Source organism: Pelobates fuscus, chromosome 4 (assembly GCF_036172605.1).
Source record: "Pelobates fuscus isolate aPelFus1 chromosome 4, aPelFus1.pri, whole genome shotgun sequence".
In the NCBI taxonomy this organism is placed as follows: Eukaryota; Metazoa; Chordata; class Amphibia; order Anura; family Pelobatidae; genus Pelobates; species Pelobates fuscus.
The window spans coordinates 335,799,369-335,943,547 of NC_086320.1; the positions used below are offsets into that span (position 1 = coordinate 335,799,369).

The 144,179-nt window shown below is 42.1% G+C and overlaps 1 protein-coding gene across 1 annotated transcript; it reads left to right on the plus strand.

Moving 5' to 3' along the window:
- Positions 1 to 17,518: 17,518 nt before the first annotated feature.
- On the plus strand, positions 17,519 to 76,170 carry ASNS (asparagine synthetase (glutamine-hydrolyzing)). Its single transcript, XM_063450747.1, has 12 exons — positions 17,519 to 17,613; positions 18,539 to 18,800; positions 37,549 to 37,786; positions 38,705 to 38,890; positions 46,029 to 46,130; positions 53,794 to 53,921; positions 61,505 to 61,631; positions 64,580 to 64,686; positions 66,740 to 66,840; positions 67,199 to 67,280; positions 67,382 to 67,537; positions 75,918 to 76,170. The coding sequence occupies exons 2-12, from the start codon at positions 18,552 to 18,554 to the stop codon at positions 76,125 to 76,127; spliced, it is 1,686 nt and encodes a 561-aa protein (XP_063306817.1). The 5' UTR covers positions 17,519 to 17,613; positions 18,539 to 18,551; the 3' UTR covers positions 76,128 to 76,170.
- The last annotated feature ends 68,009 nt before the right edge of the window (positions 76,171 to 144,179 follow it).

Genomic DNA, 144,179 nt, shown 5'->3' on the forward strand with positions numbered 1-144,179 from the left:
TTATGTTAATAGAGTGAAGCACATTGATAATAACAGGTTAAACGGTCAGTAATGAAAGTAATGCTTTGTCGTAGCTACAGATTTACTACAGCGTAACTGTCGTGTGGTGTGTGTTTGTAGTAGCTTTTCAACCCAGTATAGATATGGTGGTTAGGTACATAGGGCTAAACTGTGAGCCAGCATGGCGCGTCCCTGGGCTTAGTGGGCTTGTCATTTACTGGCTATGTTCTAAGGGTCAGTGTACGAGTGTGAAACAAATTAATGTGAGCATGTAACATTGCACTCCCCGCCTATACTCGTGGTGTTCCGATTTCCGGCCCATGACCGTTAGGATAGGCCAGGTCTGTAGTGCCGTCTGTGCCGGTGCCGCGGGTCGGTCCATGGCTTCGTGCCCGATCATCCGATAAAACAAGTAGTAGGTGTATGCACAAAGCATGGGCTATGGTCACACTGATGCTTATGAAAGTAAACCATTCACTCCTGTCAGGCTATATCTTCGTGTCTAAATACTTAACCATGCATTTGCAATTTGGGAGGAGGAGATGAGATAGACATGGTGAAGGTTAAACATTTTCTATAAATGTCTCGTGAAGCACATAGGCAAGCTAGTAATCAAAGCTAAATCATAACGGTCACCGCAGAATAAGACAGGAGATAATCTGCGAGATCTGCATAGCAATACAATATATTATTATTTCAGGGCATCACTTTCTGATATCTATACAGCAAGCTGATGACATTAAAACACCCCAATGCCCCACCAACAGATGCTAAGTCCCAATATCCCTGGCTGTGGATTGAGGCAGGTATCTGTATGCTCAGTGTGGCCCTTGGTGGTGTGCTCAGTCTCTGGTGTTCAGTATCCACACCTTGAAGGTTGAGGGCTTGTCTGCCGGGCCTGGTGAGTTGGTGTTGTCGCTTGTGCCTGCGTGCTGCCCCTCCGCCTTCTTTGCTGTGTGCAGGGACCATGGAGATTAGGTCTAGCATGTACCGATGTGGTGTGGTCCTGTGTCCCCGTCGGTCAGGCTTTCATGGGCAGGTGCGTGGGGTCTGCCCTAGATTTGTGGGGATTGCATTCCTCGGGGGGGCGGAAGGTGACAGGCTCCCTGATGCGAGCTAGCAGGGTTGTAGATACCGCCTTTGTAGATGCGGCCTGTGGCTTGCGCTGTGGTTTAGCAGCCTACCTTGGGAGCTCCTCTACGGGCGGAACTGCAGGGTGTGGGCCGGGATCACCCCCACCGGCCCAGAGGGGGGGGAACGGGGCCCTGTCCGCCACTCTGAGGGAGTCCGTCTGGATACCGTCGGGCAGGATAGCGGGGCAGCGGCCGTCCACCCCACTCACCGCCTGAGTAGGCCTCATCCCTTGGGGACGACGTGTATCTCTCCGAGGGACTGAAACAGGTACTGCGAGCCTCTCCGAGGGTCCAGTGCTTCCCCATGTGCCGGCCCACCGCATTTGGTCGTCCAGTAGGACCGAGTATTCCATTTTTCTGGCTTAAAAGGCATAAAATTGTCCGAGCCACTGGGCCATGCGACCAGCCAGCATGGCGGTCAGACCCCGCCCCCGACATCCGGTACTTTAGCCCCCAACATTCCCCCTTCATCAACCCTTATGGTGTCTTTAAAAATATCTACATGCATAGTATTTGCAGTGCTGTGCAAGGAAAAGAAAGGACTTCTTCTTTCAAAAATGTATGGATCAGCTAATTACATTTTTTTTTTTGTAAAATGATTCCCGATTAAAAAGTACAACTTTTGAATGTTGGCATTAAAGTCACTGTTGTTATAACCACGCTTTCCTGTAGTAGCATTAAAAGCACTGGTGTTGTAGATAGGCTGGTAGTGAGGTAGGTAATGTGTGAGTTTATCAAAGAAGGGAAAGATATTTTAAGATTAGAATTTTAGTCACTTTAACCCCTTAACCCCTTAAGGACCAAACTTCTGGAATAAAAGGGAGTCATGCCATGTCACACATGTCATGTGTCCTTAAGGGGTTAAGGACCAAACTTCTGGAATAAAAGGGAATCGTGACATGTCACACATGTCATGTGTCCTTAAGGGGTTAAAGGAGCAATTCAAGCACCATAGCCACTACCCGGTGCCCTCGACCCACTATTGTAAGTAGTCCAACTGTTTTAGAATGGTTTGACTTTTTTCTCTCTGGGGGAGACTCCCCTCCACCACAAGACCGTTATTTTAGCTATTATTATTAAATACCTGATGTCTCTCTATTTTACAAGAAATACATTTTATAATGAAAATAACGAACATTCTTGGGAATTACCGGGTACATCTTATTCTTCAATAAACCCCCCCTCCACAAAACTGAGGACAATAGTAATATCCAAGCTATATGTAATAATTAACAGATCACAAGCCAAAATTAGGAGCTTAGTTTACAGGATTTACATAGAAATTAGAGCAAGGAGGCAGATATAGTCTATTAAGTATCCATTTATATCCATTCAGGAGTTTCCAGTAAGGATCTGCAGCAAAGATATGATTGTATTTAGAATGAACAGCACAAGCAATCTCCAAACACATACAACACCACAGGGAGCATCCACGCATACACACAGCACACTTTAACGGTCCTGTTCCACAGTTGTTCTCTGGTATCCCACTATGGAGGACAACAGAGACAAATCAATTTATCTAGACCGCCTGCTCTTAAATACTCACGTTTGTGGGACTTGGATCTAGTTTTAAGTTTTTTTCTAGTTTTAGTTTTAAGTTTTCTTTCTGGCCAGGCAATACAGAATTGTCTCTGCGCCAACTTTTGGCAAAACTTACACTTTTGTTATGCTATATTTCTTTCCGATGGGTTGCGGACGTGCAAGCTTTCGACATGGGCAGTTTTTCCTTCACTCCAGAAGGAGTGTTGTTTTCTATCTCGCGTCGGACTAAGACGGACTCCTCTTCTGTCTAATATGCTTTTTTTCAGGTTGTCCCTGTGTGGTGGACACATTACTGCAGTATGTAGAATGTACCGCTCCTCTATGGGCATCTCCATTAGGGAAACCTCTCATTTCATTTGCTAAACCTCATAATCTGGTCATGTCCACCACTCTAGCGCGATGGGTTTGCTGGTTGTTATCTTTAGCGGGTGGAGATTCTTTTTTTGGTGCACACTCGGTTCAGGGTGAAGGCACGTCAAAGGCCTTTTCTGCGTTTTGTGGTCCACAGCCTGGACTAGAGAAAGTACATTCCGTGTCTTTTATCTCCGTCAGGTTTCTCATGCTTCTTTTGCTTTTCTTCCACAACTTAAAAAATGCAAAATATAAAGCCAAATAATTTCCCACCCTTCTTTCACCCCTCCCTGTTTATTTGATTAATTGTTTTTTGCTTCAATAAAGATTTGGATACATTATATGTGTGTTTATTTGGTTATTATGTGATTTTAATTCATATCTCACATATTGAGATTTATGATTATTTTACTTGTTAAGATTACCTTTAATTATGCACAATGAGTCCCCAGCGAGCAACCCAGAAACACCCAGCACGGGGTCCGGAGGCAAAACGTCACGGCACCGAGATTACCACTGCAAGAGACTCTCCCCCGGAGCCGCCTCGCGGAGTGGGCTGACAGCCACCAATGGACAATATAATATCGGACATTGGTCCCTTGAGAGGCTCCCAAAATCTTGCCTGCATCCACTAACCTGTCATACACCCAGCGGTACACTTAAGTATTTTAAGCACTAACCCTGCACAGCATGACACCCTAACTCACTAACACAGGCTATTGTTCATTCATGCATTCATCGCGATATACCTTGCAATCACTGCCAATCCTGTACATTACATTGTGTCTCATTGTGTACATTACATTGTGCCAACACATAAGTTAAACGGAGCCTTACTCACTATATCATGGTAGCCAGTGCTTCTTGATATACCAACCATCAGGGATAACATGCTACCCACTTCACTTACCTTACACATGTTTAGCGTTTAGAATGTGTAGCGATATCATCTTATGCTGTTGGCAAGCCCTAGCATTTAGAATGTGTAGCGATATCATCTTATGCTGTTGGCAAGCCCTAGCATTGTTAATTATTACTGGTCTTTGTCTTTTTTATTTCCTACAGCATAGCATATATAAGAGTAGCGTAACCTGTATATTCATCACACAAAGCCCAGATATTATTATATTGCAAAACAGAGTACCACACTACAACAACTACTCTAGCAAAGTTAATTTATCTAAATTAAACGTGGATCACCCCACCTCATGCCAACGTTTTTGCTGTTTAAAGGAACACTATAGTCACCTAAATTACTTTAGCTAAATAAAGCAGTTTTAGTGTATAGATCATTCCCCTGCAATTTCACTGCTCAATTCAATGTCATTTAGGAGTTAAATCACTTTGTTTCTGTTGCAGCCCTGGCCACACCTCCCCTGGCTATGATTGACAGAGCCTGCATGAAAAAAAAAACTGGTTTCACTTTCAAACAGATGTAATTTACCTTAAATAATTGTATCTCAATCTCTAAATTGAACTTTAATCACATACAGGAGGCTCTTGCAGGGTCTAGCAAGCTATTAACATAGCAGGGGATAAGTAAATCTTAATTAAACAGAACTTGCAATAAAGAAAGCCTAAATAGGGCTCTCTTTACAGGAAGTGTTTATGGAAGGCTGTGCAAGTCACATGCAGGGAGGTGTGACTAGGGTTCATAAACAAAGGGATTTAACTCCTAAATAGCAGAGGATTGAGCAGTAAGGCTGCAGGGGCATGTTCTATATACCAAAACTGCTTCATTAAGCTAAAGTTGTTCAGGTGACTATAGTGTCCCTTTAACCAAACTTGTTTTACTTATAAAAGTGTGCAATCTCTCCTGCCACTGTCGAACCTAAGTACACCTTCAACACACTGTTGTGGTGTATATCGATACCATGTAATTAACTGCACAACAAAAATAAAGAATTAAAAAAAAAAAAGATTACCTTTAATTAAAATGTGAATATATATTAATGTATATAACAAACAGTTCACTTCCAAGTCCCTTTCACATCTTTTTGTTTTTCGTTTCAGTTTGATTCACCTTCATCGATCAATACATGGGATTGTCTTCGCACTCTACGAAAACCCTCCATTCGGGATTCGGATTATTTACAGTCTGAATTGTCATTGTTATTGTTATTGTTGTTGTTTATTGTATTTTAAGGATGTATTTCTTGTTGTATCGCATCAAAGAAAGAGAAAGAGCTGAAGGGGTAGGGACCTTTTATACCCTGTTGTAATTTGTTTTTTCTCTCTAAACTTTATTGTTAAATGTGGGCTGCTGGAGTTTAGTAAAGAGAGTTTAATGCAAAATATTTGTCTCCTGTCCTTAATAAAATTAAAATTATGGGTACACTGCGTTAGCATAATCTACAACTTTTATTTTATTTAAAATTTCAAGTTACTTTTTATTTTTATCTTATTTTTATTTTCTGTAAAATGTTTTTGATGTTTATATTGGTAATTTTGTAAAAAAATACCTTGGACAAACTCAATTAAATTATTAGTTAAAAAAAAACAGGAAAAAAACCCAAAAACAAATAGACTTTAGACTCTAGCCAGGTAGCCTGTTTGCAGGAACCTGTTTGAAGGTAGCACTAGAGGGTTAATGTCTTCATTATAGATACAAAGATAAGGCTACTGTGTCTATGGAAACATCAAATACAGTCTATGAGAAAGCAATAGGGAGAACAGAACAAACTAAGATTACTAAAGCAAATATCACATCAATACACAGCTAAAAAAGACACTTAGGAAATGGGGATAACACACGATATCACTCTTGACGTATTATGACGTATGAGGAAATCCAGAAGGGTTGGGTTTACTTTAGAATGGACTGGGTGGAAGTCTCTTATGCAATTGTACAGATAACCTAAAGGGACACTATCGGCAGCTAGACCACTTAATCTCTGAAGTGATCTGGGTGTAATGTCCCTGTCATTTGAGTCCTGCAGCTACAAACATTGCAGTTTCAGAGAAACTGCAATATTTACAATGCAGGGTTAAGCCACTATCAGACAGCCACTAGAAGCGCTTCCTGACCTTTCATGGAGTTTGACATTGAATCAATGCTTTCCTATGGTTAAGGCCTAATGTGCTCACCGCACATGCACATTAGTTTCCTCTTATTGGTTGACGTTAGAGACTGGGTAGCCTTCCATACAAAATTCAGAGTTTAAAGGGATTCTATAGTGCCAGGAAAACAAAGTCGTTTTCCTGGCACTATAGGTCCTTACAGTGCCCCCTTCCCTTGCGCCCCCCCCCCCCGACCGGGGCGTTGAAGAGGTTAAAACCCCTTCTGTCACTTACCTGGATCCAACGCCAATGTCCCTTAGCGCTGGGTCATTCTCTGCCCATGCTCTTCTACCGCTCAGCAATGGCCGTGTTTGCATTAGGATTTCCCCATAGGAAAGCATTATTCAATGCTTTCTTACGGGGGAAAATATAAAACTGGTCCGGTAACTGACGTCCAGCGTCAGATACCGGACCAAAGGTCCGTTTCAAACCAAGAAGCTAACCCTCAGAAGCTGCAATAATTATTACCACTGCAGGGTTAAGGGACATGGGACATTGCACCCAGACCACTTTAATGAGCTGATGTGGTCTGGGTGCCTACAGTGTCCCTTTAATTAATAACCACATCAGTAGTTTTAAAATCTATTACATAATTATAGAATGATATCTCTATAAAATGATAATGCTGCTTTATGGAGAATTTAGTACAAATACACTGAACAAAATTATAAACGCAACACTTTTGTTTTTGCCCCCATTTTTCATGAGCTGAACTCATTAAGCATGTTCGGGATGCTCTGGATCGGCTTATACGACAGCGTGTTCCAGGTCCTGCCAATATCCAGCAACTTCGCACAGCCATTGAAGAGGAGTGGACCAACATTCCACAGGCCACAATCAACAACCTGATTAATTCTATGTGAAGGAGATGTGTTGCACTGCGTGAGGCAAATGGTGGTCACACCAGATACTGACTGGTTTTTGGACCCCCCAGACCCATCCGGTCTCTCCCAATACAGTAAAACACATTTTAGAGTGGCCTTTTATTGTGGCCCGCCTAAGGCACACCTGTGCAATAATCATGCTGTTTAATCAGCATCTTGATATGCCACGGCTGTGAGGTGAATGGATTATCTCGACAAAGGAGAGGTGCTCACTAACACAAATTTAGACAGATTTGTGAACAATATTTGAGAGAAATATGCCTTTTGTGTACATAGAAAAAGTCTTAGAGTTCAGCTCATGAAAAAAGTGTTGCGTTTATAATTCTGTTCAGTATATAACGTAACCATCTAGGTATGGCAAAAATAATTTAATAGTGACACCTAATGGAGACCAATGGAATCAAATGCCAATAATATAAATTAACATACACTATATTGGTTCCTCTTCAAATGTACAGTTTGTTTAAGATATTTTGGCATGACATTTTCAATTCCCTTGTGAACATTACAAAATACCAGGGATAACTTTTAATCTCCAAATTTAGCAAGGTAAAGTATTCTGTGGATCAGATAATTCTGAATTAGAAAATAAATTAAGGATGATGTCCACTAAAATTAGAAAACAACAAGATAGGTAGCAGTACCTATATAGCAAACGAATACCGTTGGAATATATACATCTTTTTACTTCTCTTTATTCAATTTTCTCATAAATAAAAATATATATATACAAAATAATAATTGCAAGTGACCTTTTATCTTCTATATAACAGTAATTTCTATACTTGTACCTCTTTTCTTTTCTTTTCTTTTCCATTTTCATTCCTTTTTTCTTATACATTTCCTTCCGTTTTTTACCCTTTATCTTTCAGAATGATAAAGTATAGAGTATAAATCGTTATAGTGTTACCAATAAATTACCAATTTTCATTACATACACACACTTAAAGTCACCTAACTATCCCCTGAGAGAGTCACAAATACAAATCTATTTATTAACCTTATCTGATTGTAGTTATACATGCTTCTAGAGGGATTCTCATTTTTTTGCCAAAATTGCCAGGTGGGCAGGTGCTCTTTCTCTTTGTTCTATTTTTTGGCAGCTCTTTTCCATTTTGCATTGCCAGATGATTTGCTCGATTAATCCCTCCAGTTTAAGATTGTTACTTGGTTTCCAGTTTTTTTGCATTCATTAGTTTAACTGCAGTTAGTATATGTAAAATTATAGAAAGGGTATCTTTCCGAGTATTATTATACTTTACCTTGCTAAATTTAAATTTAAATGTAGCAGGGTCAGTTCTGGGCTTCTTTCTAGTTTCTTATTGCTTATATCTTCTATAAATGTGAACACATCTTCCCACAGCTTCCTTATTAATGGACAACACCACATATGCATCATACTTCCTTTGCTCAGGCACTGAGTGAAGTGGTGTTTTGGAGACAGGCTCGGGTACTGAGCATAGTGGTGTTGTGGAGACAGGCTCAGGCAGGCACCCAGTATAGTGGTGTTGTGGAGACAAGCTCAGGCACCGAGTGTAGTGGTGTTGTGGAGACAGGCTCAGGCACTGAGTGTTGTGGTGTTGTGGAGACAGGCTCAGGCACTGAGTGTAGTGGTGTTATGGAGATAGGCTCAGGCACTGAGTGTAGTGGTGTTATGGAGACAGGCTCAGGCACTGAGTGTAGTGGTGTTATGGAGACAGGCTCAGGCACAGAGTGTAGTGGTGTTGTGGAGACAGGCTCAGGCACAGAGTGTAGTGGTGTTGTGGAGACAGGCTCAGGCACCGAGGGTAGTGGTGCTGTGAAGACAGGCTCAGGCACCGAATGTAGTGGTATTATGGAGACCGGCTTGGAGACTATGGTGAGGCCTGATAGAAAGCAGTTGTTGTTGGGGGATTCTATCATAAGAGGTGTGGAGCTGGACCATAGTGGTCTTGTGAATTGTCTTCCTGGCGCTACTGCTCACAGAGACAGGAGACATATTTGGAATATTGTTAAGCGAGCAAAGCAGGAAGGATAATTGGATGTACTTCTCCATCTGGGGACAAATGACTTGGCTTGCAATGAGGTTTCAGAGGTAAAGGAGGATTTTTGTCTTTTTGCCAATGATATACTGCAGGTTGCTTCCACACTTTCATTCTCTGAAGTTCTGCGTGTGCATAACACTCAGAACAACAGGCGGATGGGCATTAGGGACTTTAACTTGTGGCTTGGTGAATGGTGAATGGTGCCAGGAGCCATGGGTGTGCGCAGCCTATTGCATTAGGGTGTGCACCCTAAAGCACAAACACATGCCGCGTGTCTATGTATGAATGTATGCAGGGGCGTTTTAGTCGCAAGGCAAACAAGGCATTTGCCTTGGGTGGCATTTTCCAGGGGGCGGCAAAAAACGCCGCCCCCAAATGCCCAAGGCAAATGCGTTGATAGCCTTGCGGCTAACAAGGCTGCCGGTCGGGCTGATGGGCTGGGCGGGCGGCTGGCGAGGGAGCTCTTCCTCTGAGAGCTCTGCTCAGCTCCCTCGCGCGCCACCTGCAGAGTGAGGGTGGGAGCCGGAATATGACGTCATCTTCCGGCTCCCAGCCTCACTCTGCGGCGCGCAAGAGAGCTGAGCAGAGCGCTCAGAGGAAGAGCTCCCTCGCCAGCGCACAGCAGCCTGCATGCCCGGCCGGCAGCCACTGGACCACCAGGGAGAAAGAGACCCCCCAGCATTCCCAAAGGTAAGGAGGCTGGGGGGTAGGTTAAATTTAAAAAAATCTATATATATGTTAGTGTGTGTGTGTGTCTGTGTCTGTGTCTGACTTTGTGTGTGTGTGTTTGTTAGTGTGTGTGTGTCTGACATTGTGTGTGTGTGTCTGTTAGTGAGTGTGTGTGTGTGTCTGTTAGTGAGTGTGTGTGTGTGTGTCTGCTAGTGTGTATGTGTGTGTCTGCTAGTGAGTGTGTATGTGTGTGTCTGCTAGTGAGTGTGTATGTGTGTGTCTGCTAGTGAGTGTGTATGTGTCTGACTGTGTGAGTGTGTGTGTCTGTTAGCTAGTGTATGCGTATCTGTCAGTGAATGTGTGTGTGTGTGTATTTAGAAGGCGGGACGGGGGGGAAGGGTTGGGTGGGGGTGGCGCAGGACGGGGGGGGGAAGAGAGGGGCGCCTGAGTTTTGTCCTGCCTAGGGCAGCACAAAACCAGGATACACCACTGAATGTATGTATGTATTTATATATATATATATATATATATATACACACACACACTCAAACATACACTGCTGTGTGTGTGTGCTGTTAGTGTGCTGTGTGAGGATGGTGTGAGGGTGCTGTGTGTGTAAGGGTGCTGTGTGTGTGTGTGTAAGGGTGCTGTTATTGTTATGTGTTTGTAAGGGGGCTGGTAGTGTGCTATGTGGGCGAGGGTGTGTGTGTTTGTGAGGGTGCTGCTAGTGTGCTGTGTGTGAGGGTGCTGTTTGTGTGCTGTGTGTGTGAGGGTGCTGTTTGCTCCCTTCTTACCTTATATAGGGAGGAGGGATCCTTGCTGCCATGTTGCATCCCTGGTGGTCCAGTGGAGAGTGAACTCTAGCCTATGGGCAAAATTAATATCTCGCAAGAGGAACCCGGCGCACGCCTATGTCTGGAGCAAGGATTTGGCTTCATTTCTCATGGAAGCTCTGTTTGGAATGGAAATAAAATATACAAAAAAGATGGTTTGCATCTTTCTCAAAAGGGAACAAATGTTCTCAGTGAACAGTTCAGAGGTTTTGCTAGGATGCATTTAAACTAGTAGTGGGGAGGGGGACAAAAGGGTGATAAAACATCAATCCAATTGCCCCCCAAAACAAGAACAGAAGGTGCCTGTAGCAAGCAGGGCCATCTTTGGCGCAGGGCAAACGGGGCAGCTGCCCGGGCCCAGTTGCTCCTGGGGGGCCCCAGAGCAGCTGCCCCGTGCGCCCCGCGATTTGAGCAGCCCCCTGTACCTGGCGGTGCAGCTGCACAGAGCCGCACCAGGTCGCCAACTAAGGAGGCCCCCTGGGTGGCCCATGCACTAAGGGCCACCCGGTAAGCATGAGTGAGCAGGGGCCTGGTCGGGCGCTGTGACGCTTAAACAGCGTGACCGGCCCCTTCCTGTACTGGCTGGGAGGAAGTGAGTGCCGCGCGTCACTTCCTCCCACCGGTGATAATAGCCGCGCGGGAGAAGAAAGGCAGGAGGAGGGGAGTTCCAGAGGAGAACTCCCATCTGCCTCAGCCTGCCACTGGACCCCAGGGAAACCAACCTCCAAAAAAAGGTAAGAACCTGGAGAGTGGCTAAATGTATGTGTGTCAGTAGTATGTCTGTGTGTGTCAGTATGTTTGTGTGTGTATGTCAGTATGTCTGTGTGTGTATGTCAGTGTCTGTGTGTGTGTGTGTGTATGTCAGTGTCTGTGTGTGTGTGTGTGTGTCAGTATGTCTGTGTGTGTGTGTTTATCAGTATGTGTGTGTGTCAGTATGTTTGTGTGTGTGTGTGTATGTCAGTATGTCAGTGTGTGTGGGTATGTCAGTATGTCTGTGTGTGTGTGTGTGTCAGAATGTCTGTGTGTGTCAATACATCTGTCAGTGTATGTGTCTGTGTGTGTTTCAGTATATCTGTCAGTGTATGTGTCTGTGTGTATGTATGTGTGTGTGTCAGTATGTCTGCCAGTATGTATTTGTGTGTCAGTGTATGTATCTGCAAATGTTTTAATATATCTGTCTGTGTGTGTGTATGTGTCAGTAGGTCTGTCACTGTGATTGGAGGTTGGGTGTAATTGGGGGGTGGAGTGGGAAGGGGCAGGGCCTAGGGGGCCCAAGAAAATGCTTTGCCCAGGGTCCTATTCATATTATAGACGGCCCTGGTAGCAAGTGTGTTAAAAAATGATAAGCTTAGAGTCATGTCTACAAATGCTCGCAGTTTGGGGAATAAGATCTATGAACTTGTGGCAATAATGGCAACTGATAGTGTAGATTTAGTCGCTGTTACTGAGACATGGTATAATGAGAAAAATGACTGGGACATAGCAATACCAGGGTACTCTTTATATTGAAAAGACAGGGAAGGCAAGTAAGGGGGATGACTGGCCCTCTTTGTGAAAGATAGCATAAAGCCTAGCCTAATAAAAGTTAGTAAAAATTCTAACATGACTCCATTTTGGTACTAATAATACAAGTATTGGCCTAATATGGTTATTGTATTGGATACCTCTTCACTATTCAAACAAAAAACAAATGCAAACCATATGCTTTATATAAAGCCTATATTAAAGGGACACTATAGTCACCTGAACAACTTCCGCTTAATGAGGTTGTTCAGGTGAAAACAATAGCTCCCTGCAGCCTTTCTCATGTAAACACTGTATTGTCTGAGAAAAAATACAGTGTTTACCTTGGAAGCTAGGAACACCTCCAGTTGCAGTCACTCAGACGGCCACCAGAGGGACTTCCGAGTTCAGGCCTGCCTAATTCGCATTCATCACGTTTGACGTCTTCACGCTTGAGTGAATACATCAAACGTGATCTCAGGAAACAGGATGCACTGTGAACGCGCCTCCTATGTCCTGTAGTTAACCCCGGAGCCTGTCAGCAATCAGAGCTGACAGTGTGGGGAGATAAGATCTGCACACACAGTGGTCATGGCTTACAGGCTAACAGGCAGAAGACCAGAGACAGAGAAGGATCCAAACTGTTAGTAAACTTATTTTGTGAGTGAAGTGAAGAGAGTGAGAGAGTGTGGGTGAGTAAGTGAGTAAGTGAGTGAGTGTGGGTGAGAGAGTGAATGAGTGTGAGTGAGTCAGTGAGTCAGTGAGTGAGTGAGTGTGGGTGAGTGAGAGAGAGAAATAGATAGATAAACAGATAGATAGAAATAGATGGATAGATATAGAGAAAGATAGATATAGACAAATAGAGGTAGATAGAAAGAGATAGATAGATAAATAGAGATAGAATTAGATAGATATATAGATAGATAAATAGAGATAGATACATAAAATTAGATAGATAGACAAACAGAAAGACAGACAGACAGACAGATAGATAGATAGAAAGATAGAAATAGATGGATAGGTAGAATTAGATAGATAGAAATAAATAGATAGAAATAGATATATAGATGGATTGATAGCAATAGATAGTAATAGATAGAAAAAGATAGATGGTGTGTGTGTATGTTTAACGATATTTATTTTCAATGTGTGTGTTTGTATACTATATACTTTGGGCTGGAGGGTTGCCGTTGGAGGGGGCGGGCATAGATAGCGAGCTGAGCTGTCAGTCAACTCAGCTCGCGAATGCGCGTACCGCGCACATGCGTGGTAGAGCGCTCAGTGTTCATTCATAGAGAAGCGTCTGATTGAGCCCTGCTACTTCGTCATTTTGACAAAAAAGGGGGTGCGGCCTGCCGAGGATCTCGGTGCAGCAACGGAGGTAAGTTTTATCTAAAATAAGGAAAATAAGGAAATATTTTTTATTAGGGGGAATTTAATATAAAAGCAAGACAGACGGCTAGGGGACCTGTCTTTCTTGCTTTTATATGTTGACTATGTGATCCTTTAATCAAATACAATGTCTCAGTGAACAATACACAAAAGGCAAATATCACTTTCAACACGTCACATGTAGATACATTTAGATTATCAATCTTCTTTTTTTTTTTATGTTCACCGAATGCAACATATAACCTACCAGTGATCAGTTATCTACAGTTTATTTACTTTCTGTGTCCTTCCTATGTAACACTTGGATGGGAGCCATGTTCTGATGAAATCGCTCTCTGCAGTTTCACTAGGCAGCCTGCAAACTCTTCCTACAAAGCTAGAATTGCATGAATGAAAGCTGCCACCTTATTGGATGCTACGATTTTTTTTTTATTTGCAAGGCACACCCTCCACCCCCTCCTTACCATTGTTACTGTTGCTATGCTAGAATATAATTTCTCAGCCGACCAACCCGGAATGTAACAAATACCTCAATACTAAATGACAGAGTTCTAGCTAAGCCCTCAGTGAATACTTTTCAAACAGCCTACGTTGTACCACTCCTTCTAGAATGTAAGCTCATTGAGCAGGGCCTTCCACCTCACTGTTCCTGTACATCCAGTTGTCTGGTTACAATTACATGTCTGTTAGTCCACCCATTATACAGCGCTACGGAATCTGATGGCGCTATATAAATAATAAAATAATAATAATAATGTTGGCCTAAAGTTTGCAATTCCTTGGCCAGTTCCAGAATTTTTTTTGTTAAAAATGTTGCAGTTAGTAAAGCATTTTAAACATACAGACTTATTTGGTGCAAGTATAGTTTATATTATAGATTTTTGTAATAATATATTTTTTCTTGAACATTTATTTAATTCAATGCAAATGCAATCTTACATTTTCACATTTTTTTTTTTTTGCAAAAAACTATATGTATCTGTCTGTTTTAATCTCTCACCATACACCTATTTTTAGCACATTTATATTGATGAACATACACACACATTATGGTGAGTTATGTAATAAGCTCACTACATGAGTTCATACATAAGGATATATCCACTAAATTGTGAGTTGCTGTAATAATTTTAAAGTTTTCTTTCTTCTAAGCGACTGATTAAATGTGAGAAGGTGATGTAGGGAAGCAGCGCCTTTAGTAATGTCTTCAAATCCAATTGAGTATAGGGTGATGTGAAATGATAGGAAGACAATTAAACATAATATAGTGCAGTATTTTCATTGCTGGTGATATTGGATGAAAAGGAAGAAATACACTTACAATTTTCTGGAGCTTAAAATCAGCTCCAGATGTATTAGCTTGAACCGTATGATCCCCGTCTACGGATATGCTGGTATAGGTCCTGGTGCTCTGTTAGGAGATATCCTCAGGCCTGTCAGTGGTCTGATTATTATTAAACTGATTATTGAACTGAGTAGACTGATTAAAGCCTACATTTTGCAGGATGAGTTGTCAGCTGAACACATACTGCTGTTTAGCAGTTAGACAACAAATTACTATAACAATCAAGTTATTTTCCTGACTACATTCCTCCTCTTTCTTAATGCAATGATACCAAACACTGTCACTGTTGGTGTTTGGCATCTTTCTTTCTTTCTTCTATAGCCTTCAGTCTGGTGGTAGTTCACAAAAATTAGCGGTACCATGATTCCTCACGACTGCCCTGGAGAGACAAACTAGGGGCATACTCGTATTGAAATTTGGGTGACATTTTTTTTTCTTCAATTGTTTATGTAGGCCTTGCCTTGCATATAGTGGAGGTGATAACGGTGTCTGAGAGAAGGCGACCATTCCTACCTGCATCCTTCTTATGGTTCTTCTTATGATTGACCTCCGAGCACTCAGCTATCATGTTGCTTTACCCGAGTTTGGCTCCCCTTTTCCAAACAGAACTCCTACCTATTCATGATGGGTCTGTCCGTCATCTTTGCCCATAGATCATGTATCTCCCAAGATTGGGAGGTAAGAGTGCGCAATCCCATCTGCAAAATGCCAGCCTCAAATCTATTGATATATATGTTCACATTTATTGTTTCCATGTATGTTCACTCACAATAGATTATTTGAAGGTGCTAACATAGAGTTTGCTGTTAGTGTTAGTTGGGTTTCAATTAAATCATTTACACATCTCCGAACTCCAGCATCCCAAAAAGCGAGGGAGCAGGTAAAGGGGACTGGTGGAGCTATGTCTGCACAAACACGTCAACAGGCAATAAAAGGGTTAAAATCTGCTATGATGAATCATAAGACTAACAAAAGTGTACATTGCAAGTATGGCATGTACTTAGATTTGCACATGACCTAATATTCTCCCCCTCCCCCTGCCCTTTATTAGAGACCCCACCTAGTAATGCCCCTAGATAAATATAGGAACTATGAATGGCTGCATGCTTATATCATGCTCTTTGTACGAACCTTTTCATGCTGTTTGTTAATATTTGTCAATATTTGGTTGTTAATTAATAATACTCCCCCTAGACCTCCCCTTATTGTGCTTTGTCTTAATAGCTTTGTTCTGCGACTGAAGTGACTCCTTTGTGTGGTCTCTCATTGAGTGTCCCATGTAATTGGGGCGCGGTACGATCTGGATAGAAGTATAAGACCATGGCAGTTGAGGTCTGCTGATCACCTAGGAGCAGTTCCACCAGGCAACTAGGTAGGGATGGCGGGAGAGGACCTGAAAACTGTGACTGTTCCACCAAAATCGGGACAGTTTGAGTCCTGCATTTAGCTTGCCTTCTTCTTTTCTAAAAGACACAGGTCTTATTCTTAATAAAGCATGCTTTATTTGAATCTCCCAATGTAGTAATGACTATCTCTGTTGGAAATCTAGTTTATGCATTTTCTGTAAAGCAAATTTCCTGCTAGAAACATTAGATATGATTTTTCTATGCCTTACACACAATCAAATGTTATCTACAGCTGGTCAACATTAAACAACATCGATACATGACGTTTGCATAACATGTAAAAACCAATACTCAGTAAACCTTGAAATCAACCAAGAAATGTATCGTTAGCAAAAGTGTAGCAAAGGTTTATCTACTAAACAACAAAATGTAGTAAATTTAAATTTGAGGAAAAAAAGGCTTAGTTTGGCAATTTTTCAGATCAGCTATTTTAGCCTAACTTTTGCCATTTGGGTTTCACTTAGTTGCAATTTGGATTTTAAAGGGATCCTATAGTGCCAGGAAAACAAACCCATTTTCCTGGCACTATAGGCTCTTGGAGAGCCCCCTCCCTCGGTGCTGACGGGATTAAAACTTCTTCAACCACTTACCTTTAGACAGCGCCGGGCTCCCTCGGTGCTCGTGACCTCTGCTCCCTCGCCAACGTCAGCTCCTGAGAGGAGCCAAATGCGTATTCAAACCCGGCCATAGGAAAGCATTACTCAATGCTTTCCTACGGGGGTCTTATATGAAGCTGGACTCCGTGAGGACGTCCAGTGTCAGATAAGTGCGACTTACTCAGTGTAAATCGCGGAAGCGGCTTCTAGTGGCTGTCAAGGAGACAGCCACTAGAGGCTGGATTAACCCTGCCATGTAATCATAGCAGTTACTCTGAAACTGCTATGATTACAGCTGCAGGGTTAAAACTAGTGTGACCTGGCACCCAGACGGTGACACGTCATGATTCCCTTTTATTCCAGAAGTTTGGTCCTTAAGGGGTTAATAGAGAAACCTGGATTTCTTTTTTTCATTTTGGCATTTTTGGTCTAAAATGTGAAATTCCCAGAAGCTCACACTTTAATGAATAACTCTGTTTGTGCATTAATTTGGCTTTGGTTCCTCTGACTAATTTACCAATGATGGATTCATGCTGTAAGGATAAATCAGTTGCCTTGTCTGTACATCCCCGTAGAACCCTGTGGCATTTGAAAAAAATATCAGTGATCACTGGTGTAAGATAGAAGACATAGCATTGTGTCTGTGTTCCACAATGAACCGGTGCAGAGCAAAAAATGAAACTGAACAAAGCCTGCACCAATGAAAGGAGGTCGTTATGCTGTCCAACCAGGAGCTGTGCAAAGCAGGCAATGAGAAACATGCTTACAAATGCATTTGAGATTGATTTGATGCTTTGCCTGCTCGTTCAGTGTTGGAGAGAGCAAGCTGCAGCTGTCTGGTTTGCTCGTGGTTGCTTGTCCGCACATTGCTGGTAATTCAAAAGTCACATTTTTCTCTAGTTGGTTTCATAGTTGTTTTTTAAAATATCTGTTTTGATCTACACATTTTATTCTATATGCTAGAGCTTAGAACACTGAGAATTTGAGCTAATTATTTTATATAATTTGAATGACCACGAGTATCTGATGCCTCCTAAACACACAGACAAACACACACACACACGTATGTTGTTAACAGGAATAACTGACATAATTCTTCAGCAGCCTTAAATACATACAATTTGTTGGTATTAAGTATTGAAAGCAATCAAATTAAGTAGTAAGGGAGTTGTTTAGTGCAAAAAACAACCAGGTGACATATGGATGCCTGAATACAATGTTTTTTTCTCTTAAAGCAAAACAGTTGATACCGTTGTCACCCCAATAAAGTGACTATATCAGCCTTCCCTACTCTGTTATTACAAACTACCTGGTTTTAGCCAGACAGCTGTACGTATTGTGTATTGTATTTATTGTATTATATCCCCACAATCCAGGTTGGGTGAAATTGGCATTGATCATGTGGAAGTGCCATCTTTATGGCTGGGGACAGGGCAGTCTCCTGGCTACACAAAGTGCCATGGGTTATACCACATTATTCCTGAATGGTTTGACATTAAATTGATGGACAGCACAAAATCACTCAAGTCCAGCAGTGTGAACTGTATTGGTTATGTTGCATAGGGTGTCCCTTTAAGTGAAATTAGAACTATAGCCATTCTGGGGAAAATGCTAATATTGGATCAATCAAAAGAAATTGATTTCTATGGCAAATGGTATAAATAAAGATGGATCCAATTTTTCCTTAATAAATCTGGTTTTAATATTGTGCATACATTACATTTTAATATAGTATAATAATAACTACGCGTAACATTTTTTTTTAATATATATTTTTTTTAACGTTTCTTATAACAGATTGAGTTTCAAGATGTGTGGTATCTGGGCCCTGTTTGGCAGCGATGAGTGCCTTTCTGTTCAATGTCTCAGTGCTATGAAAATTGCCCACCGGGGACCTGACGCATTTCGATTTGAAAATGTCAATGGGTTTACCAATTGCTGCTTTGGATTCCATCGATTAGCAATCGTAGATCAATTATATGGCATGCAGCCTCTCCGTGTCAAGAAATTCCCTTATTTGTGGCTCTGTTATAATGGTGAAATTTATAATTACAAGCAGGTAACAGTTATTTTTCACAAAGTGTAACACTTTAGTTTCTATAAATCTGAAGAATGTAGAATTCATGTTTATAGGCCACATTCATTTTTTGGGTAAGCAGATATTTGGATTATTTTGCAATGTCGGATATATTGGCATACAATTTAGGAATACACTGTAGCATGGCTTTAATAATGGCCAACAAGGACTCATTTGTAATGTAGCTCTAAGCCGGTGTTATTACTAAAAGACAGTGGAAATTTGTGGCCAATAGATAATGTTCCCACCTCCAGGTCCATTTTTAGCTTTCTACCACTATTAACATTTCTAACTTGTCAGAATAAAAAATTGATCCAACATTCCCGTAGTAGGTTAGAATATGCAAAAAAACAGGAAAATGGAGAGCGAATGACTAATCTTTAGAATAGTCAGGCTCAACTTATTCTGAGTGTATAATATGAAATTATGATCAAGAAGAAGCTATAATCAAGTGAGCCAGAAACACACAATAACTGAAAAAATATCCAGGTACAGGGGTCAGGGTTATCAAATAGCAAGGTTAGGCCAAACAGAGTAAATCACAATATAGTAGATAAAGCACACAATAAACAGACCAACATCATATTGAGGATTTAGGGGTAAACTTAGTTGTTATTAGGCTGTACTGGATGAACAGGTATGCCAATTTGTGGTAAATTTGTGTCAACAGCATTCTGGTAGAAATCTGGAAACTTATAAAATAATTTTTTGTTATGTAAAATACAGCGCTGTACGAAGTTCTTGGTGCTGCTTTCCACCCCCTCCCCCCCCCCCCGCCCCCCACCCGACTTCATAGCAGCTGAAGTGTGGTCCAATCAAAGGCTTGGACCAAGAGGCCTTTGATTTGATAATTTAGTCAGTCTAGAGCGCATGCAAGAGCTCTGAACCGCCAAGTGGAGAGGGCGCAAGGAGGGAGTCTAAAAAACCTGAAAGGAAGGGAAACGGGGGTGGGAGGACTGCAGGCAGTTAGAGAGGTCTGTCACTAGGATGCAATGCATGTTGACAACAGGTGTAAAATATGCACCCAATTGACACTAAGCAGCCCGGAACAGCTCCTGTAAGAGTGTGTAACTAGCCCCCAGCTTAAAGGTGCTAATAATTCTGATTGCACAGTTTTACAATCTGAAATGCTGCACAGGCAGATTCATTGATTCACGGGCATTTAAAAAATCAGAAGTGATAATGGACGTTGGAGTAACCCTTTAACTTGGAATTTTCACTTTGTGTCTAGGTGAGGCAGATTTTATATTTTTGGGGGATATATTTTTATATTTTGTTGGATAACAGCAGCTGGTAACATTTTGCATTTAGAATGGGAACATGTTGGTAAGTAGCAATTATCACCTCCCGTTATTCTCTGAGAGAGCTGTGAAACTCTTCTGTCAGATGGGAATTATAAGTCGCATTTGGTAAAATGTTCTAGTTTAGAAGCAACTGCTACTTGTTAATGTAAGAGCTATCTATTTTAGCATTCAGAGACTTGTTGGTAAAACCTAATTGTCAGAAATTCAAACTGGATTTTAGACCATACTAGCCAACATGGATGTATAACTAACTATAAATTCACGTTCTATTCACTTTTAATTCTTGACAATTCTTCCCACTTGAGTAAATAACCATGTAAAGGCAACATTGGAAATAAGCCCCAATTTAAATTTAAATCAATATAATAAAATACAATTAAAACATTGGTTCTAAATATTTGTACTTTTAATCTTTCAATGTTTATATCCTTTGCAATGTGGTTTGAACGGTTGCCATATTAAAGGTTTATTGAGTTAATCATTTTGAAATACCATCATTTGTTTCTCTGCTAGCCCCATAAACTATAAGCTATGATTTAACTTTAATCCTAGATGTTAATATATTTTGCTGACCATCATGCTATTTTCACTTCAAGCACAAAGATTCCTGTTCAGAGAGTACCCTGTAACGCTTCTTGCTGTGAGTGGCTTATAACTGCAACAATTTAAAGTTGCTGCTGTAGGTATAAGCTTGCCACCCCTATTCTCCTATATCCACCTCCCACATGTCACAGGAGTAATTTCTGGTTCCTCTTTTAATTAAATAATGAGATCTGGTTAACTTGTGGCTGTGGAGTGTTTTCGTTTTGCAAGGCAAAGCCTAGCTGTAGTTCCTGTTTACCGTAGTGTTATCATTTAAAGAGGGACTGTCACTTCTCTGTGATTAACACCTATGAAACATACATTGGAAATCACCTATAACTTGTGTTAAAGGGACACTCCGGGCACCAATACAACTAGATTTTAGCTGATTTTTTTTCCATGCTCAAATCTATAGAGTTTTTGCTCAAAGCAAAACAAAACAAAACAAAACAAAACATATTTTGCAGAATTCGCAGAAAATGCCAGAAAGACTTCCTTATCAAAAGTATGCACACCTTCTTAGCCCCAACAGAACTGAGTGAGCTGCTTTTAATTTACAACCTGCTTGTAGACAGTCAGAGAAACTGCACACATATAGTGATAACCTAACTCTATGTCTCCCTGGGTGTCCTCTTAAAGGATAGGATTGTTGAACATCTAAAAACACATGGATTTCAAGATCAGAGACAACATGGGGTTGCTTCAGGGAGATCATGCCAAACTAATCTTATTGATTTTTTTTGATTGGGTAACTAAAATTATAGATCAGGGTGGTGCAGTAGACATTGCTTACCTCGATTTCAGTAAGGCTTTTGACACTGTTGCACATGGAAGGCTTATCAACAAACTAGAATCTTTGAGTTTGAATTCCAATATTGTTGAATGGGTAAGGCAGTGGCTGAGTGACAGGCAACAGAGGGTTGTAGTCAATGGAGTATATTCGAAGCTTGGGCTTGTCACCAGTGGGGTACCTCAGGGATCTGTACTTGGACCCATTCTCTTTAATATTTTTATTAGTGATATTGCAGAAGGTCTTGATGGTAAGGTGTGTCTTTTTGCGGATGATACTAAGATATGTAACAGGGTTGATGTTCCAGGAGGGATAAGCCAAATGGAAAATGATTTAGGTAAACTAGAAAAATGGTCAGAGTTGTGGCAACTGACATTTAATGTGGATAAGTGCAAGATAATGCATCTTGGACGTAAAAACCCAAGGGCAGAGTACAGCATATTTGATAGAGTCCTAACCTCAACATCTGAGGAAAGGGATTTAGGGGTGATTATTTCTGATGACTTAAAGGTAGGCAGACAATGTAATAGAGCAGCAGGAAATGCTAGCAGAATGCTTGGTTGTATAGGGAGAGGTATTAGCAGTAGAAAGAGGGAAGTGCTCATGCCATTGTACAGAACACTGGTGAGACCTCACTTGGAGTACTGTACACAGTACTGGAGACCCTATCTTCAGAAGGATATTGATACCTTAGAGAGAGTTCAAAGAAGGGCTACTAAACTGGTTCATGGATTGCAGGATAAAACTTACCAGGAAAGGTTAAAGGATCTTAACATGTATAGCATGGAGGAAAGACGAGACAGGGGGGATATGATAGAAACATTTAAATACATAAAGAGAATCAACACAGTAAAGGAGGAGACTATATTTAAAAGAAGACAAACTACCACAACAAGAGGACATAGTCTTAAATTAGAGGGACAAAGGTTTAAAAATAATATCAGGAAGTATTACTTTACTGAGAGGGTAGTGGATGCATGGAATATCCTTCCAGCTGAAGTGGTAGAGGTTAACACAGTAAAGGAGTTTAAACATGCGTGGGATAGGCATAAGGCTATCCTAACTATAAGATAAGGCCAGGGACTAATGAAAGTATTTAGAAAACTGGGCAGACTAGATGGGCCGAATGGTTCTTATCTGCCGTCACATTCTATGTTTCTATGTTTCTATGTTTCTCTCCTTCTAATGCAGGTTGTTCTGTAATTAGGGATTATTCTAGCCCTAGTGACTGAATAATCTAAATTTTATTAACGACAGGAGGCGAATATTAGCTTTATCTTTCTTTACTGAAACCTCCCAGCAGCAAAGAAATAGTTAACAGTAGTATAAAAATTCAACCAATCAGAGTGTATATCAGTACTATATGGCATTATGGAGCTCCTCCCAATTCCTCTTTCTTGCTGTAGCCGACAGTATTGAGTATCAACCATGTAAACTGGAAACTGAAACTTGAAACTGGAGCTGTGGACTAAGTTGTGGTCCTGATGCATTCAACCATGTAAACCTTGAATGGGTTGGTGAAACCATATGTTACAAGTAAGCGGAAGGATTCTTCCCACTAAAGGAGGAAAAAAGAAAATCGTGAGAGTATAGGTTCTCATACTAGTTGATTGCAGATTTAGCACGTAACGTAGATATTGACAGATAATTTCAATGCATTTCCTAGCAATGTTGTGACGTATATGAATTTAATGTTGGAATGGTGAAATGTAAACCTGACGGTTGACAGATGATGAATGGATGTGTGTGAGACATCTCGATTAGGAGGAGATAGTAACTTACCTCAGGGTGGGTCGAACTTGTGCTGGAGAGAAGGGTGGGAAAATATTCGCCTCCTGTCGTTTATAAAATTTAGATTATTCAGTCACTAGGGCTAGAATAATCCCTAATTTTATGGCAAGACAGGAGGCTTCATATTTGCTGTTTTAACGCTCTTGTATAATGGACAATGCGGCGTGTGGCCTAGGTTTGAAGTAGAATGTCCGAAAAGTGGATTCTCTGGACCAGTCTGCCGACGATAAGATGTCTGAGAGAGAGCTACCTGCATGAAAGGCTGAGGATGCGGCTGCTCCTCTGACTGAGTGCGCCCCAAAGGAGGGGTCGATGTTAGCTTGGGTTAGTATCCATCTGATCCACCGTGCAATTGTGGGGTTGGATACTGGTTTATGTGGCTTGACATAGAACACTAGAAGGGGTCCTGTAGGGGGGCGTAGAGTGGTTGTGGCAGCTATATAGTGCTTTAAGCAGAGCGCCACACAGAGTGACTGTCTACTGGGAAAGTAGGGGTAGAATACAGAGGCAGAGTTGGTCTTAGTTCGCCTAGTAATGCGGAAGGTAACGCCTTCCGGCGAGAAAACTATAGCATGGAAGTCGAAAGCTCTAATGTCGGAGACCCTGCGGAGGGATACTAAGCATAGGAGTAAGGCTAGTTTGGCAGAGAGTTGACGTAAGGTCAAGTTCTCATTAGAGGGCCAAGATTCTAAGAAGGAAAATACCTGTGCGACATCCCAGAAATTGGAGTATTTGGGGAGAGGGGGTCTGGCTAGCCTGATCCCACGTAATAGTCTACAGACTGAGGGGTGTTTTCCTATTGATGCGTTTTCAATAGGATTGTGAGCCGCGGATATGGCTGATCTAAAGACATTAATTGATCTATAGGACTTGCCTTGATCGAATAAGGTAGACAGGAAATTAAGGATAATTGTCAAAGGAGCTGAAAAGGGATCGGTGTCCCTTTCCAGACACCAGCCGGCCCATGCTCGCCATGCAGTGAGATAAGCTCGTCTAGTGCCTGGGGCCCAGGAGTCCCATAGGAGCGCCTGAGCTGTCTCCGAAAGTCCTGAGACATTCCAGGATCCCCTGAAACGGTCCAGGCTACAAGTTGGAGCCGTCCTTGGAGGGCGAGAGGGTGACAATGTCCCGCTGGGTTCGTGAGAATGTCGGGGGACCGGGGTAGTAGGATCGGACAATTCGCTGACATTTCTAACAGGGTTGGGAACCAAGTCTGGGCTCTCCATAACGGGGTGACAATGACTATTGTCACTACTAGGGCTTTGACCCGGTAGAGGGTGCGTTGGATCATGGAGAAAGGCGGGAACGCATAGGCTCCTGTCTCCGGCCAAGGGTGTAGAAAGGCATCGACTGCCTAGGATTGGGGGTCTGGAAGCCAGCTGATAAAGGCTTCGGTCTGGCGATTCAGTCGTGATGCGAACAAGTCCAGAGTAAGAGGCCCGCGAAGACAGAGAATTTGGTAGAACAAGCGGGAGTCCAGTTGCCAGTCGCTCACATCTCTCCAATGGCGAGAGAACCAGTCTGCGACTAAGTTGTCCGTGCCTGGAAGGTATTCCGCCTTGATGGATAAATTCCGTTCTAGGCAGAACTGATAGAGATCCTTGGTAAGGTCTGATAGTAGTTTGGACCGGGAACCTCCTAGCCGATTCACATAATGCACTGCAGAGACGTTGTCCATGCGCAGTACTAGTGAACAATTGAAACAATCTTTTGCGAAGCTGCGAATCGCAAAAGATCCTGCAATCAATTCTAGGCAATTGATGTGTAGGTCTCGTTCTGAGGGGGACCATAGGCCCCCGGTAGACTTGTCGGCGCACGTGGCGCCCCATCCCAGGAGGCTGGCATCGGATTCCAGAATGAAATCCGGTTGCGATCCGAAAATGGCATTGCCATTCCAGGCTTCCATGTTGTGAAGCCACCAGTGGAGTTCTATGCGAACTTCGTCTGTCAGGGAAATGTACTGATCATAGGAAGTGGAGCAGTGTAGATAGTGTGTTTTGAGCCGTTGCATGGCTCGGTAGTGTAAGGGTCCCGGGTAAATGGCCTGGATAGAGGCGGACAATAGGCCTATGGTATGGGCCAGATCGCGTAGGCGAATCTGGCGGGCTGACAGTAGTTTGCGAATTTCTTTCTTTATAGATTTTACCTTTGTGGAGGGGAGTTGTAGGATCGCTTGTACGGAGTCTATTAGGAATCCGAGGAATTGGACCTTTTGAGAAGGTTCGAGGGACGATTTTTGAAAATTGATCACAAACCCTAGGTTCTGGAGCAAGGCTGTCGTCATATTCGTGTGTTTGTGCAAGAGGTGTGGATCCTGGGCCATTATCAGGATGTCGTCCAAATATATGATGGACCGAATCCCTTGAGATCGGAGTAGCGCCATTACTGGTTTCATCAGTTTGGGGAAACACCATGGTGCGGAGCAAAGGCCGAACGGGAGGCATGTAAATTGCCAGATTTCGTCCTGCCAGAGAAATTGGAGGAAGGCTCGGTGATTGCGAGCAATAGGGACTGTGAGATATGCGTCTTTGAGATCTAATCTGGAGAACCAATCTCCCACGCAAAGGAGGTCCCTGAGAAGATGGATGCCTTCCATCTTGAATTGACGGTACCTGACGGATCGGTTCAGATCCTTCAAATTGATGATTGGGCGCAGGTCTCCAGTTTTTTTGTGGACTAGAAATATGTTGCTGATAAATGTTTGAGGAAAGGGGGATTTCTCTATCGCCCCTTTCTGTAAGAGTTTGTGCAATTCTGTTTGCAGTGTCAGATTGTCTGATGTGGACATCAGTAGAGGTGTAGGAGGTGTGTCCTGGAAGGGAGTGTTGAGAAAGTCTATAGTGAACCCTTGGACTGTGTGTAGGACCCATAGGTCTTGTGACAGTAACTCCCACTGTGGGAAAAAAGGGTTAGTCTGCCTGCAATAGGTGTGTTTAAAAAAGGAAGGTTGATTATCTTGAGCAGTTCGCCCGCGTAGGGAGGCAGAACCACGTCCCCGGATGGATCCTCTGTTATTGAATAACTGTCTGTGATATGGTCGGGGTTGTCCCGATGTAGGAAATTGGCATTCCATGAAATCTTTGTTTGTCACATATCAGTTTTCTTAACAATCGAATCAAGTATCTTGCAGTTTAACTTATGTTTATTCAAACATAACAATTATCATCCATCTGGTAATAACATATGTCTTTAACAGTCTTTGTCCAATACAGAGAGCAATGTTCCAGTTGTTATCCATTTTTGATGTTAAAGGTATTGGCCACGAATTCTAAACTACAATCAGTTTTATGGGTTTAAAATTCAGTTACAGAGGGGAGTATACATAAGATTGCCTTACTTTAAAATAAGTGGCTATCTTAGAAAAAGGGGTGTGACTTAGCATCATTTGAAATCTATGATTAAAGCCATACGTTATAGTTTTGGCGGTAAGCTACACAAAGGAGTTATATATGCATAGTAAATGAATAGATGCCTTTAGAAATATGAGCCATGATAATACAGAGGGAGACTGGCTAGCAAAGCTTAGGTCAAAGGTTATTATAAACAGCCCTTCAACATCACTCTTAAAGTGAACCAGATGTGGTCTCCATTCCTATACAATGAAAGTCTGTAATACTCTATAGGCCAAGGTATGGCTTCTCAATTTCAGTGTTCTTGAAGCAATCCGAATAAAACTTATAATATTTCTATCAACACATTAAATACATTTAAAGTACATAAAAATATTTTTCAAGCCCCTCTGTGATGCTTTTATGTAAATATAATGCATCATAATTTACTTATACCAATTATTTATGGGATTTTAATTTTGTTTTCTGATATTGATCTAAGTATCAGTTTACAAGGAAAGGCCTTTTAACACAGCCATTTCCAGTTGTCTGTATTGCCTTTTACACTCCAAGAGGGAGAAGCAAGACATTTTAACCCTTTCATTTCTGAACTCCTAAGAACAAAATTCTTGTTACAATTACCTTTACATTTTTCACTAATTCATTAATTTACCTTGGGCATTGATTTTACCTAACATTAATAATAACGGTATCATAGTTATTATGCTGTGCAATTGTATACAGTTTACATTAACCAGAAAACACAATCGGTTTGATTAAGTCCATGAAATACTGTCCTCTCCAATCGAATCCACAAGCACAGTCTCTTTGAAAGTCCATAATGTCCTTTGAAAGTCCAAACAATTTGTCCTTTTATTTAAAATCATACAGGTTTTTGTCCATGTAAAACAGTATTAGTTCTGTAATGAAAAACAGATGGCAGTTTACTATTCTTATACATTAGTAAATGTCTTATACATTAGTAAATTTCTTATACCTTAGTACATTTCTTATACCTTAGTACATTTATTTTACATTGATCACTAAGCACAAGAATTGATTTATTACATTTTGTACCAATGTTTGCTTTTTAACCCTGTAACACAGTTTGTCCTAATTTTTATTCTTAGACCAACATAAGGACCATAAGGACCTTCCCAACTTGCTTTTCATAGACCTGGTGTTTTAAAGGATTTTACCATTGCCTTGTAACCTGGCATAAAAATATCTGCATAATTTCCCTGTGTTACTTCTTTATATTTATTTAATTTATTTATATATCGCCATCAGATTCCGTAGCGCTGTACAACTTTAACACATAGTTTACCATAAGGGACGACATTTGAAGTAGCAAACTTCAAATCTAACAATAGATGTTCCTGTAATACTTTCAACTATTCAGCATGTTCTGCTGTAACTTTGAATGTACTTGGAACAAAAGGTTCATTAGGGAAAGTGATTACATAGTTCTACATGTCACTAACTCATGAGGTGACACTTGAGTTTGGATTTGCAGGAATATACATTAATACTCCTGGTAAATATGTTAACCAATTACTCTTATCTTAAAGCATTTTTATTTCTATTTTATTTTATTTATTTTAATTTAGAAATTAATTTATATAGAGTACCATGGTATTTTTGCCAAAGGAACTCTCTGCAATTTTGGTTTCTAGTATTTAGGTCTTGGATTAAATTGAGCACATATGAGACACTTCTGCAACATATTTATACACTTTTTGTTTTAAATTAGGATGATACAATTTATTTTGCAGGACCTTAAACAGTTGTCCTGTACCCAAATGCCCTGTGTGCGATGATTGAATACAATCAGCCCTTGTAATAAGCCACTAGGTACAAATGTTTGTGTTTCATTGTGTTTAACCCTGTACATGCCAGTTTCAGTATCTAGATCCATTCTTTTTATACTGAAAGCTACATCTTCCATTCTCTATCTGATCTTATAGGGTATTTGTTATTTGTCTTTTACTAACAGTTGCACTCATTACATTTTTCAAGTATTACAACTCCTCATACAAAGTTTCCTTTGATTCCTGATCTACAAGTCTGTTTCACAACAAGTTAAACCTTTATTTTCTGCCTAATTAAACAGATCTGCCAGAATACCTGCATGTTTTAAAGCTTTATCCTGAGAATCTACCATTCCTCTTTTCTCCATATTGGGAGGGGAAGTGTTAAAGCTTTAACTACATAACTGCTGTCACTGATTATATTCACTGGGTCATATACTGTTATTTCTAGAACTTTCTTTACAGACTCTAACTCCGCTTTCTGAGCAGACATATGGCGTGGCAGTCTATCTTTGCAATTCTTTTGTTTAATCGTCATATATGGCATAACCTGTGTGATGTGATCCATCAACATAAAATCTCGTCCCTCCACATACAAACTAGAAATCCCTTGTATTGTTTGCTTCTCAAAAGGAGATCTGGATTATATTCCATTTCCTTCTGACATCAAATCAGGAATAGCATATCTTTTACTGGTTTCTACCCTGGGTGGTTTATCTTGTAACTTCAATATTCAATGAGCTACCCTCTGGCTATATACTCCTAACTCAGAACAATTTTGTAACAGTTTTAGATATTTGGGGGGTTTGTAAATTTATCTGTCCAAATCCTGCCTTGTGTTGTGTTGCTTCTAAAGCCCATCATACAGCCATGAGCTGTTTTACACAGGAAAACATTCCTCTTTCCACTGGATACATAATTTTAGAAAAATATCCCAGTATTCATAACGATTCATACTACCTTTGCATTAAACTGCTATTAATGAAGAGACACCTGCATAACATTGAATAATATATGGTACTGTTTCAATGGGAGCAGCTAGCACAGGCGCTTGTGTGAGAGCATCTTTTAACAGATTTAACTCTTTTCAAATTCCCCTGTCCAGATGATCTTATCTTTTATATTTTAGCATATTGCATAAGGGTTTTGCTATCCCTGCCAGATCATATATAAATTCTCTGCTAACATTTATCAAGCTTAAACATTTCTGTAGATGATACACTGTCATTGGCCTTGGCAATTGCTGCAATGCTTTAACCCTTGCTGTACATGGCGTTTTACATTCTGGATCTATATTAACTCCTAGGAAAGTAAATCTTTCCTTCAAGATCTGCACTTTGAATGTGTTCAGTTTTAACCCATTATCTGCCAGTGTTTGACAATTATCACACAGTATCTGCTCATGCTCTTCCCTTGTTACTGTTTGAACTTAACAGATCATCAATATATTGCAAAATCTTATTCTCATACCCCAGGGGTTCCAATACTTGAGCCATTGCTTTATGAAAGTAAGCTGGTGAGGCGTGGAAGCCCTGTAGCAACACCTGGAACAGATATTGATGATTTTTAAAGGTAAAAGCATAGCGATACTAGCTATCTGGATTGAATGGTATAGAAAAGAACACATTGACTATATCCAATACAGAAAGTACTTAACATTAGCATCTATTTGCGCCATGATATCTGATGAGATTTACTTATTCACCACATACGTGTCTACAATTAAACCATAAGTGCCATTGGCTTGATTATTAGCCAAATGGTGACTTACATTTGGAATTACCCACTCTCAACACTCCTTGAGATACTAATGCTTTTATCACCTGATTCACACCTTCTTCTTTTTCTTTGGGATCTTATATTGTTTAACTGCAGGGGGGGGTCTAGAACTACGATAACAACTTGCAAATTCACTATCCCACAATCTTGTTTAGACTTAGAGCACACTGTGGGGGATTTTACTTTAAGATATGGTACAACCTCATCATCTTGTTGTATAGAAGGTGACACTTCACTCTGTTTTACAGTTATATCATGACTAAACTATCTTAAATTATTAGGTTTAACCACTCAAACAGTTTTGCTCTCACCTAAAGCTTGCCATAAAACCAAATTTAATAAATCCACATACAACTTTTTTTCATTGATAACATCCATTCCCATAATAATAGTACAGTGGGAGGAGAGGTGCAACTATAAATCACCAAAAGATTTTTCCTCCTTCAAACTCAACGTCATTATGAGTGGATGGAATTGCATGTGCATGTGTTCCATTAAAAACTTAGAAGGGATTTGTTGATATGCTTAAATTTTTAAAGGCAAGCGTGTTTTATTAGAGTCATTCCTGCTCCTGTTTCTAATAAAACTCTGTTATATTTCCCTCTAGTCTTCCATAAATATATGGTTGACCATCTTTACTTCATTATCAGCAAGATAGATCTGATAATAGCTAGGGGTTACACATCCCTATTTATTGGTGGGTTTAGGCAGATTTCACTTGCTGAACCGTGACTGCCTCCAACCTTTCTTTCAATGGCATTTAACATCAGTATACACTCTTCACATGAATTTGATATGTGAGGGGGGGTTGGTTGAAGATGTATGCTCTGTTTTTACAGCTGCCACTCTCTGTAGATTCTTATGGTCTGGGAAATTCAATTTTCTTTCCCTTTCACTGGGTAAGTTTTTTTTCTTCATATTTAGGACAATATCTCCTAACATGACCTTATTGGTTGCAATTATAGCATACCATAGAATTACTCTAATAAAACCCTATAATATCTATCTTGGGGTGTGGCCAAATAGTTTTTATTACCCTGGTAATTTTGTTAATTTTGTGGTCTTTCCTTAAACCTCACTCTAAAATTACCATATTCAATTAATAACCTCATTTCTCCTTCTACCTTCTTCACTAGACACATTTTTAATAGGGGCCAGTCCTGCTGAAGTATCCCTAGACAAAAGTGTGTCTGTGCAACATTGTAGTTATTCCTGTGTTTTTCCTTTTTAACAATTGCAAGGATTTCATAATTTCCATAGCAGCAAAATCTCTTAATCTAGCTCATTTGGTTACCCTGATATTCTAGAGACATTCACTAACACTCTGCCTATGTTACTCTTTAGACATAGTAGACGGTTTTGTGTCAGTAATCAACTTCCATGCCTTATTCCTTAAATTAGCACAAACATGTATATCATAATTTTCTCCATTTAAATTAATCAAAAATAGAAAATTCAAAACTATTCAAACCAGTTGCACACTGTACAACCATTAGCAATATATTTGGAAACAATTCCTGCAACTAAACTCTGGGCTTTTCACATTCCTTATCCTCCAACACATCAATGAGTTAATTTTTAACCCATTCACTTAATGAGACTGGCAGCCAGATCAAACGACATCTGGTGGCTACCACATCACTAAATTTTCGTTTATTCATTTCACCTTCAAAAACACTCATATTGTAAAAAGGTCCTCTCTGCTCATCATATTTAGACACATTTTTAATCAATCTGGCTAATCTGAGAGTATCCATCTGACCCTTTTCCTTGCACAATTTCCCAATTTTCCTATATCTTTTCTTCTCTTCTGCCCTTTTCACACAACTTCTACTTTAATCCAAATCTTTCAGATTTTTCCACAAATATCTGTAACATTCCCCAGACTAACAATTTTTGCAAATTGTCAAAATTAGTAACAACGTCTAATATTGGACATGTGAGACATTGTTTTATGGGTTCTATTTAACAGATCAGTCTGATTCTTAAGCATTTCTTTCATTAAATTAAAATCTTAATTTCCTTGACATTACTTAATCCTTTCAACAACTGCCGAGAGTCTGAGGTTTTGTTTCAACAAATGTTGCATCCAATGCACTCTCAAAAGAGAGCCATGGGGGGCGATTTCCTTCTTTTAACACTTTTAAGGAGATTTACAGTTTAGCGAGGGGCTAGGTAAATTACTAGACCTTGCAACAACACATATATTTTTCAATTGTTTTTAACAACACATTTCTTTTTTTTGTTTCGAACATAACAATTACTGGTCTTTTTAAGTTGACACCATTCCTTTATAGAATCTTTAGTTTCCAGAAAGCCTTTTGCCAGTAATGCAACTTTTTCTTTCCCTTTTAACCACATTGCTTTGCTCAATACCAGTTAATCTGTCTAACTATTTCAATACACAATAGCGTTTTCAGGATTAACTCTTTTATAGACAGATCCTGTTACATTTGACAGCAGTCTTTTGCTGCCAATCCATAATTAACTAACAGTTAATACAATTTGTTTCAATATACATATGAGCAACTTCTACAGACATGTTAAAGACACATACCCTTGAAGTATTTGATTTCCACAGGTGTGCGCATCATCTGATGGAAGAATACTTTTTGGAATATGTAGTTATTTCTTGCGAATCCTCCGAAATGCCATCTTCGATCTGCAATTCGTCATAACATTTATTTCTTCATAAATAAAGTATGGATAAAAGGATACAGATTGTCATCTCAATTATTATCGTCATATTCTTCCGTCAGTACTGAGCATATTTCCACGTTCAAACGATTTTTCACCCTGCGCAACTCTATTTTCGCATAGTAAAGCTGAATGTTTAAATAAAGGATTTTTGGGATGCCATCCTGCTGTATCAGTCACTTGTGTTTCTCCTGTTTCAAGCCGGGTACTAAAGCTTTTTCTTCAGGGAACAATTTCAACTTTTCTTCAGTGAGTTTCTTGTCTTCTTATTGTAATCTTCTTGTAGCTTGTAGCAGTCATAATTCAGGCTTAAATCAAAAGTTTGCTGTTGGTGCCCGCATTCTCCACCATTAAATGTAGGAAATTGGCATTCCGTGAAATCTTTGTTTGTCACATATCAGTTTTCTTAACAATCGAATCAAGTATCTTGCAGTTTAACTTATGTTTATTCAAACATAACAATTATCATCCATCTGGTAATAACATATGTCTTTAACAGTCTTTGTCCAATACAGAGAGCAATGTTCCAGTTGTTATCCATTTTTGATGTTAAAGGTATTGGCCACGAATTCTAAACTACAATCAGTTTTATGGGTTTAAAATTCAGTTACAGAGGGGAGTATACATAAGATTGCCTTACTTTAAAATAAGTGGCTCTTAGAAAAAGGGGTGTGACTTAGCATCATTTGAAATCTATGATTAAAGCCATACGTTATAGTTTTGGCGGTAAGCTACACAAAGGAGTTATATATGCATAGTAAATGAATAGATGCCTTTAGAAATATGAGCCATGGTAATACAGAGGGAGACTGGCTAGCAAAGCTTAGGTCAAAGGTTATTATAAACAGCCCTTCAACATCACTCTTAAAGTGAACCAGATGTGGTCTCCATTCCTATACAATGAAAGTCTGTAATACTCTATAGGCCAAGGTATGGCTTCTCAATTTCAGTGTTCTTGAAGCAATCCGAATAAAACTTATAATATTTCTATCAACACATTAAATACATTTAAAGTACATAAAAATATTTTTCACCCGATTGCCAATAGTTCTCTGTTGGGCGAGGCCTGTAGCCTGTGAAGGCAGCTCTGCTGTTCGTTCGGCCTCTAAAACGTCCAGCTCTCCCAGAAAAATGGGTTGACTGGGAGCGAAAAACCCTGCGTAGGGATGATTGGGCCTTATTTAATGTGGTAAATACAGCCACATGTTTGGAGAGATCCTTCATAAATGAGTCTCCAAATAATAATCCATTGGCCTCTGGCCCCAGTTCTCGGGAGCTCAGATCGGCTAGTTTAGCATCTAGCTTGTATAGTGCCGCCCTGCGCCTCTCAGTGGACATAGCCACATTTGCATTGCCCAGGAGGCATAAGGCTCTCTGGGCCCATTCTCTAACAGTATTGGGGTCGAATTCCCCACTGGTTAAGGCTTCGTCAGCCAGAATGAAGATTTGGACAATTGGGCCAGATATGTCCAAAAGTTTATCTTGGGCTGTCTTGAGGCCCTGTTCAATTCCTTTACGAGGGTCCTTCCCCGTCTTAGTGAGGAAGGTTACAAGTAACGGGTCGAACTCTGGTGTGAGAGCTACTTTATTTGGGATGGTAGGTCGATGGCACTCGGCTCTGAGTTTCGCCCTGATCTCTTTATCAAGTGGTTTGCGTAACCACATTTTACAGAAGTTAGCGATGTGGTCCGGTGGGGACCATTCGGCTGATCGTGGATGCCTGATGATTCTGGGATCAAAAAAGGGGGCACCCGAAGCATCCAGGAGGATGTCTGAGTCGGTTCCTTTCTGCGTTGTTTTAGTGTCAATGTCTTTTGGAATAAGGAAGGTCTCCTTGACAAATTCCGATGGGGTATCCCCTAGCGCATTCACCGAGGGGTCCTCATCGGAATAGCCAAGGTAATAGTCCTCAACTCTATCGCCCGTGTGGAGTGCAGAGCCCTCTAAGGGATCGGAGGTTACGTGGGCGGAGTGGGATACAGACATTTTCAGGGATTTGGCAGGAGCCTTGCCCTTGCCAGCAGTCCTACTATCCCCTTTCCAGGGGCGCTTGCGTGTGGTTTCTTGGTCTGAGGGCTGAGAGTCCTCGGAATCAGAGGGCAAGCGAGTGGTGGGGTTGACTTCGGTAGAAGTCCTATCTTGGAAGGCTGCTAACGCCTTGGGGATAGACTCGGCAATAGTAGAGACCAGCCAGGCTCTAAGTTCTTGTGAGATTGCTGGTTCGGTAGTATCAGACATGGTTGTCTTGGACAAATATAACCAGTAGTCAAATATTAGGGAATATCAGGTAAAATGGGGGTCACCCAACAGTTACAAGTTTAGATTGGGGGTCACCCAAGTTATTAGCCCAATAAATGAGTAAGGGCGGCACAATAATAAATAGTGGGGTTACCACTAACATACACAAGTGGGTTGTACCACTGTAATAATGGTAGGTGGATTTCACCACTAAAGTAATTAGACAGGTTATGTCTTTAATATGGAGTGATGTATCACTTTAAATACCTGAGTACTAAACGTGGGGGGTCACCCCTGAATGGCGGTGTTATGACACCTGAATGCTTGTCGAAGTGGGGGTCACCCACAAGAAAACTCAAATACAGAGTAAATTATAAGGTGGGGGTCACCCACAGAGGCCACTTTATTAATAATATTATTGCTGGTATCTTGTTAATTCGCAACCTGTAAGGAGAAAATTAACCTAAGTGAAAAAACTGTAAAGGGTATTGGCACTTTAAAAGTGCTAGAAAAAAATAAATAAATAAACCTTGTACTTACCGGATCCGGCGGTAGAGGGTGCAAGCGCGCCGCAGAGACGAACAGACCGCGCAGAAGATGGCCGCGGATAACAGAAGGCGGGAAGGAGTGCGTCTGGTAAGTATGCAGACGCGGGAAGGGGGGAGCCGGGAAAAGGCGCGAAAAGGTTGAGCCGCGGACCCCTGGGAAATGGAGTCCGCGGCAGTAATTGAACGGGGTGAGAAAAACCAGCCGCGGTTAAAAACAGAGAAAATACCGCGGCTGGGAGGCAAATCAGCTTAATAAATAAATAAATAAATCGCGGTTTTAAAGACACCGCGATTTTAAAGATTAATGCTGGCTAACCAACAGTGGGAAAATAGATAAAAAATAAACTAAGGACAAAGGTCCCTGCTGTATATAAGGAACCAAAGGACATATGTCAAATAAATAGACAATGAAATAAGGAAAAATTAAATCAGATAATATAAGTTCACTCAAAATAGTGTTAAAGGCATACAAATTATAGCACAATAATTGGAATGGACTCACCTGGGAGGCAAGCAGCAAAGAAAATGAATTGGGAGGAGCTCCATAATGCCATATAGTACTGATATACACTCTGATTGGTTGAATTTTTATACTACTGTTAACTATTTCTTTGCTGCTGGGAGGTTTCAGTAAAGAAAGATAAAGCTAATATGAAGCCTCCTGTCTTGCCATAAAATTCAGATCATTCAGTATTCTCAGTGACTGAGCTGTGTACATATATTTTTTTTATAAGGAAGTATTTTTTTTTTGGAGTGAAGGGGTGTGGCTAAAGAGGTAGATGTATGGTGCAACATTCTGCAAAACATGTATTAATTGTATGCAAAAGCTGTAAAGATTTACGCATGCAAAATAATACAGCATATTAATGAGACCAAAACTTATCAAATGCATTAAAGTAGTATTGGTGGCCAGAGTGTGCCTTTAACTGTTTTTTCACAAATTGCTCTGTTTTCTCTTTAATATATATTACAAATGTAGCAAATTATATCATAAAGTTCAGACAAGGCAACACCCAAGCAAACATTGCACATTAAGAGAAAAAAAGTGGAAACATTTTTTCTATTTCTCCTTTTTTTCTGCATACTTTCTCTATACCGACTGCCTGGTGCAAGGGGCAGAGCTTATAGCAATTGGTTGACAGGGAGCTGAGATTTTTTTCATATCATACAAATGCATGTTTGTTACAGGAACACTATAGGGTCAGGAATACAAACATGTATGGCTGACACTATGGTACTGAAGTTGCTGTTTAGGTCATTCCAATCACAATATAAAGGTGTTTGTACTCATCTTTTTTTCTCACTCCTTACCTTGCCCCGCCTCCATGGCTGAGATCATCATATGTTACGATCTCAGCCAATCCAATGCTCTCCCATAAGAGAGCTTTGGGAGGCTATTGCGCATGCGTGGCAAAATGCTGTGCTGCGCTAATATGCAGCTCCTCATAAAGATGCCATGAATTAATGCATTATTATAGGGAGCGTTCACACTGTGCAGCACTGGACTAAGAAGCACCTCTAGTGACCGTCTGAGTGACTGCCGCTAGAGGTGTAAATACTGCCTTTTCTTTTAATTTATTATATTAAATACATGAATAAAGAAACATATAAAATAAATAAACATAATATTATGAATCCTCAGAAGTGACAGGTGCTCTTAACACAGCAGTTAAATCTGTGCCCCATTAACTCCCTAAAAATGTCTATGGGGGATCGTTCTGCCCACTCCTGTACTCATGGTTAAAAAAAACATCCATATTACAGTATTAAGAGGAAATTGAAAAGATAATTCAAAGTTCATGATGATAATAAAAGTAGTTTTATCCTAAAAAGAAAAATTCACTATTATTTTCTTTATCAGTTACAAAAGCATTTTGAATTTGAATACCAAACATTGGTGGACGGTGAGGTTATTCTTCATCTCTTTGATAAATTTGGAATTGAGAAAACCACAGCTTTACTGGACGGTGTGTTTGCTTTTGTTCTTCTGGACACAGCGAATAGAAAAGTCTATATTGGACGTGATACATATGGTGTCAGACCACTCTTTAAACTCCTTACAGATGATGGATTCTTGGCAGTTTGCTCTGAAGCAAAAGGTACAAGGTTACATGAACGCATGAGTCAGTGATGAAAGTAAGAATGGTACTGTACTTGCAAGATAGCTAAGCTGTTTAATGCACCGGCTCTATTACCTGTCCTGTAGTAATGTTTTAACATCAGTATTGACTTGGGCTTTTATCCTTCTGCAGTGGTTAAAATGATTGTGACCGAGATGGGTAATCATTTATTCCCTGGATGTACTGTAGTTAAAGGAACACGCCATGCACCATAACCACTTCAGGTCACTGTAGTGGTTATAGTGCAAGGAGTGCCCTGGCACCCTCCTAGAATAATATGTCAAGCTGCCTAAAGTAAAAAAGAGAGTAAGGGCTGCACTCAACGCAAGAGAACAGGGCGATATATATTAATATATTATATTATCATTTAATATTAAGAAACAAATGACACTCCCACACAAAAAAAGATAATCCCTCCCTGGACCTGAGAGGGGACTAATTACAAGTTATAAACTCCTCCTCTATGCCGGAGAGATATTCGAGTCAGGAACTGAACTAAAATTATCTCCAGGCACAGAAAAACATACAATATTACAAAACCCCTAAAATACCTTTAAAACTCATACAAACTCCACAAAAGTTACACCCCTGATAGCTCAGATCTGGGTGACCAACATATCCAAAAATCACCCAGATCAGTTCAGGAGTTCGGAATTTTCATGGAAGTCATAATTTTGACCGACCGTGCACATGGTCCTATGCCCAAAACAGTTCCATGAAACAGTCTGTCTATTACAGGTTTCCCTGCAGGGCCCATAGTCTGTGGGCAGGGGGTTGGCAAGCAGGCTTAGCATGCCCCTTGTATTAGATACATGATTTAAGTTTGTAAATAATATTACATTATTACATAATTTATTACATTATCATGCAACATATCTTTTTTTTTTTTTATACCAGGTCTTATTAACCTAAAACATTCCATGACCTCATGTCCAGAGGTTGACCCATTTCTACCGGGTCATTGTGAAATTTTTGATTTAAAACTAAATGGAAAAGTTGCTTCAGTGGAAATCGTAAAGTTTCACAGCTGCAAACAAGTACCTAAGCATGCGGAGTATGACTCCCTTGGAAAACTGCAATCAGGTAATGTAATTATTTGTCTACGCACTTCTATGTATTATGACTCATTACAAAAAAGGCAGGGTTCTGTAAACTAAGTGGAAGACTTCTGGTGCTTTTACAATACGTTTTTGAACCGATAAGAAAAAATATAAACTACTAAAAGCTATATTAGGTAAAAATAACACTGACAGGTCTATTCACAAAAGACAGAATGACCCCGTACTGATCGAGGCGATAGCATTTCATATGAGGGCATTCGGACTGCAAAGTCCAGACATTGTTCACACAATTTTAACTGTGTTTGGATTTTGCAATAGGGCCTCTGAAAGAGTCAGAGTTTGGTCGGGATTTCAGCAAGACTGAACGTTGCCGGGTAGCTGAAATCTGGACAGATGGTTAAAATTTCGGATTGGATTTAAAAAAAAAAAAAAACTTTTTGGGGGCATGGCCTGAGCCTTGATGTGAACAGACGTGCTGACCTGCAGCTCCCGGGCTGATGGGGTGCCAACAGCTGATACACAGCATCTTTCAGAGATATTACCACTCCTGGAGAAGGGTAACCTTCTCACCCACGTGGCATCCAAATCTGGCAAAAAAATGAAGCTTAAAGCATCTCTCTGGGTTTCCTCTATATCACCAACGCTACAGAGGGCCCAAGATGGCAACCAGAGCCCTTTTTCTCCAACCGCAGGCTCAGAGGTGAGCGATGCTCGATGCTAAACCCGACGCCGGCAACAGATCAATCAGTTTGCAGCATGCTAGGGGAATTCCAGACCTCACTGCAAGCCAACTTTGATCAACTAGCCAGGGATATTAAGGCTGAAGTTCAAGCGATTGGTGACCGCAGAAGAGCTGATAGAAGCACACAACACGCTGGCGGTCGCTTACACCGCCATAGATCAAAAGCTCCAGGCCCTTGAGGACAAAGTGGCAGATCACGAAGATTGGAAACAGCAACATAATATTTGTTTGCTTATGTAAGGCAAATGTTTCAGGAGCTACTCTCGGGAACCTCTTCCAGGGACCTGCTCTTGGACCGCACTCACCGCCTGCCAAAGCACCTACCTCCTATGGTCCCCAGAGATGTCATCCCGAAAGTGCATTACTTTGCCACTAAAGAGAGCATCATGAAGGCCTCTCGGCCCTCAGGGGCCTTGTCAGGAAGCCATGCTGATCTAAAGCTTTTCATAGACCTATCAGCACATACCATGCTGAAACGCATGGCCTTTGCTCTGATTAACCAGATACAACGCAGAGAAGGAGTCCCTTACAAATGGGCCTTCCCAGTAAAGCTTCTGATCAAGCAAAATGAAGTGGACAAGATTGTCACTACACCAGAAGATAGATGCAAACTTCTCTGCCTCTTGAGCCAGGATGTGGAAGCTAAGGATCTGCACAAGTCGCAGCGGAAGGTACCACAAGATTGGCAGAAAGTGGCGACTTCAAAGGGACAATACTTGGGACAGTGCCAAAGGCTTGAAGACACTTCACCACACTACAGGTATATGGGGTGGGAAGAAGCGTTGGACTAAGTGTGTAAATCCACCATTTACCTTTTAGTGGACAAAATAATAACACCCCCCTCTCACCCCCACGGTCAGTTACACGCTGACATCTTTTTTCTGTTGTGCTTTTGGTCCTGGGATCAGGACTCAATTAAACGGTCATATGTATATAGTTACGCATTTTTATGTTTAATCTTTTGTTTTTCAGTTTTATGCACAGGGCTATGTCTAAACAAGTATCAGGGCCTGTTAGGGCAGAGAAGGAGGTGTCTGCATCTAGCATTTAAGGCCACACCTCCTACACAAACTCCAAAAACCTTAAACACACACCTTGGTAATACCAATTGAATAAGAGGACTCAAAACTCCCCCACCACACAGCAGAGGTCCACAAATATATCAATAATGCAGAGACACCGACTTCTGTACCTGCCCATGAACTTTGATGATTTTGGAGCGATGGGAATAGTGGAGACAAGGGAGGAGGGACCAATGGAGGTCTGGTGGAGCAGGGCAAAGGGGACATTGGGGCAAGGGACAGTGAGTTATCCACAACATGTTTTTTGGGTCTTGGAGAGAACGCGACCTTGCATCTGGTAACTAAAAATGGAGAATCTGAAAATCCTATTACTCAACACTAAAGGGCTAAACTCCCCTCACAAGCGCAGACTAACCCTGGCAGAAGTGCACAAATTACATGCACATATTGCATTTTACCAAGAGACCTACTTTAAATAGGGTGTGAGACCAACATTTTATTCACCTTTACACCCACTCGACTATCATTTGTGCTTCAAAACAAAAAAATAGAGTGGTTTCTATTTTAATTAGTAAACAGGTGGTATTCTCACTGGTTCAGAAAAAGAGGGATAAAGAAGGATGGCGTCCTGCTGCAATGTCATATAAATAACGCCACGTACACCCTAGTCAAGTGGTCCGCACGAGAACGGGACAATGGTTTTATCTAACCTTTTTGCATTGATAGAGTAACACAAATTTGGTGATGCTATAATTGGTGGAGACACCAACTTCTCCTCGACCATAACAGAGTCTCCTCCTCCACACAAGCGATGGGCATACCGATTGCTCGGAAGCAGAAATCCCTCTTGCAAAAACTCTCACATATCCTAAACTCACATCATTTTTGTGACCCATAGCAAATCTTTCATCCCACAGAGGTGGACTATTCTTTCCACTCTCACATACATAATACATATACAAGGATTGACAGCTTCCGCATACACACAAATTTAGTCCCCAAATCTACAGAAACTGACATAGGCCAATTTAAAAAGACACCTGAAGTCTCACTAGAATCTATGTGGCCAGCCCATAAGGCCTTCATGCAGGGCTTACTCATTAAGTACACCAGTCATGCCCCCAAAATTAGACTGCAACGTTACCTACATTTTTTTTGAAGAGCTCACTCATGAAAACAAAACGAACCCATCACCAGACACAAACTCTCGACTCCCATTGCTATAATCCCAACTAAGGGAATGGGAATGCTCTAAATCAGCATACTTCTGCATCAGCATCAAATGCAAGTTTTTTTGACAGGGCAGGGGCCACTCCAGCTTCCAAATTAAAAGAATGCCAAAATGAACTTTAGAATTGCCTTCCTATACTCTGCTGAACTTGGAAAAGTAATAAACCCCAAGACAGTAGCAAATGTGTAACTGTATAATCTCCATGTAACGGATACCCTATACTCCGACTAAGTATATCCGCTTTAGTTCTCCCAAGCCTCAAGTGAAGCAGTGATTAAAGCTCTGAGCTACCCAAACATCAGCCATTGCTGGTCAATTTTCGGGCGCTCATGTGGCCGCAATACGGGGTGTTTCGCTTGGCTCTAAGGTAGCGTTTGTTCCCCTTAGTCTCAGGCACCTTCCCTCCAAAAAGTGCTCCTCTCCTGGCGGTTTTCAAAGTGGTCACCTCATGCCAAAAACAGTTCCAGAACGATCGCGGCTAAGTACCGCTGAGGACAATTTGTGGGTTTCTTCACGCAAACGTCCGCCAGGGAGTTAGTCTTCTATTCCATTTGAATGAAGGGAAAGTGCCAAACCAGGGGCACCCAGGGAAAGCTGGTAATGGAGGCTGGGGAAATTTAACTCCCGAACAGGGTCTTTGTATGTGGTCAATAAACCTTGGGCAGGAGGCTTGCTAGCAGGCTCCTCCATGTGTTTGTGACAAACATCCAGGGTAAGGAGTGTTTGTCCTCATATGAGGATGCTGCCCGGGGGCTAGCTCACCCCATCTCCTGAATTCCTCTGCAGACAGGGACGCTGCTGGACCCTTCACTGCTCTTCCTGGTTTGGGATATCCATTTGGGAGAAAAATCCAGCCGCTTCCCACCAATGTAACAGATCCCCTATACTCCGACTGAGTATATCCTCTGTAGTTCTCCCAAACTATAAGTGAAGCAGTGATTAAAGCTCTGAGCTACCCAAACATCAGCCTAGACTTGATGAAGAGTATTATGGGAATCATTTATTCTGGCCAGATGGCCTGCTTTTATACACATCAGGGATACAGTCAAACACGCCCATAACACTCCCACAACATGCCCAGAACACTCCCACAGCACGCCCATGGATTTCTTAATCAGCATTACTGTGCATAAAAACATAACATATTAAAAATACATAAAAACACATGTAAGACATAGAGAACCACCTACAAATATTATATTGTAAGATAGTCCTGATCTGAGCACCCAAGTTCTCCAAATAGCGCTCAGATTCATGCAGTGTAGGGGAAATGTCACTGTGTTAAAGTTCTGACCGGCCGCCCACATGATCTTATGCCCCAAACTGTTCCAGGGCGTTTGGTGCTTTTGCCGGTCAACTTTCGGGAGCTCCTGTGGCCACAATATGGGGTTATCCGCCTGGCTCTTAGATAGCGTTTGTTCCCCTTAGTTTCAGGCACCTTCTCTCCAATAAGCGCTCTCCTGGCGGATTTCAAAGTCGTCCAAAACCCCGGACCAAGTTGTCTGGGAGCCGCACGGTCACCTCATGACGAAAACAGTTTCATAACATTCGCAGCTAAGTCCCGTTGAGGTGACCGGAAACCCACGAAGTCCCCATGCCGAATTTAGTTCCATAACGATTGCGGCTAAGTACCTCTGAGGACAATTCGTGGGTTTCTTAATGCAAATGGCCGCCAGGGAGCAGGTGTTCGGTTCTATTCAAATTAAAGGAAAGTGCAGAACCAAGGGCACCCAGGGAAAGCTGGTAATGGAGGCTGAGGAGATTTAACTCCCGAACAGGGTCTTTGTATGTGGACCTGGGCAGGAGTACTTGGGCAGGAGGCTAGCTAGCAGGCTCCACCAGGAGTTCGTAACAAACATCCAGCTACATGACTAAAGTGCTACACAAATTCAGATTACCTCCTGCTGCAATTCAGGGAATAACGGGAATAATGGCACTATATAATTCTCTTTTAGCTTGTGTCCTCACGGCAGGGTTTTTATCCTCCTCCTTCCACATTTCAAACGGCAACTGACAGGGCTGCCCACTCTCCCCCTTACTCTTTATTCTCACCCTAAAACCACTAGCTCAGATGATACGCTCCCATCAGGATATTAAGGGTGCCCCCATAGATGATATCAACTTCCGAATTTCCTTATTTGCTCACGACATAATCCTCACCCTGAGTGACCCAGAGGCCTCCTTGAAAACTGCTCTGTTGCTATTGACTGAATATGGCAAATTGTCATATAATAAACTAAACCAAACAAAACCCCAGCCATACCAATCAACCTAAAATCTAACCAAGTGACATCTCTCAAATCAACCTATCGGTTCGACTGGCGCAACAACTACATTACCTACCTGGGAATTAACCTCACCAAAACTCCTCACACTTTATATAAATACAATCATAACCCTCTCATACAGAAATGCAAGGGTGATTTGTTAAAATGGAAACAAGTACCCTTGTCTTGGGCCGGACGAATAAACACAATAAATATGACGATACTCCCATACATTCTCTATATTTTCAGACTGCTCCCCATCCCCCTCCCACAGTCATTTTGCAAAACATTACAAAAGGTTCTAATGCAATTCATATGGGCAGATAAAAAGGCCATACTCCCAGCTGCACTTCTCCAATTGTCTACTTCCAAAGGAGGTATGGAGGTACCCAACATACTCATGTACTACAGAGCGATGGTGCTACAGAACGTAATGCATAGTAATACCACAGCGAACTCACTGTTTTGGGTGGACATGGAGGCACAATGCTTCCGAGGCTCATCCCTGATGGTAACACTGTGGACAGCCAGTTCTTACAGAAAACAGACACCAAACTTGTTCCTTACTACAAAACAAATGTTCCTTGTGCTATCACCATGTTTAGGCACACTGTAAATTGGTCTACCACTGGTATCTAACACCTTCCCAATTGCACAGAATCTTCCCCACATCTCCTTCAACCTGTGGGAGGTGTGGCGTGGAAGGCACAAGCTGCATATCTGGTGGACTTGTAAAGGGATTAAACCCTTCTGGAAGGAAGTGGAGGGGCTGTTGTTATCTATGCAGGTCCCAGTGGCACTTCTTATGCCTGAGAAGTACCTTCTCTTTATGCCTGGGGGGAATGACTCATTCCGCAATACAGCCCTACATTGTCTCTGGCCACACGCCACCTTATAGCCTTAAATTGGAAACAACCCACAACCTCTTGTATCAGGAGTCTAGTTGAAAAGTTGAATTTAAATTATATGCAGAAACTCATAGGTGCATCCATTGTGGCACAGAGGCGCAGAGTGGATGAAATCTAGCAACCGTGGATTGACTACAGGTTAGAACTAACAACATGTTCAGGGAGACCTTGAGCACAATGGTTAATTTGTAGTTAGTTTTTAGTTTTTACACTGTTTTCATATTTTTCTTTTCACTACTGCAATATAATCTTGCTGTATATCTCTGTATAATGTGGCAATGTACTGTATGACTAAGTGATATCTTCTGTTAAGTTCGGTCCACTGTGCTGGAACCACACAACAGTGTTTCCTAATGTATTGCTGTAACATTGAAAACTAATAAAACACAAATCGAAAAAAAAAATACAAACTATTTCACTGCTAGAAGCACTAAAAATCAATACCGCACGCGCACACTCAACACCACGACAGGCAGCTTACCCCCAAATATGCAACACCACAAGCAGCATACTCTTTGTGGGTGGAATTTTCTCAATGTATGTGGGGAATTTCTGAAAATTAGTTGAGCTATTATTAATATATATTTCTTCTTCTCCAAGGGCCACCTTAAAATAGGGTTATCTACACAGTTGTCTACTCTCGTTTGTTTTTAATTTCTTATGGTAGATCCAGCTCTGTTGATCCACCTCTACTCATGAGAGGTTACAAAGAATCAACCATTGATCTCTATTAAATATATTTTCAGTTTTGTCTAAATTATCAGTGAAATCAACATATATTAAATGATGTACCAACACTGAAAGTGTTGGATTATTGAATTTCCAAGCTGTGAAAAGACATAATGAATGATGTTTATCTCATTGACGTGGAATTTGCTGCCAAAGCAGTAAAGTTATTAGCAGGATATCCAAAGGCAAATTCTGAGAGATTAGGATTTGAAACCGACAGATGAATCATCAATAATTCCTTTTTTATTATATTATTTTTAGGATTTGATCGGGAAACCGTAAAAAGAAACATTTGTCTCCTGTTTGAAAATGCTGTCAGGAAGCGTTTAATGGCACAAAGAAGAATTGGTTGTCTTTTGTCAGGTACATTTTTAATGAAATCGCATTTATTTTTTTCTCTATTTTTAGATCTGAAACATTTCTGTGCTCTCAGCTCCAGAAAATATTGTTGGTTTCTCTGCACATTTATCTAATTTTGTCACATTTATTGGTTCTGCCTAAAGCTCATTAAAAATAATAATAAAAAAGGATATTAATATTGATGCAACAGTTATTTTAATTAATTGGGCTATGACTTGTAGAAAACTGATCAAGCATTTATTTTCACAGTGGAAATGGAAATATTTTGTTAAAACTAAAACTATTTGTGGAGTTGAAATGATCCTTATTAAAAGTCTCTAAAAGTTCAGATAGTATATACCTTCCAACAATGGCCTAGATTTAATAGTTTAAAGTAACCTTTTAAGTTATTTAATATTTTGGATAAACTTTTAAAACTATTAAAATATCAAAAAATATATTATCTGTATAAATAAAATCTAAATCTAAACGTATTATAATATTTGAAATGTTTATCCAAACATTCTAATCATTTGAAAAACATAGCAAAAAATATTAAATCAAGGCCAGTAGTTGATATAAAAAAAAATAGAATAATTGGGGCTTGCAAGTTGCAACAAGCCCTAAAAAGTCCTGAAAGAGACTGGAACATCTCAGTGCACTTGGCTTATCAAGTACTGCAAACCAGTCAATCAAGACTGCTTATATGCAGAGTGCTTCGAAGATTATCTACATAGGCAAAAATGTCTTCTAATGATAGTCCAGAACTGTGAGTGGTTTTAATGACATTTTTGGACTGAACGTTAGAGTGATGTTCTTCTGATGTCCCCAGAAGTGGGATATCATGAAAATACTTACAAATAGCATTTATTTTTTATTACTGGTCTGCTATACTTTCTTGCCAGCATGTTTCCATTAGAAAAACTTAAATGAACATGTTTTACCATGCTCTCACCTAGCTGTACCCTTAAAAATAGGAACACTTAAAGGGATTCTCTGGTGCCAGGAAAGCAAACCCGTTTCCTGGCACTGTAGAATCCTGGAGTGCCCCCCCCCTCCCACCCCGCATCCAATGTCACTGTAGTGGTTAAAACCCTTTCAGACACTTACCTGAAGACGGTGCCCCTCGTCGCTGGGTCAGGCTCCGCCCACGCTCCTCATCCGTCGACCTCAGCTGGCGGGGGAAACCTAATGCGCATGCATTGTAATGGCCACGCTTGCATTAGGATTTCCCCATAGGAAAGCATTATTCAATGCTTTCCTATGGGGATTCCGGCGACGCTGGAGGTCCTCATGCATCGCACAAGGACTTCCAGCGTCGTTTAGATAACCAAAAGCCACTAGATGAGGACTTAACCCTGCAAGGTAATTATAGCAGATTATAAAATAGGCTGAAGTGGTCTGGGTTCCCACACTGTCCATTTATTAGAGGGTATAAGGCATGGTTTAACTTGGAAGCAATGCAATGCGATACTTTCAAAATTCAAGATAAGCTACCTGAGCTCAAATGATTCCCCATTTCCGCAGAATTTCTGATTTTTTTTTTTTTTTAATTCTTTATTTTTGCAATGCATATATTAATCACAGGCATACATATGGTGCCCCAACGGCAATCCATATGCAGGTTCCAAGACATTAGTTACAGTGGGGAAAAGTTAAGCAATGCACTTTTTTTTTTTTGTAAATATACATATGGTTTGAACAGAAGCGTATATTAAACAAGTTGTGTTAAGATGCAATCTAAAACAACGGTTATGTGAATCGCGTTAAATAGGCTAAACATCGCTAAAGGTATGGGTGCTTAAGTAAGTGTTAAGATTAGGTTACATGCTGGGCAGGGTTCAACTGCGAATATTCGTGTCAATTCTGTTTACGTACTCGCTGGGTGTCACACAGTAGGCCCCTTGGAAAAGTTGTTAACTTTACAAGCTAGGTACACGCTATAACTACAGCTATCATAATAAATTGCTTAAGTAGAGTAAGTGGTAAGAGGTTATATCCTGCTATCCGTCTGTTAGAGCCCTTAAGTGCTATGTATCGATAAAGTTCTAAACAGATAAACATGTCTAAGTTCTAGGCTGTTTTCCTTACTACGCACATTTTATATACATCATGAAAGTCACAAACTATGCGGCATCGAAAGCTTTCAATAAACTTGCTAGACTAAACATTCAGGTGGCATCGTTAGGTACGCGTAAGCTTACGGTATGATATATCTGAATGAAAGAGTGAAACAATGCAGCATGGGAGAGATAGTACAGGTGAATAACATACAGCAGGTGTGTTATAAAAACATGCTTCCTTATATGCTATAGAATAAGTTGCTCTGTAGGTAAAAGCATGCTCAGGAAGCCAGACTATATGCCTTAAATTATATCAGGCAGGCTGTAATGTTAGCTGCAGGTGAGAGTCCCAGTTTACATGCATGTGAGGCCTTATGTATCAGTCTTCTGGCCTTCCTGCTCCTCGTGGCAGCGGACTAGTGCCCGGGTGATATGGTATGTTCAACCTATGCCCTGCTTAGCGAGGTGTGAGAAGACTCATTGCTTGGGTGAGGCTGGCTGTGCGTTACACTGTGTGGTTGTCGCTTTCGGGCGCCGCCATTTGCTTTTCCTTGCCGGCATGAGAGGGATTCTTCCCCTGTCATTCCTCTGAAGGTCGGTAGCAGCCTTGGTGGTGAGTTTGAGGATGCCCATGGGAGTCATCTTGGTTTTAGGCTGAGTGGGGAGAGAGTGTCCCGTGGGTGCGCCCCCTCGAGTGTCCCGTTTTGTTTCATGCACGGAGTTTCCTGGTGGGAGTTAGTGCCATGCGGTGCTCCGGCTCCTCAGTGTTGCCGCTGCTCTCTCCTCATGTGAGTTGAGTGGGCCGCTGGGCTTCGGCTCCGATGGCCTCGGGGGCTGGTGAGTGTTTCTCCACTTTTTTACAGGGTTGGGAGGTAGGAGTCGCGTCGTGATCGCGGGGTAGCAGGTCTCACCTCTGCCTCCTGCCCACATGGCGCCCGCCATTTTGGTTACATCGTCTGGGTCCCCCCTGCCCCATTTGGACTGTCACGTTTCAGGCCTCAGGGTGAGGACCGGGATCACCCCCCCGGCCCACGGGGGGGAGCAAGGCCGGATCCGCTCGGGCTTGTGCCTCGGGTTGGGGTCTGTGGTGCAGGATAGCAGGGCGGCGGCCGTCCTCCCCACTCACCGCAGGTGAAGGCCTCAGCGTTTGCCACTAGAGTTTCTCCCCCAGGGGACTGCAGCTCATCGAGCCAGCCTCTCCCTGGATCCAGCAGTCCCCTTGCTCCGGGCACCTTCGTTGTCGGTCTGATTTAGGTGAAAAAAGGCTTATTTTCGTAGGTTTTTGCAGGTTTTTGCAGGAGCTGCTCCGGCCTGCGACCGGCCAGCTCGGCGGTCTGGCCCCGCCCCTTCTGACTTTTTTTTCCCCCAACATTGCAATATTGTAAGTAGGTTTTCAAATTAGCATGGGTCTTTATTCAGAGAATCAGCCCCTTACCAGGTAACATATATGATGATGGTCAAGGTGGTGTCTTTTTGAGAGCGAGATTAGCGAAAAATGTCTTATTTAATCATAAACATCTCATATATGCGTCATATTAATTTTGTGAAACATTCGAATATTACAAAAAAGTTAACACATTAGATTATATCATTCTGATCCATTTTGTCTTGCATTGTATTTAGAAGAAATATATAGTAACACATAACATTATAAGGTTAAAAAAATGTAAGGTATATAATTCTGTTTCTCAATATAGATTCGTGCGTATGTTCTATCCAATCACTAATAATTATTGTAGTCATACATTATCATTTTAACATTTGGAAAGCGATCACGTATTCTATCCCTGATCTGCTCATAGTGTTCAAAATTGAATGACTTTCAACCCTGTCTTTACATAGAAAATAAAATAATGATTTTGAAAAATTATGGTAAGTGATATATTAAACTAGAATTGTGCTTAGCTCATCCTATTATGCAATAAAAGAGAACATTCTCAAGTCTAATGCAAAAAAAGCTGTGATGAATGTACCTTGGAGGGAACAGTTGTCTTTTTTTACATATGCTTTCTTGTTAAAGGGAAACTCCAGGCACCCAGACCACTTCTGCCCATTGGAGTGGTCTGGGTGCCAACTCCCATCACCCATAACCCTGCAAGTGTAATTATTGCAGTTTTTATAAACTGCAATTATTACCTTGCAGGGTTAAGTTATCCTCTAGAGGGACTTCCGGGTTCTTAAAACACGAAAAGTGTTTTAAATGACGCTTGACGTCCTCAGGCTATGCATGAGGAGCTCCAGTGTCGCCAGAATCCCCATGGGAAAGCATTGAATAATGCTTTTCTATGGGGAGGTCTAATGCGCGCGCATTAGGTCTCCCCCACCGGCTGACATCGGTGGGGGAGGAGCGTGGACGGAGCCTGACCCATCGCTGAGGGACATCGGCGCTGGATTCAGGTAAGTAATTGAAGGGGTTTCCACCCCTTCAGCAACATGGGATGGGAATGGGAGGGAGGGGGCACTGCAGGATTCTGCAGTGCCAGGAAAACGGATTTAATGTCAGGTTACATTCCTGAAGAATAGTGAGATTTTAATATATCAGTTATAAACTAGCCACACTAGTTTTTTTAAAATAATTTATCATGATCTATAAGGAGTAAAACTTTAAAAAAGCTTTACTGCTACTGATAATCAGTTAGTCCTAATCAGAGCTGGCCCAAGACATTGTGGTTCCTGGATCCAAGAATGCCTTTCTCCCCCTCGCCCCACCCCCTATATACTCCGCAGAGGCTGCCAGGGCCCATAACCAGTGGTGTATTTTGGTTTTGTGCTGCCCTAGGCATGACTAAGCTCGGGCACCCCCTAATCTAAATTCGCTCCACCCCTTCCTGTCAAGGCCGCATCTCTTCCAGTTTAAGACCAACACACACTCCTCCCTGTGTCTCTCTCCCCCCTCTATCTCTTTCACCCCCTCTTTTCCCCGTGTCTATCACTTTCCCCCCTCTGTCTCTTTCTCCCCCTTTCCCTGTGTCACTTTTTCCACCCTCTGTCTCTCTCTTCCCCCTGTGTCTTTCTCCCCCTCCCCCGTGTCTCTCTCTTATCCCTATGTCTTTTTCTCCCCCTCCCGCTCCCCCTTTGCCTCTCTATTACCCCTCTGTCTCTTTCTTCCCCTCCCCCTGTGTCTCTCTCTTACCCCACTGTCTCTTTGTTCTCCCACCCCCCTATGTTTATGTCTACCCTTCACCACCCCCTGATGCTGACCTTGTCTGACAGTCTGTCAGACAGCCCAGGAGGACTGAAGGAGGTGGCAGAGCGGACTATCATGCTCCCTCGTGGCTCCCATAGTTCCCAGCATGGACACATCATAGAGTAATCACTACTCTATGATGTGGCTGTGCTGGGAAATGTAGGAACCATGAGGGAGCATCAGAGTTTGCTCTGCCCCCTCCCTCAGTCCTCCTGTGCTGACAGCTGTACTGCTGTCAGTATCAGTGATTGTGCCGCCAGACCGGTTTAGTGGCCATCCTGTCTGGAAGCACCACCATACACTACATGAGATGCAGCCGCTGGCCGACTATAGCGTAACTATAGAAAATAACCACAGGAAATAAGAGTTGTGCAGCCCCCAGGTGCCGTGGCTCTCCGGGAAATTTCCCGGTATCCCAGTGGGCCAGTCCGGCCCTAGATTCCACAATGACACTGCTGGAGGTGGAGTTACACACATCTGGCAGTAAATGGGTTAAACTTTATGTGCAGAATTTCAAAGCTGAAATGATCATGGTGATTGGAGTAACCCTTTAAAGAGACACTATAGTCACCAGAACCACTATAGCTTGAATCAGAAATGAAATGCTGCCTTTTCAGAGAAAATGCAGTGTTTACCTTGCAATCTAGAAACACCTCTAGTGATGTCGCGGACATAAAATTTTCGGTTTGCGAACGGCGAACGCGAACTTCCACAAACGTTCGCGAACCGGGCGAACCGCCATAGACTTCAATGGGCAGGCGAATTTTAAAATCCACAGGGATCCTTAGGATAGGTGTCAATCCATATCTGCCAAGTGACCCTATGTAGGGGGAACAGTCCCTATTCTGCTCTGTGTCAGTGTGTATCAGGGATCCTTAGGATAGGTGTCAATCCATATCTGCCAAGTGACCCTATGTAGGGGGCACAGTCCCTATTCTGCTCTGTGTCAGTGTGTATCAGGGATCCTTAGGATAGGTGTCAATCCATATCTGCCAAGTGACCCTATGTAGGGGGAACAGTCCCTATTCTGCTCTGTGTCAGTGTGTACCAGGGATCCTTAGGATAGGTGTCAATCCATATCTGCCATGTGACCCTATGTAGGGGGAACAGTCCCTATTCTGCTCTGTGTCAGTGTGTATCAGGGATCCTTAGGATAGGTGTCAATCCATATCTGCCAAGTGACACTATGTAGGGGGAACAGTCCCTATTCTGCTCTGTGTCAGTGTGTATCAGGGATCCTTAGGAAAGGTGTCAATCCATATCTGCCAAGTGACCCTATGTAGGGGGAACAGTTCTATTCTGCTCTGTGTCAGTGTGTATCAGGGATCCTTAGGATAGGTGTCAATCCATATCTGCCAAGTGACCCTATGTAGGGGGAACAGTCCCTATTCTGCTCTGTGTCAGTGTGTATCAGGGATCCTTAGGATAGGTGTCAATCCATATCTGCCAAGTGACCCTATGTAGGAGGAACAGTCCCTATTCTGCTCTGTGTCAGTGTCTGGGGGGAGTATCTGCAGTAATACAGAGTGTCTGGAGGGAGTATCTGCAGTAACACAGGGTGTCTGGAGGGAGTATCTGCAGTAACACAGAATGTCTGGAGGGAGTATCTGCAGTAACACAGAATGTCTGGAGGGAGTATCTGCAGTAACACAGAGTGTCTGGGGGGAGTATCTGCAGTAACACAGAGTGTCTGGGGGAGTATCTGCAGTAACACAGAGTGTCTGGGGGGAGTATCTGCAGTAACACAGAGTGTCTGGGGGGAGTATCTGCAGTAACACAGAGTGTCTGGAGGGAGTATCTGCAGTAACACAGAGTGTCTGGAGGGAGTATCTGCAGTAACACAGAGTGTCTGGAGGGAGTATCTGCAGTAACACAGAGTGTCTGGGGGGAGTATCTGCAGTAACACAGAGTGTCTGGGGGGAGTATCTGCAGTAATACAGAGTGTCTGGGGGGAGTATCTGCAGTAAAGAAAAAAATAACAAATTGAAGAAAAAAAAAATGAATGCAGCTTCCGAATGAATCTTAAATGGATGCTGTCCAGGAGGTGGGAGGGTCTGGAAGGGAGGGTCTGCTGCTGATTGGCTGGAATGTGTCTGCTGACTGTTAGGCACAGGGTCAAAGTTTACTTAATGATGACGAATAGGGGGCGGACCGAACATCGCATATGTTCGCCCGCTGCCGCGAACACGCTATGTTCGCCAGGAACTATTCGCCGGCAAACCGCCCAGGACATCACTAAACACCTCTAGTAGACGTCACTCAGACGGCCAATAGAGATGCTTCCTATTTCACTGCCGCACCTTGTGCGGCACCTACGTTCAGAATCTCCAGGCTCTGTGTGGAAATGCTAAACATTTCTAACAAAAATAATCAATACTAAACTTTAAAGTACTTTGTTTATATGATTACAGCTTACATGATCTATTTGCATTACCAGGTGGTTTGGACTCTAGCCTGGTCGCAGCAACCCTTCTGAAACTAATGAAAGAAAGCACTCATTCTTATCCTTTACAAACTTTTGCAATAGGCAGCGATGATAGTCCTGATTTACTGGCTGCCAGAAAGGTATGACATGTTTCCTTACAGTTTATTTTTAGTGAAGTAAATCTGTATTGTTCCCAGAATATTTTTAGTATAGTTAAGTTTGAGAATGACATTCAAACTTTATTACTCTTTGTATTAATTATTTTTTATTGTGATTGGCTGGTGTGAGGCATTAACCAATCATAATACAATAAGTCTTTGTTAAAACATAGATGTAAATGTGTGTCTGCGCATGGCAAATTTCTTTCACAATCCCTGGTATTTAGAAAGGTGCAAGGGGGCGGGGCCTGACCAACATGGGCGACAGACATACATGTGGTGAGCTCCTCTCACAAATCAAGCAAAACAGGGCAAAAAACGAGTTTATACCCACAAAACTGCACCTCAAGAGACGGTACACGGCACTTGCACAAAAGGGTATGATCACAGATGACGCCAGAGACTCACCCGCTGATCCGGCATCAAGATGAGGCCTACACACGGTGTGAAACCCATGGAAGGAGGAAGCGGCCGATCCTTCAACCTGGGGCTGCAAGGCTACAGCAAACGACCCGTTCCCCCCCCCCCCACTGGACCGGTGGGGGTCATCCCGGTCCCTGCTGGGGGAGAAGCAGGAGAGAGTACCTCACAAAACCCCGCTGCCGACTCTCGCTCCCGAGCCGCAACTAACATGGCTACCGGTGTGAGGGAGCACGACGCCACGTGGGAAAGCAAATTTAATACTAAATTTGAAGCGATATGTACAGCATTCTGGCGCCGGATTAACACCCGTGCAGAACAGACGCGACTGCCTACCACTCCTGCCCCGCAGCTCAAGATGACAGCTACCCCAGAGGCCGGCTCCGTTGAGGCGGCGGGCCCAGAAACAAAATCGGACGGCACGGTAGCCTGCACCGCCTGCTCTTCTTCTGAGCTGGGCACTCAATCGGAGGTTCCTCTCCAATGCCAGCCGTACACCCGGGGAGACCTCTGCACACTGAAGAAACCCCGGGCTCACGACCCTCAACAAGGGACCGTCGGCAAGAAGGCATGAGTGCCCTCTAAAGCCTCAGGCCGAGGACACGCGGCATGCGGACACCACGGGTCCAGGAACAGCCGAAAACGACTAACACCCAGGTCAGCCAAAAGACCCTCCGCAAGACAAGGACGGTCCAGCAAAGCACCGCTGACCTGCACCCAAACACCAGGCAGACAGGGCCTCCTCTCAAGACCCGATAGTAGGTTGACAACAAGCTACAAACATGGACATACACCCTAAATGTATCACTGACCCAGCAAACGGACCATGTTAATTTAGGGGATTCAGAAAAGCGATAATTTCTCTATTGTTTACCCCTCTCTCTCTATAACCACCTACTGCTATTAATACTATCGACCATACTACTCCTTTTCACCCAGCAGATACCTCACGCAGCATACAAGTATATCACATATAAGACACGCTCCAGCTTGACACCAATTACATATGTATGCTTACTAAACAACACACAGGTTAGACAGAAACCTTCTTATATGCCTGTATATATCTTGTTTGCTTATAAACCTAATCTGTGACATGTTTTATTAACAGGTTTTATTAACGTGTTTTATTAGCATAACTTAGACTGCCTCTACTGTGAAATTCTGTTTAAAGCTGTTAAACCTTATAAGCTCCTGTCGTTAACTAAAATGTCTATCCTACCTTTTCGTAACTATCAGCCTGATTGAAACTAATGTTGTAGACATTTATATCTAGCCTGACTCCTTTTAAAAATTGTGCTGTCAATGTTCGCCATGAAACTGTTTATTCTTTGTTATACCATCGACTTGTATCTGCTGTCGTGGCGATATAAGCACTACAAAAAAAAAAGAATAAAAAAAAAAAAAAAAAAGAAAGGTGCAAGATACTTTTTCTGTGCTTGTTTTGTTTTTACTAAGTATTTTGTGATGGTTCATTACTTTAAGATAGGAGGTTTTTTTAGTATTATTCCAATGGACAGGGCCGGCCAGTCCCTATACCCAGTATTTGTATATATACAGCGGGTATATGCAGTTTTGGGCCCTGCTGGCTTGTACATGTGACATCTTTTTTAAATACATTTTAAATACTTGTTACGCTTTTTCACTTCACACTTGTTCTGTCTCAGAATTTTACATATCTTTCTATACACATAACCCCAGATTGCCCTTAAACAATGTATGTGGTCTCCCAGCATTTATGTCACTATTTGTAGTGCCAGACAAGAGTACCTCACTCTGTGTGTTCTATCTCAATGACATAGAAGAGAAAAGTGACAGTATTAAATCAAACATATATTTTCAGAAGAAAGTACCGTATATACTCGAGTATAAGCCGAGTTTTTCAGCCCATTTTTTGGGCTGAAAAACCCCAACTCGGCTTATACTCGAGTCAAGGTCTGTATTATGGCAATTTGCATTGCCATAATACAGACTGGGGGGAGAGGGGGGCTGGCAGAGCTGTACTTACCTGTTCTGCAGCTCCTGTCAGCTCTCTCCTCCTCTGCGCCGTCCGGTCAGCACCTCGGTCAGCTCCCAGTGTAAATCTCGCGAGAGCCGCGGCTCTCGCGAGATTTACACTGGGAGCTGACAGAAGAGCAGAACGGACGGCGCAGAGGAGGAGAGAGCTGACAGGAGCTGCAGAACAGGTAAGTACAGCTCTGCCAGCCCCCCTCTCCCCCCCACTGAACTGCCACTGGACCACCAGGGAAGGAGAGCCCCCCTCCCTGCCATGTATCAAGCAGGGAGGGGGGACGAAAGACAAAATATAAATAAAATACGAAATAATAATACAAAATTAATAATAATAAAAAAAAATTAATAATAACAAAAAAAAGGGGGATAAGGACCACTATGGGAGGGGGGGGGGGGGTATAAGGACCACTATGGGAGGGAAGGGGGTATAAGGACCACTATGGGAGGGAGGGGGGTATAAGGACCGCTATGGGAGGGAGGGGGGGTATAAGGACCACTATGGGAGGTAGGGGGGGGATAAGGACCACTATGGGAGGGAGGGGGGGGATAAGGACCACTATGGGAGGGAGGGGGGGGATAAGGACCACTATGGGAGGGAGGGGGGGATAAGGACCACTATGGGAGGGAGGGGGTGGGATAAGGACCACTATGGTAGGGAGGGGGTGGGATAAGGACCACTATGGTAGGGAGGGGGTGGGATAAGGAATACTATTGGAGGGAGGGGGGGGATAAGGACCCCTATGGGAGGGAGGGGGGGTATAAGGACCACTATGGGAGGGAGGGGGTGGGATAAGGACCACTATGGGAGGGAGGGGGGGTATAAGGACCACTATGAGAGGGAGGGGGGGTATATGGACCACTATGGGAGGGATGGGGGGGATAAGGAACACTATGGGAGGGAGAAGGGGGATAAGGACCACTATGAGAGGGAGGGGGTGGGATAAGGACCACTATGGGAGGGGAGGGGGAAGTAAGGACCACTAGGGGAGGGGAGGGTAAGGACCACTAGGGGAGGGGTGAGTCAGGACCACTGGGGGGGGGGGGGGTGAAGGAACACGGGGGTGGGGAGGTAAGGACCACTGAGGGAGGAGGAGGGGAAGTCAGGACATATGGGGGGGGAGGGGGCGGCAACATTTTTTTTGCCTACGGCGGCAAATATCCTTGCACCGGCCCTGCACACACTGCATTCATGCACACACACACTGCATTCATGCACACACACACTGCATTCATGCACACACACATTGCACTCATACACACGCTGCACTCATACACACACGCTGCACTCATACACACACGCTGCACTCATACACACACACATACGCACACACTGCATTCATTATACACACACTGTAAATAAATATTCAATTAATATATTTTTTTTAGGATCTAATTTTATTTAGAAATTTACCAGTAGCTGCTGCATTTCCCACCCTAGTCTTATACTCGAGTCAATAAATTTTCCAATTTTTTTGGGATAAAATTAGGGGCCTCGGCTTATATTCGGGTCGGCTTATACTCGAGTATATACGGTATGTATGTTTAAAGTTTACAAGCTAGATTATTTGAATATACATACTTTCTTCTGAAAATATATGTTCAGTATAGACTGATCCCCTTGGCAAACTCCAGTTTATTCCCACCTTAAAATAGTGCTTCAGAATATATTGTTGAATAAATAAATAAAAAAATCTAAAATAATATATTTTATCCAACACCACTGCGTGTAGAATGTAAATGCTGCATAAATATACACTGATATTGTGTAGGTCCGCCTAGCGCTGCCAAAACATCTCAGATGTGTTTAGGCATGGACTCCTCAAGACCTCTGAACGTGTCCTGCGGTATCTGGCACCATGACTGAGTTATTAATTAGACTGAAAATTAAGGACAATTTAGCTAAAATTGAAGCAAAGCTGACTGAGAATTAGTCAATTTCAGCTATTTTAGCTTGAACTTAATATTCAACTTCATATTGAATTCCCAGCAATTCTCACTTTAGTGAGTTTACTTGACTGTAGCTGATAACAAAGAAAGTTAGATTATTGAGTATAAACAACAACGGCCTCATGATTTATTGGATAACCGATATTCCTCGCTGTAACCCCCAATTTAGCTTCTAATAATGTTTCACTTTAATAGGAGATAAAAAGGTGGATTAGTCTGACCATTTCCTGTTTTTTCCACCTCTTTTCCTACCTCTGTCTAACCCAAGTAACCTTCAAAGCTCTTACTGCCTTTTTCACTATTGGAAAAGAAGAACGTGTATCCAAAATCCATTCTAAAAAATGTGTTTTCTAGTGGAAAACTAGCCCTACCTAGTCTCCGTACTAGATACTAAATCAGGGGTAGAAAAATACATATCCAGGCACAACTGAGTTTTTTTCTAAAAGGCAGTGGTTTATTTGAAACAAGGAAGTAGAGAAAATGTTTTGGTTCCTCTCTGAGCCTTCATCACGACTTGAGTCACTACAGCTCCCGGCATCACTAAGCAGCGTGCAAGGGAGCTGAGCAAGAAAATCACCACTCTCTAGCTGCCTACGTTGCACGCTTGCCTGCCTTCCTGCCTGCACGTCCGCCTGCCTGCCCGCCCAGCATCCCCACTGGACCCAAGTAAAAAATACACCCAGTTCTTCCAAAGGTAGGGAGGCTGCGTGGTTTTAAAATAAGATAAAATAAAAATAGTGTTGGGGGAATATGTGTGTGTGTGAGAGCCTTTCAGTCAGTGACTGTGCATGTGTATGTCTGTCAGTGTGTGTCTGTCAGTGAATGTGTGTGTGCATTTCTGTCAGTGTGTCTGTGAGTGAATGTGTGTGTGTGTGTATGTCTGTCAGTGTGTGTCTGTGAGTGAGTGAGTGGGTGTGTATGTGTGTGTATGTCAGTGTGTATTTATGAGTGTGTGTGTGTTTGTGTGTGTATGCTAGTCAGTGTGTCTGTCAGTTAATGTGTGTGTCTTTCACTGTGTGTGCCTGCATATGTGTGTGTGTCTGTCAGGGCATGTCTGAAGTGAGTGTGGGTGTCTGTCAGTGAATGTGGGTGTCTGAGTGATTGTGTCTGTCAGTGAGTGTGTGTGTCTGTCAGTGTGTGTCTGTCAGTGTGTGTCTATCAGTGTGTGAGTGTGTGTGTCTTTCAGTGAATGTGTGTGTCTGAGTGATTGTGTCTGTCAATGTGTGTCTGAGGGATTGTGTGTGTATGTCAGTGTGTCTGTAAATGAGTGAGTGTGTGTATCTGTGTGTGTGTGCCTGAGTGATTGTATGTGTCTGTTAGATTGTGTCAAATCGTTGAGTTTGTGTAAGCAGGGCTGGCCTTAGGGATGTGCGAGCTGTGTGGTAGCACAGGGCACCATGCCTCCAGGGTGCACCATACTGCCGACATAGTTTGCACATGCCCCAGGTGACAGGAGTGAGAGCGTGTATAGAGCACCCCCTATACTGCAGGTCTGCCCACCCGGGTGGAGAACTTAATTATCCTCCAGCCGGGACTATAAAAAAAAAGAAATCACAAAGGCAGTAGGGATGAAACGGAGCTTCATGCGCGGCGGGGGCTGAGATTAATTAGGTACAGCAGCAGAGCTAAAAGGACAGTGGGGCGTAGCTAAAAGAACCCGCTGCCTTAAACGTCTGCACACTAAGTGGGAAGCAGGAAGGAGCCCCTGCTTCCCCAACTACCAGGTACCAAGGCCTGCAGTGCCTTCCCTCCTCACTCCAGTCCATAATGGCAAGAGGTAATGTGTGTTTGACTGTGTGTGTGTATGTGTGTGCCTGTCTGTAGCAGTGTTGGACTGTCCGTAAGAATGTCTGTAACTGTGTGTGTGACTCCCTGTAACTGTGTGTGTGAGACTGCCAGTTACTGTGTGCGTGTCTGTAAGTGTGTGTGTGTTTGACAGTCTGTAACTGTGTGTGTGTGTGCCTGGAAAGGTGTGTGTAACTGCATGTAAGCATGTGTGACTGGATGTAACATTGTGGTGGGTGACCACCTGTAACAGTGTGTCAATGTCTGTCTGTAACTGTGTGTCACTGCCTGCAGCTGTGTGTGTATCTTTGTGCCTGTAACTGTGTGTCAGTCTGCCTGTAACTGTGTGCTACTATCTAACTGTGTGTGTCCGCCTGTAACAGTGTGTGTGTGTGTGTAACAGTCTGCGTGTGACTGTCTAACTGTGTGTATGTGTGTGTGACGGTCTGCCTGTAATGGTTTGTGTGTGACTGTGTGTGACTGTCTGCCTCTAAGTCTGTGTGTGACTGTCTGCACCTGTGTATGTGTATTTGTCTGCCTGTAACTGTGTGTGTGTGTGTGTGTGACTGTCTGCCTGTGTGTATGTGTGTGACTGTCTAGCTGTGTGTATGTGTGTTTGACTTTCTGCCTGTAATGGTGTGTGTGTGACTGTCTATAACTGTGTGACTGTGTGTGTGACAGGGGGATGGAGGGGAAAGGGGCGCTGTAAAGATTATTCGCATAGGGCGCCTAATGGACTAAGTCCGGCCCTGTGTGTATGTCAGTGTGTGTCTGTCAGTGAGTGTATGTCAGTGTATCTCAGAGTGTGTGCCTGTCAGTGAGTGGGTGCGTCAGTGTTTGTCTGTCAGTCAAAGTGTGTCTTAGTCTTTAACAGGAAGAGGTGTGGCCTTGACAGGAAAGGGTGAGGGAAATGTAAATTAGGGGGCGTCTGAGTTCTGTCATGCCTAGGGCAGCACAAATCCAAAATACACCACTGCATGCACCCCCTAAATATGTATGCTCAAAAAAATAATTTAATACATTTTTCACATAAGACAGAAGCTGTCAGGCATTTTTGGTAAACAAATTCTAGCGGTGCAATAGAGTCTAGTGAATAAATTGTGAGTTGGTGAGCAGATGTTAGAACGAAATAGCTGCATTCAGGACAAAATAGTTGAGTTATAAAAAACAAATCTAATTCCATGTAATTAATGTTTCCAGCAACTTAGTAACTTAGTTGTCCTAAATGTATCAGTTGGCTCTCAGGTAATGTGCCCCATACTCTACTTTAAAGAAAGTGTGACATCGAAAATGAATTGAAAATCTTTTCCATTATTTTTTTTAATTAAACATGTATATGTATAACCATGTAATTCATGTATAATTTACTACATTTACCACTTTAATACATCATATTCCAGGTTGCATCCCATATCGGCAGTGAGCATCATGAAATCATGTTTGATGCAGAAGAAGGGATTCAGGTAGTAGATGAGGTTATTTTCACCTTGGAAACCTATGACATCACAACTGTACGAGCTTCTGTTGGTAAGATACGTATATATATATATATATTTATATAGTTACACATGAACTTTCATGACATCCTAACATTTACTCCGATATGAAGATAGCTTCTTGTTCTGCATTGAAAATGATTTTAATATATAAAACTGTAAAAACAATTAGCTAATAGATGCAGTTTTTTGAAGGTATTTCAAAAGGTCTACAGTAATCAAAATGATTAGTAGAACTGTGTACAGAACGTATCCTCTGCCAAGATCAGAATGTTCTGATATAAGAGAAAAAGCTACTGATAAAATACATCTGGCACAGATTAACCTTTAATACCTGTTCCAACAATTGTAGCAATACAAATGTTCTTTGTTATCCAGGAAGATTTGCAGACTTTTACCAATATAAACCAAAATGAACCTAAATTCCACTCAATAGTGACCTGTTAAATTTGTAGTCATGAAAGTTAAACTGTTTTTAAATATTTAAGTTATCGTAAAACATTTAACTTTTATTTACTTGTATTAAACTAAGTAGATATTCTTTGTTACTGTATTTTTGCACAATTGCGCAAGGGTTTGTAGCTCTCTGTCATGGTAAAAAAATTAGACGTGCAATTCGTTTCGTTACGAATGTACAATCCCACAAATTTCGGACATTCAGATGCTTACGAATGTCCGAAGTTCAAATTGACAAATTTACGATTTGCTGAAGTGCCGAACCGAACCGAATTGCCGAAGTCCCGAATTGCGTTAAGGTTAGGGTTAGAGGTAGGGTTAGGGTCCAAATTGTCGAAGTCCTGAATTTCGGAAGTGTCGAACCGAATGCCATTGGTCCAAATTGCCTAAGCAGACACATTTTTTTACTTACCCAAATTTTTTTGCCCATGCACATCCCTAATAAAAATCTCTCATTTATATATTATATATTTAATATATATAAATATATAAATATATAAACTTGATTTTTGTAATGCTCCTCCTTTCCTTCTATTGCTCACTTCTCAGGTGAACAAAAATTCATGAATCATCTTTTTTCCCATTAATTATGACTTTTTGACACCATGGGCGGAATTGAGAATCACAAATGAAAATGAACATGCTTGACCATCGTATGTTTCGGTAAATTTAGTGATTCGGGTACAATTCGCTCAGAGTTTGGGAATTTGTCTGATCACCAAATCAGTCCAATTTCAGTCAAATTGCAATTTGGACCAAAACAAATCTCAAAGTCTACAGCCCTTCCTTTGCCCATATCCCCACTCACACCCCTAAAATAAATGTCTGTCTGTGTTCATTTGAAGAGTTGGGAGGTATGCCTGGGCTCTCCACTACTCTATTAAGTCTGAGTTCAGACAGCTATTCTAGAAGAGGACTTACACAACTCATCAATAAAAAGGGAAATAAAAACTGGGATGAATTTTGGAATCACAGTTTTTAAGCAGTCATATTCAACAAATCTAAGCCATTTTTTGCAGGAGAGAGTAGAACAATGCCAGGCACAACCCACATATCATGGCAAACAGTCTAGGATTGTGGTCAAACATACATGCCTGGGTTAGGTGTTTTCTAAATTGTTACATGCAGAGGAAGGACAGCAAGCATGAATAGGAAGAGATAAACTATCTATATAGGCAGCTTTTAGCAGGTGGATCTTCAGATACAAGGGTACAAGAGTATCCAAGTCCTGTCGGAAGCTTTATAGAGAATTTATATGATGGATCTGGTCTCAAGAACATACGTGAAGTTGTGGTCTCCTTCATCCCCCAGGTGGTGCAACTTGAGTTATTGAAGCATCAGGGTAATCTTTTATGCAACCCTGCAGCCACTGAATGGCCGACACTAAATGTGACTCAATCGTACAAACCAAAATTTGGAATAGGTGGGCCAATGATAACAAATAAGTTATTCAGTAAGCAACATGTAAATCACTAAGTAAGCAACAAAACTCTGATAGCCGAAAGAATAGCTGAGTTGGAGAATATGAGGTCATTGTGGCCCATAAGAATGAATTTCTTGACCAATTCCTGGTTCAGTGAATAACTTTTCTTGTTTAGCCAATACTGGAATAGTTAAAAAAAAAAGAAAGGCAGAAAAAAAATTTGAATTACCAGCAAAAATACTAAAAAAGGTTATCTGATACAAAATCAGTGTTTTAGACAAAGTGGCAAATAAATAAAATACAGCTAAATATACTCACAATGTATGCTATGACTCCTGCACAGCAGTTATATTGCTCAAAATGTGTCATTCACCCCCTGAATATATATTTTTTTCATGCTCCATAACACTGATGTTCATTTCTATATGATTAAACTCAAGCCGGCCTTAGTGTTATATAATATAATTAAAAAGGATTATGATTAAGTAATGAATCTGCTTTTTATAAGATAGTTTTATGACAAGTAGTTGATCTCTTGGGAATCCTTACTAATTCATTGCAAGTTATTCTATAAGATTTTATTAATCCTTGCCTGATGCACAAGGATTTTCTGTGAAGTACATAATGACTTTAATGTTTAATTATATAATTGAATATTTTAACTCTGTATCAAAGAAACACTACAGCATTAGGCATACAATAGCATTAGAATTATGTTAGCACGCTACAGTGGTCTCGGTACTGGTTAGATTTAGCCCGCCCCCCCTCCAATTAAATTTTATAAAGGGTGGAAAAGTTACTTTTTTTCCAGGCTGAGACTGAGCTGTAACTCCTCCTCCTGTGACATCATCTGTCATCTGTCCTCATAGAGCAACATTGAGGAAGAGAATTGTATGTGCAATGCTCCTCAAATCGAAAGCTTTCCATTAAAAGCACTCAGAGGAGGTGTCGTGTAAGAATCGTTTGACTCAGTTTATTGAGATGAAGTGGTCTGGGTGCTTATAGTGTCCCTTTAACAGCAATAGAACAGTTTAGAACTAGGACTATATGATAAGGTAAATAAGTAACAATTATATAATCAAGCTTTTATTTGTTTACAGGAATGTATTTGATTTCCAAGTACATTCGGAAAAAAACAGACAGTGTGGTGATATTTTCAGGAGAGGGCTCCGATGAACTTACGCAGGGATACATTTATTTTCATAAGGTAATCCTTTTTATCTTCTTTGTTTGATGTTAAATTAAGAGGGAAAAATACAAAAGTGATATCAATATAAATATATGTGTAGATATGCTGTAATTGTTCCTCATATTGCATGTAATTCCTGCAAGTCATTGTCCGAGAGCTCAAAATTACTCCCTGCTCCCTGGCACTGGAAAGTTTAAAGTCAATAAAAATTATTTAAAAGGAACAGATAGACCTATCTATCAGCCGGTCATTCTGTCCAACAGAATGATATACTGTGAGGTTATTTATTAAAAAATATGTTTTTGATAAAAATTCTAAAAGTATACTGTACAAAGGTAAATTCATTGACTTCCATGGTGCTTGCTACATGTTTTGAACTTCGTCCAGTGTTGCTCATGGACCCTCTGAGGTTTATTGTAGTTTAACTGTAGAATGTGATCATAACTGTGTCCAAAGTTCCACCGGCCAGGACAGCAAACTCTCTTCAGTAAACTCTGAATTTCCTTGCATCAGGTTTTTATGTTACAAATCTGAGTTAGGTTAGGGCACGTGGCTCCTTTATATTTAAATATCTTTATTGTATTTTCAATGCAAACATCAAAAAAATGATATGTGGAAAAATAAAATTCTGAATTTGATTTTGCAAATTTGGCAGGTTGAATTTGACTCAGTTCTCCTGCATGGGGGTTGTTAAAATTCCTCTGTGGTTCTTTTTATTCACTAATAACTGAATGCTAACCCAAACTGATCCGTGCTGTTTTCAATGGTTCTCTTTGCTGCAGTGAAATCCATTTGATAATAGCTCAACTGAATTACTGCCTAATTTACATATTGCAATGAAAACGTTGTTAGGGTAAGAGTATCTCTGAGAGGGATTTAGGATTGAGGTTTCCTTATAGGGTTGCCTGGATAAAGGGGTGACATTAGAGTGACTTAGGGTTGCGGAGATTAGAGATTTGGGTGGTCTCAATCAGGGGACTGGAATAGCCAAATGAAGAGAATTCAATAGTAATTTAGTTATACATCATCTGCTTGAGAATAATGAAATTATCCAAATTAAATGCATGTTTAACTGACTTCACCAAACAATCAAACTTCATCTGAATGGAGGTTTGACTTTTGGCAACCACATGGTATTCAGCTGTCTTTCTGTTATAATTTGGTATTTAGTGAATAGATTTTGACACAGTATCCTTTACTAACTTGCTGTCTGTGCTTTCAGCCTATGGTTGCTGTCTAAGGTTTGATGGCTTTGGAAATATATTACAGAAACCTTCATATTTCCTGTGCAGTCAAGGCTTTGCTTGCCAGGCGAGCTTAATTTAAAAATAAATAAATACTTGAAAACAGTATGATAGAAAGGGGAGGTCTACAACAAAAGACTCCTTTCACCATAACCACTAAAATACGTGGTAGTGTTATGGTGCTAAGCATGTTGCTCAACTCATAAAGTGTCTCAACAAACGTTCTCCATTTCACTTTTAGAGGATATACTAGAAAACCTACCAAGACAGAAAACAAACTGGTGCAGATAGAGACATTGGCCCAGTAAAGACTACGATACCCAGAAAAAAATAAAGGAGGTCGCTAACAGGAACAGGGAAGCCTGTATCTACCCCTACTGGAAAGGGTCCCTTCTGGCAGTCAGATGGGCTTCAGCATACTTAATGACATGAAATACCATGGAGTAGTTTTATACTGTGCGGTACCATTAACTAGCAAATCTATCTATCTATCTATCTTAATCTATACAATTGATTCATTAATTGTAATCTGAATGGGACATTTAACCTACACAGCTGTCAATGACAGGTCTACTTTAAAGTGGACATTTCCCAGGTTTAGAATACAACAATTCTTCTAATGCTTGATGTGACATAAAAATGAGATCATCTTCAAATAACAAGATAGTCCAACCCATGAACACTCAGTTTGTTTAAGCACAAATTGCTATCATGATCAGTACATTGGAATTTAGTTAGCTCTGGATAAACGTAACATACAGCTCTTACCCTGTTTTTGGACTGCAGGTCTTAACACAACTTCTAACATATGTCATCCATATATCTAGGCACCAACACCAGAAGAGGCTGCAGAAGATAGTGAGCGCTTGCTAAGGGAACTTTATTTGTTTGATGTACTTCGTGCTGATCGAACAACTGCTGCACATGGGTAGGTGTTTCTCCCAAACCCATAAATTAAATATCAAAATGCTATAATGCAGAAGCTGAAATTATTTTATGGTGCTCTATCTATTCGTGGGACATACAATTCTGTGTTTTATTCTGTGCTTTGGTTATAGATTGGCACAGAATTTTTTTTTTACAATTTATCATTTTTAACATGTATTTAGATATGCTCACAAGGACTAAATTGAAAATGAGAGAAATATCATACATTCTTTTTGGTAAAATATTTTATAAATAAATAAAACGGTGGCATGTCTGTCTATGGATATGTCTAAGAAATATTTATTGTGAATTTTATGTTATTTTTAAACCTAAAGATAGTTTTTCTTTGTTCATACAAGCCTTGAACTCCGAGTGCCATTTCTGGATCATCGCTTTACATCTTATTATCTGTCGTTGCCTCCAGAGCTCAGAATTCCAAAGGTATAGAATGAAATTCAGAAATATGTATTTCTTCAAATGCTTCCTTTCTGTATAACTGAAAAATATAAACACCTGCATTGTACTCTTGGTCTGCAACTTAGAATGGAATTGAAAAATACCTCCTGAGGGAAGCTTTTGAAGATTCTGACCTTCTTCCAAAAGACATACTGTGGAGACCAAAGGAAGCCTTTAGCGATGGTTTAATGTCTGTCAAGAAATCTTGGTACACAGTTCTTCAGGAATACATTGAACAGCAGGTATTTTTATTTATTTTAAAAAATACTAAAACTCGTCAATGCCCTAACCTGTTTGTTATTGACATGTATTAAACAATAGAAAACATTTTAAAACACGTATGGTATATCGACACATGAGATACCAAATAAGATAAGTCATGAGATCCTACAGGATGTCAATCCAAACACACTATAACATGACTTTCTTATAGATATAGTATAGATTATCATTGTGTGTGTATGGCAGCATATTTCAAAAAGTCAAGAAATTATATTTCATCAGATAACATTAGCGTGAAAATCCCCCTAATAAATATTTGGTGGCTCCCCCTTTGCCTTGAAAACCGCATACGTTCTTCTAGGTACACTTGCACAAAGTCAGGGATTTTGAAGGCAGTTGCATGATTAAACACTTATACCAAATAATCATCAATTTACTATGTAGGCTGGGACACAGTCATTAAATAAAACAGAAACAGCTATGTGGGAGGAATAAAACTGGGTGCTAACAAGGTTAGGTTACTGAAGAAAGCTGGTTTAATGTCATACATCATAGCAATATATAATACACAAAGTATACAAAAGTATAACAAAAAATGCGAAACTTTAAATATAAACATGCACACATGATAAATAACCTCCACAATATAATATATGATAATAATAAATACAACTTGATAATATAATAAACCTAAAAAAGAAAAACACAATCGTTTAACACAGCTACAGATATCAGGAGCACCATAGCAAGACTCACCACAACAATGCTGACAACCACAGTGTTTGACCAAGAATACTTAGTGATAGCAGATAAAAGACACATCATGCTTTCTTCCCTTCACTATCGAAATATGTTCAGTAGTGCCATCGGTTCAAAATGGGCAGAAACCAGTGGACTCCTCGTATACCAAGCTACTGTCCATAGGAATTTGGCCAGAAAAAGTCTTCATGGGGCCTATTACCCAATGATATGTCTCTAATAACACCTATTGAAAATGTAACCATCTTTAATGTATGTTAAGTGTATAAAGAACATCCTCTACCGTTTTCTGCAAGTCTATGGTATGTAGAGTGATCAGTGGAAGGGGGATTTTTGTGTACCCCTATCCCACCTGTAACCTGGAAATTGCGTGCCCCAGGCCAATGCTCCCTAAGGTGGCCAGTGTGCAACATTATGATAGCACCGACCCTGTAAAAACATCCATACAAGGGCCTTATCGATACTTAACATCTTGTTTCAGCAAATGTTTCTTTATGCTTCTGTCCTGTACATTCATGGACTACTGAGATAGACTATAGCTGTAACTCATAAAGACTTCTGTGTGCCTGTAAGACCCATTCGTGCATACTAGGCATCTGTTTAGGCTTTTTGCCAGCTGGTGTGAAGCTAGATCTGTATTCAAGAAATGCCTGTTTATATTTAAATGATTTCACAACCAATATTTACATTTAGACTCAGTATGCAGTACATGCACAAGAGGCACAATGAAAGGACAACTGTCATCTGAAAATATTTGTAATATAATAATCCTTTAATCAAGTATTGAAATTAAATATATAATTTAATGGAGATAATGTAAACAAAAAAATGAAAAACAGAAAAACGAATCCCTACCTTTAAAAAAGACAGGATCAATCAGCTATATCAATGCACCTTCTCAATGAGCTTCTCTGCTTTGCTCCCTGCATCATCAGTTTAACTGTTTGACAAAGATCAGTTTCATTGTGGTCAGTAAAACGATGCATGGGAATATAATTAGTAGGATGTGATCTTTATGCTTAGCATGCATCTGTAAGTCTCGCCTGCTTTGTAGACTGTACAGGGCAATGCCGAATGATGTCACTGCACTAAGCAGGGAGTGAAGCAGGGAAGAACAGAGAGACTTGTGGTTGGAATTGAACACTGTTGACCAAAGGTGCATGTATTGATTATCCTGCCATAAACTAAATGTAGGGATGGGTTTTCTCTTTCTCATTTTTTTATTTTTATTTTTTTTTACATATATTTCATTTACAAAAATCAGTTTTCTATTAAATAAATGTTGAATGCACATGCAGAAGAAATTATTTTATGATTTCCCTCCCGCAGTTGTGTTTAATTTTTAATGTATCCATTTTTTTCCATTCAGATATTTAAAACATCACTTTTAATACAAATCAGCCACTAGATGGCGATGTACCACTATAAGTGTTTTGTTTTTTTTCTGTACTGTTTAGTGTACGATGAGACATACTTTGGCAAACGTTATTATTGACATCTTTTAAAATACAGTACATTTAGAAATTAATGCAAACAGTGATTACTTCAACACCCCAAATACATTTTGCCTCACCAAACGCTTACGACAATACATATAAAAACATGTATACATAAAAAACTTTTCACTTATACATGTTTTTACATTTGGAAATGAGGTCTTGTTACACGTCTACCACTTGCGACTTTGGAAGCCAGAACACTCTACCCTCAATAGTGCTTGCTTTTTTTTCTCCTTATTTTTATTCTATTTAACACTCTCCCTGGCTCAGAATTTGAACATGCACCCATGCAAGAGCCGGCAATACAGTCCAATCACAGGATTCTCAATGAGAAGCCTTTTATTGGACTGTGCGAGGCCCTGGCTGACGTTGGATGGAGTCGTGGAAAGCAGTGCATGGGGCTTCACCCATTTTATTGCAAAATGTAAGGGAGTTGATACCTAACTAATAATGTCCAATAGGGCATTTTAAATAGAAAAACTTCCCACGCCCCATAAAAAGCTGTTGAAGTATACCTTTTTGATTGAGACAAAAAGCATTTAAAAAAATGACTTACCAAATAATAAAGTTACAGATAAGAAAACAGTGTCATAGACATTTTCCCCATATATTCTATAATCCCTTCACACACACACACATATATATATATAGTACGTACAGTGAGCCTTCAGCTGATGTCCCCAGATCCGTGCTGGTACTGGAGCCGCTATTTTGAGGAGTTAGGAGACTGAGTGTCCCTGATCTTTGGGCTTTTAATAGGCCTCACTCTGTGGTTGGTTTAGCATCGGGGCTTGTGCCATGCCAACTGGTCAGTGCCATGTTCTCTTGGTCTCTGCTCTGGAGACTAGGGTGCTTGGCAGCTAGTCGGGCTACCAGGAGGCCACAAGTACAACGTGGATTGGAGTGGGTGAGTGGTTTGTGGTGATGTGTCCGAGGTTTGAAAGCTGGTCGTCAGCTCAGATTGCTTACTTGCTTCTATTGTGGCCCAGAACCTCTGAAACAGGAGATCCAGTTTAGTCATGAGTGTGGCAGTTTGGGGCTCAGCTGGGTCTCAAGCCGTGATCGCCATCATCTTGGAAGCCACGTGGTGTTTCCGAGCAGAGCAGTCCCTGTTCCCAAGAGTGTCGCGGTCCAGAGAGGGGGGGGGGGAGTGCAGGTGTCCGCTCCCCATGTCAGGATGTGGGGTCTGGAGAGCTGCTGAGACATACCTCCGACGCCTGACAGGCTTGATGGCCGCAGCAAGTGAGGGAAGTGTAGTCCGGTTCAGGAAAGTGCCGAGTCCGGCACTGACCGAGTCACCAGATTCTCCACGATGCGGTGAGTAACTTCTCAGAGCTGAAAACTTTTTAGTTTGGCAGAAATATAGCTGGTTTAGCAGGTTATTGCTCAGGAGCTCGCCTTGCATGCGTCCTCTCTGCCTTCACACACATATATATACATATTTATATATAAAAAAAATCCAAAAAGGTAGCAGCACTCACGGTCCAGATAAAAAATCCAAATTTTATTAAAGCATATTTAAAATGATCGACGTTTCAGTCCACTACACAGGACTTTCCTCAAGATCAACAGTTCTGAGAACTGTTGATCTTGAGGAAAGTCCCGTGTAGTGGACTGAAACGTCGATCATTTTAAATATGCTTTAATAAAATTTGGATTTTTTATCTGGACCGTGAGTGTTGCTACGTCTTTGGATTTTTTGGATATTTAAAGCCTTGGCTTAGCACCCGGCACACAAGGGACATTTAAAGCGTGAGTGCAAGAGCATTTTTTCTTTTTTCCATAATTTTATATATATATATATATATATATATATATATATATATTAGCCTATATAATATGCATGTGTTGCCCATTGTATTAAATATGTATGTATCTTATATATGTTGCCACTTTACCTTTGCATTGTCCATACCATACTACCCTCAAATTGCAGATATATACACAAACAGACTAATACAGAACATATACATACTCTGGTACATGCAAAGTGTGTCTGTGTGTGTATCTGTATGCCTGCCAGTGTGTCTGTGTGTGTATTTGTAGGTCTGTGTGTTTGTCTGTGTTTGTCTGTATGTCTTTGTGTCTGTCAGTGTGTATGTGGGTGTTTGTATTTCAGTGTGTGCGTGTGTATCTATATGTCTGTCAGTGTGTGTGTATCTGTGTGTCTCTCAGTATGGGTCTGTGTGTATGCCAGTGTGTGTCTGTATATGTATCAGTGTGTGTATCTGTATGTTGTCAGTGTGTGTGTGTGTTTGTCTATCTCTCTGTGTATCAGTTTATATATATATGTGTCTGTGTATCTGCATACGTGTCAGTGTATCTGCATGTGTGTCAAAATGTGCAGTTTTACTGTATTGGGAGGGTCTGAAAACCAGTCAATAGCTGGTGTGACCACCATTTGCCTCACACAGTGCAAGACATCTCCTTCGCATAGAGTTGATCAGGTTGTTGATTGTGGCCTGTGGAATGTTGGTCCACTCCTCTTTAATGGCTGTGCGAAGTTGCTGGATATTGGCAGGACCTGGAACACGCTGTCGTATACGCCGATCCAGAGCATCCCAAATATGCTCAATGGGTGACATGTCCGGTGAGTATGCTGGCCATGCAAGAACTGGGATGTTTTCAGCTTCCAGGAATTGTGTACAGATGCTTGCAACATGAGCTCATAAAAAATGGGGGCAAAAGCAAAAGTGTTGCGTTTATAATTTTGTTCAGTGTACTTACAAGGACTTAATATTTCAGCCCAAGTGAGTGGAAATTAAAGGGACACTATAGTCATAAGGACAACTACAGCTTGTTGTTCTTGTGAGTATAGTTAGTCCCTGCAGGCATTTTCATGTAAAAAGTGTTTTTTCAGAGAAAAGGCAGTGTTTACATTGCTCCCTTGGGACACCTCAAGTGACAGTCACTCAGACGGCCACTAGAGGTGCTTCCTGGGGCAGTGGTCCAGAGCGTGCTGCGCTGCCCGTCAGCATCTCCACACTCTGCCAGAGGGCTAAAGAGGGCCAGAGGGCCAAACAGGTATTTTAACATTATAGGGTCAAGAATACGTTTGCATTCCCGACCTCTATAGTGTTCCTTTAAGCCCTGGCAAGTGTGACAAGCTTCCCCCATTGCCTATGAGGATATTCAGTGTAGTTGGAAAGCAGCAGAGTATCATAAGAGTGCCAACCCACTGGTTCTTTTTCTCTTGGTCACCAGTGAGTGAAAATACTTTTTTTATACTCCTGGGAGAGCACAGGGGCCACATGCTTCCCTAACACCCAGTGTTAAGCTAGTAATATATTTTGACCTAGGCTGACAAAGAAACATATGGAGAGATCAAACAAACAAATAGTAAACGAAGAGCAACATCTCCTACCTTGTAGATGCCTTGTTTTCATGGATTCAGATATGTCCACCACACAATTTTCTCTTCAATTAGAATTGCATAAAATAATACACCAACTTCCAAAGTCCCAACTTTAATACTACAAAAATCATTAAAAACAAAAAATAAGTTTAGAGGCAATAGTCAAAACAGGATAAAAAGGGACAAACAGTCTGATGAATTTTGCTAGCATTCTAAAAAGGACATTATCAAATGACTAATTGGATATGCCAAATGGCTAATTGTTTATTAATGTGAAGGTGATAAATTATATGGGGTGGGGATGTTTCTTCTTGACTGGCCTACGGCAGCCAAAATCCTAAATGCATTATTGGGTTAAACAATAGAGCAGGGCATTAGTAGTTTAAACTTCTGTAAAATGCATAGAAATCAGCTGGTTCAACCATCAGCCCTAACCTCTTACATCATATAGCAGGTACTTCAAAAGGCTGCAAACAACAGCCTTCATGCCTCCCATACAATATATCACATATATAGGGGGGAGAGATCAAGAGTATGTTCCTCTCTCCTCCAAGATGTGCAGGAACAACTAGAAACATAAGTCTTAATTCCAGTGAAATCAGTAATGTAGAACTCCTTCCACTTCACTGTGATTAGCCTATAGTATTGATTACAATTTAATCTACCGTATATATTGTGTTAGCCCAAATTGCTTCAACATATATAGTTAAACTGTTTTAGAGTGGCAAACACTACAATTATGGAGTCCACGGGCATTCACATGCTAGTGATTGTCTGCCATTTGGTAAACACTTTGACCCAAAACCTAGAGACAGTGCTCACTGGAATACTGTAGTTATTATGGTGTGTACAATATGCCTTTAATAGGTCACCTCTCAAGAAAACCACTGCATCTTAATATAGTGGTTTAGGTATATAGATGCTGTCCCTTTTTTGGACAATGTAATTATTGTTTGTGCAAAACGACAATGTTTACAACATTTGTCTGAAAACATATTTGTAATCGTTGTTGGAATAACTACCACTAGGGGCACTTTCTCATTAACCTTTTCATACCGCCACTCGTTTATACACAATTGCCAAGGTATGAAGCCATTCCCTGCAATTGTGTATACAGGATTTTAACTATTGCAAATAGTGCCAACGATTACCCCCGCAACTGCATGAGCCTGTGGGGAGAACTATAACACTGCTGTTAGCATCTGGTAGCATCTCTCTGCAGATGCTCCATTTAGGTCAGAGACAAGAAGGGGCATTCAGAGAGGTCTGCACTGAGCCACAGGTGCAGATCTGTCGGGGAGCCCACTGGATCACCATGGAAAATGCTGGACCACCAGGGAATCAAGTGACCCCTCACTGCAGAAAAGGTAAACAGGAAGGGATCTCAACTAAATACAAAATAAAAAATCTGAGCTGCACTGTGAGGGGAGGCTTTATAGAGAAGCTCAGCCTCCCCACACACAGTCTACCCCCAAACTCACCCCTATAGCCACGTACAGTCACCCCCAAGTCATACTGGCTCACTCATCCCACACAAAGTCACCCTGTCACTCTCACAATAACATTGCCACAGTCACCCATGTCACACTCACTCTGTCACAGTCCACCTCATACATATACAGTAACCCTCATACACACATAGTCAACCCTCACGCACAGCACACCCTCACCATAAACACAACTCACGTATCAAGACTACAAGCGGCCCCCATACACACAACACACTGCAAGCAGCTGCCCCACATACAGATCCTCCCAGACACAGAGATACAAACGCTCATAGAGATACACAGACACAGATATGGAATGAAGACATATATATATATAACTTGCAGACGCACAAGGATACTCACTGCCAGCACACACTCACAGGCACATTCACAGTTACACAAGTCCAGACATGCACACAGATACCAATACAAACTGCCAGACACACACTATGATTGTGTCTGTATCTGTCATTGCCAATGTGTGTATCTTTGTGTTATTGTGTGTCTCTCTAAATCAGTGTGCTTTTGTGTGTATGTTTGTGCGTGTATCAGAGTGTGTATATATATATGTGTGTGTGTAGGACGATACGGTATTGGCAATATCATGGCAATGTGGCAACATATACAAAATGTGTGGGATATATATCTACCGTATAAAGATATATGTACACACACAAGTGAGAACTGAGCGCATATTAAATAATATATTTGTAAGAGGATTATAGACTATTTAGGGAAAATATTGAGAAATGTTATTTATTTACAACACTATTTTTTTTTTTTATATATATATATATAACTTCATTATTGTGGTTTTGTTTCCATTAAATAATATGCCATCTATGCATACTGAAACAAAAATACATTTAAACATTACTTTCTAACGAGAGCAAAGAACACCCTGATAGTAAAAAAAAAAAGATATATATTTTTAATGTTAGAGATTTCCTTTAATGATTTTTCAGATAATTAGAAGATGTACAAGACATCAGGTGGAACTATATGATTTCCATCAAGTTTCACAAACAGTTCTAGTTAAGTCTGTTGACATGTTAACCACAACAGCTTCTCGTTGGTAGGTAGACATAGTCCCGTTTTTACGTTTGCCAATATTTGTTAAGAGATACCATTCTCATCAACAAGTCTAGTTTTTTCTTTTTGCATGAATACCCTCAGGAAAAGTACATTGTTCTCTTGACGTAGGTGGAATAAAATAACCATTAATAAGTGAAAGTGCATGTTTGCTACTTTTCTTTCTAATTGAATTGCTATTGTTTGTTGAATATTTTATCTACAGGTGGATGACATTATGATGGAGAAAGCCCCTGAGAAATTTCCTATTAATACACCCAAAACAAAAGAAGGTTATTTCTATCGCCAGATTTTTGAAAAATACTATCCGGGACGTGCTGGTTGGTTGACTCATTACTGGATGCCCCGATGGATCAATGCCACAGATCCATCTGCTCGCACACTGAAGCATTACGTGTCTACCATGTCTGCATAGAGTTCATTTAAACTGGAGAAATAAAAGATTTATTCCATCTTAATCCTTTTGTGAAATCTTTGTTGCAATATTTTTTTATAAAGCAGCAAACAACTTGTTACGTATACAACAAAATTCTCAAGACATGATTTATTCAGTTGAAATTTATAATCATGGGAATTGTTTTTTTACAGTTTAATGTTTAAGCTTTCACACTTTGCCGCGAGCTTATAAATCCTTTATACACTTAGGCGCAAGTTACAAGCAGGTTGATTGACGAGCCCTCTTGTTAAACAGAATCTGTTGGATTTTACTTTTTTTTTTTTTCCATGTTGTTTGTTTCATTTACTGCTAGAAAAAGTAAATGAAAAGTTTTTATAGTGGCATGCAGAAATGGTCCATACATGTATGGTGGATAAATATTGGCAGAAAAAGATCATCATATAAAAAATAGAAAAATAGTAATTTGCGTCTTGATTTAAATTAGATTCTCAGTGACTTTTGTGATGACACGACTCTTTAACTCGAGCCTTTGAGGGCAAAGCGTAGACATGCCAGATTTTAAAGTGAATGCATAACTCTGAATGAGGCACAAAGTTAATTGGTTCATTATATTTTAATAAGACAAATTTTTTTAAACTCATGTTTGGCAGGGTAATATCCCTCAAGGATTGAGTTTAACAGCTCTGCATTATATAACACAAATTTATTGACTGTCCCTTGTTAACCTAAAATATTAAGGGTTTTCTAACTTGTAACAAATTATGACATCAATTTCAACATAAATACACTACAAAACTGTTTGATCAGTCTTTATTACATGATAATATTAATTTAGTGAAGGGAAGTTTTGTCCATAGAGATAACTTTATACATGCAAAACATAATACGTTCCACGTTTACAATCAGGAATGGTGTTCCAATGGTTCCAATGGTTATCCAGCAATATTGTAGAGCAGGAAACATCCCATAATGGTGTGCATATGGCTTCCATAACATAATTATAGCAGTATCACAAAACATGCATTTAAGAGAGCAAGGTAGTCACCTTTCCCTATTTATTATAACAACAGTATTTATACAAGAAAAGAAAGAACTTAACCATAACATGATAAAGGAATAACATCATGGATACAGACTGTATGCACATTCACATATCTGTAAGACTTTCATCTAACGGGAGAGGTGTAGTGTTCCCACTTAGAACATGATTGTTCATGCTTTGACCCAGCACACCTACAGGTAGTTTCTCCATTCAATTTTATCGTGGACAGCCTATTTAGTCTTAATGAATAGAAGGGAGGATAACAGACTTTGAAAGTAGGAAATAGATGTTTTTTTTTTTTAACAGGATATATAATAACATTAATTTAAAGGTCCCTTTAACATACTCATGGAAAAAGCTCTGTAAATGTCAGATCCCTTAAGACTGTTTACTATACTCTGTACTAGTGCCGATGAGTCAGTGTAAATGTAAACTACTCTTTGAGGCACAAGGTACCATCACAGTGTTTTCTGTGCCTCACGGTGGGAGAGACATTTGGATGCACCATGGATATGGGAGATGGCCTTCTTCCAGTCCACTAGAGAAACAATAATAACCAGATCTTGCTCCCACTTAATAATATTCATGCTAGGCCAGAAATGGGTAACATATAGTTCTGAATTCATTTTAATTAGTTGGAAAAGTCAAAAAACATTGACTGGTTTTGGTAAATATGTTGTTTTGTGGAAATTTGACTGGCTTTAATGCTAGCTGAAATTCCAGCAGCCAATTTTAATAATCGCGTCATATGCTGGAGAAATATTATCCAATGGATGTGCTTCAGAAGGACATTTATAACCCTTTTAATGACTAACCCTGCTTGTCATTGGCTTGTGACTACAACGATGCCAAACAACCAAATATAGTTAATACACTTTCTATCTATCATCCTTAAAATACTTCAAAATACAAAGTACGAGAAAATTAGGCTTAGCACACTTAAGGTAACCTAGGCATAGTAGTCTGTAACATACCTAATATAAAAATAAAAAAAAATAAAGTAAATGTGAAAAACTTGTATGGACATGGAGAATAGGAAACAAAGGAGTCCAACTTGGCCTGCAAATGGAAGAGCGTTCAATGATTCCTGAAGAGAGGTGCTCAGTGATTTATTCCCGAGTGATGCTACCTTAGGAGGCAAAGAAGCTTTTGGAGAGGACGTTTCTAGAATGCCTCAAGTGGAGAGAGCTTTCAGGCCATTCTCAGGGGAAATAAGCACTCTGATAGCATTGTTCTGCCAGACTAGCAGCTTTGTAGGAATCAACCTTTGTGTTTTTGCACAATAGTTTAGGAACCGGGTAGAATGCTCTTCATTGGGACATAGTGGTAACAGACAGGTCCAGATAAACGACAAGATCTTTATAAGAGTCAGGATACACTTTGTGTTTCTGTGCAATGGTCATGAGGGTGCCCTTCACATGAAAGTAGTAGATATACACTATCGCAGGGGTGCCCGAAAGGTAGAACCATAACTCCAATGATGCCTTTATTAATGCCTTTAGAATAGCAAAGCATCATGGAAGCTGTAGTTTAAAAAAAAAAATCTGGGGATCTACCTGTTGGGCACCCTTGCACTATTGAGTCCTTAGGAGTGGAGTCTATAAGTTATTGGGCCTAGCTAGACAATGCACCTGATTAAGTAATAGGGCCACTGTAAACTTAGGCGCCAGCACTGCAAGAATGCTGTAATGTAAGCTGTGAGCTCCCCTGAATAAGGGGAGAATATGAGACCCCATGACATGTAAGTCATTTCCATGGGACTGTCTTCAATGCCAGCTAACCTTTATAGCAAGCTACTGTGAGAATTCACCATAAATAATATTTTATAGATAAGCTCATTATGAGCTGTGCAAGACTTATTCATTTTTGCCTCCAACTGGTCAGCTCTCTCACCCAGGGTACTTATTTCGTGGTGCAGATCTATGTAAATGTTTTTAAATCCGCCTGTAGAGTCGATTGTAACATTACTGATAGCTTTTTTTCAGTTGCAGAGATGAAAGGTAATAGCTCTGACATTGGGAGTGTCAATCCTTCTATGCCACCCCCATCTGTGTCTCTCCTTATATGCCACCCAATCAGTGTTTCCTCTTCTATGCCACCCCATCTGTGTCTCTCCTTCTATGTCACCCAATCAGTGTCTCTCCTATTCCATTTGCATTTTTTATTCTATGCCACACTCATCTTAATCTTTCCCTCAATGCCGCCCCATCAGTATTTCTCGTTCTATGCCACCACATCAGTGTTTCTCATTCTATGCCATCTCACCTGTGTCTTTCCTTTCATGCTACCCTATTTGTGTTTTTTGTTCTTTGCCACTCCATCTGTGGCTCTCCTTCTTGGCCACCACCATCAGTATCTCCCCTTCTATGCCACCCCATCAGTGTCTCTCCTCTTATGCCAGCTACATCAGTCTCCCAGCCTGTCCTTCCACTTCTGTCTCTCCCCATCCCTTATTTAGTTTACTTGAAATGCAATCTCCTGCTGCAGGTTGGCACTCTCAGTAAATCTCCTCCCGCACCGAGCATGTGGATTTTGTTAGTGGAGAGGACAGGGACATGCTTCAACTTCCTGTCACCACCTCTCACCACAAACACTACCAGCACCATCTGGTATAGCAAGGCCTGAACACTACAGACCCTAGTGGCAGGTTCTGGTATTGCAAAACATCAGCGAAAAATACAGACATTTGCGTTTGTATTTTTGCAATACTGGCACCAGCCACACAGATTCAAATCCTGGATGTGCTGGTCAAATACTGGCCAGGTGGCAACTCTAGGTCAAACTTGATGAACTGGAAAAAATCTTGAAGTCAACTATGCTTCCAGTTCGGCAACTCTGGCCCAACATTTTAATATCACTTTGAATTCTCACTTTATTAAATAACCCTGTTAGATTCACAAACAACTATTTCACTTGTACTGAAACAGCCATTATTTAACAGATTAAACAATAGTGTTTTATTGTTAGATGTTATGATTGTTATTGTATAATAGGTGGTCCCTGAGGAAGTTTCCATAGAAACGAAACATGTAGGACCAGTGTTGTACCACCAATTTTAAAAAACACTTATTTTATTGAAATTCATTTGTAAGAAATAATTTTATACCTACCTACCTGATTCCTGATTTTGATCCAGAGGACGCCAAGCAGACTGAGTAACCAGATCTCCCCTGGTGGGGACGGCAACTTTAAGGTGTTTCTTTAATCTGGAGTTTGTGAGTTCCATATAAAGTAGGGGCATTACAAACCTACTCCAACAGTTTTTCACTATTATTTGTAATTTTTATTTTAGATATCCAGCTGTATCCCATGTTTCTGTATATATTTTGTCTGTGTGAGGTCACCAACAGGGAAGGGACCTTGGGAAGCTGTTTCATAAAGCTAAGTAGCTCTTTTCTATATACTATACATTTTGTGTATATTAGATACTATTTGTATTCTAAACAATAGTGTTTAGCTAAAGAACCATTTAAACACATAAAAACGAATACCAAGAATAAAATATAAATGAATCATAGAATAATCCAGGACATACTGCACTAAACGTGAAGTTTGAAATAGTAATTACAATAGGACTCAATGACAGAATAGTCTTAAGACTAAAATAAATCATAGTTTGGTTGCTCCTGCTAGTTATAAACACTCTGAATACAGTCTGGCTGACCACAAGATCTTTAGATTTACAGGAAAGCTGAGAGAATAAAAAATTACATATCTTAATTAAATTTTGCTGCACATTGCAGAACACGCAGTAATTTTCAAATATAGTTGAAGTAAAATACATTTGCAATAAACTATATATATATATATATTATATACCAATACTGAAGTAAATGAATGTAGCTACTTGTGATTATGTTTCTCAATTCTATACAATTCAAGCTCGTAAAACCTCATTTGTCATACAGAAAAAAAAAATGCAGATTCTCTAGAGAATATTAAAGCGGCAGTATCATGCCGAACTTACCTTTCTTTAATCGATTCCTCTTCTCTCCCTCTGTCGGGATCTGTTCTTCATTTCTTCCTATGTGCTCTAGTTTTCTTTGAAACATAAGACAAAGTAGTTCCCGCGATGCATCCTGTCAGTATTGCCGAACATCCTGTCACTTAGACAGGACGCCGGCAAAACTACCGAATTGCGTCCTAACAGAATGAGAACAGTTTCTACATTCGTGTTAGGACGCAATTCGGGACTTTGTTCGGATCGGAATTTCATTTGAATGGTATTAGTTTGCTATCTACCAAAAGTCTGAAAGACCTAAGTTGGTCTTTCAGCCACATTTACTAATACTAAGTAAAGATTACTTAGTATTAGTAAATTCTGCCCCTACTCGCTATACCGCGAGTAGGGGCATGTCTATTAAACAGTGAGCCTGTGGCTGCTCACTAGTAAAAACAAACAAACCCTAGTACCCTCCCTGACCCCCATCCCTGAGCGGCGGGTGGGGGCCCTAAAGGATAATGGGGGGGACCTATTGTCCTCCCCACCAACCCCCACCCCTGAGCGGTGGGTGGGGGCCATAAATAACAATGGGGGGGACCGGATAAAATAACTTCCTGTAAAAGAAAAAAAATTGATGTCTTCTTTTTTCTAAAATCTTAATTTTCAGCCCCAAAAAAGGCCAAATAAAAACCATAATACCCGTCGAACTTAATAAAATAAAATGAAAAAAACAGAGCGCAAAAAAAAAAATCAGACGAAAAATAAAAAACCAGATGCTAAAAAATTAATCCATCTTCACCCGGAGAGGGCACGGCGCAGACTGAGCTCCGCAGGGCGGGGAAAGGCAATTAGACTCAGAACACTCTGATTGGATGGTTTGAAATCCATCCAATCAGAGTGCTCTGTGTCATTTTACACAGCGTGGGAAAATTCCAAAGAACTTTCCCAGGCTGTGTAAAATGACTCATAACACTCTGATTGTTTTGTACAAGTGTTTGAAAAAGGCCAACAAGGGCCAAAATGACTGGTGGTATTGATGTAGATTAATTTAGAAATAAACAAATATGTTTAAATGTCTATCTGTTCCTGTCCAAATCTGAGATGATTAAATTGCGTATACGCAGAAGTAAGCTCACACTGACACATGGAGTTCAGGTTAAAAGCACTTCAGAAAATTTAATGCAATCTGGTTGGAAAACAGTTGTGCAGATCTTTTTAAAAGCAAAATGACATCATCATTGAATATCAGATAATAACAAATAAACATCATTAATTGGATTAAAAATTATGTGACTAACTTCGTGTCCACCCACCAATATTATTAATTGGCTCAGGGGTTTGAGTGACCAGCTAGGTGTCCTCCCACCGGGAGGTGGTATTGTTCTGGACAAGGGTGTGGACAGAAGGCTCAGGCGCCATCTTTCCCAGCATGAGGTTTACTCGGTGGAAAGGGGGGCTTGAGCGTCATTTTACACAGTCAGTGATATCAGGCCTCATGTCCAGGTGCAAGGTCTCTTATGAATAGAACATTTCATTACTACTGTGTTCTCGTGGCCTTCAAACTATACTATCTTACAAGTTTAGGGAGTAGTCAGCAACTCCTGTGTCTTTGCAGGAAATACAGTCTTTGTCTACTATACTAATTGGGTTGGGAAATTCAGTCACGTAAGGTAGTTTTAAAATGAACAAGTTAAGTCATGAGAACAAAATGGAGGATTGAAGAAGTCAGGTTAGGAGGACAAAATGGAGGATTGTCACAATATAAGGTTAAAATGGAGTTAGTACAATAATTCAATACAAGTACAATAAAGATTTTTAATAATCCCACATCAGTCCCCCCTATGAAATGTTAAATTCTAAGAGATAAAAACTTTATTAAGTTAGTATCAGGAAGACGTGTTAACCCAAGGCACAGAAACCCTATGAAGTAACGGTTCTTAAAGTCTTCTTAGTTCTTCAGAGGGACATCATAAATAGACAAGCTTACATTACCATATGGACTTGTGTTATCTGGAATATAGGCACAAGTAGTCATGGTGACAGGTAAACGTTGTTGGTTGCAATAGGTATAATAAATGCAAATCAAAATATTATTATTATTATTAGCAGTGACGGTTGGGAAAATGGACTCAAACTTTCCTTTTACTGCAAAATCATCTGGTACCCCCCTTGGCACACCTATGGCATCAATATATATATATATATATATATATATATCAAACTTTCCCTTTCGAGGGGTGCTCCTTTTTATGTTCTGAAGCATGAATGTGGTGTGTCAAGAGTACCTTGTCATGTATTATGTGTATGGACATAATAACCTTGGCTAGGGCGCATTTGCTTATGCATTGTAGTATTAAACCTGTCCCACGCTACATCAGCGTAGGTGGACTCGGATCATTTAGTCAATATTAATATCACCACAAACTCAGGATGGGCAAATAATCCTGAGGAAGCTTGGCATTTGGATCCCTTCAGCTTCACGAGGTCTCCTTTTGGGGTCCTCGGTTTTCCATCGATGGCAGGTGGTCAGGCATTATTATGGCCATCAAACACCTACTTGCTGGTATCTTTTTATTTAACAAGTCATTTTTTCTTTAGAGTCAAAAGTGTGTCAAAATCAACAAATGTCACTTCTCATGTTGCAGAGAGAGTCTTGAATCTGGAACAATGAATCCACTGAGTGATCTCTGCAACTTTCACAATGCACTACTGGGTATATGGTCTTGGATGTCACATTGATGACCGGCTAGGCTTCTTGCCATCCTGACAAAATGTCTATGATAACTAGTGCATATTTGACCCAGTAGCTCTTTGTCATCTGGATTCTTGAAAGGGATATTGAGAGTTAGCTAGGTGCTTAGGAGTATTTTAGAGATCAAAAGAGTTCATGAGGGTCTTGGATAGGTATAAAGTTCCATGGGCTCACTGCCCAGTACATGTTTTTGGGTAAACAGAGCTTGAAAGCGTTGGAGTACAGCCCGTCTTCAAGGGTTGCCCCTTTCTGTTTTTCCAGCTTTGTATTTCTTCAGGGTCCGTAGCTGCTTGTCATTCTTTCAGAAGCTTGAGATCTGTAGGTAGGATTTACATGGTGAGTATAGAAGTTTCTTTAGCGGACACCATTCTGTCCACTTCCCTTGGTGCACTTGTGGCTTGGTTGGCAGCTTTTAGTCAGCTGAGTGGTGCTTCTTATCTTCCAGATTGATCCAAAATAATGTGCTGCACCCAGGGCATGTCTTGAGTCAGTGTAGATATTGGCATGTCTTCCTTCAGGCATTTTGTATGCCACTGAGAAGGCTGTCAATTCAGCGTCTTGAGCAGATGTGAGTGAGGAAAGTGAAGGTGCTTGACGTACCTGATCTTCTGTAGCAACAGCAAATCCAGTATGGTACCTTTCCTCTTTATCCGCAAACAGAGTGGAGTCAGGATCTGGTAAAGCTACTTTGTCTTTCTATCCACAGTTCTCTTGCTGACCCCCCTCTGTAGAGATTTGTAAAATGAATGTTCATGTTTTGTTCTAATGAGTCAAGTTCCTTTCATGAGATTTCTGGGGACTTAGTGAAGAAAAAACATGAGGGACAGCCACCTCCCTTACTTCCATGGGAATCTGGGTCAGGGCCGCACTATTTCCTTGAGAGTGCCCAAAACAGTTCTTTCAGTGTGGTATTCCCCCCTGGGAAGTGGCGGAAGAGTGGCCAGAGCAACTTTTCTTCAAAATATAATGTTGTCAGGTAGAGGCAGAGTTGTCTATGAGTGGAGGAAATTGGTAAGAAATAAGAAGGGAGGAAGCATATAAAGGATATAGATATGGTGGTGGGGAGATGGAAGAATGAGTAGTGGATAGAGTGAGAGGGAAGAAGGTGGAGTAGGAGGAGGAGAAGGCGGAGTAGGAGGAGGAGAAGGAGGAATAGAGGAGAAGTAGGGGGAGAGAGGAGAAGGTGGAGTAGAAGGAGAAAGTGGAGTAGAGGGAGGAGTAAGAGCAGGAAGAAGGAGTAGGAGGAGGAGAAGGAGGAATAGAGGAGAAGTAGGGGGAGAGAGGAGAAGGTGGAGTAGAAGGAGAAAGTGGAGTAGAGGGAGGAGTAAGAGCAGGAAGAAGGAGTAGGAGGAGGAGAAGGTGGAGTAGAGGAAGGAGTAGGAGGAGAAAGTGGAGTAGAGGGAGGAGTAGGAGGAGAAAGTGGAGTAGAGGGAGGAGTAGGAAGAGGAGGGAGGAGTAAGAGCAGGAAGAAGGAGTAGGAGGAGGAGAAGGTGGAGTAGAGGAAGGAGTAGGAGGAGAAAGTGGAGTAGAGGGAGGAGTAGGAAGAGGAGGGAGGAGTAAGAGCAGGAAGAAGGAGTAGGAGGAGGAGAAGGTGGAGTAGAGGGAGGAGTAGGAGGAGAAAGTGGAGTAGAGGGAGGAGTAGGAAGAGGAGGGAGGAGTAAGAGCAGGAAGAAGGAGTAGGAGGAGGAGAAGGTGGAGTAGAGGGAGGGGCAGTAGGGGAAAGTGGGGGACTGCAGATGAAGGGGAGGGATCGGTGGGAGGAATAAGCGGGGGTGGGCAGGTAAGGGAGCAGACAGGTGATGTAGCAATGGAGGAGACATCAGAAATCAAGACTAGGTAGAAATGCAATGGAGGCTGCAAATAGCCCATGTACAACAACTATTAACTGGCCCTAAGCTTTCCCTAGAGAAAAATAATAAAAGGCTAACATGCTCATCTTGTCTCCACAAGCCTCGAACGTTTCACTCCCATGGGTGGCCCATGATGGCTTGCCCACCACTTCTCCACACGGGGTCTTGTGCCCGCGGAGACAGACGCTATCCCTGACTCTTGTTCTTAATTTAATAATTTATATCTAACATCTCAAAATGTAATTCCTACTTATATCACAAATATACATTATCACAATTTTTATGTCTCGCAAATGGGATAAAATTTATTCTACTCTTCACTGATAATGTATTTTTAAAACATACAAAATAGACAAATAACATTGTCTTCTGGAAAATAAATGGAAAAGATAATGGAGATTTTGTTAAGCTTATAAATGGCTATACATTAATTCACATTTCTTGTTCTCCAGTTTCTGGCTGTTAATGACAATGTACAATGTAATAGAGCAGCGGAAAATGCTAGCAGAATGCTTGGTTGCATAGGGAGAGGTATTAGCAGTAGGAAGAGGGAAATGCTCATGCCATTGTACAGAACACTGGTGGGACCTCACTTAGAGTACTGGATACAGTACTGGAGACCATATTTTCAGAAGGATATGGATACCTTAGAGAGAGTTCAAAGAAGGGCTATTAAACTGGTTCATGGATTGCAGGGTAAAATTCACCAGGAAAGGTGAAAGGATCTTGACAGGTATAGCTTGGTGAAAAGATGATAAAAGCATTTTAAATACATAAAGGGGAAACAACACAGTAAAAGTGGAGACTATATTTAAAAGAAGGAAAACTACCATAACAAGAGGACATAGTCTCAAAAATAGAGGGACCAAGGTTTAAAAATAATATCAGGAAGTATTACATTACTGAGAGGGTAGTGGATGCATGGAATAGCCTTCCAACTGGAGTGGTAGAGGTTAACTCAGTAGAAGTGTTTTAAGCATGCGTGGGATAGGCACTTGCTGCTAGTAACAGATCTAGAATTAATATACTATAATGCCCAAAGTCTCAATTCCTATGCATATGCAATAATAAAATATCTGGGCTTACAACAAAAAAATTATGTTAGTCAGTCTTTTAATCTGGAGGCAAACATTATCCAGTAAAAACATTTTGAAACCAATCCCTAATTGTATTACCATTTGTTAAAGAAATCTAGGTTTATTAGAACTTTCTTTTAGTAAATGTTCTTTAAGATAACCCCTCTTCCATCATGTTACCAATTTTTTTTTTCCTTCATAATCTAACGTAACAACTTTGCATATTCCCTCTATCCACATTGCATAGTATTGCAACAAATCACACTTGCCTTTACATTTTTAACTCGTCCAAATAATTCTCTATCCCTGCATCAGATTCACTTTCCTAACCTTCGTAATAAACACTGAGCTACTAATTTTACTGAACGCAGAACTGAAAAACCAGGAATGTCACCCCTCCCTCTCCCCCCTCGCGTCTCACAGAAGGCAAGGAGGGAGGGGTGAGGAGAGAGCCAGCATGAAGTTTTTTAACCATGTCAGCGCTGGAAGAACAGTTACGTTACAATTATTGCAAGCAAAGAGACACACAAAAAAAAAACACAACATTTAGACAATACACCTAGGCTTCCCATACTTATAGCAATAATTGAAATAATCCCTGATCCAGTCAGGTCAGTCCCAATATAGTAATACTCTCAGTGGGACTCAATACAAAACCCCCACCCTCTACCAGGGTAATGGCTAACACAAAATACAAAAACAATTATTATAATATACATATATTCTTAACCCTTTGTGATCTAGTTCTTCCTCAGCCCAACCTTCCTGCTGAATTCTAGCTGCAATCTACCACATGAAGGCACAGCAATTTTACACACTTTAGCAATCTTTTCAACTAGATCACACGCGCTAGCCAGCCCTTATTGGGCTTTCCTAACCCTGTTCCATTCCCCTCCTATACAGGCATCCCAGATATAGGGGAAAGAAGATTAAACAGATTATCTACAATGGTCAGCTGCCACTCAGAAAGGGTGGGTCCCTCCAAGTGCATCTTCCCAAAAACGCAGACTAGTCACTAATTCCGTGTACCCGAGGTGGTAGCCACGGATTGGAGTGGGGTGAGAAGTGTGTGACCAATCACTTCTCTCACAAGAGAAATAGTAGAGGATAGTATAATAGTATAGGAAGTGTAGAAAAGATAAAAAGGTAAGGAAAATCCTTAGAGACAGACACAGGAGTTCATGAGACTCCTAATTAAACAGACAAGACAACAATACAGTTGAAATACAGTGCATGCATCACAGTTCAAATGAAATCAACAGTAATTCCTTTCCTTTACTCGTGTGCTTACTCCAAAGTCACCTCCCTCAATCCCGTAGTATCTTACTACCAACGGCCAAGGATAACAACTAACACCGGTCCGAAATCCATATGCCTCCCTCGTCACAGCAGCCCACTAATAGTGTCTGCGCTACCCTCACTCTTGTAGTGCCCCTATAAAGACCCACTTTATAAGTCCCACTACTCCGTGGTGATGAAGACAGCAATGTCTGCCCGAATTCACACACCACAAAATAAAAATTGGAATGGCTCCAGCTCAGCGCTCAAAGCTGGAGGGTACCACCACTCTGCAAGCAGAGTAACGTGCACAGAGAAGCTAGCTAGGCTATCAAAGTGACACAAGAAGGATCCCCAGGAAACTATGAGTCTACACAATCTCCACAGATCCAACACACCTCTTTTTCCCTACAGCCCCAGCCACGAGGCTCCTAAAAGAGTTAAACAGGAAAAGATGACCCCCAGGAACACATCCACAGGTCAACCCCCCTTTTTCCCTACAACCACAGCACAGTGGTTCCTAAAAGGAGTAAAACAGGTAACAGAAGACCCCCAGGAACGCATCCACAGGTCCACCCCCCTTTATCCCAAAAGGGGTAAAATACAAACAGATAAACAGACAAACCGAAGACCCAGGCAAGTCCCCTCAGGTCCACCCCCCTTTATCCCAAAAAGGGGAAAACAAGCAAGACAGAACCCCAGGCAAATCCCCTGCAGGTCCACCCCCCCTTTATCTCAAAATGGGGAAACAGGCAAACAATTCAAACACAATTCAAACACACCCAGGCAACAGATAGACTAAAATGCAGGTAAACAAGTGAGTAACGAGACACCGGGCAAGATATTACCTGTCTTTGATGTCCTCCCGGGAAGCAGTCACAGACACGTGGACGGGTCAATCAAAGGGGCCGGAACATACCGGTGGCTCTGCAGAAGTCTCTACCGTGTACCTGGAGGTGATCAATCTCCTTTCCTACCCCCAGGATTCCCCCGTCCAACCTTGTCTTCCTTAGGACGGCTCACCGGCCAGAGGTCATAGCCCGATGCCCCACGTTGGGAGCCAAATTGATGTAGATTAATTTAGAAATAAACAAATATGTTTAAATGTCTATCTGTTCCTGTCCAAATCTGAGATGATTAAATTGCGTATACGCAGAAGTAAGCTCACACTGACACATGGAGTTCAGGTTAAAAGCACTTCAGAAAATTTAATGCAATCTGGTTGGAAAACAGTTGTGCAGATCTTTTTAAAAGCAAAATGACATCATCATTGAATATCAGATAATAACAAATAAACATCATTAATTGGATTAAACATTATGTGACTAACTTCGTGTCCACCCACCAATATTATTAATTGGCTCAGGGGTTTGAGTGACCAGCTAGGTGTCCTCCCACCGGGAGGTGGTATTGTTCTGGACAAGGGTGTGGACAGAAGGCTCAGGCGCCATCTTTCCCAGCATGAGGTTTACTCGGTGGAAAGGGGGGCTTGAGCGTCATTTTACACAGTCAGTGATATCAGGCCTCATGTCCAGGTGCAAGGTCTCTTATGAATAGAACATTTCATTACTACTGTGTTCTCGTGGCCTTCAAACTATACTATCTTACAAGTTTAGGGAGTAGTCAGCAACTCCTGTGTCTTTGCAGGAAATACAGTCTTTGTCTACTATACTAATTGGGTTGGGAAATTCAGTCACGTAAGGTAGTTTTAAAATGAACAAGTTAAGTCATGAGGACAAAATGGAGGATTGAAGAAGTCAGGTTAGGAGGACAAAATGGAGGATTGTCACAATATAAGGTTAAAATGGAGTTAGTACAATAATTCAATACAAGTACAATAAAGATTTTTAATAATCCCACATCAGTATGACTGGTATTGTGTTAAGCAAAATACTTCATTGCCATTATTTACTATTTTGCTTTTTTTCCCCCCCTTTTTTTTAATCTGCTATAATTTGTATATGTACTTATATACTTGGTATTATCCTTTTGTCAAAGGCAAGTGATTATGCCTTTTTGCATCTTGTACTTGAGAACACAGATTACTCTATGTATCTGAAATGAATATTGTAAAAGATTTTTTAAATTTTTGTGTTGAATATCCAATTTCTTTTCTTTGCATTCATTTGGTGTTCACTTGGTTCATAGTATAAAAAAATGGATGACAGGCCTACAAGCTCTGAGTGCTCTCTACTTCAAGCAGATAATCACAACCCTATTAAAAATAGAGAAAGATGAGTGTAAGGGCTATGGATATATGTAATCAGTGTTATTATCACTCCTGATATAATGAAGTAAAATATTAAAAAGATTAGCAATAATGGTCAGGTACAACTAACCCATATTAACCCGTTATGGTATCCATTCCCTTGAACAGCTTTCCTTCTATAATTAGTTCACATTTTTCACAACTTTCTGTTTCAAACCTTAACCTTAACACATAATGGTGGCCAGAATTACTGGAATTCCTCAATGATCAACCTATGAGGGAGACAGTACGTGGATGGGTTGTCTGTGAATGGGGTAAGGAACCCACACCACAGCAGTGGGTGGGGTCTACTCACATTCACAGATACCTCCTAATATAAACGTAACATAAATATGGTAGGAACCTTTATTAAAGACAAAATGAGACTTCATAAATAATACTAAACACCCAAAAACCCTGTGAATAATCGTGATCTAGTGGAAAGGTATCCTAATATAAAATACCCGGGTAACGGATTCCAAAAACATGGGATTATATAGGGCTACAGAAGTCTTGTAATATATATGAACCTATAAAGGATCAAAAATTATGCCAAGACAGCCCCCCACCAAACCCCACAAGGTTAACCTAGAGCTTGAGGGAATTTTTCCAGCACTAACTCTTGACAGGCTGCTCTAAGCAGTTTATGTCTCTGCAGGAATATATACTGGTGACTTTTTGTAGAGTCCGTACTAATATTGGTGCTATCATTATTAGCAAGCACCATTCGTCCTGTCAAGTTTATTAAAGGTTGTACTTATTGTTAGACATCGTATATATACTAGGCGTCCGCTGATTGGACTACAATATACCTAGATATATTGAGATTCCTTACTTGTGGGGTTTGGTGGGGGCTGTCTTGGCATAATTTTTGATCCTTTATAGGTTCATATATATTACAAGACTTCTGTAGCCCTATATAATCCCATGTTTTTGGAATCCTTTACCCGGGTATTTTATATTAGGATACCTTTCCACTAGATCACGATTATTCACACGTTTGGTGATGTGTTAGGGTTTTTGGGTGTTTAGTATTATTTATGAAGTCTCATTTTGTCTTTAATAAAGGTTCTTACCATATTTATGTTACGTTTATATTAGGATGTATCTGTGAATGTGAGTAGACCCCACCCACTGCTGTGTTGTGGGTTCATTACCCCATTCTCTTGTCTATTCTGTATTACTTTCTGGGGTTAAGCCCCTTATACCCCCTGTAACCTTTTCGAGGTGCTGGTTTTGCCCAACACCATAGCCTCTTCATTTTTTCTCAACTTCTGTGTTTCCCTTATGATTCCAGGTTTATGAAAGCCACAAGAGATTAATCCCCCTCCTCTCTTCAATGTATTAAATGTCCAAAATATGTTATCGATTGGTTGTTGATGTTGGATTTCCCCATAAATCTCCCTTAATTAAAAATATTTTAGCAAAATATTCTACATCCTTCCAGGCAACCGTCAATTACAAAAAAAAAAGCAATAAAAGTCATAATATTTTGAGAGATCTATTGATGTATGTAATTTTTTTGTGACACTACTTTTTCTCCCCCAAGGTATTTATTCTCTGAAACTGATGAAGGCGGTAAGAGTTGAAAATCAAACTTTGCAATATAACTCCATTGAATTGGAGATATTTTGGGACTTGGTTATTATTTTTTGTTAACTCTTCCTAACTCATGGTTAAATTAATAAACCACATTTTTTTTCACGGATTGGCTATAAAACATATATTGTTTAAATTCTACAATTTGTTCGTCCTGCTTACAATAATTTATATAGTGCCAACATATTCTGCAGCACTTTACAACAGGTAATACAAGACAAACAATTGATTCTAACAAAACATGTTTAATATATGGGAAGACTGGGTGAGCAGGGTCCTGCCTAAACAATCTAAATTCAACTATGAGATACCTGAATTCTTGCAAAATGATAGGTTACAATGAAGGTGTTCTGCCATGGTGAACATAATGCAAAGTTTGTAACAAAACAAAGAAGAACAATTAAAACAGCTACAGATATAAAGAAAAGTGAAAAGACTCATTATATAAGATTGAAATGAAAGCCCTTACAGAATTACTGGAACAAAGTGACAAGCTAACAAAACCATCTGACAAGGGCGGTAATTTGGTTTTAATAGATGCTACTTTTCCTACGTTGGAATAATTTGATGACAAATTGCAGTATGTGTGCTTAGCTAATGATACTACTGACAAATTTAAACACGAACTTGATCGGATTGTTGATGAAGTAGTCAGTAAGAGCAGTAAGAGTAGATAAAAAAGCTTAGCGTTATTAAAGCATGCTTACTCAGTTTGCAAAAGTGCTTTATAGTACCCTTTATGTCGATATAAAAATGCTTTGCTTATTTGAAAACCCGTGTAATATTGCTGTAAAAAGAGTGATGTAAAATATTTAGAAAAATGTGAGTTGCATATTGATAAGATGTTGCAAGATGCAATGCAGATATGCTACATGCCCATTAATAGATAATTGGTCACCTATTTGCTCCGGTAGCATCCTTCACACTGCTGAGAAAGTTTTCTAGTAGAAGTTGATATATTGCTTCGTAGTTTGGGAGCATTAGTCAAGTAGGAAACTGATGTTGGTTGAATTTGCCTGGCTTGCAGTTGACATTCCACAACTTAAAGGGTTCACCGAACCATTTTTTGCCAGTATTTTTTTTTTTAAACAAATGCGCTATTGAGCATTATTCTTCAGGTCCCCCCTCTATAAACGCTAAACAAGCTCTATTAAATAGAATTAACACAGTAAGTCCGGTGTGGTGGATCCAGGAGCTGGTTCACTAGAAAAGGCTTTGATTAAAATTTCACTAATGTGGGCATATAATTCAAGAAATCCAGGATAAATATCAACACTTGTATATGTGGTGCGTATACCTTTAAATCTGCTAAAGACAGAATCAATTTGGTACACGCCAAATGCTATACCTTATGAGGAAAAGATTTGAACCACTTCGTGTGTAGGAGAACAGTATGAGGAACTGCTTCCTATATTGTAATAAGATTAGTGTACTTTGTAATACAAAGATATAAACCTTATGGGATAGAGATACAGTATAAATGACTGTATTCCATCAATAAAATCAGTAGAAACTAATAAAATCCAATGAATTAAAAATGATGGATGAAAATTAGAAATAGTACAAAGTTTATTAGGCAAAAGCATTCAAAATACAAAAATATATAGAGAATAAAAATATATAAAAATATCAAATATCAAATATTAGTCAGGGACGGTTTGCAAGATTTTTACCAGCACATCTGTATTTGTTATTCCGATTTTGCCACAGGGACCGATTGGGATGGATATGGATAGTTCTCATGTTTACTTCCGCATGTGACGTAATACTACACAGTCCCACGTGTCCTAATTGTCCAATGAGATATCACTATTCTCGTATAGTGTTAATATCTCGAGTTTTATATACTCATGGATCAAATTTGAACAGGACAGAAACAGAGAAGGGAAACAGTATCAATAAAAGGCAGTAGTAATAAATGAAATAGAATAAACTAAACGCCACCTTATGTGTTCACTAATAGATCACTTCTACACATTTCATTTAAGGGGCTTGTCGCCTAAATGCTTCTTTATGTTAAATATTCTAAAATTTCTTAACCCTTTGCAATTCAATTATATATGTATATATTTTGTACTTCTACACATTTCATTCAAGGGGCTTGTCGCCTAAATGCTTCTTTATATTAAATATTCTAATCTAACATTTCTTAACCCTTTGCAATTCAATTATATATGTATATATTTTGTACATTTTAACACATTTCTCCTTCCCTTAATGTGGGCACAAATGAAGTCATAAAATAGAAAGGTCTAAAAAAGGGATTTTAAACAAAATAAAACAAGGGTAAAGTGCATAGTGGTTTCATATGTGTCAATGAAACTCTAGAGATTATCTTCAATTACCAGATAGTACAGAAAAAAGGGGGCCAAGAGAAGAAAAAAAATAAAAAAGGAGAAAAAGTAACAAGTATAGGACTAATTTCGAGATATATGTAATAAAAACTATGTAAAATAGAAGCATGGAAAGTATTGTGTATGTGTGTGGTGCAGTGTGTTGGGGGGGGGGTTCTGTGTGTATGTAAGGGGTGCAGTATGTGTGTGTGATGGATGCTGTGTGTTAGAGTGCTGTGTGTGAGTGCTGTGTGTGATGTGTGTGACAGTGCTGTGTGTCAGAGTGCTGTGTATGCTGTGTGTGACAGTGCTGTGTGTCAGAGTGCTGTGTATGCTGTGTGTGTGAGTGCTGTGTGTGAGAGTGCTGTGTGTGAGAGTGCTGAGTGTGATGTGTGTGAGAGTGCTGAGTGTGATGTGTGTGAGAGTGCAGAGTGTGATGGGTGTGAGAGTGCAGAGTGTGATGGGTGTGAGTGCTGAGTGTGATGGGTGTGAGAGTGCTGAGTGTGATGGGTGTGAGTGCTGAGTGTGATGGGTGTGAGTGCTGAGTGTGATGGGTGTGAGAGTGCTGAGTGTGATGGGTGTGAGAGTGCTGCTGTGTATAAATGTTAGAATGGATTGTGTGTAAAGGGGGGGGCTGTAAATAAACAAATAAATAAAGGGCATTATTTCCCCCCCCTCCCTTCTTACCTTTAGCCTGGGAGGGGGGGACTGGTACCTGCGACTGGGAGGCAGAGTGGCAGTGTTCCCTGGTGGTCCTCGTGGTGAGTGAACTCTAGCCTGCGGGCTAGAGTTCACTCTCGCGAGATCCGGTCGTTGCCACGGTAACGCTCTGGATCTCGCGAGAGGAACCCGGCGGAGCTGCAAGTTAGAGCTCCGCTGGGTCCTCTCTCCGTGCAGGCTGGCTCCCTCCCTCTCTCTCCCTGCCGGCGGCCGCATTGGATAGCATGTGGGCCGGTGAGGGAGATCTTTGATCTCCCCACCGGCCCGCCATGGAATACAGCGGGGCCGGCGCTCGGATAGTGCCGGCCCTGCATAGACCGGCATGGGAGATCCTGGGACTTCCCCTGCCGGCCTCGGCCCACGGCCACCGCGGCCCACCGGGCATTTGCCCGGTGTGCCCGATGGCCAGTCCGGGCCTGAAAGGAAGGCATTAAAAGAACTAAAAAATGATACGGATCTAATTATAAAACCTGCCGGCAAGGGGGGTGGGATAGTAGTGTTAGCCAAAGAAGCTTATAATAAGGAAGCAATGCGTATCCTTAGGGATGACACAACATATAACAAATTGACAGGAAATCCGAGCAGTAGTATTGAAGAAACCTTTAGAATCTTTTTTAAAAAAGGATTGGAGTTGGAGATCCTTAACCAGAAAGAATTTGACTACATGAACATCCCTTATCCAAAAATTCCTGTGTTTTACTTCCTGCCCAAGATCCACAAGAACGTAGAAAATCCCCCAGGGATACCTATAGTCGCCGGAATAGATTCTATTTCCAGTAGGTTGTCCCACTATATAGACTTACAGTTACAACCGGTAGTCTTAAAAACCAGATCATTCATAAAAGACACTACAGCAGTTTTAACCTTATTGGAACGCAGCACGTGGGAAGACCACTTTTTATTGGTAACAAGTGATGTTGCAGCTCTTTACAGCAACATACCCCATATGTATGGCTGCAGAGCGGTTGACTATTTCCTTAAGAATTTTACAGATATGAAAGAAACCCAAAGAGAATATATTTTGGAAGGCATTAGACTTATTTTAGAGCACAATTATTTTTGGTTTGGGGAAGAATTCTTTTTACAGATCAATGGGACGGCCATGGGGACCAAGTTCGCCCCAGCTATGCCAATATTTTTATGTCCTACTGGGAACTTTTGCATGTTTATGAGGGACATGGCTGGGGGGAGAGCTTGGTTTCCTATGGCCGTTACATTGATGATATCTTTTTTATCTGGAAAGGGCGGGTAGAATCCTTACAAGAATTTTTAAGTTTTTTAAATTCCAATAATTGGGGTATAAAATTAACGAGTACATGGAGTAATCAAGAAATTTCGTTTTTAGATTTAAATATTTTTATAGAAGATGGCAAGATAAAAACAAAAAACATTTTTAAAGCAGTAGATGCTAACAGTTTTATTAATAGAGAAAGTTGTCATTTTAGTCCTTGGCTGGAAAACGCACCAAAGGGACAATTTTTACGTATTAGGAAGAACTGCACGGATTTGAAGAATTATGAAAGCCAATCAAATAAAATTAAGAGGGATTTTCTAGAAAAAGGTTACGAAGAAGAAAGATTGGAAGAAGCAAGACTAAGAGTTAAAGAAATAGAATGTAAGAATCTCCTCACATATAAAGAGAGAAATAAACCCAATTCAGAGGACGTACCCTTTATTTGCAATTATAGTTCTGAAAACTACAAAATCTGCACAATTATAAAGAAATTTTGGCCCATTTTACGTCAAGATCCGGCTTTGGAGACGATTCTGCCTGAGAAACCACGTTTCATTCATAGAGGAGTGGGAAACCTACGTAACACATTAACCTCTAGCTATATTAAAGAACAAAAAAGGAATGATACATTTTTGAATAGAGAAAAAGGTTTTTAAGGTTGTGGTTGCTGTTTGGCATGCAGGAGAACAGGCAACAAGAAAAGAAAAATAACTTGTTTTAAAAGTGAAAAAGAATACAAATTAAGAGAAATGATAACATGTCATACGAATAATGTTATTTACGTTCTTCAATGCCCTTGTGGCCTCAATTATGTGGGGAAAACCACTCGCCCTCTGCACATTAGGATTGAGGAGCACTGCAGAAATATTTTAAATGGATCTGAAAACCATAGTATACCTACCCATTATAAATATCATCATAAACAGTCCCCTAAAGATACCATATTCCTGGGTATAAAAAAGGTGGATAGGGATTGGAGAGGAGGTAATTTTAATCAAAAACTTTGATATTTTGTACTTGTTTCTTTGTGGAGGCTTTTATTTCCTTTCTCTCCTGTCTCTTTTTGATTGATTTACCTCCTCTTCTTCCCCATGTGTAGAATTTCTTCGTCTTTTGGAATATTGAAGCTGGTCGTTTTCTTGTTCGATCTTGTGCCTTTCTATCTGACGGCTCCTCCAAAAATCCTTTTCCGGTTCATGTTCTTCCAAAACCTGATATCTATTGCGAGTTCCCAAAGGTTCTTGAATAGGTGATGGGTATCTATCTCTTACATTTCTATACTCCTGTTTCTCCTTATTTTGCATTCCAATTTTTTGATTATGGGGTGGGTATCTCTCTCTCTCTTTTCTCTGTTCATATCTATCTCTATGTTTATCTAGATGATTCCTATCTCTCTCTCCCTGGAATCTATAATCCTTGTGATATTGTAGATGTCTATATTTATCTCTATAAGGTGATGTATGGGGTCTCTGTGTGTACACCCTCTCTAGTTCTCTAGGTCTATAGGGGTTACGGATCTCTCTCTTCTGTTCCTCATTACCATATACCCGTCTATTAGGGGGCATTGAATGTTTCCCCTCATATCTAGACTTCTGGATGTTGTAGTCGGGTATATTTCTCATTTTTTCATCGTCTCTATTGTCTTGGTTCTTGGGTTGACCTTGAAATCTTGAAAAGGATCTAACTTGATTATTAGTATAATCTCGTATATCTCTTTGGTATTTGTATGCACTGCAGAAATATTTTAAATGGATCTGAAAACCATAGTATACCTACCCATTATAAATATCATCATAAACAGTCCCCTAAAGATACCATATTCCTGGGTATAAAAAAGGTGGATAGGGATTGGAGAGGAGGTAATTTTAATCAAAAACTTAGTAAAGAAGAAATGAAATGGATTTTTGAATTGAACACTCTGATTCCGTATGGTTTCAACTCCGATTTCGAAATGTGCCATTTTTTAGAATAACTTTTTCATTTGTTTATCAGTCTTAATACTATTCTTATGTTTTTTCCATGCTTCTATTTTACATAGTTTTTATTACATATATCTCGAAATTAGTCCTATACTTGTTACTTTTTCTCCTTTTTTATTTTTTTTCTTCTCTTGGCCCCCTTTTTTCTGTACTATCTGGTAATTGAAGATAATCTCTAGAGTTTCATTGACACATATGAAACCACTATGCACTTTACCCTTGTTTTATTTTGTTTAAAATCCCTTTCTATTTTATGACTTCATTTGTGCCCACATTAAGGGAAGGAGAAATGTGTTAAAATGTACAAAATATATACATATATAATTGAATTGCAAAGGGTTAAGAAATGTTAGATTAGAATATTTAATATAAAGAAGCATTTAGGCGACAAGCCCCTTGAATGAAATGTGTAGAAGTACAAAATATATACATATATAATTGAATTGCAAAGGGTTAAGAAATTTTAGAACATTTAACATAAAGAAGCATTTAGGCGACAAGCCCCTTAAATGAAATGTGTAGAAGTGATCTATTAGTGAACACATAAGGTGGCGTTTAGTTTATTCTTTTTTTTTTTTTTTTTTTTTTTGTTTCAGACTGTACCCGCCTCTTTGTAATTCAGATATATCTTCATATATGGCCGGGTATCTTGGTCATCATAAACATTTGCTGGCTCAACTCTACTTAATAAAAACAAGCAGTTAACTACATAACCCAGGTTGAGCTTTTATTATTTACTCCTATCCTCTTCCTCCCTCCCCTCCCCCTCTTACTCCTCCTCCCTCTCCCTGCCTCCCTCTCTTCTTCCTTTCCTATTATTTGTCATTATTTATTCAGAGATCTTCTATCTAGAGAGGGGACGGGACCAGCCGAGGGGAAATTGAAAGAACGAAGAGGAAAAAACTGCCAAAAACAAAAGAAAAACAGCATCTTAACCTCATTCATACTCTCATTCACACCATACAGTACTGCTACCTTTCTTTCTCCTTTTCTTTACCCTTTTCTTTCTCTCTTTTCCTCTTCTCAGCTTTCTTATTTCTTGTGCCCTTCTTTTTATTAGTTTGTTAATTAATTTGGTTCATTCTACTAAGAGCGGGCCACCTTATATGGAGTAACATCATATCTGGATTGACTTTTAATCCTACTCCATTTAAACTGATTAATAATGAATTTGTCATAGACCATATGGTAGTTACTTTTTTACACCTCCACCAGATGTGGAGATAATCTCCTTTCTCTTTTCCACATCTCCAGCAAAGATCATTATTGTTATTAAACATTTTTGATATTTTTGAAGGAACCAGATACCAATTATTGATCACTTTAAAGTGAGTTTCCAACAGAGAGAGACAGTGTACATGTTTATTTGTTTTTGATATAGCATCGTACCATTCTTCTAGTTCTATAGTGCATTTCAGAGTTTTTTCCCAGCTTTTTATTGCCGTTGGGCGGTTCTCTGTTTGTATTGTATCACATACTTTTGTACATTTAGCGAAAAGGTTTTTACACTCTTTTTGAGAGAATATCCCTTTTAAGGCATTGTATGTATCTCCGCTGTTTAAAAAAATGTTATGCTTCATATAATTCCTAACTCTTAGATAAGAGAAAACCTCTCTATCTGGGAGGGGAAATATCCCTGTCAATGTCTCGAAAGTTTTTAATTCACCATTCTGCATTAAGTCTTCTACCTTCCCAGTATTTACTTCTCTCCATGTTTTTAAAGAGATATTACTTATGTCTATTTCAAGGCTCTCTATATTTTGGAACCCCAGAATCTTATTACTAATATCTGCTTTCTTCTTTATTTTTTCCCATGTAGGGATAATTTGATTTAACACGAATGAAAGCGAATAGTCGTATGCTTTGTTGTTCCATATGATATTAGATAAGTTTTTGGATTGACATACTTCTAATTCTATCCTCCCCCAGGCCTCCTTTTGATATATCTCCCTTTGTAGCATTACAGTGTGGTAGATTATTCCGGCTTCATAGAATTTTTCCATATCTGGGAAACCTAGTCCCCCTTTGTCTATATTACAGCTCATTGTTTTTAATTTAATTCTAGGTTTTTTTCCCCTCCACACAAAATTAGCAAAAGAAGATTTAATCATTTTTATCCAAGGTTTAGGGATAGATAATGGTAGCATCCTAAATAGGTAAATCCACTTAGGGAGCACATAATACCTCAAGGTATTCACTCTGCCCCACCATGATATCTCTACCTGACGCCATTCCTTTAAATCTCTATTAGTGTTTTTCAAAAGATGGATAAAATTAGATTCCATGATTCTTTCTAATTTTTTATTTATTCTTATCCCCAAATAAGTAAATTCTTCTGGTTGGGCAAAGTTATATTCATTTTGTAGTTTGATTATCTTATCTGATGACACGTTCCTATACATTGCGGTAGATTTAGAGAGATTCAATTTATAATTAGATACTGTGCTATACTGTTCTATTTCTGTTATGACATGTGGGAGGGATTTTTCTGGGTCGACGATATACAATAGAGTGTCGTCCGCGTATAGAGAGATCTTTAAGTCCCCTTTTGAGATTGGTAGACCCTTGATTAGTAAATTTTGTCTGATTTTTGAAGCAAAAATTTCTACTGTTATAACATACAGAATTGGTGACAAGGGGCACCCTTGCCTTGTGCCGTTTTCCAGACTAAACCAATTTGCACATATGTTTTGGCCTATGGATCTTGCCACTGGCTTCTTGTACAGGGAACCTATCGCTTCATTGACCCATCCTTTTATATTAAAGGCCTTCAGCGCTTTAAACATGAATCCCCAACTGACCCTGTCAAACGCTTTTTCTGCGTCTAATGACAGGATCAGGAGGGGATTACATGTCTTATCAGACAGGTCCATTGAGTCTAATAGCCTTCTGACATTATTTCCTGAATTTCTGCCAGGAACGAATCCAACCTGATCTGGGTTGATAATTTCAGGCAGAACTGTTTTTAATCTTTTTGCAATGATTGAAGCAAAGATCTTAACATCTACATTTATCAATGAGATCGGTCTGTAGCTTTTGACATCTGTTGCTATTTTGCCTGGTTTCAAAATTGGTAAGATGTTGGCTCTTAGCATCTCTTGTGGAAATGCTCCTTCTTTTACGGCTTCATTAAATGATCTTGTTAGTGGCTCAGCAATTATATCTTTCATTAACTTAAAAAACTTATTACTAAAACCATCAGGTCCTGGAGTTTTATAGTTCGCCAAGTTATTTATTGCCTCAATTACTTCTTCTTTTGAGATGTCCTTGTTTATTGAGTCTAGCTGATCTGGGGATATTTTTGGTAGTTCAAGATCTTTTATATAACTGTCTATGGATTCCTCCGTAGATCTGTCTGGTAAATTATAGAGTGATCTATAGAAATGATTAAAGATCTCTCCAATTTCGTTTGGGGCTCTATATATATTTCCTTCATATTCCATTTTATCTATGCGGTTATCTGCCGTTCTCTTTTTCAGTTGATTTGATAAGATTTTATCTGCTTTTTTTTGTCGGTAGTAATATCTGATTTTTAATTTGATCATTTTCTTTTCGATGTTTGCTAATATTTTTTTCTTAATAGTTTGTTTGAGATTAGTGATCTTTACTTGTCCTTCTTTATCTGGATTTAATTTGTGTTCTCTGAAGACTTTGTACAACTGAATATATAATTCAGATAAACCCGGTCCGTCTTTTTTCCTAACTCTACTCTTAATATTTATACATTGTCCCCTAATAAAGGCTTTGTATGCACACCAATTATTTAATTCTGAGGTGTCTTCAGGTCTGTTATCTTCTAGAAAATGTTGTGACCCTAATTTTAATGAATTTAGGTTTTCGTTGTTTTAAAGTATTGAATCATCTAATTTCCAAGTAGTTCTAGGATAGGGACGTATCCCGTCCTTTATATCCATTATAACGCTATTATGATCTGACCAAATCATTATATTTATACGTATGTCTATTACTTTATCTATTATTTTTGGATCTCCTAGAAAAAAATCAATTCTTGAATGAGTATTATGCGGCCAAGAGTAGAATGTAAACTCCTTTGCGAGCGGGTTCCTGACCCTCCAAATATCATAGAGATTATTTTTATGAATTATATTCTGAAAGGAACTAGCGTTTCTCAAGGCATTTTTATCCACACAGATCTTGTTAATATTAGATTTATCCAACTCAAAATCAAAAACACAGTTAAAATCTCCCCCTATTATCACACAGCCCATGGCTACTCTATCCGCTCTTTCTAATATGTGAGAGAACACTCTCATCGGATTTACATTCGGTAAGTATACATTAATCACTGTATATAGTTCCCCGTTAATTTCACAGATCAATATTATATATCTACCCTCTATATCGATATCCTTATGTTTGATTTCTACTTGAAGTGTTTTGGAAAAACCTATAGCCACACCAGCTTTTTTTTCCTCCTTCTTAGAGGCAGCTACTATTAGAGGGAAGTTATTGCCAAGCCACCCAATACTGTCTCCTAATATCCAATGCGTCTCTTGTATCAGAAATACTTGTATTTTCTCTGTCATTAAATATTCTCTGAAGGCCACTCTCTTATGTGGGATATTTAAGCCCTGTATGTTAATCGTAGCAAATCTTACCATACTCTATTCTGGTTCATTAACTCTTTTTTCCGTAAGATTCTATAAACTCGTAGCAATACACCTTTCATATTCTTACACCAGTCACACACATTCATACTAACTTTTATACTGGAGTCTCTAATTATAAGGGACTGTCTTCTGCACATACTTGGTTGCCTTATCAAGGCAATCACTAAGTTCTATTTAGAACTTATGGGCGAGCTGTGTTGGGCCACCGTGGTGGTGTGGGTAACTGGAAGGAAAGAGGGGAAAAAAAAAAAAAAAAACAACAACTAAATCTTAACTTTAACTTGTTAGTTAATTCTATTTCCTTTTAATCAAGTGATAATCTTCTTTAACCTCTTGTGGTGCCTCTATACTTTTAACTTAAAAGTTAATTCTATTTCATTATTAATCAAGTGATAATCTTTCTTAACTTCTTATAGTGCCTCACTCCTTTTGGCTTTATAATTAATTCTATTTCATTTATAGTCAGGTGATAGTGCCTCTCTCCTTTTATTTAAGTGTGCCTTATTGGTTCAAATTACTCATGTCTACTTTCCATATATTTAGGCTGATTCTATTTATTATGGGTGAGTGTAATAGTGTGATATCTCTCCTTTCATCACCATCTCTCTCTGTTGTACTTACTAAATAACATAGTTTATAGGTGTACCAATTGCTTCAAATTACCCTTGCTTCTATATGTTGGCTCAGTTTCCTGATGTGGTGAAATTAATTCTATATTATTCTATATACATGTGAAAGTCTATATACATGTGTAAAAAAAAAAAAAAAAAAAAAAATAGCAACTCTCATTTGTTATCCCTTCCCTCTATCTCCTCCCACCCCCCCTCTCTTCCCCATCCTTCTTGCTTTAACCTAATCCATCAGCTTCTTATCTTTTAACCAAATAACGGCTTTTTCTACTGAGTCTAGGACCACTAGCTGATCGTATATGTATAATCTTATTGCAGTGGGGAACCCCCATGTATATTTGATCTTCTTAGCTCTCAAAGTTTCTGTAACAGGGGCGAATGCTTTCCTTTGCATTCTGGTGAAATAAGATAAGTCTGCAAATACAATTATATCCTTATATTCTTCCCCATGTGGTTTCCTGACTCTGCTTGTTTTTAAAATTTCCTCTTTAAATTGGAATGATTGGAAACAGCAGATTATATCTCTTGGTTTTGTTTCTGGGATATTTTTGGCTCTGTACAGCCTATGACACCTTTCTATGGAATGGGTGAATTTCTCTTTCTCTATCCCCCAGGCTTTCCATAAATTATCCAGAAATTCTGTGATCTTATCCTGGGTGATTTTTTCTGAGATATTTCTTAATCGCAGGTTATTTCGTCTAGAGCGATCCTCTAGATCTCCTACTTTTGTCTCTAAATTTTTAATTTTATTTTCCATATGGGTATGTTGATCTTTCAATATTTTCTCTTGAAATTCCAGACAATTTATTTTTTCTTCAGCCATATTTATTTTCTCAGTTAGGAGTTTCACTTGGTTTAGAATCTCCTCTGAATTCTTATTTATTTGCTTCATTAGTGTTTCTGACTGAGAATTTAGACAACTCTCCAGAAATTCCGCCGAAATTTGATTATTCGCGCAGATTTCTGAGCTGTTTAGTGTCTGGTCTGATCTTGAAGTTGTTAAAACATCCTCTTCTGCTTTTTTTTTACTTTCTGGTGAGAAAAAATTAGTTACTTCTCTTCCCATTTTAAGGTTTTTCTTATCCCTTTTTACAGTAACTTTCTCCTGTGTTTTAGAGGCCATCTCTGCATTAGACTTCTACTATCTAAGTCTGCTGTTTAGTCTGCTGTTTAGCTGATCCACCAAAAAAAAAAAAAAAAAAAAATGTGCCAGAAAAGTGGGAAGGGGATTTTCGAAATAAGAAACTTGCCAGCTTGTAGTAGAGGAGGGAAAAATAATAGTTGAGGACTTTATACAGCTTGTCCAGGTTTAGGGGCCGGTCAACTCGTTACTATTGTAATTGGTTTAATTGGCTACTACCTTCAGCTTGGTGACTTCCAGGAGTGTTATTCAGCATGTTATTAGTGCAATTATAGTGCCATTATAGTGCCATTATAACTCCTTCTATACACACTATACACTATACACTCTATACACTCTTTACAATGTTATTTCACTTATCTGCTGAGGTAGTGCCGCAGTTTTCCGCTTGTCCTCCCCCTTTCCTCTGTAGTTCCTCTGTAATTTTCTTCCGTGCTATGTCGCCGGATGTCGGGCACCCTCTCACCATAAACTGCTCAGCGTTGCTGGATGCTGGATACTGTTCGCCGCGTAGGTCCTCTCCTAACTTCCCGCCGCTTCCCAACCACGCTTACCCACTGTAGCCCATCATGGCTCCGCCCTGTCGAGCGCCCGTACGTAGCGTGCCTACGTCATCATCGCGCGCCCCAGATAATCTCTAGAGTTTCATTGACACATATGAAACCACTATGCACTTTACCCTTGTTTTATTTTGTTTAAAATCCCTTTTTTAGACCTTTCTATTTTATGACTTCATTTGTGCCCACATTAAGGGAAGGAGAAATGTGTTAAAATGTACAAAATATATACATATATAATTGAATTGCAAAGGGTTAAGAAATGTTAGATTAGAATATTTAATATAAAGAAGCATTTAGGCGACAAGCCCCTTGAATGAAATGTGTAGAAGTACAAAATATATACATATATAATTGAATTGCAAAGGGTTAAGAAATTTTAGAATATTTAACATAAAGAAGCATTTAGGCGACAAGCCCCTTAAATGAAATGTGTAGAAGTGATCTATTAGTGAACACATAAGGTGGCGTTTAGTTTATTCTATTTCATTTATTACTACTGCCTTTTATTGATACTGTTTCCCTTCTCTGTTTCTGTCCTGTTCAAATTTGATCCATGAGTATATAAAACTCGAGATATTAACACTATACGAGAATAGTGATATCTCATTGGACAATTAGGACACGTGGAACTGTGTAGTATTACGTCACATGCGGAAGTAAACATGAGAAGGAGGCTTGGAACACATTCACAATCAGCTGTTACCACTGAGTAATCAGCGAAAGAACAGGTGAAAATTAGAGCAGCACGAGGGAGAGGTATATAAGCAGGACTCCAGGGAAGTGGAGGATCATATTGGACCCAGCTGAGGAAGCCGTTGGAACTACGGTGAAACGCGTTCTGGGGAAGCTCCAGTGAAGACCATATGCCCTATGGCATGCCATATGCCCTAAGTATTAATTTTATTTGTTTTCACTTTTAATTTAATAAAGTGTATATTTTATACAATTTTACTTATTTTGGGCTGTTGGTTCCTGCTTATGGGCGTGTAGTCCCTATACTACACTCAGTGCTGTGACAGAGCCGAACGGAGAGGCTCTACGTTTGTGAGTACATATTAATTTAAGTGTGCACAAATATTTTGTAATCCGCAATATTGCACCATATATACATTTTGTTCAAGGTATAAAAGAGACGGTAGAAGACTGCATAATCCAAAGAAGGGGAAGGTCGCCTCTACGGACCTACTAGCGTTTATCCCTGAGCTTAGGTGTTAAGCTCAGGAGAATGTGAGTGTATTGACTATTTAGTAACATAAAATCATAAAGTACACACATTATCACACTATCAGAGATTTCTATAATTATAGGTACACTCTGGGATTCTTTGTGGAATTGTCACCTATACGAATATTCTCTGGTACAACTCCTATACATGTATGTAGCGCTACACCTTCATTTATGTTTTGTCCCTGACTGATATTTGATATTTTTATATATTTTTATTCTCTATATATTTTAGTATTTTGAATGCTTTGGCACGGTCACTTTTGCCTAATAAACTTTGTACTATTTCTAATTTTCATCCATCATTTTTAATTCATTGGATTTTATTAGTTTCTACTGATTTTATTGCATTATGGAATACAGTCATTTATACTGTATCTCTATCCCATAAGGTTTATATCTTTGTATCACAAAGTATATCAATTGGTATATACTTCACTCATTCTGTCTCTACAGATTTAAAGACGTATACACCACATATTATTGTGTTATTACACACTAATTTTACACTAATCTTATTACAATATAGGAAGCAGTTCCTCATACTGTTCTCCTACACACAAAGTGGTTCAAATCTTTTCCTCATAAGGTATAGCATTTGGCGTGTACCAAATTGATTCTGTCTTTAGCAGATTTAAAGGTATACACACCACATATACAAGTGTTGATATGTATCCTGGATTTCTTGAATTATATGCCCACATTAGTGAAATTTTAATCAAAGCCTTTTCTAGTGAACCAGCTCCTGGATCCACCACACCGGACTTACGGTGTTAATTCTATTACTTTACATTTTTAGACAGATTTTTGGTGAAATTTCTGCCTATATCCAGTCTTGAGCATTTCATTACAAGTCAGACTCCCTCATCCCTGTGTGTTGCACTAGGCATACCAGACTAACCTAATTTTAAGCTCTATTAAATGACTTAAAACTTACCTGATATCCAGCACCAGTTGAAGCTCCCAGAATGAGTTACATCTCAGCGTCTGATGTCATGGCAGCTATCTCGTAGAGAAGCCTTTGATTGGACTGTTTAACCGGCTCAGAGCACATACTCGTGCTCTGAGCACGCAATGGGAGTAACAATTTTTAAAAAGTAAGATTTTTAAGATTAGCAGCAAAAGCTTATACTAAGATTAATTGGAAGAAAAAAAGCACACACTAGCTAGATTTAAACTGTCAGACCATATAAAAAGGAATGTTTATAACAGTATGTAGCATCAGCAAAATTTGTGAATTAAAATTAATGTGAAGCCATGCCTATGGGTGATATCTAGCATCTATGACAGATTAAAACATTGTGAAAACAGATGTTAAAAATGTTCCAGTACTGACTAAATTCCATTTGTAAATGTTAAAAAAACAAAACAAAATGAAATATATGACAAAACCTCTAAATAATTATCCTTATTGGCAGAGAAGCACGTGTTGGGAAATTATGTCCTATGCTATTATAAGGGGAATATATTGACAGATAATGTAAATAAATATATAATAGTAAATAAACATCATTAAAACAATTAAATACCACACACTGGGATTTTCTGGGGAATATAAAAACATAGTCAAATATATTTCGCAATATTTGCTTAATTAGTTTTAATCTTGCAAATTAGATTAATATCATAGGGACTTTTTGGGGGGTAAAGAAGACGTTGAAAAAATAAAAATAAAACTAACAATATCAGTTTAGCTTAAAAAAAAAAACCCAAAAAAGTGTAATTACTATTGTTTATTATTTTTATTCCCTCTTTGCAATTCTGTAAATTTTCTGATATTCAAAAATAATACCTTGTGTGAGGGAAGTATCACATAAGAAAATCCTGCGTTATATATTGTTTCTGAATTCTGTGTAAATGTTGGGATACTAAAAAAACACAAACAATGCAAGGACAATGAACAAAAATCTAATGGAATAAAAATGAGTTAAAAATAAAATAAAATAAAAAATAAATTCCATCCAATTTCTACATTTGACTAGTGGTTACATAAACAATCAATTCTTTCTTGTAGATGTCTAAAAAAATCGTATTGCATAGTGTGACATCAATGTAGCGTGCGTTAGTGGCAACAAGATTGAAGGTAAAAAAGCACTACGATTTTAGAATCAAAAATGTCGAACCTGCATAACTAACTGAAAAGAAAAATAATTTTTAAAAGCTTAGTTTTGGCAGATACACAGTACTTGTGCTTTCATATTGGTAGATCTAGCTCACACTGCTTCGGAGAAAATATTGGTGGGGTACTAAGTACATGCATAGCTAGAGTCAGTACATGTAAAACAGCATGGCTTGCATATAAAAATTGTTAAAGGAACACTATAGGGTCAGGAACACAAACATGTATTCCTGACCCTATAGTGTTACAACCACCATAGAGGTGGCTTGCCCCCACTAACCTCCTTACAAATGGTAAAAACTGACTTTATTTCCAGCACTGCGTGGGTCCGCCGACACTGGCCCCCGTTCCGCCTCCTTAGTGACATCATCAGAATTGCCCATTTCTCATAGGGAAAGCATTGAATTGGCTGAAATCGGCAAGGATGCGGAATGGGGGCGGAGCCAAACATAATTTTGGCCAATCAGACCCCTTCTCATAGAGATGCATTGAATCAATGCATCTCTATGAGGAAAATTCAGTGTCCCCACTCTAAAGGGCAGAAAAAATCCAAAATTGCGCTGGTTCTCTCTGCACGAGAGATCGTTTCAGCCTTGTTAGGCTTCGCCAATGAGTTATAGCCGATACTACACTAAGTGTATTAATCATAATTTTCCCCATCAATTATCTCTTTTTTGGCCCCAAGGACGGAACTCTGAATTACGATTCAAACCAAGCTGTTTGTTCATTACATTTGTTTCGTGATTGTTCCATATGCTGTTTCGGAGTTCAAAATTTTGTGCAAAGCAACGATTGCCCAAAATTGTACGAATCGCGAGAGACCGAATGGAACAGTCATAGCAGTAGTAACAGCGTTTATGTGTATTTGCTACATACAGGGCATATAAAAGATGTATTAAGTACACTGGGTTTTTATACAGTACAGGAAAAAAGAAAGAGAGATATGAATTTTGTACAAATAACACAAGCATTTAATAGCAATAAAAATGCACTCCTAAGTAGATCAACCCTCTTTTTAAAATGAGAAGACTATAAAATTTATAATACATCAGTAGATGAGTGATCAAGAGTAATGATGACATCAGCCTGTGTAAATTGACAGTACAAGTGGTCAAGATAATATGAATTATAAAAATACGCTAATAATACATAATAATAATGACAGAGAATACGTCAGCAGGTATGTTAGAAACCCTCGGTACAAAATGGGATAATCATAGTAAATCACAATAAATAGGATTGCAGGCCCTCAGGTTCCATGACTCACAGGTGGTCCTTCAGATATATAGGTGACTGCTTAGAGTTACCTCCGAGTGGGCCCCAAGCCCAGAAGAAGAACAGGATGAAAATTCTGCAGCAGCTTGGGTCATCTGTGTAGCTGAAGGAGTGAGTATTTCAGGTCGGCTTAGAATTCGATGCCAGAAGTCCAGTCATATAGCTTCAAATCTGGCAGTGAAGTGGTCTCTCCACCTCCAGCCAGCCAGGCCCTCTCAGTTTAGCTGAAAGTCTAATGCGGTGGCCATCTTGGAGATGCAGCATTGGTTGAGAAGTACTGGAGTTGCAGCCTTTTATGGAGAAATGTAGAGTAACCCACTGGGGACCGTGATATTCCCTACTGGTCCAGAGGGGGATAACTGTTGACAAAGAAGCAAGGACTCAGGAGATCGTCTGCCTCTCCCAACTACCTGCGCGCCAGCCTCATAGGACTCAGGGCCAGGTAAGCATTCTCCAGCCAGACACCTTAAACTGGTCAGTAGAATCGTGTGCAAACTGTCGTCTCTCTGCCAATAGCTCAGAGCCTAAAAATGGTGGTAAATTAACAGGAATTACGTAGCTAACGTCTAAGTCGGTGTGAGCCACACAAAACACGTCCGCTATCTTGGCTGGAAGGCTCCGCCCTTGAATTTTAGTTTTTCAGAAGACCCCATTACAGATGGAAAAGGTCTGACATTTACATTGTTGCCTGTACATTTAAAAAAGTGAGATATAGATGATAAGATAGTTACTTTATTCATATATAAAGGTGCATTGATACAAAGGAAATAAGGAAATTTTATTCATCCTTGGTTCCAGCAAAAAAAATATTTCAGGTGGAAATTGAGTGATTTTCTTTGAAGTGTTAAAGATGTTCTGTAGTAATTAATTTTTGACTTTTCCAAGTGAAGTATTCCAGAATTACTCTATGTCAGGATTGCAGTCCTTTTTCACTTTACCTGTCACCAGAGAAAAGGACAATTCTTTTCTGTGTGCCTCATTGTAACTAATTTCTGCTGTTGTCTGAAGAAATGAAGAATCAGTAATGATGATTCTCAAGCACCAAATTAGAGAGACCTTCTTCTTTAAGCCCACCTTGAACATAGGCTGCCAGCAATTTGCTGTCTAGTGGAGCCATGCCAAACTTAATTTAAACACATTTTCAGAGAATTTTTCTAAGCTGCATGGTAGCTTTCAGCTTACTTTAGTAGCATATCGGTGACATTATGTGTAACAAATTGTATTGCGTGGCTACAATTATCATAAAGAGGTAGGGTAAATGGAAAAGTAGACATTGCACTCTGCGAGAGAACATAGTCTTAAATTAGAGGGGCAAAGGTTTAAAAATAATATCAGGAAGCATTTACTATGAGGGTAGTGGTGGATTCTTTGATATAAGAGACTAATGAAAGTATTTCGAAAATTGGGCAGACTAGATGGGCCAAATGGTTCATATCTGCCTTCACATTCTATGTTTCTACGCATGTTTCAAGGTCAAATGTGCAGACTTTTTTTTCCCTATCAGTAAAACTCAGTAAAAACACAATATTTAAATTGGCACCGAAACAAAGCACACCACCTACATTGTTATAACTTTAATCATGTAAACATTTATGCCTAAAAAGGAATATAGTAAGAATAAATTGCTTACAAGCATACACATTTTATCAGTAATAATAGGGTTTAGAATAGCTAGAAATTAGTAAATAGCCTTAAATTCAGTTTTCTAAATGAGAAGAACAATACTAATTAAATCAAATGAATCCTTCTTGGACACAAAACTGCATTTACTATATGCTGCACTGAATTGTCCCTATGCACTGGCTGTTCTGTAGCAAATATTACCTAAAATAAATAATTGCCACGGCATTAGAAAATAATAGACACGAATAATTCATTTCCTATTGACCCTGCTATCTCTTTATTATCCAGCAAATCCACACAGACTGTCAAGCAGAAATGACAGTGGGTTTTTTTTTTTTCTTGCCTGCAAATAAGGAAGACCCATTCAATGTATTATTATGTTGAGAAAATTGGAGCACATTTACTTAGTGAAACTAGAGCAATTCTGAGAAGGAAAGCTAAATTTAGAGCTAGCAACAGCATTGTTTTTTTGTTTTTTTTAGGATGATTAATTTTCTAAATGTATCTTTCCCTCAAATTTGACTCTTAAAGCGGCACTGTCATGCCGAATCCCGTTTTTTTTTAACCCCCCTTCCGCCTCCACTACATCCAATTGACCCCTTAGTCACCCCCAAATGCCCCTAAGCCCCCCATATTACCTATTAAATAATCTTTATTTTCTGCCCCGATCTATATTCAGGGCGCCGCCATCTTTGTGTGGGTAGATGAAGTCCCTGTGGGACACGTCATCTGCCCACACCAGATAGCACTGAGATTCCCGCACATGCCCAGTGAAACACCTAGACATGCGAACGGGAATTTCATCTATTCATTCATTCATCAGACAGACAAATGAATGAGTAGAAAATTATAGACGAACAAACTAACACTGTGTATCAGTGTTAGTTTGTTTGTTCAGTTTGTTACAAGGAGTGAGCTACCGGCGCGCAGCTCCCTCCTTGTAATATGTAAAGATAGAAGCGGCAGGGAGCAGTGCTCCCCGCCACTTCATAAGCCCCCCCCAGGTCCCCCTCTAACTCTATGGGGGTCAATATGACCCCCATAATAGCATAAGGGAGATTAAAATCTCCCCAATGCCCCTACTCGCTATACCGCGAGTAGGGGCATGTCGACTAAACAGCCAGTGGCTGCTCACTGTAAAAAAAAAACCTAGTATCCAGCCCCCACCCCTGCGCGGCGGGTGGGGGCCCTAAATAACAATAAGGGGGGGCGGACCTATTGTCCTCCCCCCGGCCCCCACCCCTGTGTGGCGGGTGGGGGCCATAAATTACAATGGGGGGAACAGGGACCTACTGTCCTCCTCCCTCCCCGGCCCCTAACCTTGAGCGGCGGGTGGGGGCCATAAACATAAGGAGGGGTGGGGACCTACTGTCCTCCCCCCCAGGCCCCCACCCCTGTGCGGCGGGTGGGGGCCATAGTAATAATAAAGCGGGGGTACCTACTGTCCTCCCCCCCGGCCCCCACCCCTCGGCGGCGGGTGGGGGCCATAATGATAATGAAGGGGGGGACCTACTATCCTCCCCCCCGGCCCCCACCCCTAGGCGGCGGGTGGGGGCCATAAAGATAATGAGGGGGGGACCTACTGTCCTCCCCCTCTCCGGCCCCCCAATCCATCAAAGGTGACTAGGGGTCCCCAAGCCCCTAGTCACCCACCCCCCCACCCAAATAAAAAAGCCCCTACCTACCCCCCTCACCCTAAAAAATAGTGAGGGGGGAATAAAATTACTACCCTGTAAAGTAAAATTAAACTTACCATTCAACGTCTTCTTTTTTCTAAAATCTTCATTTTTCAGCCCCAAAAAAGGCCAAATAAAAATCCATTATACCCGTCGAACTTAAAATAAAATAAAAAACCCGAGCGCCCCCCAAAAAAAACAGATGAAAAAGAGAAAACCTGAGCGCAAAAAAAATAATCCATCTTCACCCATGGAGGGCTCCGCGCAGACTGAGCTCCGCAGGGCGGGGGAAGGCTTAAAAAGCCTTTTCCCGCCCTGCAATTAAGCTAAGAACACTCTGATTGGTGGGTTTAAGCCAATCACAGTCAGGGCCGGCCTTAGGGGTGTGCGAGCTGTGCGACCGCACAGGGCGCCATGGACCAGGGGGCGCCCTGTGGCCGACACAGCTCGCACTGTCTCCTAGTAACAGCCTGTGAAGGAGAGCTCAGAGCTCTCCCCTAATACAGGCTGCGCTGTGTAGCGTGGCCGCGCTCCACCCCACGCTGCCCTCACTGATAGTCCCCAGACTCCCCACTCGGATCTCAGTGAGAGAAATGGGGCGGGGTTAAACGGCGATCGGAGGCGGAGCTACATGGCAAGCGGGTGGAGCTACAGGCAGGCGAACCCTCTGGTAAGTTAGGGGAAACAGGAAGGAGTTCCTGCTCCCCCATCTACCACCACACTGCCCCCTGCTCCCCATCCACCCTAACCGTGCCCCCTGCTCCCCCCAAACCTAACCGTGCCCCCTGCTCCCCCCTACCCTAACTGTGCCCCCTGCTCCCACCTACTCTAACTGTGCCCCCTGCTCCCCACCTACTCTAACTGTACCCCCTGCTCCCCACCTACTCTAACTGTGCCCCCTGCTCCCCACCTACTCTAACTGTGCCCCCTGCTCCCCACCTACCCTAACTGTGCCTCCTGCCCACCACCTACCCTAACTGTGCCCCCTGCCCCCCACCTACCCTAACTGTGCCTCCTTCCCACCACCTACCCTAACTGTGCCTCCTGCCCACCACCTACCCTAACTGTGCTACCCTGCTCCCCACCTACCCTAACTGTGCCCCCTGCTCCCCCACCTACCCACTGTGCCCTAGCTACCATAACTGTGCCCCTTGCTCTCCCACCTACCCACTGTGCCCCTTGCTTCCCCACCTACCTACTGTGCCCCTTGCTTCCCAGCTACCACCATTGTGCTCTCTCTCCCCAGCTACCACCATTGTGTCCTCTCTCCCCCAGCTACCACCACTGTGCCCCCTCTACCCCAGCTACCACCGCTGTGCCCCCTCGCCCCCAGCAAGCTTATCTGTGCACTGCGCCCCAGCTACCCACTGTGCCCCCCTGCTTCCCCACCTAGCCTTACTGTGCTCCTGCTCCCCCAGCTACCCACTGTGCCCTTGCTGCCCACCTAGCCTAACTGTGCCCCTTGCTCCTCAGCTACCACCACTGTGCCCCCACTCTCCCAGCTACCACCGCTGTGCCTTCTCACCCCCAGCTAGCTTAACTGTGCCCCTGCTCCCCCAGCTACCCACTGTGCCCCCTGCTTCCCCACCTAGCCTAACTGTGCCCCAGCTACCCACAGTGCCCCTTCTCCCCACCTAGCCTAACTGTGCCCCCTGCTCCCCACCGAGCCTATCTGTGCCCCTGCTCCCTAGCTACCCACTGTGCCCCCTGCTCCGCCAGCTACCCACTGTGCCCCCTGCTTCCCCACCTAGCCTAACTGTGCCCCTGCTCCCCCCGCTGCACACAGTTCCCCTGCTCCCCACCTAGCCTAACTGTGCCCCCTGCCCCCCCAGCTACCCACAGTTCCCCTTGCTCCCCCAGCTACCCACAGTTCCCCTTGCTCCCCCAGCTACCACCACTGTGCCCCCTCTCCCCCAGCTACTACCACTGTGCCCTTTCTCCCCCAGCTACTACCACTGTGCCCTTTCTCCCCCAGATACTACCACTGTGCCCCCTCTCCCCCAGCTACCCTCTGTGCCCCTGCTCCTCCACCTTCCCACTGTGCCTCTGCTCCCCCAGTTACCCACTGTGACCCTGCTCTCCAACCTACAACTACACTACCCCTGCTCCCCCAGTTACCCACTGTGCCCCTGCTCTCCTACCTATCACTACACTACCCCTGCTCCCCCACTGTGCCCCCTGTTCCCCCACCCACCACTACTTTACCTCTGCTCCCCCACCTACCAATACACTACCCTTGCTCCCACAGCTACCACCACTGTGCCACCTGGTCCCCCACCTACCACCAATGTGCCCCCTGATCCCCTACCTACCACTACACTGCCCCTGCTCCCCTAGCTACCACTACACTACCGCTGCTCCCCCACTGATCACCCTGCTCCCCACCTACCACTACACTACCTATGCTCCCCCACCTACCACTACTATGCCCCTGCTCCCCAACCTACCAATACACCACCACTGTGCCCCCACCGACCACCACTGTGCCCCTGCTCCCACACCAACCACTACATTGCCCTGCTCCCCCACCTAGCACTACACTACCGCTGCTCCCCCACCCTGCTCCACTATGCCTCCTGCTCCCCACCTACAGGTACACGACCTCTGCTCTGCATATCAGCAAACATATCACACACATCCAATACACACATATATCACAAACAGTCAATACAACAATTACAAATATTACACACAGCCAACACATAGCATACATATCACACACAGACACCACACACTACATCATATTATTATGAGATTTATTACAGCAGAGCTCTCTCATACAAAATACAATATGTAGCTGTCCTCCGAGCTCCGGCCAATCAGAAAGTTGCCACGGATTACCACAGGAAAGCTTTGTCACTGTAAGTGCCTGATCTCACAAGACAGTTACTTATGGTCTTGCACCCGGTGGAGGCGCCGACCAGACTCCCAGCATACTGGATCACCAGATATCAGCATGCCCACCTCCCTGCAAGGTAACAACAGGGAAGTGGGAATCATTTTTGTTTTTAAATAATTATTAATTTAATAAATCCTATATACAGACACTACACACACAGTACATGGATAAAGGGGTATGATGGGGGGGGGGCGCTGTGTAGATTTTTTGCACAGGGCGCCTTAAGGCCTAAGGCCGGCCCTGATCACAGTGCTCTGTGTCATTTTACACAGCGTGGGAAAGTTCTTTGGAATTTTCCCACGCTGTGTAAAATGACACAGAGCACTGTGATTGGATGGCTTAAAATCCATCCAATGACAGTGCTCTGTGTCATTTTACACAGCGTGGGAAAGTTCTTTGGAATTTTCCCACGCTGTGTAAAATGACACAGAGCACTGTGATTGGATGGATTTCAAGCCATCCAATCACAGTGCTCTGTGTCATTTTACACAGCGTGGGAAAGTTCTTTGGAATTTTCCCACGCTGTGTAAAATGACACAGAGCACTGTGATTGGATGGATTTCAAGCCATCCAATCACAGTGCTCTGTGTCATTTTACACAGCGTGGGAAAGTTCTTTGGAATTTTCCCACAAAATGACAAAGAGCACTATGATTGGCTTAAACCCACCAATCAGAGTGTTCTTAACCTAATTGCAAGGCGGGGCAAGGCTTTATAAGCCTTCCCCCACCCTGCGGAGCTCAGTCTGCGAGGAGCCCTCCATGGGTGAAGGGATTATTTTTTTTGCGCTCTGGTTTTTTCTTTTTCAGCAGGTTTTTTTTTGGTGCTCTGGTGTTTTTAATTTTATTTTAAGTATGACGGGTATAATGGATTTTTATTTGGCCCTTTTTTGGCCTGAAAAATGAAGATTTTAGAAAAAAGAAGACGTCGAATGGTAAGTTTAATATTACTTTACAGGGTAGTAATTTTTGTCCCCCTCACTATTTTTTAGGGTGAGGGGGGTAGGTAGGGGCTTTTTTATTTAGTGGTGGGGTGGGTGACTAGGGGCTTGGGGACCCCTAGTCACTTTTGATGGGGGGGGGAATTCGACTTAGGGCCCCCACCCGCCTCCCAGGGGTGGGGGCCAGGGGGGAGGACAGTAGGTGTCCCTCCGACCCCCTCATTATCATTATGGCCCCCACCCGCTGCCCAGGGGTGGGGGCCGGAGAGGGGGAGGACAGTAGGTCCCCCCCCCTCATTATCATTATGGCCAACACCCGCCGGCCATGGGTGGGGGCCGGGTGGGGGGGAGGACAGTAGCTCCCCCCCCTCATTATCATTATGGCCAACACCCACCGGCCATGGGTGGGGGCCGGGTGGGGGTGAGGAAAGTAGGTCCCCCCCCATTATCATTATGGCCCCCACCCACCGCCCAGGGGTGGAGGCCGGGGGGGGGGGAGGACAGTAGGTCCCCCCATTGTAATTTATGGCCCCCACCCACCGCGCAGGAGTGGGGGCTGGGGGGAGGACAGTAGGTCCCCCCCTCCTTATCTTTATGACCCCCACCCATTGCTCAGGGGTGGGGGCCGGGGGGGAGACAACAGGTCTCCCCCCTTATTTTACTTTAGGGCCCCCACCCGTCGTTTAGGGGTGGGGGCCAATAGGTTTTGTTTTTGTTTACAGTGAGCACTGTTTACTAGACATGCCCCTACTCGCGGTATAGCGAGTAGGGGCATATTATTTACTAATTCTAAATAATCTTTACTTAGTATTAGTAAATTTGGCTGAAAGACCAATTTAGGTCTTTCAGCCTTTTAGTAGATAGCTCCCTGATACTGTGGGAATTAGGGAGTTATCTACTAAGCGGCTGCAAGATGCAGCCGCGGTAGTGAATAGGATCGGAGTTTCATTCATTTGAATGAAATTCCGACACAAACAAAGTGCCGAATTGCGTTCTAAAACAAACAAACATACTGTTCTCATTCAGTTAGAATGCAATTCGGCAGTTTAGTCTAATATGACAGGAAGCATCGCGGGAACACAGTGGAAAGGTAACAATCATGGGAAAATTGCTCTGACCAGCGGAAATGAAGCACACTTTGCTCCTCCGCTGGTCAGAGCTGGTCAAGCGGACGAATCCTCCATAAGGCAAAGAGTCCCTACTTTGTCTTATGATTTTAAAGAAAACTAAAGAAGACAGGAAGAAAAGAACAACAGATCCTGAGAGAGGGGGAGAAGAGGAAGAAGGTAAGTTCGGCATGACAGTGCCGCTTTAAAATCATATCATAATACAACTGTGTGAGTTCCCATATATATTACAATGTGCAATGTAGAAAGAAAAAGATATTGTATATAGATATAAGATATAAATAGTGCATCTCTCATTTCTTCACTTACAAAATCCACAGAGAATTGTGTGCTATGAGTTATTTTAATATTTAGTTTGTATTTGTTAAATAATTGTATTATTTCATCTCAACTATTCTTTATATGTCATAAATCTATCTGTGTAATTCATTCTAATAATGGTAAAATCACTTTGGGTCTATGGGCAGACAGCATTATAACAAGTACCCTACTTCTATTAAGTGACAGTTTTTAATTTACCTGCCTGCTTAACAAATAGTGTAATAGATTGGAGAACCCTGGATGTAGCAGATGTGGTTTTTAACCCCCTTAAGGACACATGACATGTGTGACATGTCATGATTCCCTTTTATTCCAGAAGTTTGGTTCTTAAGGGGTTAAACTGTAGTAAAATGGCTTGACATCTTACCATGGGATGGCACTAAGGCACCTCCCTCTGATACCATAACCACAATGACAATGGGCTGTAGTGATTATTATGCATGGAGTGTTCTTTTGAATCCACTGAAGACATGGAAGTTCAACACATCTTCCCCATCAGTACTAATCTCTTATTAATATCAGTCCCATTATTTATTTGTTAGACACAGAGATAGACAGGCACAGAGACAGATAGATAGACAGAGAGACATTGGGAGAGAGAGAGAGACAGATTAGATAGACAGACAGAGGGACAGAGACAGATTGATAAACAGACAGACAGACAGACAGAGGGACAGAGATAGACTGATAGACAGACAGATCGACAGACAGAGGGACAGAGATAGATTGATAGACAGACATACAGGGGGACATAGATAGACAGACAGACAGACAGACATAGGGACAGGGATAGATTGATAGACAGACAGACAGAGGGATAGAGAGAGATAGACAGATAGATAGATAGATAGATAGATAGGCAGAGGGAGATAGATAGATAGATACTAAATTTCATTTGAAATACAGAATTAAGTACCTTAACCAATGTTAACTTTGTAACATAGTTAATGACAGTAGGTAAATATCCAGGCAGCTCTCTATTAAATAAAAAAAACACATTTGTTTGTAATGTACATGCCATGCTTAGGTAACATGCACTGTTCTTATCTTTAATTATTGTCATGTATTAACGTGTTCTCCATCAGATACATGTGGTTTGTAATCTGTAGGTGGCAGTGGTATTTTATAAAAAATAACGTGTTATACTTAGCATAAAACTTAGCATAAAAAGAAAACAATGTTGTAGACATGGAATTCTGACTGTGTGTATTCTGATAATGTTTATCTGATAAGTACAATAATTTGTGAAACTAAGCTGTTCTTGTTAGAGACAATAAGAATATATGAATGCATATGTATCATATATAAATGTATACAAAATTTAGAGTAAACAAATAATTTCACAAAATACTCAATTTGTAAGCAATGCTGAAGAATATAATTACTGGGTGAAAGCTTATAAAGATGCCCAGAGCACTTGCAAATGACTATTTTGCATTTATATATGACACTGGTAGAAACATCAATCAGTTACCAATCCTATGGAGCTTGTACTGCACACCATTTTGAAGAATGTTGTATTTATCACCTTTGAGAATATTTCTAATAAAACAATAATTAGGAACGCCACAGCCCTCACAACACTTCTAAATAGTAGTTGGAAAGACTGCTGCTTTACAAGTAAACTTTTGTTAAAAAGGTAACACCAAGCACCATAACCCCTTCAGTTATTCACACTGGTCATGGTACCTGGGGCCACTATGTGCAGTGTTTTACTTAAAATGCTGCACATACAGAGTTTAACCCATTAGCTGCTGGAGTAGTCCAGCAGGAACAGTTTGTATGGAGCATGTGTGTGTGTGAATGTAGGAGTGTGTTTGTATGTAGTGTTGGTGTTTGAATGCATTCATACATTTGTGTGTAGTGTGTTTTTTTTAATGCATGGGTGTGTTTGTATATAATGTTGGTGTTTTAACATAGAGGTGTGTTTGCATGTGTTGACTTTTTTTATTTTTTTATTCTTTATTTTAATTGTGCATAGATATTACAGGTAGGCTGGCAATGCCACAATAGCTAATGCTAGCCACTTAAACAACGTAAAAAACAATGGTCTAGCACATTTATAGCACATTTTTTTTAGAAGAAAAAAAAGAGTTGCTTATGTCGTAGATACTGCACAGTGTGATTTGAAGTAGAGAGACAGAAATACTTGAGATAGTGTGGCATATGAGATACTAAACAAAAAGCTAGCACAGCACAGAAGAACACATGCCATGGCTGCTAAAGATTCCTGAGCCCATCCAAACGTTGAGCCAGCTGAGCCAGTCAGAGGAGCATAACTTAAAAATAAACAAAAGCCATAGTAAAAGTGAGTAAGGCATGAAGAAGCACCTCCAGTTCCCACACAGAGACCACTCTATCCCCTGAACCAGCATGGCTCACTCCCATCACAGAGATGTGAGTCTGCCAGCATCCAAACTGCCAGCCAGACTGCCACCAAGGCTGTGTCATACAGTTATAATTAGAGAAGCTGCAGGTTCACGGCAGTTGCGTCCGGTCATCCCCGTGTGGTAAGTAAAGAGCATCCCGAGCCTCTGATGGTTCCACTAATATTTTGTGATGGCACAGCTGTAGGGCATCAAGTAGTCTCCATTGTGGGGCTTCGGTGTTGATTAGTAGAGCCCAGTTTGTGCCCCTAGAGCCATAAGTAATCTGGTTTCCATGGTTGCCCGCAGGGGGCGCCAAGAGCCGCAAGGGAGGATGCCTTCTTCACAAAGTGCTCAAGTTTTATAGCAGGCTTCGCCGCCATCTTGCGATGGCTGAACCCATTAAATGGGTCAAAAAGCTGGTATATAGCAGGTGCTGATCTTAGATGCATCCAGTCGGCATGGCTGATAATAACAGTAGACTTACAGAGTATACATACGATTACAAGGATTACTGCACTGTTTTTTTAGTTACTGCACTGCAAAGTTAGTCAGCTTGTGTCAAATGAAGAACCAAACAGATGACACAAACATACACACACACTCACAGGCAAACACACACACTAACAGACACACACAGTCAGACACACACACACTCACTAACAGACACACACACTCACAGGCAAACACACTAACAGAAACACACTAACAGACACACACACTAACAGACACACACTAACAGACACAGACACACACAAACAGACACCCACTAACAGACACCCACTAACAGACACACACTAACAGACACAGACACACACACTTACAGACACACACACTAACAGACACCCACTAACAGACACACACTAACAGACACACACTAACAGACACCCACTAACAGACACAGACACACACACTAATAGACACACTAACAGACACACACACTAACAGACACACACACACTCACTCACCCACCCACATTAACACATTTTTAAATATTTATTTAAACACCCACCCCCCAGCCTCCTTACCTTTGGGAATGCTGGGGGGGGTCTCTTCCTCCCTGGTGGTCCAGTGGCTGCTGGGCGAGCGGCACTGCCTGGCGGGCGGGCGGCTGGCGAGGGAGCACTTCCCCTGAGCTGTCTGCTCAGCTCCCTCGCGCGCCTCAGAGTGAGGCTGGGAACCGGAATATGACGTCATATTCTGGCTCCCAGCCTCACTCTGCGGCGCGCGAGGGAGCTGAGCAGACAGCTCAAAGGAAGTGCTCCCTTGCCAGCCGCCCACCCTCCCGCCAGCGCCGCCCGAACGCCCAGCAGCATGTCTGTTAGCCGCAAAGCTAACAAGACATTTGCCTTGGGCATTTGGGGGCAGCTTTTTTTGCCGCCCCCTGGAAAATGCCGCCCAAGGCAAATGCCTTGTTTGCCTCGCGGCTAATACGCCCCTGGCTGAATACATGCACACAGTGCACTGAAAACAAGCACACAGTCCGCTGAATACATGCACACAGTCCGTTGAATGCACACACACAAACATACACACAGACTGCTGAATACATACACACAGTCCGCTGAATACACATACACAGACTGCTGAATACAAACAGATTGCTGAATACACACACTGCTGAATACACATACAGACAGACTGCTGAATACATACACACAGAGAGTCTGCTGAGTACACACAGACAGACTGCTGAGTACACAAAGACTGCTGAATACATACAAATAGTACGCTGAATACACATACACAGACTGCTGAATACACATACAGACAGACGGCTGAATATACACACACAGACAGACTACTGAGTACACACAGACAGACTGTTGAATACACACAGACTGCTGAATACACACAGACTGCTGAATACACACACTGATGAATACACATACAGGCAGACTGTTGAATACACACACAGACAGACTGCTGAGTACACACAGACAGACTGCTGAGTACACACAGTCTGGTGAATACACACAGACAGACTGCTGAATATACACACAGTCCACTGAACACACACACGCACACACACACACACACATGCTGAATATATACAGACTGCTGAATACACACACACACGCACACATACTGCATTGAGAGACAGTGTATGTGTTTGTGTGTACTGTAGCTGAGTGTGTGTGGGGTGCTGTGTGTGTCTGAGGGGTGCTGTGTGCATGTGTCTGAGGGTGTGTGTGTGAGGGTGCTGTGTTTGTGTGTGTGGGGGTGCTGTGTGTGTGAGAGGTGCTGTGTGTGGGGGGTGCTGTGTGTGTGTGTGAGGAGTGCTGTATGTGTGTTGGGGGGTGCTGTGTGTGAGGAGTGCTGTGTGTGTGGGTGGGTGATGTGTGGGGGGTACTGTGTGTGTGAGGAGTGATGTGTGTGTGAGGGGGGGGTGCTGTGTTTGTGGGGGGAGTGCTGTGTTTGTATATATACACACACACACACACTGCTGAATACATACAGACTGCTAAATACACACACACACACACACACTGCATTGAGGGGTGCAGTGTACACACCGACTGCTGAATACATATACACAGTCTGCTAAATACATACACACACACACACACACAAACTGGTGAATACACACACAGTCCACTGAATACACACACACACACACACACACACACAGACTACACATACTGCATTGAGGGGTGCAGTGTATGAGTTTGTGTGTACGGTAGCTGAGTGTGTGTGTGTGTGTGGGGTGCTGTGTGTGTGTGTCTGAGGGGTGCTGTGTGCATGTGTCTGAGGGTGTGTGTGTGTGTGAGGGGTGCTGTGTGTGGGGATGAGGAGTGTTGTGTGTTAGAGGTGCTGTGTGTGAGGAGTGTTGTGTGTGTGTTGGGGGTGCTGTGTTTAAGTAGTGTTGTGTGTGTGTGGGGTGCTGTGTGTGTAGGGGGTACTCTGTGTGTGAGGAGTGCTGTGTGTGGGGGGTGGGGTGCTGTGTTTGTGGGAGGGGGGGTGCTGTGTGTGGGGGTGGGGTGCTGTGTGTGTGAGGATGCTGTGTGTGTGAGGAGTGCTGTGTGTTTGTGGGGGAGTGCTGTGTGTGTGTGGGGGGGGTTGCTGTGTGTGTTTAGTGCTGTTTGTGGGGTGCTGTGTGTGAGGTGTGCTGTGTGTGGGGGGGTGCTGTGTGTGAGGAGTGATGTGTGTGTGTGGGGGGGTGCTGTGTGTGTGAGGAGGGCTGTATGTGGTGGGGTGCTGTGTGTGTTTGTGGGGGTGCTCTGTGTGTGAGGGGTGCTGTGTGTGGGGGGGTTGCTGTGTGTTTGTGTGGGCGATGCTGTGTGTTTGGGGGTGCTGTGTGTGTGTGAGGAGAGCTGTGTGTGGGGGAGTGCTGTGTGTGGGGGGTGCTGTGTGTGTGTGTGGAGGGGGTGCTGTGTGTGGGTGGGGGTGCTGTGTGTGATTAGTGCTGTGTGTGTGTGGGGTGCTGTGTGTGATTAGTGCTGTGTGTGTGTGGGGGTGCTGTGTGTGTGTGGGTGCTGTATGGGAGGAGTGTTGTGTGTGTGTAGGGGGGTGATGTGTGTGAGGAGAGCTGTGTGTGTGGGGGTGCTGTGTTTGTAAGGAGTTCTGTGTGGGGGGTGCTGTGTGTGAGGAGTGCTGTGTGTGTGGGGGGTGCTATGTGTGAGGAGTGCTGTGTGTGGGGGGTGCTGTGTGTATGTAGGAGTGCTGTATGTGTGTGTGGGGGGGGGGTGCTGTGTGTGGGGGGGGGGGGGTGCTTGTGTGTATGTTGCAGAGTTTGAGGGGTGCAGGTAGCAAATGTTTTTTTTGTTGTTGTTTTGTTTTTCAATTTTAATCCTATACATTAATAAAATCTTCATCCCCCCTCCCTTTTTCTTACCTTTGTTGAACACAGCAAGCCCTGGTGGTCCAGTGGTGGCAAGTTCTATGTAACCTGCAGCCCGTCTGGCTGCAGGCTCTCTTGTCCTCCCGCGGGCAGAATGCTGTGTGGAGCATTGCCATGGTAATGCACGGCAACACTCCACAAAGCCTGATTGTGGGAGAAGCCATCTGCTTCCCAGATCCATCCCTCTGCCTCCGGCTCCTCCCTTCTTCTCTCCCTGATCAAAGGGCCCTTGTGCTGGTGAGCGACCGACCCGAAAGGGCCCATGGCCATAAAACATGGCCGGCTCTCCATGGGCCGGCAGGGGAGATCAAAGGATGGGGAATGAATCTGCCCATGGGAAAAGACAGCCCTGGCTGCAGATAGCATTGCAGATTATGTAAGCTCATTTAACTGTCTAGAGCCAGTCCCTGACGATATATATGGTATGTAATCCAATCGGTGAGGCGTGTGTAAGAATCTAGACCGCTGCGCTTATTTAAGCCAGCGGGGAGACAAGCAAAGAACAAAACTAATGTTGAATATTAACATAAACATAAAACATATAACAAGATTGTACACTGAGGGTCCCCAGTTCGCTAGTAAAAATTCAAGTGGTGACTGCAGCATAAGAGTTCGTCTTAGACCTTCGTGGAACAAAGTGGGCAACCCTCGCCGGGTCCCAAGTATGCGGAGGCTGTATTGTTGTTGTCGCCCCCCCACCCCTCCCCCCCGGCGAAGAGAGTCCTGCAGAAGTTCCACAGTCTGTAAGAGATTATCCGCCGCCTGAATATCCTGGATCGGATGTATGGTGTTGCCTTGCAAAACGATCAGCGTGCGGGACAGGCGCCAACAATAGCCTATATTGTGCTTCTGTAGGAGCGAAGTAAGCCTTAGTGACCTCCACCAGGCCAAGGTACTGCCAGATAAATCAGTGATGCTGGGAGCCGGGATATGACGCCACTGAGCAGCGTGCAAGAGAGCTGAGCAGGAGGATTACAGCTCCCTCTCTGCCACAACTGAAAGCCTGCACGTTCAGCAAGCCCAGCCAGAGCAGCAGCCAGCCCAACCAGAGCAGCAGCCAGACAGCCCAGCCAGAGCAGCTGCCAGCCAGACCAGCAGCCCAGCAGCCAGCTCCACTGGACCCCGGGGGAAGAATCCACTCCACCTCTCCCAAAGGTATGGAGGCTGGGTGGATTAAAATTAATATTTTTAACATATCTATAATACATTGTAAGTGTGTGAATGTGTCCATATCAGGGTGTCTCTCAGTGAATGTGTGTGTGTGTGTCTGTCAGTAAATGTGTGTGTCTGTCAGTGAATGTGTGTGTCTGTTAGTGAATGTGTGTGTCTGTCAGTGAATGTGTGTGTGTCTGTCAGTGAATGTGTGTGTCTGTCAGTGATGTGTGTGTGTCTATCACGGTGTGTCCGAGTGAGTATGTGTGTCTGTGAGTGAGTCTGTATCTGTTAGTGAGTGTGTGTGTCTGCCAGTGTGTGTCGGTCAGTGAATGTATGTCACTATATGTGAATCCTTCAGCTATATGCGCTACCTAAATACCAAGGTTTGTTCATTTGCATATTCAGGTAGTTTCAAATATTATAAATTCTGCAGGCAGGAGAGATATTTTGTGTTAATTATTGTTTTTCCCACCCTTTTATAAATATGTTATTATAAGTTCCTATATGTTCCTATATGTTTAGGGTATTTGTATTTTATTAAATGTGTCCCTTCAAGTTTGATGTAATGAGCATATGGGCTAGTCACAATTTTTTTTTAAAGCTTTCTGTGCTTTTTCCTTTTGGAACTGTTATGGTACTTTTTAGCAGTAAACCAAAATGTTTAAATGTCTATCTGTTCCTGTCCAAATCAATAAAATCAAATTGCGTATATACGCTGAAGTAATTAAGTCTGACACACAAGGTTCAGGTTAAAATAACTTCGAGAAAATTTATTGGCAAGTGATTAAAAAGCGGACGCGCAGGCCCTTTTAAGAGACATTTTACGTCATCATTGATTATTAGAATATCAGCAAATAAACATCATTAATTGGATTAATTGTTAAGTGTCGGGATTAGTGTCCACCTATCAATATTATTAATTGGCTCAAAACCTAAGTGGTTAGTTCCGTGTCCACCCACCAAGAGGTGGGATTGTTCTGGACACGGGTGGGGACAAAGGGGTCTTGAGCGTCATTTTACACAGTCAGTGATCTCAGGCCTCGTGGCCAGGTGCAAGGTCTCTTATGAATAGAACATTTCATTACTACTGTGTTCTCATGGCCTTCAAATTATACTATGTTGCAAGTTTAAGGAAAAGTCAGCAATTCCTGTGTTAATCATGTCTTTATAGAAAATACAGTCTTTGTCTATTGTATTAGATGTGCTGGGAAATTCTGTCATGTAAGGTAGTTTTAAAATGAACAAGTTAGGTTATGAGGACAAAATGGAGGATTGAAGAAGTCAGGTTAGGAGGACAAAATGGAGGATTGTCACAGTATAAAGTTAAAATGGAGTTAGTGCAATAATTCAATACAAGTACAATAAGGATTTTTAATAATCCCACATCAGTCCCCCCTATGAAATGTTAGATTCTAAGAGATAAAACTTTATTAAGTTAGTACCAGGAAGACGTGTTAACCCAAAGGCACAGAAACCCCGTGGCCGCTAGCTAGGTGTTAATGCAAAGTGCAAGACTGTCCCTAGATCTGACCCTGAGAGGCTAACTCATCCGTCAGTATGGCTCTCGAACACTTCACACCCATGGGTGTCCCATGGCAGCTAACCCACCACTTCTCCACACGGGGCCTTTACCATTCACTGACAGATGCTGTCCCTCAGCTAGTCCCTTCCTAGAATTCCTGCACTTTATCAACGAAAGGGATTGTTTGCAGCGGCAGACAGGGTGAGTTGATGTCTTGGAAATCTTGGTCATCAACTTCGAGATGGGTGAAAGTGGGTGCCGCTTGGTCAACAGTCTTCATGAGGGATTTTCTCAGACATGGGAGGATACAACAAAAGAGAAGAGCAAAGATAAAAAGAAAAATTAGTATAGCCATACCAATATGCATTAAAGCCTTTTGCCATCCTGTCATCCAACCAAACCATCTTTCCCAGGGATCTTGTATCCCAGAATTCCTTTTCAACTCTATAGACAGGTCATTTAATTTCTCTATGGCTAATGTAACTTTACCATTAGGGCCTGTGTTTTCTGGGATATAGGTACAACATGTCAAGGTGTCGGGCAAAATTTTACAAACCCCTCCTTTTTCGGCTAAGATCATATCTAGGGCCATTCTATTCTGAAAAGCCATTTGGGATGTGGCCTGCAATTGTTCGGCCAATCCCTGGAGGGCGTCTCTGGTATAATTAACAAAACGCTGTTGATTATAATAAATGTAATTTATCCAATTTAAATTCTTGTTTGTGGTAACTATGGCAAAAAGTGATTCAAATCCTGCAGCAACTTCATCTCTTGCTTTAAACTCATTGGGCACCCCCCTAGGCACTCCAATGGCATCAATATACACATGAGGATCAAAACTTCCTTTCACTGGGGCGTCACGCTTAACCTTAGTGTGCCTGGACTCATGGGTGACGAGGTGTGTGTCAGAGATGATATGTATAGGCATAATGGCTTTAGCCAAAGTACACTCCCCCCACCACTCCTTGTCCATTCTGGATCTTAGCTGTAAATCCCCACACAACCAGTAGATATCCCCTAATGACCTGGTGTGAAACTGCAACAAGTTCATAGAGACACTTCTGTAGGTAGCACAATACCCCTTAGAGAAGTTACCCAAGAATTTACCAATTCCATCATAATTAGCATAACAAGTGTAATTACCTTTATACACGGTAATACCATCTGGGGGTTTGACATCCTTGGTTAGGAGAGGATACTCCTTTGTCCATGCAATACATATGGACCTGTTAAAATCATAGTGATAGGCAAAAAGGCTTAAAACACATTCCTCTACATCTACTGGCAGGATTAGAGGTACAGTACCCAGGTGAGGCCGGGCACCGCCACACACATAGCATGCAGTCTTATTATGCTTATTAGCATTATATTTCATCCATTCTAACCATAAATTTACATAATTAAAACCTGTTTCAGCGGCCATGGTATCTTCAAAGGTAGGGTTAGCAATGGCCATCATGTCTTGGAAGGTCTGGATATGAGGTTTTAATGGGTTAGGGACCATATGGGTGGCCCCTTGCCACTCAGAAGAGTTGCACATATCTTTTAGGAAGAAATGCCCTAATTTACGGTAGGAACCCTTTTTCCAATACATTCCCATCACATACTGGTCTGCATCCATTGGGCTTGGATGCTCAATGTTAAGGATTAATTTCATTGGTGTACCCCCCCAGGCTTTCTCAAAGTCATTCTCTGGAGAAGGGATCTACCTTGGTCATCTACTTTAGATAAGGCACTTTTTGGTTTGTAACCCCAGGCAGGCCCGGCATTCCATCCCGCCGCCCCCCAATGGTTACAATTGTGCCCCCATTGCTTGTCAACTACACAAACATATGGGTCTTTTGAATGAGGGATATCTCTATAGATACTCTGGATTTGTGATGTGGGGAACGGGCATTCTACAATATCACAATAATCAAAGGTGTAAGTAGCCACATGGGTGCATGATGAGTTGTACCAGAAGGTATACCCACTAATATCTTTGGTGATGGCTACTTGTTGGGCCTTTATGAGGCTAATTAAGGAGAAGGTGTACCAGAGGTACATGCTTGTGCGGTATTGGCTTCCTCAGGGGCTGGAGATTTCTTGCAGTGGGAAGCGTGGATCCAATTTGGCCTACCGGCCAGTTTGACGGAGGTTGCGGTAATCAGGAGAACTTGGAATGGACCGTCAAATCTTGGTTCCAGGGTATTTTTCCGCACAAACTTCTTGACCAGAACCCAATCTCCGGGAAGCAGGTTATGGGTACCTGTATCCAATTCGGGATCTGGAATTGAAGAGAAAACTTGGGCATGTATTTTGTTCAAGGCACTTGCAAGTTCAGTTACATAATCTACTAAAACATCTGATTGGAGCTGTAACTGCTGCGGATAATAACAACCTAGTCTGGGTGCTGTCCCAAATAGAATCTCATATGGGGACAGTGAATGCTTCCCTCTAGGTGTGTGCCTAACACTAAATAAAGCTATTGACAGGCTTTCTGGCCAGGGCATTTTCGTTTCTTGTGACATTTTTAACATTCTGGCTTTTAGAGTGCCATTCATGCGCTCTACTTTACCACTACTTTGTGGGTGGTAAGGGGTGTGGAAGGCTAGGGTCACCCCTAGAGCAGTCCAAATTTCTTTAGTCACTGTTGCTGTAAAGGCTGGGCCTTGATCACTTTCAATGACTTCTGGGAGTCCGAACCTACATACTATCTCTGTAAGTAGGCGTCTTGCGGTTGTTTTTGCAGTGATATTGGCCACTGGGTAGGCCTCTGGCCATCCTGAGAACATGTCCACTATGACTAGTGCATATTCATGGGGCCCACTCTTGGGCATTTGGATGTGGTCAATTTGAATTTGCTGGAAGGGGTACATGGGCTTTGCCAGGTGTTTTGCAGGCACCTTGATTGGTCTTCCTGGATTGCATTTTGCACAAATGACACAGGCCTTACAGAAGCTGCTGATCAATGTTGTGATTCCGGGTGCTTCATAATACTTCTGTATGAGGGCGGCCATCAATTCCTTTGACAGGTGTGCAGGCCCATGTGCCCATTGGACAACTGCTGGATATAAATTTTTTGGAAGACAAAATTTGAAGTTGTTGTAATATACTCCGTCCTTTTGGACAGCCCCTTTCTTTTTCCATTTCTGGATTTCTTCAGGAGTGACTGCAGCTTGCTGTTCTCGCAAAATTCGCAAATCAGTAGGAAGAGTTTGCAGAGCAAAAATAGGGACTTCTTCTTCTTCTTGTCCGGACACTTCTTCATCCACTTCCTGCAGATCCCTGGCTGCTAGCTTAGCAGCCTGATCAGCCAAATGGTTGCCCTTTGCTTCATCTGTATCCAATTTCCCATGGGCCTTTACCTTCAAAACGGCCACTTCTTTAGGGAGTAGGAGGGCATCCATTAGCTCCTTGATTGCAGTACTATGCTTGACTGGTGTACCGGCGGTGGTAAGAAATCCTCTTGTCTTCCAAATTAGGCCGAAGTCATGTGCCACGCCCAGAGCATATCTTGAATCTGTATAGATGTTGGCACGTTTTCCTTCGGAAATTTTGCATGCTGAAGTCAGAGCCTGTAATTCAGCTTCTTGCGCAGACATTGCTGGCGGTAGGGGTGATGATTTGATAACTTCATCTGTTGTGGTTACGGCATATCCTGTATGATATCTTCCTTCTTCATCAGCATATCTTGAGCCGTCCACAAACAGAATAAAATCTGGATCTAGTAATGGATTCTCATGCACGGTTGGTAGGTGCACTGTCTCCATTTTCATCTGTTCAAAACAGTCATGAGGTGTTTCGGGGTCATAATAATTCACTATGACCAGATCTTGAAATTCATTTTCTAGGAAGTGGCGTGGCCATGCTTCCAGAAGGTCAGTTGTTGGGTATTTGACAATACCATTTCCCTGTAGCTGTTCTTCATCCATGGTGGCCCATAACTTTGCCATGGGCCCAAGATCATTCCATGACCTTGTCTTCAATTTGGTAACAGGAATATGTGGGATAGCAGTATCCCAATGGCGGTAGAGGTAGTTAAGTTGTTGAGGTAGTTGGACCAAGACCATGCTATTGCCTTCAGAGTCACAATAGAAATCTTGAGCAGTGAGCTTCACATCAGTCCAGTGGTAAAGCTCATCTTCATAGCAAGGTTCGGGAGTAATGTTTGGTTTGTACCACATGGTACAGAAGGCGTAATCTGGGCCTTCACAGAGAGGCTTCTCATCTTCATAAAATGTCAAATGTGGATGCATGACTTTCTTGATACATCCACAAAGCAGGTAAATGTAGGTTTCATCTGTGATAAATCCGTAATAGATACCCCCCTCAGGGAGTGGAAGAAGAGTGGATGGGTTAAGAACTTGACATCTTTGGATGGAAATGTTGTCAGGTAGAAGAAGATGGCACTGGAGGCGTAGGTGTCTGGCTGGAGACACGTGCTTGAGCTGGACTTGGTTGATGATGGCAGAAATGTCATGAGGGGCCAAAACAACCAGAGGGTGGCCAAGGACCAGGTCTGAGGTTCTTTCTATGAGCTCTCTTGCAGCAAAAACAGCCCTGAGACAGGAAGGAGTCCCTCTGGCCACAATGTCCAGTTGACATGAGAAATATCCAATAGGCCTCTGGCGGCCTCTTAAGTCATTAGTTTGGGTGAGAACTCCTGTTGCGTGGCCTTGTCTTTCAGAGACAAATAATTTGAAAGGTTTGGAGTAGTCAGGTAGGCCCAAGGCAGGAGCAGAAGCAATGGCACGTTTGAGAGCATTGAAATTGTCCAGAGCTTCATTAGTCAAACAGAAAGGGTCAGACTTAAGTGCGTCATAGAGAGGTTGCATGAGCAGGGAGGCTTCTGGGATCCATGCTCTGCAGTAGGAAATGAGGCCTAGGAAGGCATGGAGAGATTTTGAAGTCCTTGGAGTTGGAATATCCAGTACAGCTCTTACCCGGTCCCGAGTAAGATGTCTGGTACCTTGAGATAGGCAATGTCCAAGGAAAATTACTGAGGGTTGGCAGAACTGTAGCTTGATGAGCGAAGCTTTGCATCCTTGTTCTGCCAAATAACAAAGAAGACTAATTGAGCACTTTTCAGTAGTGGGTATATCATCTCCACAGAGCAGCAAATCATCCACATACTGGAGCAGAACAACTTCTGGGTGCTCAGCTTGCCATGGGTCAAGGATGGTGGCCATGGCCTTTGCAAATTGACTTGGTGAATTTTGTGCCTCTTGGGGCATGACAGTCCAGGTATACTGTTGCATCTCATGGGTGAAAGCAAACAGATATTGGCAGGATGGGTCCAGTGGGACACTGAAAAAGGCATTTGCTAGGTCAATGACTGTGAAAAATTTTGCAGATGGTGGGACTCCAGAGAGCAGAGTATGGGGATTCGGTACAAGAGGGGTGTCCAGGACGGTAGCTTCATTGACAGCACGGAGATCCTGTACCATCCTGTACTTCTCTGGCTCACCTTTTGGAGTTTTCTTTTTCACAGGGAATAATGGGGTATTGCATTCAGATTTACATTTCACCAGGGCACCCTTCTCCAAGAGTGCCTTGATGTGGGTAGAAATGGCAGCAGCCTGTGCTGGTTTTAATGGATATTGTGGTTTTCTTGGTAACTTAGCTCCTGGAATAAGCTTTACCACCACAGGGGGAACATTTAGGTGACCTATGTCCTCTGGGCCTGAGGACCATAACTTGGCGGGCACCTGTGTTTTTAATACCTCTGGGAAATTGGACTTTAATTCTGCTGCTTTCTCACGGGGCTTTTCTAAATGCAGCATTAGAGGCAAGGAGCACAAGGCTGAGGTGTCTGATTCAGATAGAGGTGTGGACATTTCTACCTGCCCATCCGGGGTGAAGGTGATGGATGCTTGCAGGCGTGAGAGAACATCAGCACCTAACAGGTTAATTGGGCATGTGGAGGATACCACAAAGCGAGCAAGCAGGCTAGAGCCAACTCGTAGTGGAGTTGTTAAAGGGCTATGTCTTGGCTGGCCATCCACTCCAACACAAGAGACATCAATATTTGACAGGAAGGATGGGTCTGGCAGGTCTTGTTCTCGCAGAACACTACGGGCTGCACCTGTGTCCACTAGAAATGTGGTAGGGTGGCCTTCAATGGGCAAAGTCACTGTGGCAAGTGGCCCCCCCTTATCCCCTGTAGACACTGCCATTACAGGGGTTACAGACACAGGCTTGCCAATTTCCTAATCATCGGGTTCCTCAATTATCGGAACCTCTTTCTCGGCCTTGGGGGCCGGGGCAGGCCTGGATGGCTTTCTTGGCTCTCTCTTGGGTTCTGGGCAATCACTTTTAAAATGCCCCTTAGCCTTACAATTAAAGCAATGGCCATCTTCCGGTCGGACACCCTTGGGAACAGGGGTAGAGCGGGAGACCATGAGAGGAGCTGAAGTGGGTCTTCTTGGGGTCTGAGCAGATTCTAACCCTCTGGCAACTAAGAGCAGGGTATCCAGAGGAACAACCTTATATTCTGGGCGGGCAGCAATAATTCCCTTGCGTATAGAGTCTTTAACACCTTGGACAAACGCACCAGACAGCATTTGTGAATGAATCTTGTCAGTAAGATCAAACCCCAAATCTGTAAACATTTGATACAGTCTTGCATGAAACCTTTCCACTGATTCTCCTTTATCTTGAATAACATCGGTAAGGCCAGCAGCCTGATCTGCAAGTTTGTCCTTAGCCCATTCTCTTAATTGGGTGCAAAAAGTTACTCCAGAGGGGTAATCAACGTCACTGCTGAGCAGATCTGTACTGAGGTGTCGGGCCATGCTTGGCCAATATGCATCCCCTGCTTTAATAGCACAAATGCTCAGTAGATCACGCCATGCGGCGGAATAAGTCTTTTGAATTTGAACTATCCCTCGGTAGAAGGGCATAGGCTGCTTTTCTGGGTCAGGGAGTGATTTCATTAGAGCACTAGCTTGAGTGGGGTTGAAAGCAACATATTTAGGAGGGGCCCGTTCTCCCCGACCCTTGTGGCCAAAGGGGTCATCGATAGAACGATGAGCTGAGGCTCCCGCAGCAACCTCCGATGAGACATGGGACACCCTGTCCTCCTCTTCGTCATCGAATTCTATGATATTGGCTCTCTTACGCGGTGCAGGGCCCGCGTGGGGTGAAAGGATCGGGGGTTGGGAATGAGCCCCAGATGCAGGGGTGGCTAGTGAGTCATAACCTGGGGACAGGTAGTCACCGGGGATCACCGGCATCAGGGCTGAACTGGGGGCCGCCATATTGGAGGCGGGGAAAGGAGTTGCATTAGGATTAAGGGAAGAAGTGGCGGCCATGTTTGATATGGGCACTTCCGGGGCAGACTGAGCCGGACTAGGCATGACCGGAACCTGGGGAGTGGCTTGGGGAAAGGGAGGGTAACCGGGGTAGGGCAGGGCCATGGGATATGGGAAGGGGTAGGGCCAGGCAGGGGAGGGCAGAAGAGTAGGGTGGGTGGATACATTTAAGGAGGTAGGATATTGGACTGGGGCGGAGCTGGTTATGGGAGGAGACAGGACGGGATTGGTAGGGATGGGTGCAGAAGGAGGAGTCGGAGCAAGGGAGGAAGGGGTAGTTAGTTGGGCGGATGCTGACGGGAGGGGATTAGTCATGGAGAGGGATTGCAGGGAGGAAATGGCAGATGAGATGTTAGGATTAGGCATGGAAGGGAGCGTGGGGATGGATGAGGATGATGGGATTGTTAGAGAAGGGGAAGGGGTAAAGAAAGATCCGTCAGAATTCAGGACCGGGCAGACAGGGGAGGTGATGGGATGGGATTCGGGAGGATCAGGAGTGGGGAACATAGTCAGCTGGCTATCACCTACTGCTGACTGAACCTTGGGGATAGACATCCCCTGGGCGCCATTTTGGGGCGCCGGCTGAGGATAAACCCCAGCAACACAATTCTTATGATACACAAACAATTTTACACCTTTGTGATTTATCTCTTCCTCAACCCAACCTTCTAACTGAATAGCCTTCGCTACTCTGTACCATGCTTCAGCAGTCTTTAATAAACCATTATCTGTAAGCTTGCCTTTCATTTCTGCCAGTAACTTGCGCCAACTTTCTGGTTGCAATCTTCCACATGTCGGTACAGCAATTTTACATACTTTTGCAATCTTCTCAACACCTTTAACCATCTCTTCACCCTCTCTGTTTTCTACTAAATCACATGCTAACCAGCCCTTGCTGGGCTTATCTAAATCCTGTCCCATAGTCCCTTTACCCCTATACCAGCGTCCTAGATATAGAGAGAGAGAAGGAAAATTGAACAGGAACGTCTACAATGCTCGACTGCCACCCGAGAACCGTGGGACTTTCTCAGGTGCGTCTTCCCAAAACGTAGACCAGTCACTGAATCCGCCTACCCGGGGTGGTAGACACGGATTGGAGCGAGGTGAGAAGTGTGTGACCAATCACTTCTCTTTTAAGAGGAATGGGAGTGGATAGTATAATTATATAGAAAGTGTAGAAAAGATGAAAGGCAAGGAAAAATCCTTAGAGACAGACACAGGAGTACATGAGACTCCTCATTAAACAAACAAGACAACAATACAGTTGAAATACAGTGCATGCATCACAGTTCAAATGAAATCAACAGTAATTCCTTTCCTTTACTCGTGTGCTTACTCCAAAGTCACCTCCCTCAACCCCGTAGTGTCTCCACTACCTGCAGCCGCGGAAAACAACTGACACCGGTCCGAGTTCCGCCAGCCTCCCTCAACACAGCAGCCCACTAATAGTGTCTGCGCTACCCTCACCCTTGTAGTGCCCCTATAAAAACCCACTTTATAAGTCTCACTACTCCGTGGCGATGAAAGCAGCAATGCCTGCCCGAATTCATCCACCACAAATAAAAAATTGGAATGGCTCCAGCTCAGCGCTCAAAGCTGGAGGGTACCACCACTCTGCAAACAGAGTAACGTGCACAGAGAAGCTAGCTAGGCTATCAAAGTAACACAAGAAGGATCCCCAGGAAACTATGAGTCTACACAATCTCCACAGATCCAACACACCTCTTTTTCCCTACAGCCCCAGCCACGAGGCTCCTAAAAGAGTTAAACAGGAAAAGATGACCCCCAGGAACACATCCACAGGTCAACCCCCCCTTTTCCCTACAACCACAGCACCGTGGTTCCTAAAAGGGGTAAAACAGGCAACAGGAGACCCAGGCAAATCCCCTCAGGTCCACCCCCCTTTATCCCAAAAGGGGTAAAATACAAACAGATAGACAGATATACTGAAGACCCAGGCAAGTCCCCTCAGGTCCACCCCCCTTTATCCCAAAAAGGGGAAAACAAGCAAGACAGAACCCCAGGCAAATCCCCTGCAGGTCCACCCCCCCTTTATCTCAAAATGGGGAAACAGGCAAACAATTCAAACACACCCAGGCAACAGATAGACTAAAATGCAGGTAAACAAGTGAGTAACGAGGCACCGGGCAAGATATTACCTGTCTTTGATGTCCTCCCGGGAAGCAGTGACAGACACGTGGACGGGTCAATCAAAGGGGCCGGAACATACCGGTGGCTCTGCAGAAGTCTCTACCGTGTACCTGGAGGTGATCAATCTCCTTTCCTTCCCCCTGGATTCCTCCGTCCACCCTTGTCTTCCTTAGGACGGCTCACCGGCCGGACATAGCCCGATGCCCCACGTTGGGCGCCAAGTTGTTATGGTACTTTTTTAGCAGTAAACCAAAATGTTTAAATGTCTATCTGTTCCTGTCCAAATCAATAAAATCAAATTGCGTATATACGCTGAAGTAATTAAGTCTGACACACAAGGTTCAGGTTAAAATAACTTCGAGAAAATTTATTGGCAAGTGATTAAAAAGCGGACGCGCAGGCCCTTTTTTTTTTTTAAATTCTTTATTTATAACAAGGTGACACACCAACATCACAATACACAGCATAAAACATCACAATTGGGTAGTCTTTAGTGCGATCAAGCGTAGGCCTTGAGCCAATTATGCAAATCAGTTCATGTGTTATTCTTGGCATCGTTGATACATTAGGCACCGTGGTTTTGAAATGTCCGTGTATGAGCGCGGTGTCTCTCCAATTTTCCAATAACATAAAAGTGAAGAAGAACAAAAATGGCTGCGGTACAAGATATATCTCTCCGGTACACATTCAAATAAGAGCCCAACTCTGTCCGGTGTATATTGCACAGGGCCTCCATACAACCCAGTCCGAAGGTATATCATATGGTATAATAGCGCATGTCTAAAGATTGTACTGGGTGATACCGATCCCCATCAACGTGGACCAGAGTTCAGCCACGGTAGAGAGAGAATTAGCAGTGAGAGCCATTTAAAGAATAAAAAGTAGAGAAAAGAAGGGATATAGGAGAAGACAAACAAGAGAACCGGGGGGGGGGAGTAGAAGTTTGGAAAGTTCGTCAAAGGGGAGGGGGGGGGGGGGGGGGGGAGGTAGGGAGAGATGTAGTCACTCAAAATAGGAGCAATCACCCGACTTCAGTACCAGCCGATATAGTCTTACCCTCCTCTAGTAGCTCAGGAGGGGGGGGGGGGTTTTGAATCATTCTTATTTAGGGGAACCCGACATGTAAGTGTCCGGTTCCCCCATAGGTGTTGGAAGAAATGAGAGCTGTGGTCCGGGTCCCCCTTCTTTGTCACCTAATCGCCCACGCCACTGTCTATCCACGGTGCCCACACTCTATCAAACCTCGCCGTCGTGCCCCTGACCTTAGCTGTGAGTTTATCCATAAGGAACGTATCCTTAATCTTTTGTATTACCTTAAGGAGAGGGGGGGGGGAGGGTTGAAGCCATACTTGAGCCATAGTTCGTCTCGCCGCCAGGTTTACATTATTCAGCAATTTCAGTTCCGCCCTGGTCCAGCCCTCTAGAGGCCTGGCCAGAAGGAAGACCCATGGGTCCAGGTTTACCTCCCTACCGAAGATATCCTTCAGTAGGTTCGCCACTTCCTTCCAGAGTGGCGTGATCCGAGGGCACTCCCACCACATGTGTAGGTAAGTTCCCTTGTGACCACAGCCCCTCCAGCATAGATCTGTGGATATTCTGTTCATCCTACATAACTGCACTGGGGTGGTGTACCACCTAAACATGGTCTTATATGCTTGTTCCTGGATTGAGACACAAATAGACGAAGCTGCGGCAGCTTCCCATATCTCCTGCCAATCCACCCCTTCTAGCTCTTCGCCAAGATCCGCCTCCCATTGGGCTATGTACGTAAGGTCCCCCCATTCCGACGTGGAGGAGCTCATTTGTGCATATAGAGCTGTTATAAGGCTCCTCGGGAACTGTGCCCTAAGGCACATAGCCTCGAAGAAGGTAAGTGGTTGTAATGCACTAGATTTATTGTTCGGGGCCTGCGCAAAGTTCCTGAGTTGTATAAAGCGAAAGAAGTCAGAAGGGCGAAGATCTGCCCTGGCAGTTAAATCCTCGAACTGGAGTAGCGACCCACCTTCATAGAGTTGGCAAAGGCGTTGGACACCCGTTCCCTCTATTCCTATGAAGTCCCTGGCGTATAGTCCAGGGGGGAAAGCTTTATTTCTGAGGTAAGGGGTCAATGGGGATGTCCGAGAGGACAATCCGTATTTGACCGATGCAATGTCCCATATCTTCATCGAATTTGCTATGGCCGGGCATTCTATTCGTGTAGTCGGTCTATGGTCACGGGGAACCCACATAAGGAATTGTGGCTTATCAGGTCCCATTAGGGATGACTCAAGGTCAACCCATCTCCTTTCATCTGGAGGGGTGTGCCAATACGCTATCTGCGCGAGTTGGGCCGCCAAGTAGTAAAAATAGAAATTTGGCAATCCTAGGCCCCCCCTAGATTTTGTTCTATAGAGGATATTACGGGAAACCCTATGTTTCCTATTTTGCCAGATAAATTTCCCCGTGGCTTGTTGAAGCGGGCCCAAGTCAGACTTGGTGAGTCGAACTGGGAGAGCCTGGAACAGGAATAAAATCCTGGGGAGGATGTTCATCTTTACCGAGTGGATTCTGCCAATCCATGAAATCGGTTTATCCTGCCATCGTTCCATATCCGAGATAAGAGTGCGAATCATGGGGGTGTAATTCTGCTGAAATAGCTGGGCGGGGTCTGCCGTCAGGTGTATTCCCAGGTATTTAATGTGATGCCTTTCAATACGAATATTGTGGCCATTTCCTATTCGAGTGATATCAGGCTCACTCATACTTATGGGTAAGGCGCATGACTTAGGTAGATTCACCTTATATCCAGCTAATTCGCCGAAAGTCTCTAGGACCCCCGCCAGCGCGTCCATTGACTCCGTCGGTTCCGTCAAAGTCAGCAGAACATCGTCGGCGAACGCAGACACAACATATCTCTGGTCCCCCACTGTGATACCGCGAATTTCATCAGTGCATCTCACCTGTTGTAATAGTGGTTCCAGGGACAAGGCAAAGAGCAGGGGCGACAAGGGGCAACCCTGTCTAGTCCCGTTGCTCAAGGCAAACGGTATAGCCTTGGAGCCCGCTATACGGACCCGAGCCCGGACATCCGTATATAATGCCCGAATTGCAGTAATAAACGTAGGCGGGAGGCCAGAGTGTTGTAGGACCTCGAATAGGTATGGCCACTTAACCCTATCGAAAGCCTTCTCTGCGTCAAGTGACAGGACCAATGTGGGGATTTTCCTCTGTGCTTGCCGCCAGAGAAGGTCAATGTTACGTCGAGTGTTTTCGTATAGCTGCCTACCAGGGATGAAACCCACCTGATCTGGGTGGATCAGCCGATTTAAATAGGGGTTTAGGCGGGTCGCTAAAATCTTGGCTAGAATTTTAGAGTCGTGGTTTATCAATGAGATCGGTCTATAGTTCTCCGGGAGTGAGTCGTCCCTGCCCGGCTTAGGTATCAGGATGACGTCGGCCAGCGACATGTCTCTGTCCGGAACACCCCCATTCATTAAATCGTTAAACAATGCCTCAAGATGTGGTACCAATTCTTCGCGGAACAACTTGTAATAACCACCCTCAAATCCATCCGGGCCTGGAGCTTTATTGCCCTTCAAGGATGAAATTGCCGTGTCTATTTCGTCGGCCGTGATTTGAGCCCCCAAGGAGAGTACATCGCCGCCCTCCAGTTTTGGTAAGGCCAATCGATCAAGGAAAGCTCTCGCTTCCTCGATCTCACGCTGTTGTCGTTCCCCATCTATTACACCAGAATGGTTATATAGGTCGGAGTAATATGCTGTGAATACCGACGCGATATCCGTGGGATCCGTATAACGCCTGCCAGCTGCGTCTTTAATGCTCGTGATATGAAAGTGACCCTGTCTCGGGCGGAGGGACCTAGCTAACAACGTGTCCATTTTATTAGACTTTTCGTAGAATGTCCTCTTAGTCCAAACCACTGCCCTGGCTGTGTCGTCCAAGAGTAACTCTCGTACTGACATTCGCACTTTCTGTACGTCCGCTAATGTGATAGCTGACGGGGCTGACTTATGTTTCTCTTCCGCCCGACCCAGGGCCTCTAGAAGGGAGGACAGCAGTTGCAATTTACGTTTCTTTTTTACCGTCGCTTCTCTGATAAAAATACCCCTAATAACCGCTTTGTGGGCGGCCCAGACCGTGGCTGGTCGGAGGTCCGGGGTTGCGTTCCGGAGAAAATAATCGGATAATTCTCGACGGATCGTTTCCACCACGGCCGGGTCTTGTAAAAGCGAAGTATTCAGCTTCCAGGACCACGGAGACGCAACGCATAAGTTATCCATAGTCAGTGAAATATCTGCGTGGTCTGACCAGGATATAGAACCGATCGTGGAAACAGAAGCTTTGGACGCCGCGTGTGTATTAACTAGAAATAAATCTATCCTAGAGTAAGAATCATGGGGTGCGGAATAGAACGTAAAATCACGGTCGTCTGGATGGTGAGCTCTCCATATGTCTATGAGGCCTGTACGCTGTATAAAGGTGCGGAGTATCTTGTCCTGACTCCCTCTACCGTGAGATCTCGGTAGCCCTCTGCAACGGCTCCGGTCAGCTGCCGGGCACGGGGTGGCGTTAAGGTCTCCGCCTACAATGATCATGCCGTGCGGTAGGCTGTTGATCATTTGAGCCAAGGCGTCCCAGAATTCGGCCGATGGAACATTAGGGGCGTAAATATTGAGGAAGTGGATCGTGTGGGAGTGTAAGCTCCCGGAAAGCAGCAAGTAGCGTCCCTCCGGATCGGCTGTAACAGTCCCTATCCGAAAGGGGCACCTATGATGGATTAGTATAGCAACACCGTTCCTCTTGTTGAGAGCTCTCGCCTCATGTACAACGCGGAATGTGTGGTCCCTTAACATTAGTTTTGCTGGTTTAGGTATATGCGTTTCTTGTAGAAAAGCAATATCAGGGTTCAGGCGTTTAAGTTCCCTAAACATAAGGCGCCTTTTACTCGGGGCATTAAGGCCTTTGACATTCAGGGATAGCAGTTTTAATGGCATTGTAACAAAGGAGGGAGTCGGCTTGTCACATAAGTTGGATCCACTACAGATCCAACTCGAGCTTGCAATGTGGGTATCACAACATCTCCCCCCACCGGGGTCCGAGCAGGGAATAGGGGTAGGAAGGTGTAAGGGGGATGACAAGGGGTGAGAGGACAGTGAAGATAGAAAGAGAAAGAGTGAGAAAAAAACAGAAAAAACAACAATAGCCTGGACTTACCTATTGCCAGGACCAAATGGGAAATATGTCCAGGCGTTTCCAGGGAACCAAAACGGCCCCAGAACTGCCTCAACATAGACCAACCACGAATAGCACCACCAGGGTGCCTAACTATCCCCAATTGGAGATAAACAATTGTTGTAAATAAAAGCATATATAAAAACCGAAACATAGGGGGAGACCCGTTTGCCGTTCCCAGGTGATTGTCCGTTCCTAAAAAGGAGAAGCACATTCAAGACTTCAAAAATCCCGCCGGTGCCAGAGCCGGACACCAATATACCTCTGAACCCGCCCCCATTCCCCCGTCCCGAACCTAATAATACGTAGAAACAGAACCCGGCTTAGGAGTGAACCTAGCATAAAATAAACATAATAATAAAAATAGTTGTGGACATAGCATGAACCAGGTTCCACCGCCCCATCCCGAACCCCCTCTGAGAAAAGTCGCAACTTAATGCAAAAGGATAGCGGACAAAAATAGCCCGAACAGCAAAGATACTGTTACCCGCCGCCCGCCACCCGTGAAGCCCAGGAAGCCCGTCTAGTAAAACAGTGGGGGGAGGGGGGGGGGGGGGGGGGCAGCAAACAGAAACAAAACAGCAATAATATATCGAGAAGCGTTACCCGCCGCCCGCCGCCCCACTCCGATCCCGTTCCCCAGAAAAACTGTGAATAGTTGTACATTGCCCCCGACCCCCCTGGACCAGGCCCAAGTACCGAAAAAACGTAGTACAAAATACAGTAAGCCATACTACACAGTGTCCCCGAGGAAGAGGGAGGGGGCAATCGATATATAACTTATACATAGCGAGAAGGGGGGAGATAAAAAACACATTTCCCGCCTCCCCATTCCGATCCCAGTCCCCAAAAAAACACAGTGTTTAAATAACCATAGGTCTCTGCTCCGAGGGACCTGACACAATCCCCAAAATCATGAGGAGAAATATTGGTGGGCAGTCCCGAAAAAGGGTCCAACGGGAAATGGGCTACAACGAGTCAGGACATGGGAAACAGGGCGAGGCCCGGGAGCAAAAATAAGCCCTAACCCTCCCCATAGTAAGCAATCCCACCCGCGGGTCAAGGAGCCCGATAACCCAGATGTGCCTCGTATAAAACCCCGGTAACCAGGGCCTGCCGCCACCAGAAAGGCCAATAATCAAAAGCCCACATAGGCTTTTCAAGCGGGGCCTAGAAATCCCCCGCCCAAACAACCTGATCCCGCCCGCGAGGTCTTACCATCTGGGGATATAGCCCGCCGCTCAGGCATGGCGACATCGTGGCCCCCTTCCTCATTCATCAGACGTGTACCATTCTCGGGGGAGAGCGACTAGAGCCTCCGTCGCCCCCTTCGAAACCGGGAAGTCGTCCGGGGTTTGGATCCCCAGCTCGGACAGGAACTTCCTCGGGTCACCGTCCGGGAACAGAAGTTTCGTGCGGCCATCCTTAAAAGCCATCAGCCGGAAGGGATGACCCCAAGCGTACTTGATGGTGTGGCGCTGTAGGAGTTCCGTGATCGGGCGCCAGTCTCTGCGTTTCTGCAGCGTCAGCGGGGTGAGGTCTTGGTAGAGGGTAAGGTTGGCTCCGTTATAGAGGATTTGACGATCTCTGCCATACCTCATCAAAGCCTCTTTAGTTTGAAAAGACAGGAATTTAATTATAACGTCCCTCGGGCGCCGATCTTCCGTTCTTCTGGCTCTGAGGGCCCTATGCGCCCTTTCAATATGCCACAAATGCTCTGGGATGTCGGGGAGTAGCGGCCTGAAGATCTCCAGAATTACCTCTGCTAGGGATCCTTCCCCTTCTTGTTCGGGTAATCCCCGGAGGCGGATATTATTGCGCCTTGTCCTGTTCCCCAGGTCGTCTATGGCTGCTTCTGCAGTATGTAGTTGGGAGGTGAGGTGGTTAATTTGAGCGGTTGCAGCGTTATGGGCTATAACTGTGGATTCGACCCGCTGCTCGAGCACCGCCGTCCGCACCCCCAATGCCTGTATTTCAGCTTTCACCTCCGAGGTGGTACGAACCATCTCAGAGGCAAGGTAGCTACGAACCTCCGACAGTTTCGCCAGTATTTGGCTAGTGTCGGAATCCGATGCCACACCGCTTGCTGGGCTCGCTGGGGAACGGGGCGTAGTCTGGCCTTCTCGTCCGCCATCTTGTGTGCTTTGTCGCACGGCGCGAGAGGCCGCAAACATCTCCGGCACTACTATTCCCGCTTCTACCGCCTTTTTCACCTTAGTTTTCGTAGTTCTCCGGTCCATCACTGCTCCCACGACTAATTCGGTTTGATCAAGGGTTTATCTCCGCTGTT

Coding starts and splice junctions, on each gene's coding strand:
- ASNS (XM_063450747.1), top strand. CDS start 18,552: ATGTGTGGTATCTGGGCCCTGTTTGGCAGCGATGAGTGCCTTTCTGTT. Junction 46,131..53,793: donor AATTGGTTGTCTTTTGTCAG/GTACATTTTTAA, acceptor TTGCATTACCAG/GTGGTTTGGACTCTAGCCTG. Junction 64,687..66,739: donor GATACATTTATTTTCATAAG/GTAATCCTTTTT, acceptor CCATATATCTAG/GCACCAACACCAGAAGAGGC.